Source organism: Pagrus major, chromosome 2 (assembly GCF_040436345.1).
Source record: "Pagrus major chromosome 2, Pma_NU_1.0".
NCBI lineage: Eukaryota > Metazoa > Chordata > Actinopteri > Spariformes > Sparidae > Pagrus > Pagrus major.
In genome coordinates this window covers 10,718,856-10,862,653 of record NC_133216.1, presented here as the reverse complement: position 1 = coordinate 10,862,653, position 143,798 = coordinate 10,718,856, and the positions used below count along the sequence as shown (strand labels likewise).

Genomic DNA, 143,798 nt, shown 5'->3' with positions numbered 1-143,798 from the left:
CTTTTCTTTATGTATGGTAAAAGTATAATAACCTTAATGCAACCTAATTTTACAGTATAATAATTGTACAGTAATTTTAATGAAATGACTGGAGGGTTTTCCTTAACTGTTTCTCTCCACAATTTTCATTAAATTATTTATACTGCTGGAAAATATGTCACATCCAACAGACTTAAAAAGTGATGCTATGTGTGCGGATTCAAAGTTTGGTTGAGACATTTCCTCTTCTGTTAGAAGTCGCTTCATAAATAATAGGAAAAATAAAATATGCCATAATGCAAGAGTGAACTGCAACTGTGAAATAGATGGCATTTTATTGGGGCGTTTTGCTGTAAGTAACTCTAGAAATTACAGCAAGTCTAACAGTGTTCGGGTTGGATAGCTCCTCCAACTGTGTGTAATGAAGATTGCTGTCTCCATGTCAACAACTTTCTCAGATTATAACAACAAAAGCACATATGCTTCAGTGGAGAAGGCAAACCTGTGTGCAGTAAGTAGTCCCCTAAGTGTTTTCTTCAGTCCTCTACCCACACAAAGTAAAATACTGAGAAATGTGCAGTGTTTTTTCGGCAGAAAATAGGTTAGAGTTGCAAATACTGAGCAGAACTTACAGTTCTCGACAGAAATGTGATGTAACTGTTTGAAAATTGTAGTAGCCAGAAATAATGTTATGTGAAATCAGTGCATTGCACAAAGCATGTTTGTGTTTACCACTTTGGCCTGTCTGAGAATTACGATAAGAAAGGCAAGCAGCTTTTAAACAGAAGAGTGCATTGCTTACTTTTTCTGGAGCTGTTGTGTAAGAGACACGTTAGTCTGTTGACTGACAAACAAATCAAAACAACGTCAACAGGTGTCTGAGGCAGCTCACGGTGGCCTGTAATTTACAGAAACAAGGTTACTTTTTCGTTGCATGTCTGAAAACGGAAAGTACCTATAATGATGCTAAATACTATAATAATGCTGTTTCTTTTTGCTTGTTTGCTTTTTTGGCTTGACAGCCCAATATCACACACAGCCCGTGGCTCGCTGATAGCACTGCTCTAGATCACATAGCAGCTGAAAATCAGTGTTTTTGTACGTGTAGTTAAGAGAGAGTATTTGCTGTTAGTATTTATTCCAGTGCCATGGAAAAAAGGCGTTCTCAAAGAAAGACATACATTATTGTTATAACTTTGAATTAAGCAACTAACTAACTTCTGCACTTTAAACTAGGGGTGTCATCATCGCTGCAGTTTATGGTTGTTTTTCGCTGACAGTGGAAGCACAGATGTTTGGGTTAATCACAGTCGGCAACCGCCCCCTCCAACAGAGGGAATTAGCCTTTGTGAATGTGAAAGTTATTCCGTCTCAATTCACTAGTGTGACACTTGTTATTATGTAGGCTTTGGGAAAAATTACATTAACACTTTTGTCTGACCTCCGCAATCTGGATGTGAAGGTAGTGTGTGTTAAACTTCATCCAGTATTAATGCTAGCTGATGATTATAAATGAACAGACTTCTTGCATTGTGATTAATATATTTCTACATAAAGATTATATAAACTCACATAGGTATAATATGATTTACAAAGAGGATTTCAACAATGCAGGTGATGCCCAGCTACAGCAGAAAGGCATCTATAGCACAGTCATCTATTTAGAAAGGACTAAATTGTTGAGAAAAAGTTGTCTTAGCTTCTAAACTTTATTTCTATAGCATCTATACGTAACAGGTTGAGAGCAAGTCGAGGACACATTTCTTAGAAAAAGCTTGTCAAAAGCATTTAAAATGGTAAATCCTTTACATACATTGAAGTGTAATTGCACAGACTAACAAGCAAAATACCACCAGCTTGTAACCTACAACATAAAAAGGGATGAAACGGTTACCGGTTATTTTAATTATTATTAAAACTGTGTTTGATCAACAGGCTTCGTTTTAAGCATTAACCAAAGTTAGCAACAGTCTCCCAAAGCATGCAACATGGGTTTGTTTGACATCAATAAAAACATTGAGGAAGAAGCACTTTAAGGCTGATTATTCAGCCTTTTAAGAGGACTAACTCTGAATTGTGGTCTTATTTTGCTTTTTATAAGAGTGCTGAGGGAAACTTCACTGAAGATGTTCACACTGTCTGCATAATATGCAGAAAGTAAATTGCTGCGAACGGGGGGAACACTTTAAATCTTACGAATCATCCATGCGGCCACCGCCCACTCTTTATAACAAATACAAGGCAAAATACATTTTTGCCAAATGCATGATGTGGGGGCTTCCCAATGGAGGAAATTGTCATGGTTGTCAGAGTTGAATACTCTTGTAAAAACACCGTACGTTGTTCTGCTGCTGTGTGCATCGTGTGTCTGCAGACTCTATTGCCCCATTGATGACACGTTATGTAGTTTAGTCCAACACATCCTCGTACCAAAACGATTACCAGGGATTCCCAAAACAACACGTATCACTGTTCCCAAAACATGACCCTTAAAGTATACCAGTGAAACACGTACCAGACCTTCGTGGTATGCTTGCAGTTTGGCTAGGTTAAGGCAAGAAAAACTACTTGGTTAGATTTAGATTTGGCTTAAAATTACTCCATTGCTTCTGTAACTTCAGTTATCAACATACCTTTATTACATAAGTACCGTAATGTACATGACATAACTTAACTAAGGTAATAAGGTGACCCAACCATTCATCCCCAGCCTCCTCCCTATGTGGACCTGTCGCTCTTAATACTACTTTGCCTGACTTTCTCCTTTGCTTCCGTAATAATAACTTTAGCCACTAGAGGTCGCCGCCCAAGAAGACGTGAGAATATGAGTGTAATGAGCTGCTTTCACAGTCAACCTTTAAGGTTGTTTTTCCAATGAGGACAGGCAGCGATGCATCTAATTGTGTTTGTTATTTTTAGAAAATAACTTTCAGTGTGTGTGTGTGTCAGTACTTTGAGACAGCACAGTTAATGATACTGCAACAATAATGACAGCGCTCACTATAAGATTGGTGATATAAAATTTTCATGCCGTTTCATCTCTGCTGCATAACAACACAACACACGTTCAATAATTGTACTCATATGAGCGTGTGTCAATATGATGTCACTTGCTGTGGTTGGGGAGTTGGTAGGATAGATGTCAACAGCCTCTCTCAATGTATAAAATTACAAATAATGGAAACTTGCACCCTGACTCAATCTTTGTCTGAGTATCAGCCAGTGATTTTAAGCTCCACACAAAATCAATATTGCAGGCCCAAAATGCAATTGGACACAAGAACATAATACCGTAAAATAATCTTGGCCGTGTGATCACTGGCAGCACCATTAGCGCCAATAAAGCACTGCTTATGCAAGAAGAACAAAAACACATTCCTCAGAGAAGGATTTCACAGTGGTGCTTCATGTGTTCAATCGGACAGTCCATGGATATCTACTCAATCATAATTTAATTTAATAGCAAAGTAGCCTTTTCTGCCCCATCGTGCTCCATGAAACAAGTCTCCTCTCTTTTGTCTGTCTTAAGCTGGATGGTTGATATCGTGGTCAGCGAGGGGAAACAATGAAGGCTTTGTTGCTGAGCTAAATGATTTCTTTCCTCAGCAGTGATGGGACGGATGTCTGTATCAACAGATGTGGGTTCACAGTGTCAAATCCCCTGAAAGAAGATTCGCCTGCCCCCGGCAAAGTGCTCCACCAGCCTTGCTCCTTTCATCATCCACTCCCTTCACTCTTCCTGTTTTAAATTTTTTTATCCCCAGCTGTCGACACCCAGAACCGTCACAACTTCTCACCCCACTGGAGGCAACACAGCACTGTCAGGACCCACAGGGTATCATGGTGAATCTGTGAGGCACGTTTTCCACTTAAAGCTGAAGGACCCAGCTCTCCCATCACACAGGAGCGACATGCAACCAGCTCCCACTCACTCGTGCACACTCATCAAATGTCTCCCTGCAAATGTTAATGCTGTGTAATTGTGTTGATAGAAGAGACCAATTTGAATGAGCTTAGTAATATTCAGCTATTATGATGAGCCATGACAAGCCTGTAGATTTTTCTGCTGTACCACCCAGGGTCACTCCACCTGTTTTTTTTATTGAATATCACTGCTGTACTCGGAGAAAAAAAAAGAATTTCATTTTGCAAAGAGGAACAATCTATGGCATCTCTATTAATGGGCATTGCAGTATGAATGTAATAGTTCATCCATGGCTACATTTTCTTTCCAATTTCTCTTTTTGCTCCACAGAGAGGCCAGGCCAGAGGGTCATAGTTTAATTTTCTCGCTCAAGGACACTCCACCGAGGCAGATGCTCACCAGCACCACCAGGGTTTTTAAACAGCCTTCTAAAAACTGAAGGACAGTCTTCTCACTGTATTACCCTGCTGCCCACGAGGCGCATGTGTCACACACTGGCTGCACTGGCTATAATTACTGTACATGATTTCACATGCAAGTTTTGCCTGATTCACAGTGAGCTGTCATGGCCGATTACCATAGTGCCGCGTATCAGTTAAAAGTTGGCTGCCTGGGCCTCACATTTCCTGGCAAGGTCCGGATGTCAATTTGTGAAAAAAACTCTGGCAGGTCTGGAGGAGCTCCTTGACTCACACCGATCCTAATCCTGAGCTTGGAGCGAGGAAGGGAGGGCAGGGTTGAAGTGGGAAGTGGGGACACACTGAATGGATGCAAGAGTGGACTTCAGCGTGAGGTCACAAAAACTGTTAACAGTCCGGGCACTTGGTTCACTGCAGTATGTCATAGCGCTGTACCCACCACTGCAATTTTATTTCCCAGTGGCCTCAATTTGTCAAAAGGGATTGTGTGCATGTCAGGACTTCCCCTCATAACTAAGGACAGTCTAGTCGTGAGAGAGAGAGAGAGAGAGGTCTAAACAGTTGCAGTGAAACTGTTCTAATGCTAACACCCCTCTACTTAAGACAGAATAATCACTGTCGAACAACTGCATTTCCTCTGCCCCCTCCCTCTCCCACACTCCAAGTTGCTTCAGGGGGTTGGTGTGTCATGCCCGGCATAAATAGAAAACAGCATTTCCATCTGCCTGGTAAACAAGCGGGCTAAGCTGTCACCTCAGTTCACCCATTTTGGATATTTCCCATAGATGAAGAAATGCGGGTGCTTTATGCCGCACACCAGCATTTATCAAATCAAGCTGTAGTGTTAATTTTGGCTAAGAGCAGCTGCTGTATTTATCTCTGTGTTCTGATGGAACGCAGCACCGTGGAGTGGCAGTATTTACAAAGAGACAGACAGTATTCATTTTGTTGAATGGAAAAAGGAATCTTTCATCTTTGATAGAAATAAAAAATCAGACACAATGCAAACACCCACAATCAGCTCAGTTCACTTTCATGCCGTACTTGTTTACTTAACTGGAAAGGCTTTGAACGGCTTCTCTTTGATGGATTAAACTGCTCATCTGTGAATGAAGAGGTGACAACAGAGTTCAACCTGATCGGGATCAATCAGTGGAGCTTTGTAATAAATATCATGATAGAAGTTGTAACACTTGATGTGATGTGACAGTTTTTGAGAGTTGCTAGATGGGGTTGGCGATGTCTACAGAATTGGCTGCATTTAAACGGAGCCTAAGATTCAGATTGTAATCGGTTTAAAAGTCCAAACAGGAGAAAAATGCTCCATATCAACACCTCCATGAGAGTAAACAAGCACAAACTGAACAAAATTTCAATCGATTGCAGAGGGGAAGTTCAAACTTTTTCATCAACTGAACGAATGAAACCTGATTATTTTCTGGCTGCGTTCTTTCAGCGCATACCCACCATCTTGATAAACGTGTATGTTTCTCCAAAGACGGTATGATTCTAAGGTGAACTGGTCTACTGCAGAGAGTATGTTTTTAACTCAAATCCTCAGAAAACTTAACGGTTGACCCCGAAATCTTCAATCGGAATGAAGAAATATTGTCCATGTAAACATAGCTAGCGAGAATCCCGGGGGACTTTGATTTCATTTAGGGTTTCGCCAATATCAATACAAGGATCAGAAATCCCTCTGATGCTACCTGAAATGCTGGAGTCCACACCACACGTCTGTTACTTAGTTGTTTTCAGGCTCTGAAGCTTGAAACAAAGTTAGCCAGCTAACTATACTGAGAAAGCTAAGCTAAGGAACGGCACGATTGAAAGAAACACTTCCTAACTGGGCAGCTTTAAGAAGAGGATAGTAAACCAGTATAGAGACGTGGTGCACTGACCAGCAACCAGAGCTTCTTTTTATCATCTCTCCCACAACGTCAACAACTCCTTCCTCTGAGGGGACACATTACTTTTTTACTTACTTTTTATCGCTCTCTGGTGAGGGAAGAACTATCTGGGGGCCTTTTAGATCACAATGTCAGGTTGGTAGAGAGCTGAGTTGTTGATGACTGTCAGCTATCAGCGATGGCCCAACGCTAATTGCTGGCATCATTCCAGTTCACTTTTTCAAACGCCAGAACACAACTCTCGACTTGGGCAATGGGTTATTTCATGCCTGAAAGAACTTAATTGGCCCAAAATTTGGTCCATAAATCTCAGAAGACCATCACTGAACTTTTTTTACTTATAAGCCAATAACTTCATATATTGTCAGCAATATAAGACATTTAAGTATGTTTTAGGTGTTTTTTTTTGTTTGTTTACAACAAGCTCTCCAGGTAAAAAAAATTTTAAAAAACACATCTTCTCATAAAAACAATTTTCCACGACAAGGACACATCTTTCAAATGCTGCACACGCACACACGCAAAACAAATACAGCAAGTCAAAGGTTCATTAGAACTAGATTTAGTCTAATTTATGTGGCCACATTTTCTCTGCATCGTCGTACCTTTTGTTCCCGTTCTAATAGATGGTTATGAAATTGAAAGTTATTCAACACCTGAATAGCTTTCCAGCTGAGATGGGAGTCGGCTGTGATTGGACTATTTATGCAACTTCAACCAGCAATTTGTCTCTATAATTGTGTGAATAATTTTTTACAGAAAAAAACCTTTGAATAACAAATGCTCGTTAGCCATTACTGAAAAGAAAGTGTCCTGTTAAGGCTCACTGATGGAACAAAACTGACTAAATGTGCATTAAGAACAATCATTAACTCCTGGCCGTCATTGTATGAATTTTTACTATCATTGAAGAACAAAGTTAATCACCTATTCTTTGTCTGTTGTTGCCTGCATGCATTGCAAATTTTTAAAAAAGTCAAAAGATACTGAAGACATTCAAAAACCGAATACCTAATCGGACTAAAAGCTGGTGTCAAATCTGTCATTACCAATGAGTATTTAATCCTGCGATCCCAAGACCAGTCACTGTAACACTCATACATAATTCTACACACACACATACAAAACGAAAGAGACAGCTACACACCTCTGTCCTTCTGTATAATCAGTTTACAGCTTCATAAACAAGGCGCATGTAAGCACTGATACCAGCAACAAGAGCTGTAAAAAGCGACAGCTGTGTTGATGTCTCCATCGGGGGGGATAGAGATGACTCTGCTGCAGATATGACACTCTTCTCTTTACACAACTTATTAGCCAAAGTAATCACTTTACAATGCTGCAGGTAATCAGTGCAGACAGGATCATATGGTCGCCCATTTCAGATGCTGTCTGCTGGGACGGGACCTGAATTTTAAAACCGTCTGCAAAACAAAACCGCACAAAAACAACTGTTTGCTTTCGGTATACCAATTGTGTAAAGCAAAGAGGAACTGATTTAATTCTGTTTGTTGGACGGAAAAAGCGGCATGTTGCGCGAGCATTTCCTCTCGACACCCGAGTAATTTTTGCCGTGTGAAATCAAATCTATTTCTCATTACAGAGGCAGCGTTTGAAAGGCCCAATCTTGCATATCCATGGGACAATGCTGGACTGTTTTGAATACAAGTCGTTGTCTGATATTCGCTTTCTGAGATAAAACAACTAACTTCAATAAAGACTAACTTTTTGGCAAGCACGCTGCACAGGCTCAGTGTTTGAAACCTATTTTCTTGGGTTAAATGATGTGACCAAACAAATATGAGTTAAAGGCCTTGGATTCTTTTGTTTAAACAGCAGCACAACAGAGTTAAGTCCTCAACTGCCTCCCCTGCAAAACAGCACCACTTTACTGTGATAGCTTCAGAGTTATCAGCCTGAAGATCTCTGAAATTCTCCCCGCTGGACTCGATTCATGCTGAGATTAATTCAGGATTTAATGGGTCAGACGAATATCGGTATCTTGTGTTTTTTCCTCTTTTGGATCAAAGATGTTCTATCCAGTCTAGACAGGAAAAGCACTCTCAAATGTCTCACAGCACAACAGCGAGGAAGGAAACCTGTGCAAAGAGAGCCCTTCTTGCCTCCCAAAATAGAAGATTTGTGGCTGCTGCAGATTAAGGTGTCACCCACTGAAAACAATGCGCTCAATTCTGTTCCCGCGGTGGCCCTGTATCTTCTGATAGAAACGATTTGCAGCCACTTCTGTTAACATCGCATTTATTTATCCGCTGACCTTTCTCAAGGCGAGGATGACTCCTTGAGAGCAACTTTTGCTCTCGCGAGCTCCAAATGTTTCCAGATGCTTCACTGCAGGCTATTATCCATTAACTGCGTCTAGTGGTAAATGCTTAGCAAAGACATCCCATCAGCCCAAACCTAAAATTAATCCTCAGTGTCAACACTGACACCAGTATCAAACGGCAAAACAAATCTTTGTTTGTATTTTTTAACACTTCCAAACAGCAAATAGCTTCATTTTGCTCTGAATGCAGAATGAGATGACAGAATTTATGAGGCTTTGATCTTCTTGTGCTGTCCTCCTCTTTTTATTTTTTTTACAGGAAACACCTGCCTCAAACACATTTAGGGAGATTAGGAGTGAGCTTGTTATCTTTCCACTCCACGCTTGTGTCTTTTACAGGACTAGAATTTCAATGCAGGACCAGACACTGTGAAACTGTCTCCACGACCAGCAGAACACAGACGTCGTTCATTTGTTGCTGAAATGTTGTTCAGCCGCATCAAGGACCCGCCTGCACTGATAAACAGTGTAGCCGTCCTGCTGTGATGACGTGAAGTGATGCTGAATCTTTGAAAACCGACAGCTCAGCGGCGGTTAGAGTGCAATTAAAAAGCTCCATTATGTGCAACCCCCGAGAGGGAAAAATAAAAACAACCCGGATGTTTTAAAAGGTATTTTCAAGGTAAGGACACTGATTTCTAAGTCATTCAATCAAATGCATGTTTTTTTTAATTCAGCTTCACTTTGGGACTCTAGTGTTCAGGCATCTCGTATAGGAACTTAAAGAACAACAAACATGACTTTAATCTTTAAGAGAATCCTTGAATGCTCGGCATACCTTAAAAAAAGAGCATTGCTCCCTCACAATCATAAAGTTTGAAACTGAATAAACACTTGCAACATTGTCTTATTGATGTGCACAATATACACGGGAAGGCGGAAAATCCCAAAGCAAATTTCAGCGAGAGGGATTGTGTTTTCATCACGAGGGAAAGGGGATGGCTGAGATTGATTGTTCTGCGTCTTTTACAAAAAAAATAAGTGTTTTCTTGGCAGCCCACATTGTGGATTTCTCATAGGAAAATCACTGCTTGCTCAATATATCTGTGGCTGTGTACATTCGCTCCAGGCAAGCGTTTGTCAGGCAAAAAAAAAAAATCTCCAAAGCGTATGGTGATGTTTTATATTGATAGTTTGACAGTGATGAAGTTTAACTCGCTGCCAAACTTCGCTGGCCTACAAAACACACTGTCTGTTTTTCTTAATGCTATTTGTTATCTGCCACTATCTTCCTGTGAAACACACGCACACCTCCCCATTGTCAAAGTGTGAGTGAGCTGAAAACGACAAAATAAAAAGGACAAAGTATCAGAGGGACATAAACAATCAGCTATCTCATTTCTGCAGCCTATCTGTCAGTCTTATCCGTCTCTTCCCACTACAACGACGTTAATGATATCTCACTGGACCCTGCCAATAGTTAGAGCACATCAGCCAAACTAGGCCTGTGCTTTGTAGATCTCATTTGATTTTCACTGCTGATAGTGGATGCGGCAATTTATGCCAGTGCTCATTCAAGTAGATGGAGATCAAAGAGCCTCGTCCCACCCCTCCCCACACTCCCATCTCTGGTTTCATCAGATCTGCAACAGGACTTCTTACACAGGCTCCCTCATTCACCCACTGACGCACCAGGGTCAAAATCCATTCCTGCAGAGCAAATGTGTCCTGAAAATCTCGAGTTTAACAGCCGCGCTTGAGAAATTTGCATGTATTTACATGTTTATCAAGCAGGGCAAAATGAGTTCTTCTAATCTTTCCTGATCAGACTCGATTGTATTAACAGAAAAAATGCTGTGTGACGTGTTACTTTTCCTCTCCAGAACTTAAAAAACAAGAAGGGCCGAGCAGTGGTTATTATTCTAAGGTGTTGCTGAGCTGTATTAATGTTTGCATCACTTTGCACAGACATCCACATGGACAGGGTTATTTAGCCTTAAATACCGTTTAGGTCAACACCTCATGCATTACAAATCACCAGAAGGAGAAGAAAAGACTTTCAAATTATTTTTGTCTTCATGCTTCATTTATGAGTCACATTTATCTATAATGGATTTTGCACAACTTGGTATAAAATATCAGTCAATTTGTTTTGCATTATCCTTGACTGTCTATTCATTATTGCTGTTTTTGTTTTATGAACCCAGCTGCATTATAAGTGAATTAAAATATGACTACAGACGGCTTTTAGTTAGCAGTTAAGAGCGTGTCCTCTCCAAACAATTGATGTGACGCATGTTTAACAGTCAGTACGACTCTTATTTACTTTTTACTGCAAACCAATACTCCTTTTTTAAACATGACTCATCAACAAAGTCCTTGCTGTTTTCACATTCATTGGCTGAAAGTGTACTCTTCCTGTGTGCTCACTGAAATTCAGATTTTAAGAAGCGGATCTACCGGTGTGATTTGTGACATCACAAATAGTTTGGAAGCCAATCCCGGTCCAATATGCAGCATGGAAACCTAAAGCCTACAATGCAAATACAGAAATATTTGCATATTCATATGATCTGATTTTTTTGATGAGGAAGAAGGAATGCTTGATTTGCTTCTGAAATCAGACGTCATAAAAAGACGCAAGTGATCAGATCAGATTTTGTCTCGTCACCAGCCTATCACATGGTTGCTGTAGTAACAATGTAGGCGTCAGTAACTACGTACTGTACACTGGTGATGCAGTCTCCCAACACAGAAGCATGAGAAAATAGAGATGTAGATGCCTGTCCGAACAATCATGCTGTCTAGTCGTGGAGCAGATGATTTATTTCAGCGAGGTTGTCCACAGACTGTTGTGCTCTGATGCACTTCAGTGACTCTGGACTCGACGTTGTTGTTGTGTGTCGTGTTGCTGACACAAAAGACACCTGTATAATCTGATATGAGCGGTGAGAGCATCCAGACTTTGAATCGCACTTCAATCCACCTTTCAAATGTGGTTTAAATCACATTTAATGTTTGTTTTTAGGGTTTTTTTTGGTTTTTTTGCTACTTGTAAAGTCAATCTGGATATGCAATACAGGTACAGATTTGGGCTGTCAGTCTGAACATAGCCTTTGAGCTTTGAGCAGTTAAGCGTTTGAAGAATGTGTTTGACTTCTACACTCATGTTAAATCATCTTTTTTAGTCCAGAGGAGGAAGGAAAAAACAAAAACTAGCCAAAACATCTTGTGTCGCATGTGATTTTTCCCCTCTCTCCTATCATGTTAATCAGCTGATGGCCCCTTGTGTCCTGTTGGTCTCTCCCACCATGTTGGGAGCTGTTGTTCTATATCTCATGTCATATGTCAGATGATTAATACAAGGCAGAAGTTAATTTTGGACTTGTTTGTGACAGCTGAGTCTAGCAGCCTTGCTGTGTCATTTTAACAAGAGCTCATTATATCTTCTCCATGACAAACCTGATTCTCTGAAGGAAGGAAATAAGGTGCAACAAAGAGCAGCAAGAACCTGGTTTCCGTGATACCAGGTAACACAAACCTGACAATTCACAACGGCTGCAGAGGATGCACCAGATCAAAGTCCACATCTACATGAAATAGATTTTTTTATTGTTAAGCTTGAAAGTTATTAATTATTTGGATTTTGTTGTGTGAAGGTAACCCTGAAGGAACAGCAGTAATGCTTTTGCGCTTTTAAGATGATTATTTTATGCAAACGTCGAGCAAAACAAATGGTCATCTATGACAAGATTCATAGAGGGATCATTAAATCCACAACCACGTTAACGAAACAAGGCCAAAGGCGCAGAAAAAAGATGTTCAACATTAGCCTAATTACTGAAAGTAATGCTTATGGTGACTGCTGCGGTAATTTATTAATAATTGTAAAAATATGCAGATGAATATTCATTCATGCCTTTGTGATGAAACACTAATAACATCTGTTAAATCTTTCACACTCAGGCTCTGTTCCTCCATGGAGCAGATGCTCACAGTAGTTTTGTCAACAAAGAAAAAAGAAAACAAACGAAAACAAAATGTGCCAAATGTTGATCTGACATTCAATAGGAGAGCTTATAGGAAGCAGAGATCGCAGCAGACAATGTGCAGTCTCATTGGACGGTGGATAAGCTGCTCTGTGCGCTGAGGTAATTCACAGGGCTGTGATGAAGACAAGGCACCATGATTTAGCTTCCCATTAGCCCACACATGCACACGCCCACGCCTCTGCGCACGAACACGCTCACACACTGCCTGCGTTCAGCCTTACTCAGTTGGAGAAATTGCAGTCGGAGCACAAAATACAGAGCGTGCACTTTTTGATCTCTGTAAATGTGGCCGTTTATGGCAGGTAATAGCATTGTTATTCAACTCTTTGCCAACACTAAATGGAGCACCTCTATGAAAAAGTCCTTGATTTCTAAAAAAAAACAACAGGCCTATATAAAAGGAAATCAAATTCGTATCAGCAATATGAACAGTAAACTGATAACCTCACCTATGTGGTTATGCTTGATATAGTTGCAATATGGAGCAGAGCGACTCTGTTGTTTTCCAATTTCCTCTGATGCCTCAAACTTATTTTACTCTAGATACAAACTTTTCTATTCTGCACACACAAACAACATCTCAATGAAAATAGAAGATAAAACTCACTTTAAGCTGTGTGGCGCGATGGAAACAACACAAAAGAATGGAAGATGATTCATCCGTTTTTTCACAGTTAAAGTGAAAAAAAGCCTGTATTTGACTTTCAGGTCTGTCTCTTAACTTGTTCTGGGGTGTCATCTGCAGCTCAACCTTTTCAAATGTCAGCTGTATCCTGCAGGCCACAGTAAAAATCAGGATTCAGTGGCAGCGCTGTTTTTCTCATACACAATTTGTAGTTTTCAACCCTGGTTCATTTTGAATAAATGATGGCTTCTGGTAATTAAAGTTGCATACAAAGTTGAAATTTTTAGTTTTTACTATGATTATTTTTTACGAGGACGCTGCATGCTGATCAACAACATTACTCATGACGGAGTTAGCTTCCTGCTCACTATTAACTGCAGTTCCTGAGCAAGAAACTGCAAAAGGTGTAAACTTGAACATGCACAGGTTTCCTTTAACTGCTGGATGTCACTCTACTCCACAAAAGTATATATTGCACAAGCTCAACTGAAACACAGAATTTGTTCACCGTTTCTATATTTAACCAAAACAAAAACTTTACTTTACCTATAACCTTTAAGAAGTCATGATCTCTCCCTAACCTGCCCTTCTCCCCTTACCTTAATCAAAGTGTTTCAGTAGCCTTAACCTAACCACACGAGGGAGGAAGGATGCAAACCCCAGTGTCCTTTGTTAAATTTATCCGCTTTGAACACCCACTGTTGACCCCGACCACCCTCCTACGACTGTGTGGTAAAGGAATGAAGCACTATACTGGAGTATAGTAAGTACTGCCACTGAACAAAACGACAATCAAATTAGTATAGACTCCCCAGATCTGCGATCTGCATCCCTTTGTTCTCACTCATAGATACCAGTCACCTAAATATGATTTTTTTCATCAAGATCCATGCATTATTCCCTGAGAAATTAATGAAAATGTCTATCTCACAATGTAAAAGAGAGTGAGAAAAAAATCCTGGATCCATCCCTTTCAGATCAAGACCAAAAGTTGATAAGGTCTATTTTGGGCCGGGACCCATCCTCCATCCAAGTTTCACAGAAATCCATTCATGTGTACTCTTGCTGACAAAGCAGCAACTCAACGAATTACCATTGCTTTCTTGCTGGTGAGTCTAACCACATGCATATTTTACCAGCATTTAAGGCTGTTGCCCATTCTGTGCACTGCAATTAAGTTTTTTAATCTAGTATGAATGTTACTTCTAAGAGGGTTTGTAATTGAGGGAGAAAGCCTCAATAAGAAAAAACAAACACGAATTCAACAAAACCAGGATTTTAATTTGATACATCAAGGCACAAAGATGCTACTTATAACAAAGTTAAAGGTCAATTTTTTTTATGCGCCGGACTTAGCATGAAAGAACAAAGAAAAGAATAAATGTTGGCAAAGGTCGTTTTCTGCAAAACCACATTTAAGCTAAAACTTTGTTTCTTTAGGTCCAATTTTCAATTTTTCTCTTGCACCGCTGTGCTTATTCTCTGGTTAGATCTAGGCACAAAATCCACTTTATTAGAGTCAGAAAAACATAATTTTAGGGCTTAAAATACCTGTTTTGGTCGCCACAAACATGGCTAGAGATGGCCCGAGGTCTCCTCAAAAACACCTGTTTGTCGCCTAAAACACAGCTGCAGATGATCTGACATCCTGTTCAAAATATCAGGCTTTTGTCACCACAAACGTGGCTGGAGATGTCTAGAGGTTTAAAAATATCGAGTAGTTTCCTGCTGACAAATATTGAAATGCCGACTCGAACTGCGAGTCAGAAGCTTGCCAACCTTGTTGTTTGCAATTCCACCTCCACCTCCCTTCATGAAAGTCAGATAACACAGATGTAATGTGAAAGTTGTATGACATGTTTTGTAGAAATGTATGTCTATATGGTAGGTAGTCTATGATACATACACATATAAATGTATCTTTGGTTTGCAGAATCGTTAACTGTCAAAATTTTATCCTGCTGACTGGGCTGCTAAGTCACAAACAGCAGCTGGTTATTCATTTTTGAGCCCACGGCTGTCCTCGCTGAAGTCCCCATGTTGTCAACAAGGTAGCATTTAAGGTCTCTGAAAATCCTGTCTTACAGTGTACTATCCTCACACCTGCCAGAAGGGCTTGTTGCAGCTGCAGGAGCGAGAGACTCAGACTGCGTGCCACATTCTAAAGCAGGACACAAAGCAGCTGAATAAAGTGGGAGGTCTGTGCTCTCCCTGTCAAGGTGTGCTGACCCGTAAAACATGTATCATAACTGATTTTCTCTCTTTATCCTTTTGGTTATCCTTTCTCGAAAAGCTGTAAATGATGTCGGGGCCACAGCTTATCCAGACCCACATCTAGGAGCCGGCCACTGCAACAGGGCTTATGGAGATAGTCAAGGGTCTTGATTCACTAACACCACCCAGACTAAGCTTATCGGGCTCTGCAGATGCTGCTACCAAAAGCTATCATTCTTCCTTTGGTTCTGTATCCAAGGCAGGTTTTTAAAGGGCGATGTAGTAATGAGTAAACTCGACAAGAAATGTTTATTTCACACTGGTTTTTACCACATGGGTGGAAATTAGCAGAGCTGCAAGGATTTCATGGTATGTGTAGAGCTGGATTTTAAATAATGTATTGTGTGCAGTTTGGTCTAGGGACAAACATTGTTATAGATCACAGACATCACACTTTAAAAAACAGCAACATCCACAATTGTGTTTTATAGCCTACCTGTATTTTAACATGCAGTATATAATAGAGGTAATTATTCAATTAACCACATCCAACACGTTGCATCTTTTTATACTGCACTGCACAATTAAAAGCAGAATTCCTAATGCATGTATACATTTATCTAAATCACCCTGTCAGCTGGCTTTACACACGGGATTTTCGACTGTGTGAATAGTTAATGGCTATTCATAATTTCTTTTGCTAATGTCGACACTGCTAATAATTCAACAGCAATTACGGTGAAATGGATTCATGCGTCTGAAAGAAAAATAAAATGCGATGCTGACATCCCCGGTAATGAGCCTCCTGCATTTATGTAGAAGAACTGATAATAGTTGTTTTCGCAAACATTCAGAAGCAAAAGGTACGGAGACATTTTAAGTGATTATGGTGCAGCATAATTCAAATAATAAAACCTGCTACTCAGGAGCCAAAGGCCTTTTTTTTTTCTTCATGGATTCACTTGCAGCCCGTTAAGCATCCAGTCAAACACTGCTGTGTTGTTCTGTGGCCATTATGTTGTAAATATTCGGTTGTGACTCACCACAAAAGGGGCCAAACATTGAGTTATGGCAGCAAAGTGCTACCTGTAGGTCAGATTATCTGGTAGCTGTATGCCTCCTGTTTTGAAGTGATTGGCATCAAAGCAAAGGAGCGCAGCATGTGGACTGTTATTTTAACAAGCTGCTTATGTTAGGAGATACGTGACATGGGTGATTTCTGGCTTTTTAACTATAAAAAGCCTTAAGTGTTTGAAGAAAAGTGGCTCCCACAGGTTACTTTACTTCCCTCTAGGACTCCTTTGATTTTTTTTTATTCTGCATGGTTGTTGCTCATTAATGGCCAGTTTTAACTATTGGAAAATAAATCAGGTTGCACCGGTGTGATGCCAGTCCGTACAAAGCTCAAATCTCTTTAATTAGTTCTCTTATTAATTAAAAACCCACTTTGCATAAAGAACCCTATTGCTAAACGAAAAAAAAAATCTGAATAATGTTGGCTGAATTTTATTTTCAGGATAGAAGCACACAAACCTCCTTTGCCAAGTTAAATCACACCCTCGTGACATCTCACAAGGCAAGGAGGAGATCAAGGCCAAGACTACTGTAATTATAGCACTGAGAAAAGTGATTATAAAGATCATATTACAGAGTTTTACAGTGTCTCAGAAGTTCCCTGCTAAATGGACTGGTCCCTAAACAGAACACAGCATTTGATCTTCCAGCCGCGGACTTGCCGTGGGCATTCACAGTAGTAGAGAGAACAGAGAAAGAGGTAGTGGCACAAAACAGCCACAGCTGCAATATTGTTTTACTATTTAAGCCCAACTGAAGCGTGATTAATCGGTTTATTCTATTTCAGGATGGTGGTGTTCTCATGACAAGAAGTATCTCCCGAGTTGGGGATTTGTCTTTATCACACCAAAGGTTAGCATCACCCAGTTAATATCCTGGGGGCTGAGAGTTAAATTTGCCACATCACTGACACAAATTTTTGTAAAGGGTTCTGTGTGTAATCACTTTAATGAAAATATTAAATGGGAATGACGTGAGGTCTAAGACTGCAGGCTCTGATGCCTGTGACTCACCGATGTGGACCAAGGCTCTGACTCCCTGCAGCTGTTTTGGTTCTCCCAAAGTAGAAAGTTTGGGAATCACACACTGTTTTACTCTTTACATTTGGCATTTGCATCTTGGACTATTTGAGTATTTACATCATATAATATTTCCACAAGCATTCCAATGATTAGACAATTCATCGATTAGTCATTCTTTGTTGCCAACTATTTTGATAATTCGTTAATCATTTCAGTCATTGTTCAAGCAAACATGTCAAACATTTGCTGGTTCCAGCTTCCTAAATGTGACAATTTCCTGCTTTGCTTTCTCATTTATGATAGTAAATGAAGAGTTTTGGGGTTTTGGACTGCTGGTTGGACAAAAGAAGCGACTTGAAGATGTCACTTAAAAGATTAATCGTTTACTTGTTAAAATAATTGGCATATTAATCGATAATGAAAGAAATCATTAGAAGGGAGAGTTTTTACAATATGTAAGATTTATTGTTCAAAACATTAAAAAATCTAAAGAAAGTATCTACAGAATGTGAAGAAACAACAGTGTTGACGTTATGTCAAAGACGTCTATGTATTGTGTTGAATAGATATCCACTGAAGTTAACCAGCTAGCTCCTGTACTAGCAGTGTAAACACCAAGACTACCCTGGCTATATAGCTACAGTCAGGGATGTATAAGAAGAATACAGTTAGAAGCAGTTCTCGAAATATACTGCACCATTATTTGTTGGCCATAAGAATTCAAGGTGGTCAAATCTTACGTATTGCACCTTTAATTGACTTTAACACTTACATTATGTACAATATAGTTGCTGTATTAGGTTCCTTTTCATGCAGTTATTTACCTGGTTACCAAATTCTGAACTACAACTTAATAAGCAATAATTTGAAACATAATGAAAATTTAGTCTTGCAACAATTTCATAAACAAATCAAGAAGCTGAGACCTCCATATCAATAATGGAGGATTTATTGATTAAATGTCAACTTTTCAAGGGAAAAAAGTCTGAATTCTTTAATTCCAGCTTCTTCTCCAGCTTTGAGAAACAATGATCCCCATTTGTCAACATTTTCTCACATTTTAAAGACCAAACAACTAATATAATTGTAAGTTGCAGCCCTAATCAATAATGAGCAATATGATATTAATAAGCCACAAGTGCACTGATGTGAAAAATCATTGCAACATTACAATGAAAGGGTTCAGATGCGTCTGTGTAACATGTTGACATTATTGTTCAGGTAATGTTTAAGGTCTGAATCAGAATTAGCTCATTGTGACTCCAGAGTGACTGGGGGACATTTAGTAAAGTGACAATTACTCCAAAATGTCATGTGCAGATATTAAATGCAAGCCAGGACTAAAAAAAAATGAAAATATCATAAATTGGTAGTCTAGTTCTGTACTGGCGTCAGGTGCTTTATTTGAGCTCAGTGTAGTTATGAATTTAAATACTATAAATATTCACCTCTGGAGAATACTAATCACTGCAAACACTGATTCTGAGGGATTAGCAGCACCCCATTATGAGTCATTTCCCACTGACAGCAAGCCGATCAAAGTAAAGCAACATGAATAGCAAGTCAAAAAGAGAACAAAATGGTTCTGTGGGTCTGCACCAAGATGGTTATATGTAGATTTTTAATCCTTATGGAGAATAAATTATCACTTCAAGAAATCATACACATACTTGTGAGCAAACTCAACTATATTCACACGCCCCCGTAGATAACAAGGTAATAATGTTAATTATATGCATAAAACATACTGTATATAACTCTAATCTGGCAGGAGACTTAAATGAAACATCCTAAATGCCTTCTAGGTATTATTCTCCATACAATGACTTCAAAAGAATCAATATGCTAACTGAGATAAGGATTGACCTTCCTCTGCAGGAGATGGCTGGACCATTTTCATGCCAGGAAAGAGCATCATGCTGTGGGAAATTGTTATGCAAGTCTCAGTTCTGTGTGTTCTATATGTTGTGGACCGGCAGCAGGAAAACCTAATTTTAGAGTTTAGGTTTTGTGTGCCAGACCCTCAGATTGCTGTGATTTCATCTCTTTTCTGCACAAAACAGTACAATGGAAGTGCTGAGACAAGGATGAATGACCTAATCTCATTTCATTTTAAAAGGTTAGCCTTTTCTCCATCTCTTGGGCCCCTGGCCAGCTCCGGACCACCAGGTGTCCCATCTCCTCTTTCAAAGACGGCCAATGTGCCCTATTTTACAAGACATTTAGAAATGTCACAGTCATTAACAGTCGAATATCTAACTTAACCGATCTTCTGCAGGGGAAAAAAAGATAAGAGGCTAGCGCACAAGTGATATTGTAGATTTTACAGTGCATTGCTCTTAATCCAGAATCTTCTTATTCATCTATACCAGCCATTATTATCCATCTTTACACAGCATAAGCCATATCAAATCCAGCTTGGATAACATTGTAATTTGGCACAAGCAAAATTTACTCAGTGTTTTGGCAGCGGGCCAGCCTAAACCTATTTTTTGCTGAAGAATTCAATTTGGCATCATGCCACATGTGAACACTGCCTGTGATTTACGGTGGCCTTCCCTTGGGCGCATGTATGAACACAATTATTCACACCTGCAAATGGCTTGCTGGTGACACATTTCTGATCATAAATTTGTTGCTAAGATGCTGTTGTTTAATTCTGGTAATTCTGATTTTGTAAGGAGAGCAAAACATTTAAAAAGACGACCATAATTATTTTTCTGTGGGTAGAAAAGTTGCAATTCAGCTACATTTCTTATCACTTCTGCAACTATTCCACACTAATACTATCAAATATAAATGGTTATAGTGTTTGCTTTAAGCAGTGGGAATTTAATTTCATGCTAGAGGATTCAGGACTAAAAGGTGGTGTGATACTTGTATAAATTCTGTCCTCGCCACAAAAACATAGACAGAAGTGACATATCCATTATGTCTGTCTGAGGCAGGGACGTGACCTTTGAAACTCATTCTGTTGCTGCACACAGATTAGAACGGGGACCACAAATCCCACCTTTTATCAATCAAATGTCCTCAGTGTTTGTGAGGTCTCACTCACCTAAATAATTGGACAACGGGATTAATGTTGTAATGAAATGCTAAAAAAAAAGGGCAAATGTTTTGAGCAAACACAGCAACCCACACTTAAAATAACACTCACTTTTGGCAGTAAATGTTAATTCGGAGACATGCAGTGGTCCAAATCATATTCTATCCAGAGGAATGTGGGGGACAGATACAGACCTAATGTGCATGCCAGAAAGAATAAAACCGATCAAAGTGAAACAGTCAAATCTCTGCATGAGGCTGCAGTGAGGATGTGCTAACTCAAATGAATGTAAGTGAGCTGCTGCCCTAAAAACAGTTTACCTTCGATAGTTGAACATTTCCATTGAAGAGTTTCTATATACATCCGACCCCTGGTGAGGTTGAATATAGCGCATATTGAATGAGAATCCAAAAAGTGATATTTTGAGTCTGAGGTTTCAACACCATTTAATAAACCCACAGCATGTAATTTCTGCTCTTAGAGGTCAAAAGAATAAAAAAAATGTAAGTAGTGACGAATCATGGGAGTTCACGGTCGAGGTTATGTATGGAAGATTTATTCATGTTGTTGAGTCACTCCTCACTCTCTGAAAAAGTCAATTCACGTAAGAATCTGGATTTGTGTCTCCTGCAATTCAGAATAAATTCACAAATGTCAAAAATGTATTTCCTAAATGTGAAACGCACACGTTAGAGCTGTCTTGTAATTCATCATCAAGAAATAAGCTGACCAACACAAACTACAGCATTTTACAACTTCAGCTCTGTGGTGAGGAAAATGACTCTCCTCAGTCTGTTTTACCTTAGAAAACCCTGCGCCTGCTCAGCGTCTGGTACAACGATGGCCCGACGGGTTCACATACAGGCATGACTGTAAGATGCTTTCAGATTCATTCTTTCATTAACTGACTGAAGTGATTTTTAAGATGAAAAGGCTGCGGATCATTCATCTGAATTTCCAGTTGAGTTTTATATTATATTTGAGTGGATTGAGGACACCAGTCAATGGTTTAGCACGCAGAATACCAGAGCAACATATTATATTTTTAAGAGAAAATCAGTCAAAGCAGATATTTGGTGCATTTAATCAGCTGACTTGAAGGGCTGGTTGTTTTGAATCACAGTGGCGAGGCCAAAAGGTAATTTGACTAGACAAGCATAGACACTTGCATGCTAATGACTGTCTGCGCCTTATTACGCCAGCCTGGGACTGCACTGTTGAAAAGTGAATTACTGAACAGATTTTCTATCATCCCACCTTCTGTGTAACTTAAGCATCAACTTCCTCATGAGTCTGCTGCATAATACTGTTTGCATATCTGAATGAGAATGCCATTGCAATGTCATTACTACTGCCTTCCCACTTCATTTAGCAAGCCCTGACTCGACAGTGATACGTTGGAATGAGAGTCCCTGCTGCTGAGGAGATGGAGATAACAGGATGATTCATAGTCTTTCAAAAGAGGTCACAGCTTCCTGTGCTTTTACGACTGGAATTTGGGATTCCCTCGGTGCACGCAGTGAAGGGCAGCAAGCCAAGCGTCCCATTTGGCATACAGAATTAGCTGTGGTGTGGATAAGGAGCAAACACCTCGAGTCGCAACTCATTATCCTGAATTTGCAAAGTCTTTCCGATAAGCACAAGTGGAATAAGTCTTATTTTAGAGGGAGCACAAATCCAAAACTGTAGATATCAAATTACTGCCAGGACACCCAAAATCACAAATAAACTATGACAGACAGGACATGTGTATGTTTATAAGGAGGGCATTGACCACATCAGGGACATTGCATAAAGCAAGACATAAGTTGTGCAGGAAGATTACCAAAATAGGATGTGGAAATTCACTTCTAATAAAACAAGGGGATGTGAAGGTTAAATGCAGGCGCTCCCCTCCATCCTCTCTGTTTCTAATTACTGGGTAAGAGCGTGAGAGAGCGGTGCTCCTGATTGCAGCTGCCTGGTGACTGCAGCAGAAACCAAATCTTCTCTGCTGTCTATTATAATGAAAGTGACCAGACCCTCGGGCGCTCTGTCAGTGTTTCTGTTGGGAGAATTGGACTCGGCAACAGCTTCTAAGTTTAACCTAGCCTTCGTGATGAATTAAATACTGCCTTGATTCCTGAGATCATAACCAAAGATAGCCATTAGGGTTGTATTGTTATGTTGACAACGTGTGAATGTGCAGGGGTTGCACTCATGCACATCATGACACTTGTAATAAACAGACAAGATCATTAATTAAAACTCGATTTTAATGAGACTGTCACTGCCTCCTGGCTAACAGCCTATGCAGTGATGTACTGCATAATAGTTACATACCATTATCACTGGAAACTGTTGACTAATAAAGCATAATGGTTCTGGGTTTGTGTGCGGTATCTAATTTGTGTCCAATTCAGAAATTGCTGGTTACTTTAATTGACACGCTGTCCAGTTATAATAAAGTTTAAAGCCAGATATGAACGAAACATACATTTTTGGAAATTTTCTTTAATCATTGCACCCAAAACAAAATGCATTTTCACAGCATCACAGCAAAGCAGCTTAACGTTCAAGCAGCCTCATATAATGTCTTCTATTGAATGATGCACACTTGCTATTAAAGGACGGATTTCAAAGGCAGCTGCAAATCAAAAGCTCGCAGATACAGAAACGAAACCGCTGTGTTAAAAATTAATCTTATCAGATGAACTGAGGGTTGGCGGCATGCGTTGCAAAGTTTTTCAGTAGATGTAATCAATTTGTAACTCTTCAAATTGTCGTCACGAGAAGCCAAGTTGGGGTACTGCGACACCACACACACACACACACGCATATTTAAAAAAGATACTCACTTCTTACATAAGCAGTGTCTATCTGTATACTGTGGGGAATTTCCTCTTGTGCTTTGAATTTTTTCTTGAAAACACATTATCTCACTTTTCAGCTTCACTCCTTTTTCTTTTCTTTTTTGTTTTTGTACATTTTTAATCATTCAACGTTGATTAAAACAATTTTAAAATGTGTGCAGCACTATTAAAGAGATTTTCAAATGAGTGTAACTTTACATCTTGGGCTTTCTTCTTCCAATTATGTTGTTAGGACCTACCTCCTGTCAATAATAAACCATTCAAGCCCACAGACAATTAAAAACAAGCTGCTTCCACCAGCAGCCACAGACTGGAAATTTTGAAAAAGTGGTACACACAACATGTAAGGTTGAAAATATATCTAAGCAAGTTTGAAACAGTGTAGGTATGAAGGAAATGAGCACAAACTCCAGCCAGGCGTTAAGTGTCATTTAACATTCATTTTACCTTCCCGCTTAATTACCTCCTCCCCTGCTAACCTGGAATATGTGGGATAAAAGGTAGACGCCCTGCAAGAAACAGTAAGTCCATCCTATATCTAAAACATAACAGATAATCATTCAAACATTTCTATCTATGGAGCCCTTCTAATCCAATCCACCAGATAACAGTGTTGTTGGGACACTAGAACATGCAAATTCCACACAAAAGAGGTCAGAGATAAGCACCAAACCTGCCCTGAGGCAGCTAAATATTGAGTCACTCTGCCACTATCCCATTAACTGTTACCGTTTATCTGAAAACACCCTGCCCCCGTAATTATCTGTAGTTTGGCACTTAAACAGGAAAAGCACAGCAACCAGTTCTCACTTGGACGGCCAATTAGGATGTAGGTATAAGCTAAAGATACACTAAGCAATATTTCCGATAAAAATGCTGAATCTAGTAACTGTGAGTTATGTGAAAGGTTGCTCGTCTCGAGCGCACTCCTGAGTTTCTGAGCCACCTATATAATCTAATGCAATCCAATTATCTGCCAAAATTATCTGCTTTTTACAATGCCCTTCATGTTCAGCTTTTTGACGCTCTCAACAATGTGTTAATTCCATTATATGTTTTTGCATTGATGTCTCAGTTAACGGTGGTGTTTTTTGCTCTGGTCTGCATTATATTCAGAGGTGTTGCTATAATTCTGCTGCCTTAATGTGTGCTAATGAGATGGACAAACAATTATTTTTAAATAAATGTCTGCACACCTGAATATGTGACAGGTGTGTTGGAGGAGGGTGCATCTTGATAAGTGTCTTGCTTACCACTGAAATCATTTATGAACACAATGTTTCTGTCTGTCCTACTTTCATCAGGGGTCATCCGTCAGAAAATATCATCTGTGATATTTTGAGTGTAAATAAGGAAGCTACCCAGTTACAAATTACAAATAGCTCTCAGTATAATGTCGTCCGGTACACCTTTAACTGCAACACCATCACCATTACCAAAGCAACATGACCGTTGCAGCGTATCAGCAACAGGACATTTCTCATACACTCAGAGTTTGGGTGGGTTTAGGCATGAAAATACATACTTGATTGGGTTTAGGAAAACATTGACACTCACTTACTTCTGTAGCTTCAGTTCAAGTTAAAGGTGCCATATGCCTATATACGAATCAGACACCTGTCAAATTTATACTGCAAACAAATAGTGGGGAGACCTGACTTCCTCCTTTGCTGCCTTTAATAATTACGACGGACACTATAGGTCGTCGCCTAACAAGAAACGTAAATATGGATCGTTATAAGGTGCTTTCACAGTCGACCTGTATATTCATTTTTCTGATTAGGACGGTCTGTTAACTATGACCTCAACAATAAACATATAATTGAATTTACACACTAAAAATTAACTTTGTGAAGATAATTCTAAGTGCTGTATCGTAGGCAACTGGATGTCTCATCCAAGAGGCTTCTTCAGTTCTGAAATTACCATGACCTGAATGATGGTCACGGTGGAGTTGTTGTATTGCATTGCATTACAATATACAGGTTGACTTAATAATGTAGCAGCCCGCTGTGTGTCCTGCAGCTCAATGCAGCTTCGAGCCTCTGTTAGTACACTGTTTTGTTTCTGGACAGACAAAAACAAAAATAATGCCATCTGGAATAAATCTATGCAGCTCAACAGGAGCTGATAGCACACAAGCTAATTGTCTGCTATCATTAAAAACAGGTGCACGCACATTTAGTCAGCCCGGTGTTGCTCAAAATATTTATAACATTTTGTAGGTGCAAAAAAAAACTTAAAACACAAAGATTGTAACCAATTCTGCACTTCAGCAGTGGATTACAACTATAGAATATACAACAATGATACTTTTAACAAAGTCATCACCTTCTATCCAAGTTAGACGAATCATGCAGGATGGTCGGCCGCTCCTTTTGCAATGGACAACCACATAATCTGTCACTCTTATCCCATGAATCGAGATCAAAGAATAAACAAATGCTCAGATATCCGACATAATTCCGCATGACTTGTTTAATTCAGCCAACAACCGGCGTTCAGCTTTGATATACCAAAGTGAACAAAACCTCGCTCTTTGTCTCTCTCACACACACACAAAAGTCCAATACACTGATTGGCTGTTTGTTTCCGTCGGTGCTGTCAAATAAATTGAGTAGGACTGGGAAATGCCACTAAAATCAATATCAACATATTAATAAAAATATATTTCTGATGTCAGAATGCAGTGTGATGTATGAAAATATCACAAAATACATCATCTTCAAACACATTTTCCGTTGATGTCCTATGCAATGAACCACATTGCACTGTGATGTATTACTTTACAGGGAAACTCTTCTCTTTCCTACTTTCTATCAGACATCTCGTTGATATACAACGTTCACCCCAGACTCCATCAACTCTCACACCAACACACTGCACAGCTGCATCTTCCTGACTTACACACAAGCCTTGTTATCTGTTGCCATTCTCACTTGTCTTAGCAATATCTCACATTTTCAGATGCATGGCCCTTTGCTTGTCCCACATCATTTGAACACAACACGACTGCAAAGCCGACTCTAATAAGGAGTGGTACTTTCATGTTTCAGTGAATCCGTTGTTTTGCCCTCAAAATCAAAGCTAACTAGTGAGAATGCACCCTGTCGCCTAATTTTGAGCTCACAAATGAATACGTCCGTCCTGACTCGTAGCACTGATTTGATATTTGACAACACAAATGGAGGTCTTCTGGCTTCCTTGTCAAACATAAGAAAAACAGCTTCAGCACATCATTTCTTGGCAGTTGTTTGGAGATACTAGCGAGACACACAATGCGCTGACTTTGCTTTAATTCCTGGCTCGAGGGCAGGATGCCCAGCATACTGCGTGCAGCAGTGTGTCTCACTGTGGTTTGAAAGATCATGCAAATTAATTTCCAGTTCTCTAAGCAGGTAAGGGATTTCTCAGACTGGCTTATGTTTGAAATCAAATATTTCAATGTGGATTTTAATAATAAATGTATGGGCACATTTTCTCTCAGGTTGCCACTGAGCACACAAGACCTCCTCCTTTCTTTCCCCCGTGTTCCTCCACTTTATTTCCATCAGGACTGTGTTTTTGAATAATCTCACTTTCATCACTCAAGTTTGTAATTACTCATTATATTTTAGTTCATTTGTATGTTTCCCACCTCTCTGACCCCAAAATAAATACAGCTAAGCACGCTATCCTACAATTGGGTACAGCTGACTGCCGTATAAGGAGAAATCCTTGGACACAGTTGTGTGCCTTTATCAGAGAGGCAATTCAACATGCAAAAATAATGGAAATGATGAAGTCTTGCACTCCATACTTAAACATCAGAGAGCACAGACCTCTGCCAAGGCTGATAGTCCACTCTTCTATGATATGCAAAACTGCAAGCGCAACCTTCACGGTCAATATTATTGCTTGTTCTCATGAAGCGTAAAGTTCTGGCATTTCTCCTCAAAGGAGTCCTATTATGCTTTTTCTTTTTCTTTCTTTTCCTTCAGTGTTTTACATTGGTTCTGCATGTAAAATATCTTGAAAGTTTAAAAGCCCCAAGTCCACAACAAAAGAAGCTCCTCCCTCCCACGGAAAACGCCGCTCCTGAAACGCCCCGTCAGTATTCCCGACTTTAATTCCCTTGAACTTCTTGACATCACACTACATCACCATGTCACATATTTACATAATTTCTGCCTAGTGGCATGTAAGAATTAATTTAGCACAGCTGCTCTGTTGTTGTTAGTTGTGCTGGCTCAGGCGTGTGTGAGCTGACCAATCAGAGCAGACCGGGTATTCAGGAGGGGGGGGGCTTAAAGAGACAGGAGCTAAAACAGAGCATTTCAGACAGAGGGGGAATAAAGTGCTGCAACACTGGACAGTATCACAGTACTTTTGTAGCACTAAAGCACGTAAAACTATTCTAGTATTAACCCGACTCGACTCTGTAGTAGCCTAGCTTATGCTCCCTTTTTGCCGTGATGCATTATTTTTCCCACTATAATTATAATATGTGCTTTGACCTCACACAATACCCTTATTGCAGTGCCTAAAATCTGTTGAAACAATGTTTTTTTAATCTGAGCCCTTATCCCCACCACTTTTCAGCACGAAGTGATGCCCCTTGCAGCTGGGTGTCATGTTTCCATCACTGCTGATCCGTGCTGAAGCCAATAAATACCTGTGACTATACTGCAAAGTCAAAAGCCAGACGTCAGTGGGTGTCAGTGGGTTTTTGTCCAGTGTGGAAGGATTATTACTGTGTGAAGTTTCGAGAGACAATTTTTCAGTTTTCTTTGAAAAGTGAAACCTCTTAGTCTGGCATACCAGACAGTAGAGGATGAGTTATTAATACAAAAATGTTTTGGGTTTTTTTGTTCAGCAGACACAGAATAGCAAGCACTACAAGCTACAGCATAGTTGCACTGTGGGACTCAACTTTATCATTGTTCAATAAAAGATCAAATCAAAATGTATATTAGTATTCAAGTGTTATTCTTTACGAGATCTTGCAGGGTCTAGATTAAGTTTTTAAACACTGTGTGGTAGCCCTTTAATTTGCTCATGAGCCAGATGATAGTCAGACTAATGTTGAGGCCAGTGGGATAAAATAGATTTGATCATTTGTTTGAAAAAATAGCCCCTACCCACTGGGTAGGGGCACACACAGAAACATACAGCACTTTGTGGTGTCTCTGAGCTAAAGAAGATATTCACATTTGGTGACAGTGATCACTGTGACAAATAGGCTGTTTTTCACTTGGCCCTTAAAAAACGCCCATAACTCTGCTCCTGCAGGATTAATTCTCTGAACAGGTGAAGATGAAAAGCAGAGATGTGACAGCCATGCTACACCTCACCTAGTAAAATCCATAATAGCTTACATAATTGAACAATTCTCTTCTTTGTTCACCTAATAGGTAAAACACAATAGCACATCATTTGTGCCAGGAACATTTGTTGCCACTGGTCCTGCCTGACCACAGGAGCAAGAAATTGGCAGCTGGCTTGGACTCACCGTGTGCCAGAGACATGTCACCATGCCAGGCCATAATGCGATCAAATCTGCCTTTCTGTGCTTTGCCACACCTACTCTGCAGAACCACTGTACAATTGATCTGTCTCCACCTCTCTTGGCATTGCCTAATGTGCGGTTCCCAAAATTATGTTATGCCAAGGAATCACAAATTGCTGCATTGCAGCTGCGGCCTCCCACAAATAAGTTATTAGTTCTAGTTTCCAATTCTGTACAAAGTAAGCAGAATCTAATAATAGAAAACCGATTATAAATAAGAATACATAAAGGACCATTTACTTACTATAGCGTACATGTTATTCTGTTCTAACTATTACTTTTGGGAGTATTTTATTCTTGCTAAAAATTCAGGTTCCTCAACAAAAAACAACACAATTCCAGTTCAGTTCAGTTGCTTTTTGTCCTAACAGCCTGTCCTCACTGTACATTTCGGTGACAATCACAACATTTATGCTCTTCTCCAGTATTCAAAGCAGTTACTTAATTCACTTAAACGTCACCTTATGACTTACCTCGTGACCAAAAATGGCCTCTAAAATAGAAAAAGAATAAACAAGCCATTATGTCGCATCAGCCAAGTCTGTGCTGAGCCGTGATACTTTGAATCTGAAGCACAGAATACCAATAAAACCAAAGAGGAAGAGGCTGTAAAACACCTGTAAAACATTTGCTCTATCTGCAGGCAAACAGCCTATTTAGTTTTTCTAAAATTGACTTAAAACCCTGCTCTGAAACTTAACAGCAAAGGAAACAGTAAAAGAAGAGAGGCGTACAGGCCGTACCAGCAATAAGGTTAGAATGTTATCCTGGATGCTGCCCTGACCCTTCACTACACATGTTAGATATAATTGGAAAAAACGACTTTTACAGCAACCTCTTTGGAAATTCAACAACTCTAAACTTCATTTAGATTCATTGCTAGATTGTCCGGCTGTCTGTGAATCATCAAGAGTGTGCAATTCAGTTAAAACATGGCTGACAGACTCTGACTAGAAATGATCAAATTGATTAAATTAACCGAATCCTGTGGACTCCAGGACTATACCAGCTTCCAATTAAATATTACACGGAATGAGAGTACTCCTGAAATATAAATCATAGCATGGCTTGTCCAAGGCATACGTGCAGTAAATGATATGCTGCACCGCTATAAGCCTGCATGTACTGTGAGACCCATATTATTGCTCCATCTGTAATTCCGAGATTAACAAGAACCGATGTTAAAGCTCTCTCCCACAGAGCTCCATTTTGTGAAATATTCTGTCTTCACAGCTCAGTTTTTTTTTTTTTTTTTTTTTTTTTTTAACGGCCTTCAAACTTCTATTGCATTCTTCAGTTTCTGCCCTGAATATTATACTGCAGTCCTGATGCAGCCACAGTTTCCCCCACACAGACAACCATTATGTCATTTTGTTCTGTCTGGGCTCTATGTTGTTTTCCATTTACTCTATTCAGCTAGTTCCGTCTATCACTCAAGTCTTTTGTTAATAACTGTTTAACAGCTGGTTGGTATTTTGATGGTCGATCAATGACCATTTTTGCCCAATTTATGTTTACAGCTTTTACTTTGCACCGATGTAAGAGTGATGCAATAAAGACATGTAGCAGAGCTATAAAATTCAGAGGTAATATGTCTGCTGACAATCTCAGTAACCCTACATGCCAATAAATTTGAGCACTTTGCAATGTAACCAAAGATAAAAAAGAATTATTTTTACAGCATTCAGCATCTTTCTGCCATTGCCCCCTACACACCCACTAGCCTTCTCCTCAGGACTGTGTGGGCGTGTACAGACTGGGATTGATTGACATCTCCCTCACTCTTCTATTGAGATTGTCAAACCTGTTAGGGACAAGATAACTTCCACCATTATAGCTGTTATTTGTCCACAGAGAGTGGTGACATGGCACAATTCCAGTCCTAATTCCACAAAGGTTTCACCTAATCAGCCGGGATAATTGAAAACACCTGTGTGGGTATGAATGATCAGGTGCTATAACTTAAGTTGACAGTAATGGCTAGGATTACCTTTCAATAGGCTTTTTTCACAGCGGACATTTTGATTTGTCATTGCGGGAGAAGCACAGGTGTTATTAATAACATAACGATGATGGCTCTGATATATATTCATGGACTCCAGTAAGCTGGCAGTTTGACAGCATGCACAATAGCAGGACCCCAAAACCAAAACAGCCAAATGGAATCCACACATTATTAATGTTGTTATTTATGCCTGTGTTTTTGTCAAAATGTCTTCAGCAGAAAGGTCTATATAGACGTAAAACCCCAGAATCATCCTAGCTTTTCAGGAAGATGGATTAATAGAACTTGGGATGCATAATATTGGATTTTTGCCAATATCTGACATGCTGATATTTTCCATCTCATTTTGGCTGATTGCTGATGCAGATATATGTTTTCACCTAATGGCAGAGAAACATCAAGTCTTTCCTGTTGAGGAATTAACATATTATTATGCCTACTGTTATCATGATGGCCCACTGGCAGACGCAGACATTTAAAGCTTTTCAAAATGTACACATGCACTGAGCAAAATGAGGAAACTGCTTAATCAATGGTAAAGGTCACGTGCACAATTTAGGGGCTGTTTACACATCAATGGTTTTTGCATAAAGCGGCAGACTTTTGTTGCGTTGAATGTACTCTTTCGAATGAAATCTTTTGACACGGCCCCGCTTCGCACGTCTATCATGTTTTCAGCCTAACAGCCTTGTGCGAATTGAAGGGCAACAAGAACAATTGCGGACTATCAGGCTTTGTTCCTGCTGCTGACTCTACTGAGTGTAATAACGCTCCTCCAGCAAATCTCCAAGTGTAGATTTGCTGCACCATTACTGTGATGTGATGGTTCACAACTCTGTAGCAGGAGTGAATATTTGTTGAACAGCTGGTTGGTATTTTGGTGGTCGATCAATGACAAACCAGGTTTGGAGCATTAATAATGTGTGTAATCTTCTCAGAAAGAGTTTGTGCGCAGGCATGTGGTGTTAAATTAAGTCATACCACCTCCCACTGTCCTGGCGTACGTACTACAGCGTTTTCCTTTCGTGGATGTGTGCACGATAATCATTTTCACAACGTTGTCATATGAACGCAGAAGTTTTTTTTAAATATATTAAATATCTCAAATTGTCAAGGTAATGTATTTGTCATTACACAACACAGGATTGCACATCAACATAGAACATATACACAGATATGTATATGCACATATAAATACGCTGCATCTACATTACTGTCCACTGGAAACTACCGAGGTTTGGTATGTAGGGGACGATGAATGAGTGATTTCAGACACAATGCCAGGTTCCTGCTGGTTTTCATTATAGACATACACTATTTCACACCTGCTATGCCAATTGAATGTAATTAACTTGAAAAGTTTGGAAAACATAGGGTGAGTGTATAGTAAGAAAGACTAAACTCAAAATCACATGTTTACTGAGCCATTCTCCATTAAGTAACACTGAAAAGTAGTTGTGTCTGCCACTGTGTCTCCTAAATCAGTTTGCTGTGCATGCTGGGATGTTGTACTGTTTTCTCCAGGTTTGATTGGGTAAGCTCCAGACATAGTACATCAACTGGCACACAGATGTGTAAGAAACTCCAGGCCACTACGTGACATGTGTGGTGCACAAATACATCAATCACTGACAGAAAAACAAAGTGACATGCCAGACATGTCAGCTATTAGGCTACAATATTGTTAAATCCAGTGTGCAACACTTTGCTTTGAGGCAGAGTGCATTATTAGACCCTCCCTTCTCGCCTGCAGTTGGTCAAGCTGTATTCCCTGAGATGTGTCGCTCTCATGCGTCACTCATGATGAGGTGCCTAGCAGAATGGTGCCTACTTTGAGGTAATAACTATCCCTAAGGCTACCACAGGCACTGAAGAGGCAGACAGTTAAATTAAGCATTTAAAAGCACTGCTGCCTTGTCATGAGTGTTTTTACCTTATGTAGACAGTGCGTTTTGTGCATATTTGGATGGCGGTGCAGCTCTGAATACGATCAGAGAGCTTAATTTTACACATTTTCTGATCATATTTTATACCAGTCTGGTAAACAAAAGCATAACACACTGTAAAAACTGTAAGCCAAACGACTTACTGGCAGGCACACACAGCAAAAGTATAAAGCAGATATCCTGTCAACAACTAAAACTAATTCGAAACAAAAATCCATAACCCAGACAAACCAAACACCATCCAAATGTGACTACACTCAGAAATCAATAACCACAAGTATAATACTGATCAACAAACCGAACCAAGCAGCTGCAAATGCCACACGCACACACACAGACAGTGTCCTTAATAAAGAACAAGAGAATAAAAACAGCAAGCTGCCGAGCAAATGTTCAGTGCATCACAACCAGATATAATTTTTTTTTTTTAAATTACTTTGTCCTTTAAAATCTTCACAGATATTGCCAAAGGAGGTCAGGGGGATCTGAGCGGGCTTCTGTTCATCTCACCATACAACTAGCACACCATCTTCAGTGTCTCATTATATAAATTGTCCATTATGTGTGCTGTGCAGCTTTGGGAAGCATTAGTGTTGTCTCCTTGTATTCTCCATGGCGCAAGGCTATAAAAGTGTGGCATTTATGTGACAACCCAGTCCATTATACCTCAGGGATGAGCAAACTTAGCAACTGCTACTCAAACCCAGGGGAGAATCTCTTTTGTCCTCTGTCACATCTAGCTGGTACAGATTTCTGTGCCGGAAGTGTCCATCTTTTCTCATCTTGAAAACTCAAATGTTTTATTTTTACATTTTATTTATTTTTTAATTATTTTTATAACTGAATTATTTAGTTTTTATGGTATCTTGTATCTATTTTTGAATTATGCATATATAAAAATGTCCTCATATTTTCCTTGCAGCGTACAAAATGAGCAACACAACAGACAGGACAGTAGGTTGGCTGCACCGGAAACAACACGTGAAACAAACTGGATAATTTATTATTTATTCTGTTGTAATCATTAATGCCAGATCTCCATTGTAAAACAGTGATAACATGAAAGTATAAGGCTATAATGGACTGATGCAGTACATGCTACAGCAAATTGGTGAAGACAGGTGTTTTTGCAAGTATATATACGTATATATTGTCATATGATAAACCGAACCAGTACAACATTGCAGTAACAGGTACAGGTCATACAGTGTCATAAATTACATATTGTTTAAGAAAACAGTCAGAAAATGCCAAATGACACAATAATTATTGTGGATATATGAAAAGAAGAGTAACACATTTGTACCAAGACAACTTCTTGAAGGTCTCAGTCGCGTCTCGCAATCAGCCACATTTTTCTTGTCTCGGTCTCAGACAAAGAGGACTTATTACATTTACATCAAGACCAGTCAGGAACACAAGTGCAAGGTTATCAGCCGATGAATAAGTGTTCAAGGATGGTTTCTATGGGAAGAGTCAGCTGCAAAACCTGACGCTTGCTCAAAAAATTGTGTTAGGTGGATGGTAAAACAGTGTGTTGAATAAAGGTGGTTCAATCGATTTCAGCTCCTTCGCGTTTGTTTGTACTTCTCTGCTCAGCTCTGCAATGCTTTTTGATTATTTTAGCAATATATTTCTCACAGTACACCTATACATACACACATATACATGCCAATTATAGTCATGAATGAAGAAGAATTTTCATTTGTCTTCTGTTGGTGTTTTAATACCAATGTGGATATTTTATGCAGATTTCTGGAGTGCTTGTAATTTGCATGTTCCAGATTTTGTTGTGCATCATGCATTGTGGGAATCGCACTGATCTGGTCTTGGTCTTGTCTCGGCCTTGATAAACTCTGGTCTTAGTCATGACTTGGTCTCGGTTTACGTGGTCTTGACTACAACACTGCTTGACAACAATGAAGCCACCATCAGTGCCAGAAACACCTGTGCTTTTCCTACTATGACAGGTCAAAATTTCTCCTGTGAAAAAAGGCTTTTAGTGAGCTAAAATACCTTCAATAACAAAACTGCATGAGTATTAATACATTTATATAAATTATAAAGTTCCATCAAACCTGTCACTATCCATTATTGTGCTATATTTGGAGAATCTGACAGCTACACCGTCTTTTGTTTCTACCGGTGTGTTGTAACCATTCGATAAAATAAAGACCCACTAAAAAATGTATCATGTATGTTTAATTACAATAATGAGACTCAAGAAAAAATACACAACTCAACAAGGTCACCAAAGGAGAAGGGCGTGTTAGTAGACTCATTCTTTTTTAAGCATAACATAGCAGACACCGGGCAGTGCTTTTGCAAGACAAGTGTGTGCACAATGGTAACAGAGCTGATAAGTAATGCATTGTATTATTTGCTGAGAGCACGTATAATTTAGGTGTTGTGCTCCGCCAACATGTTTCCCAGCAAATTAAATGTGTCCACACTGTAACAGAATGTTAAAAGGATTGAAAATGAATGCCTGGAAATATCACTGGGTCCAAAAGGTGCCCATTGTGAGGAATGACTCTTACACTAACTAGCTGGCAAGGTCTACACATAGTCCTTTCTCATTTGTACTTTTTCATTGTAACACCCTGGTCAATGCAACTGTTGTGCAACAGCATAATTAGTCACAGAGAGCCGGAGTTATGCAATTGAATTTATCATGTATGCAATTATAAATTTTTCCGTACCTTTTATCAATGATGCATGGGCCTATTTAGCAGTCATCAGAAAGGCTTATTATAATTAATAATTCTTCTCAAAACAAACAATGGTTATCTATAATTAAATCTGTGTTATCTGCAGCTCCATTACAGTCCGTTTGTACAAGCACATTATAATGCACATTACAACATTTTGATGTCAAATTACAGGATATGTGATATGTTAATGCGCAAGGCTTCGTATACAGCCAAACATCATCATCTGTCCGTGGTATATCCCTGCATTATTTCCAGGCTGTTGGTTAATGACTTTATGGGCTAAAGCCGAGGATATGGGCTGTTGTGTGTCATTTACTCTGCAATCCCATCAATCTGTGTTGTATCCAATGGCTTAGTTGTAACATGCCCAACACCCCCATTATTCCATCAACAACCTGTCAGCGTAGAGGAGAGTGAATAACCACGGCAGCAAGAGATTGCGCAGGAAGAACACAGGCAGCTCCAAATTAAAATACTGATGTTTTTCTGTGGCAAAGGCCTCGTATGAGTTCCTACATGCCGGAGAGAACAGGAGTGCATTTGGATTTTAAATTGGAGGGAAAGGAAATATTGCACTGTCAAAGGCTTGCTTCCAGGGAAACAAACATCAAACGTAAGCGTGTCACTGTGTGACAATGTACCTCCTAAGGGGGGAATTGTGAGACTTTTAAGAACTGAAACTTTAATAACTCGGGAATTACTTACTTGGTTTTGACAAGAAGTGCCCTGTTTGAAAAGGTGTGACTCGAAATAGGCAGGAATGCTCCTATTGATGTTCAAGGTTGAAATGCAGCTGGATTCACTTGCTGACCAAAAATAACTCTCTCTTTCTCTCTCTCGGCTGCAGTGTCTCTGCTGTCACAGGAATATATTCCTACTCTCTGAGTGGATAAGAAGAATCATGTCTGGCTGTATGCATCTTGCAAGAATTTGAAATCAGTTTGCTACGCCCTCCCCTGAATTAATGGCCTAGATACATACTGCATCTCTTCTCATGCACAATCTATATGGGTCTGCATGCAGCAGCTCAAAGCATAGACCTGCAAAGGGGCTCAGTCGCTGCATGTGCACTTAAGCCTGTGCCATGTCGAGCCCTTTTAGGGCATGTGTTAGATTATGACTGGCAGATTATTTGGGAAAGTAATTGTCCCCAGGTGTTATAAACATTCCAAGCTTATTCTCCACCCCCATGGTGCTCAACTGTAGAGATTAGGCTCAGAGGAAAATCTCCTCCCTCAATGGAAAGAAGGGAAAAAGAGGTCCAAACAGGCACAAACACACTAAGTATGTGTAGCCAATCAGCTTTCTCCTTTGCTTGAGCATGCTGTCCCTCCGGGCCCGATGATCCAGGCAAAGAAAAGTCCTTTTTTTTCCCCCCCAGGACCTGTAATACCTGCATGATGAGCGCCACGGTGCTGCCAACTGCAGCAGCCACACTCAATCCCACATTCTCAACACACCACACACAGCGAACACACAGGCCTGAGAGCAGCCAGTGTGAAACACTCTGAAGCTCTTTACAGCCACCTGCTGTGCTCGATGAAACACAGCATTTTTGCACCGATGGAAACACTGTTTTACATGAAATTAATCTGTAAGGTGCAGCCTTTATAAAAATTAAAAACACGGCTAACATGTGCATTAATTAGCTATATAATTGGATATTGAATTGGAAGCACTTTATTTTGCAAGTCTGCAATTTCCATATAATGTCTGGCAATTCCCTGCCCAGAGCTATGTAATGTAAGACGAGGGAAAGGGCAAAAGGTATGGGGACAAAAATCTGGCCCTGAACTTGGCTCTGAATTATCACTAGCTTAAGTGTGCCAAGTAGTGATTAATCCATGATGCCGTCTGTGGTGCTGAGGTAGCAGACAGATTTGTGTATGGACCTTTTTTCTCTCAGTCTCGCCCTACTGTCAGCTCTGTCTTGGATTTATAATATTCTTTAAATTAAATACTATAAATGCTCAATTCTTACCATATTGTAGCCTGTAGAGTAGTCTCACCTTCATGATTAAAGTGAGTAGCACGGTGTACTCGCAGATGAGCGAAAGTCTCCCACGTGAATATTACTTAAGTAAAAGTCTTAAAGTATCTAATAGTTCATGTACTTAAGTATTAGAAGTAATTTCTTATATTTTACGTGTATGTACAGTATACTGTATACTATGGGTCAACTGATTATCAAATCCAATATTCAGCATTTTGTTGCATCCAGTTGAACAAATAATTAGTATCAAAATACACCTTCCTGAAAATTACAGATGCATACCAAATTATGGGAAACGAAGGGATCCGTAAACTCTTAAACTGTGACACAAAAACACAGTACTGCTAGATTTTATCCTCGAGGAATACCAGAGTGCAGAGCGTTGTGTTGTGTTAGAAAATACAAGACAAAAGCCTTGAGCTGCCAAAGGGCTGAAATTGCTGGAGCGGAGGGTTCAGAGTGTACCCCACACTTTTAGTATGCATGACAGGAGAAATGTCTTCCAACACAGTAAGTCTTATTTTATAGCTTAGTTTTTATAGTGACTTAATGAAGTATACAAAGGTCAAAGGTTCTGACTTTGCATTTTGAAGGCAGACTTTGATGCTGCCTTGGCACAGCTATTTAAATTACAGCAGCTTCATTAGCGGATGAGTGCTTGTCATGGATGATTTGCATCCTGCATATCAAATCGCCCATCTCAAGGAGAAAACACCCTCGCAGTGGTTCAGGGGTTGATCTGGGATCCATTCTCCATGCTTTCCCATTAACACTGGACGGTTGTCTTTTGTGATTATTTCTAAGTGCATACAACAATTAGCAGCGGGAGTCTCTCTCGTGTGTTTTCATTAACACAAAATGCTGTTCACACACAGCGGCAAATGACTCCCCCACATAGGTAAATATGGCAATTAATCTTTCAGCAAGTCCTAGATAATCTGGTAAATGGAAGTCTGTCTAGCATGTAATGCTTTTTACTCTTTTTGTGGCATATTTATTCACATTTGTACATTCAAACGTTGTTTCGTGTCCACCATTTTAAAGATTTGCAGTACTTTAACCCCCTGTTAAGAAATATCATTATTCTGTAAGTGCTTTGGATATCTTATCCCTATGCTTGTTCTAGGGAACAGATGTAACCAAATCATTTGCTACAGTCTATTGGTGGGACTGGAGTCTTCACATATATTTTAAGTTAATTTTTATATTTTGTTGATTTACCACTTTAAAGAGGCACTATGTAGTTTTGGAAAAGAAATTCAAGTTAATAATACAAACTCAGAACACTGTTTGAAACTAGACAGGTGGCAGGGTCCGCCAAATATAAACAAAATAAAACAGTATGAAATTGTGTTATGATTTTGTTTATTCAATCATGAAAGCAAAGAGCTAGTTTAGTTTGTTTAAGCATTAAAAAAAAAAAATCAATGAAGATTTTTCTCTTCCGATTAAAATGTCTTCCACCAAATCTACATAGAGCACCTTTAAGCATTTCCCCTGCATCTACTGTATCTGAGCTTGTATCTGAAGTGTTTTCAATCTTTTGCTAGGACTGATCCCTCTTGGCAGAGCTTGCAGATTTTAGTCTCTCTAACTGAATTAATATCAGGCTCAAGAAAAACTCTCATAACACTTTCCTCCCCGCATCATTCTTTTTGTTAATTAAGATTCATCAGTGCTAATTCACCATGCTAATTTTGTCATTGAACTACTGGATTGGAAGATTAGTGTGTAGACACCCCGCCACTTAAAATATGCACAGCAGGAAGTGCAGCAACAAGATGTTGTTTTTTTTCCTGTAGGGATCTGGGTCCTCACAACAAAATTAGATACCAAGTGCAAAAAAAAGAGCAAGACTATACCTCTGGACTAAGGATGACTAAATTTAGAGCTACAGCACAACAGTTTTTCTTAGAAAAATATGGCGCATGAACGGCTGGGCTTCATCATTTGCATTCTGATAATACAGCTGCTTCACCTGCTGCTGACAAGGTCACGAAGGCTACATTTGATCCTTTACTTCTAAACTAATGAAGGCTGTTGGCACTGGCTGCATGCATGTTAATCTCATAGGAGAAAGCCCAGATGGTTACATGATGTAGGCTGAAAACAAAGCAGCTGAATGATACAGAATCTCAGAATGAGACATTCATTTACTGCTAGTTTTGCAACATCTTTCCTTGTAATTAAACCAAACTAATGGGCGCAAGTAATTGTGATTTCAACGCGTGAAACAAATCTATTCTAGGTCAAGCTGTCTCCTTTTTAAATAAGAACAGGTAGCATATGCACCCAACCCTTTCAGTCAATCCAGGGCTCAATGTGGGAGACAATAATTAATGCTGCAGACGTGCAACACTTCCACACCTCAGTAACGAGAAGGAACCTTGTCGGTATGTGTTCCACCTTCTCAGCACGTGACTGATGAACAACTCGATTATAATCATCTCGATTCACACTAGGACACCTACCCCTATCATCTGATAATTAAGCTGATTTAGTCACACTTGAAAACACATGATGTGTGAGGGGAGTGATCTGAACAACACATCTAAATAAGTTTGTTTAATTTGAGCATAGAGAACTTTGAGTGTACAAGATCAGTGAGATTACATAGTGTCTCAGTGTAGTTTAGTACAATTGCTAAAACATGTACAGCAGGAGTAAAATAAATAAGTACAGTGTAGTGGAGGTTAATACAGCCAGATAGAGTGTGTTAAAATCTATTTAATAGTGACTTTTAGATAATTTTTCTGTTGTCCTTCATTCCCACCAGGTGTCCATTCGCCGTACACGTACTCTCTGCTTATAGTGGTATTCTTTCAGGTGCTTTTTCAAAGCATTTGGAATGGGAAGCATGTTAATGCCATCGTAGGTGGTGCAGCTGCTGATGGCCGCTCTGCAAATGTGTTGCAGAGAAAACGGTTGTGTGCGGTGAATGGGGTTGGACAGCAGGGGCTCGAAGAACATGCAAGAGTTGGGGTCCTTGTAGTGCTCTAGTAATCCCGTAACAGTGGGAGCGTGGAAGACACTGGGGTCGTGCACGTCAAAGCTAAAGTTGTGGTTCCACTGTTCAATGCGTGCGTGTAGCGAGCGGCCGTAGCGGCGGAAGCTAACGGAGAAGAGGTAGTCTTCCTGGGCAGAGTCACGCAGGAGGAAGGTGCCTTCGGGCTTCCCCTCCAGCAGCGTCTCTGCCTCGTAGCGGTCCATGACCCCCCAGTAGCACGGGAGGTTGGTGATCTGCAGCAGGTCTGGAACTAGACAGTGAATGTAATCAATCTGAGTGTGAATGCGGTAGCCGTCGTGAGATTTTTGATGCTCAGTCTGAGGAAGTACAGCCCCAGAGGGCATGCTGGTCGCTGTCACCTCTGGGTCAACCAGAGGATCTGGAATAGTATCACAGGCGAGGACAGAGACAGAGGCAGAGGCAGAGGCTGAGGCTGAGGCTAGAGCTGAGGCTGAGGCTGAGGCTGAGGCTGAGGCTGCGGCTGAGGCTGAGGCTGAGGCTGCAGCTGAGGCTGAGGCCGCAGCTGAGGCTGAGGCCACCACCTCATCCAGGGTGTCTAAACAGCTCTGTAGTAGGAGCTGGTGCTGCTGCTGTCTTTGGAGAAGAATCTGTTGTTGCTGTTGAACTGAGGCTCTGTCAGCCCCGGATAGCTCATTCATACCGTGAGCCAGTTTAGGGCCATGCTTGTAGAGGGGGTTAATTTGGGCCGTCACCTCAAACGTGTGGATCTCTGCGTTGGGTGGTGGCTCAACACCTTGTTCGATGCTGATGCGCCTGCGCTCTCGCAACCTGTCATCTACGTCCTCCACCACAGTAGCCATGGCTGAAGTAGGGGGACTGCACACTACTGCAGAATCGAGCATGGGTGGCTGGGTAATGGGCGCCGTGTGCTGTTTAATGAGATACCACTTCTGGGCCAGCTCGGACCCTACGGGGAAAGGGCAGTCATCCAACATCAACTCACTGAGATGGATCTTGCGCCTTGAGGAGGCACAAGCAGATGACGATGATGAAAGAGCCTGGGGAGTTGGTGCTGGTGCGGCTGTGGTGTGGGTCTTTATTGGGAAACACTGGCCCATTGCATCTTGGATTTTCTGCCGGAGGGTGCGACTGCTGCTTGAGCCTCTACCCTCACCTTCATTGGGTGCAGATAACTCTGTAGCAGAGCTAACTGTTCCCAGTCCTGGTCTGGCTGTTACCCGTTCTTGTCCAAGTAATGAGGCAGCGGCTTCCAAACCCTGCCATCTCCAACTCTCCTTCAGAGGAGAGGAGGAAGATTGGTCCCTGTTCTCCAGGTCACTCAACAGCTCACCATACTCAAAGCCGTCACTGACAGGCCTCTCGACTGCTGGTTCATGGGAGGCGAGGCATTTTTTCTTCCCCTTTCCACCTTTCCGCCCACTGCCTGCATCTCGTCTCTCCTCCGATCGGCTCTGTCTCACCTTGGGACGGGCCCCCCTCTCTCGATCTTTCCCTCGGTTCCCTGACTCCTTTGGTAATGACATGATGGATTGCGTGTGAAACAGCAACAGTAGCACCACTCCAGGGAGTTGCTGAGGGATGACGTGTAACTGCAGTTAGCTTTTGGTAAAGAGTCTTCCATCCACATCGCTTGTTCACAACGTCACCGTCATTGTTCAGTCATCGTGGCCGCCAAGAGTGAAAACAACCTGCAAAACAAAATGAGAGTGCTGCTTAAATCCTGTAATAACTCTGCAAAAACTTCACCCAGGTGCTAGAGTAATGGATACACTTTTGGTGCAGCCGTCACTGGTGTCACAGTCTGCTAAGATATTGATTTCTCTAATCCTAACCTTTGTCTATCTCTGTGAATGAATCACAATACATTTACTAATTAACCTGACCTTTATTACGAGGGAGGCTTCTCCTCCCAAAACACACGTAGGGCTGTACCTCATTCCTATTTGAAATGTGTTTTTTTATCTAAGGATATACTCCTTTACATTGCCGACAGAGTGAAAAGTGTTGGTGCAGATTAGCTCTGCTCTAAATTCTACCTTCATCAAGATCATAACATTCAATTTATGTTTACACTGTTTTGGAGAGGTGTCGATTTAAGAGCTCCGACTGATGATTGCTCTCATCAACATATAATCGGTCGTCTATTTTCTTGATTAATACGTTAATCTTTCTAAGTCCATAATGTAATCAAAAATGCCCTAAATATATCCAGATTACAATGAACAGACAATAGGAGGGAAAAAACAAGTAAAGATTCACATTTGAACAGCTGGACTCAGTTCATTTTCTGTCGTTTCTGCTTATAAACAGCTGCAAATTAATGATCTGTTTCCTTTATTGTTTCAGCTATAGTTGAATAAACTTGAAAGTCATTTTGTAAGCAGTTTTTTGTGCTTTTGAATTGTGTGACATTAAACTTTGGAGGCATTTCTAATGTTTTGAAGATACTTTGACTCATCTACATGAGGGAAACTTCTGAATTTAAGGCCTATTAGGGAACTAAAGGAAGCAAACAGCCCAGCCAGTACAGGCCCAACTTCCAGTCTGATTAATCACATTACTGGGTCGCTGCTGTGGCCTCTGGCTCCAGGAGAAAGCTGCCCTGTGCTGAGAAAAGTTCTCCCGGCCTTGCATGTTAGCTTATCCAAGCTTTTAGCAAAGTTGTTACTCGGGTCCATTCTTACTCCTTGTGACCCAATAATGTTGTATGCTGCTTTTGATCAGAAAACACACCTGATAAACTGTCTGTAAAAGCTCAACACAAATAATGTTTACCAGAGAAGGTGTGCTTGACGACTGGTTAGCTTAAACCATCCACTTCTTCTGAAAGTAACATTAGCTGGCTATAATGCTCTTCACGCAGATTCCCTATGATCTGGAGCAGCTTTTAAGTTTATACAAGTTATGTTACAGCCATAATTTTATAACTCAAGTGACCGTGAGACAGTGACAAACTCGTAAAAGACCTACTACACAACAGTTAGCGTTACCTAGCTAGTTAGCTAGCAGTTTTGACTGCGGTTAAAAAAGTAAGTTGACAGAGAGCTACAGCTCTGATCGGCTGAAGTTTTCTCCGTTTTAACCAAGTTTTTAATGTCAACCCCAAATCCTCTTTTTGTCTTGAACAAAGATCAAGCTTTGCTCACTCTCAGGGATTAGGCTCTATCTTTTCTCAAATCACGTCAACTATTACCGGAAAAAAAGTGGGTGGTGTATCAGAAGAACTAACTTTCTCCCACTACAGTTTAAGCTAACGTTAGCTTGCGTTTAATTTGAGCAAGATGTCAATTTCTCGAGATAAATCGACCTTCTGCGGTGAAAACCATCAAGCGATAAGTACATTAACGTTAGCTAGCAAGCTAAAATCGTTAGCAAGCAGCTGTTTATGGTCGGTAGGCTGCGTTAGCAGCGCGGCTAGCTAGCTATATGCTAACTTGGATACTCTTTACTGTTGGAGGAGCGGCTAAGTTGTATTTATGACAACTTATGTCTCTCTTTCTCAGTCGTAACACATACCTAAGCAGTTGTTATGAAGTTTCTCGACGAAAGAGCTCCTGTTTCTTCTTAGATAAACTAATGACGCTAACAAAAAGGCGGCTAGCTCATATTAGCTTGAGTAATGAAGCTGAGACCGTGCAACCCGGAAGTAAAAAGTAATTGGGAGTAATTTCTTCGGTAGCAGCGCAACATAAGAGGATGTGAGCAGCCTGACAGATGAGGGCAATAAAACAACTGTTTTGTCAGCTGCTAAAATGCGTCTGCAGTGTGTGACAGAGTGGACAGAGACAAACACAAACCACGAGTAAAGTTGCAAAAGAACTGAACCTCTTTATTTGGACTGTCAATGATCCGACGGATGCTGCACTTCAGACCATTCACACACATGAGTGACAGTAAAAAAGTAGAGAGTAAGCATGGGATGCAAAAAGGTTCATAAAATATTAGAAAATGTCTGGGGAGTCATCAGAATTAAATATAAATTGTACAAGACAAAATGAATGCAATGTAGCCTACAGCCGGCTGCACTGATTCAATAATTAAGCCTGGCAGGGACATTTTTCATGACCTAGGGGGCCACTTGGTAAGAAGTCTCCATATGACACAGGCTCTGTACCTCCTAGTGGATGCTTGGTATGTGAAAAACACACAAGGCTGAACTCAATGAAGTGCATTTCCCAACCCATTTCATGCATCACTGGAATGTAAACATGGAGTAAACATATTCCTTGGCCTTTTATTAGTGTTCAGTTTACTCATAATCACATAATTTGTGGCTCAGATAAGCGTCGTCATCCCCTGCTGCATCCTCACTATGCACAGACACTTGCAGAAATCTGCTGCACTGTACCTCTGTGTCTATTTGCAGCTATACATAGGCCGTTCAAAGCTACAGAGGCTATGAAAAGGACAATCTGAGCCATTTGTAACATAACACAATTGATATACAGTATAGTGAGTAGTTAAAAATAAGATAGCCGAGTCTTAAAGTTGTCAGCATTGTTAACTCACAGGAGTCCTTTTGCGGGCATGAGTGTGATGCTTTTAGTAAGTCAGATCTATCCAAGAGCCTGCTCTGAAGAAATCCATGACTAGAATACTACTCAAGACCATTAAATCAACGTATTGAGGATGCTGGAGCTGTGCATTTCAGGCACCACATGAAGAGTTTATCAGGACATGACAGCTAACAGTTCAATCACAAAGGCCAGGAAAGCTATTTCTCGCTCGTCACCGCATGACCAGAAAAAGCAGGCGTTACATGCCTCATAAAGTTATCACTTGAAAAAAATCTACTGAGACTCGTATGGAGTCCATGGATTAGAGGGGTAGAAGGCTTTTGTTTTTCAGGCTCTACCCAGCCCAGCTCATGTGCGAGAAGGCGTCAGTTCTTTAATGTGTTACATAGTGAGACAATGGAGTATTCATGACATCACATAACATGAATTGGGCATTATCCCAGAGAGATGTAAACAGTGACATTTAGGCGATATAAACATACAACATTAGTTGCAAGATTTCTGCTCTGTAGCTGTAGGTGACTCTGGGCACCATCAACCATCATGTCCTCTATCTACAACAGTGCTGTATTAGTGTGGCAAAACATGCGATTATAGAAAATAAGCATAAGTTATCAATATCAAGGGAGAGTAAAAAATACAATTGGAAAAGATAATCTGTAAATAACCATCTTTACTAGACAGACCTCCTATGGCTGTGCTGAAATAAAATGTGAATGGTTATCCCTGCCTTATGATGCAACCAAAAGTGATCTGAAGGTTAAGACCATATTACACATACATGCACCTCCGCTCTGCCACATTCAAAGACAGAGGCTGTATAAGACAGTTTTTTTTTTTGATTCAACACTGATACCACATGATAATGTTAGGGTTCTGAGACTGAAACACATTGAGACACGAACAGAAAATATGGACATCGTCAAGCACCTTGAAAAGAATGATTCATCAAATCATCACGTTGGCCGTTTGAGGAAGAGGGCACTGCGAGGGTGAGGCGGCTGCGCTGCGGAGCATTTATTACAAGATCAAGCTTCATTTTCCAGAGCCAATCATAAGGGTGGGGGGGCAGAGGGTTGAGATGGGTTTCATTTAGTTTTCTCACCCAGAATTAGAGTGTAAATTGAAAACACTCTACCCGCCTCATTTCTATCAATTCAATATCAAATCAGCTCTCGCAGAGTACAAACCTCACCAGCCCTTATTCACCCCCTTTGGGGATTCCTCGGCACAAAATGAGATTCATCATCATTTATGAAGTAGGGCATAAAATAACAGACAAATTGCAGCTGGCATAAATTCTTCAAACTGCTGTTGTTTGTTAAAAAATTATACCATTCTGTTGCATTTCACTACAAATATCCTTCTCAAATTAACAATCGCACAACCCTTCTCTTTGGCTTTGTAGACGTTTAGAGGAGGACAGTCACTTCTACTTGGATTATGTGATCTGGGGGGGGGGGGGGGGGGGGACAACCGAGACAAACGGTGTGCCAAACGGTTGAATTACAAGCTTTTCCTCGATCCTTTTTGCTCCTCCCTTTGCCACAAAAACACGTTCTTTAGAAAGGATAAAAGCAATCGAGGAAAGCTGCTAAAGTTTCGGCTAACACAAGCCCTTACAAGCACTGCTTACAGAACAATTAGAGTGGCTAGGAAGTGTATTGTATCTGTATTTCAACACCTGTCTACAAGTGAAACCTCAGTGAATGTGAATCCTAGGGCCAATTACACTTTAGAGATAATTTAGTAAAAAGTGCCTTACTTCTGGCTGGGACTTTTCTGAATCTACACATTATGTGGTGCAGGGGCTGTGGCTGTCAGTGTGTTCTGGAAGGAAGCCTTGCTCCAAGGCAGGAGGAAAAAGAAGAGTAACTCAGGGCAGAGCCCCTTTAAGACAGCACCAATCCACCGTTTTTCTCTCAGACCACGGCAAACTGAGCCTCTGCACATCATGTCACAGTCCTGCAGGTGACATGGAACAGTTTGCTTTGTTTTCCTCTGTCCTGCAATATAATAATCATCTGTATTCCATTTTTAATAAACTTAGTTGTATATAATAAAGTACAAAAATATTAGAGAACATATACACAGTTTTTTTTTTTTGTCATTTTGTAGTGACTGCTTTGCCTGGTTTTCTTAAGCATACGTATATCTTTGTGCTGGGTGATGAGGAACTTAACAGGCCTCGACTGAAGTGTATTTTTCCTTTCTTCTTTTCATATTGTTGATGTCCGGTCTGTTCCATCTGAGGAGGAGATTGAAGATAAATATGTTTCAAGACATTTACAACCATAATATATAGTGCACCACTCACATTTCATCCTTAAGTCACCTTAGAGAAGAGTTTTACTCCTTTTCCTTCTTTTCCCCAAGGGCAGATAAAGTTATTGATGCCTTTTTAAAATGTGTCCATGAATTTTGACATTCATTGCAGTGCCTTTCATGTATTTTTATGGTATGCCATCCATTGAACTTATTGAGCGTATTTTATCTTTATTAGATATATTTAGCAGCTCCTTCCACAAGTTGGGAGAACAAACCCCACTGCAGAATGGAAAGTAGATACCATATTCTCACAATTACTTTGGATCTTCTTTTTCCAAAATATAGATTTGTTCATCGGCCATGACTGCACATGTAAGTAAAAGTGAACAGGACACTTTCAGATTGTACACACAGGCACAAAAAGACATCAGTAACCTTATCTGTCTCTTAGAAAGGAAGGAAAATAGAGCTAATGCCTTGAATTCCATGTAACACAAAGAACAATTCATGTAGCAGCGATACCTTTCTACTTCAGATACAGAATACGCAAGACACAGTAAACTAATACAGAGCAACAAAGCCTTAAAGGGACAGTTCATCCCCAAATCAAAAATGCGTATTTTGTACCATATGACCCCCCAGAATAAGGCGTGCATCTACCCATGCTTTACCTTAATGGCGTCCTGCTGAGCTGTAATGTAAGCTTGCTTTGTTAGCTTAGTTAGCTAGCCTCTCGTCCATGAGTAGATGCACGCTTCCCTGTGTGTGGGGATACGGTTGGCAGGTGTAGTTCGGTAGAAAGAACATAGCTCCTACATGAAACTGCTCACACATAGGTCTGTGGATTATCTTGAGTAACTGGGTCAAGATTTCTGGAAAGAGACGTTGCTGTAGCGAAACATTGGTGGCTACTCACACCAAAACAATCTAAATGGATAAATAGTCCTACATGTAGGAGGAAAAATAAGTACTTTTGATTTCGGTGTGTACTATCTCATCAAACTTATTTGATATGATGATGCTGGTGCACCATACCACCACACAGAGGTATGTTTGCATCTTACTCTGTCCGCTAGAGAAACCTGACTGTGACTTGACTAACGGTAGTAGTTGTTTTTAACAAAACTAATTTTAATACACAAATAGTACGAATGAAAAATGACGATAAAAGTCAACAGACTTTTTCCAACAAGTTGTGTGTGAACAAATAAGTATGTACTGCTCTCCCTGATGGACACAAAGCATTCGTAAATCCTCTCTCACTCTGCACTCTTATAATAAGGTGTTGTTTTCTGGTTGGTGGTTGTGTGAGGTTTGCCAGGCAGTGGCTTGTTTAGTCCCAGGCTGCTAAGGACACTTACCCCCTAAGGCATGCTCTGTCATACTGAGGCACAGTGACTCCAGCGTGGGGTTGATCTCCAGGTCAGCACCTGGAACTTGGCATTCTGAGGAAATGAGTAAAAGCAGTGTCAGTCCACAGGAAGATTAAGGTTTATATCACTGTCAGGATTTCCATTTTTAGTAACACTCACAAAAACACAAGCAACTCTGTATTTTTCTCTCCATAGATAATGTCAAAAGAGGTTTACTTTGCCAATTTTGCTAGCATTAACATTCTCAAGACACAAGTACACTTTAAATAAAGGGAAATGCCTAATTTATGTGGGCTTGAGAATAACAGTTATGTTAATGTAATGCAATAAAACATATTTCTTTATGTAAAATGACAATGGCTTTTGGTAACGTGCAGAACCAAACCATGTGCAGCTCATCTATAAAGAGCAAGCACGATCTCACTGTTTTCATGATATCAAAAGTGTGCTGCGCTGTTCACACATTTCCTTAAAATAAATGTGCCATATATGATCAGGCTGAAGCTACAGTGCAAAATAATTTGCAGTGTGACAGGATGCTGTCTGATGTAAATGTAGTTTGACTGAACATACAACTGGGTGAGAGAATTTTCACTGAGGTGAGGTGTGACATCACCTCTGAAATCCTCTATGGAATAAAATGTGCATTTTGTGTTCAGTCTGAGTCTCAGCTTAGATTTCACTTGCTTATAAACCAGAATGTGATCACAAGTGGCCATTCCAGACACATTAAGGATGTGTATTCTGATTTTTATAGGTGTAAACTGCAAAATGTCTCAAGCGAAAGCAGGCGCAATAATAAATAATACGAAAAAAGAAAAAAATCAATACAATATGGAATAAGTTCCACCCAAGCATGGTAAGACTTAAATGTTGTACTGGTTGCCAACATACAAAACACAGTGTTTGATGTTTTTACATTATTAAAGGTTTTTACACATACATACATGATTAGTATTGTGGAATTTATACGGTCTATTATAATAACATTGAATAATTCAAGTGATGTGTGAACACATACCTATCATCGGTCAAACATTGCTAAATCTGTCTGTATTGTAAAAGCCAGAAGTGGCACTAAATGGAGAGCTGCTTTGGACCCGAAAGAGACGGATCTTTATGTTAGTGGAGCCAAATTCCCATCACTTATATGGAAGCCAGCGATGACCACTTGGGTGTTTAATTTGACCCTTGACTGATTTTCATACTTAAACTATAATACTGTGCAGTGATGAGCTAGTCAGCTTTAAATTGGATCATTTGGAGTACCCAGAAGAATACACGACCAGACTATGCTGTAATACTTGTATTCCTCAATAAAGAGACAAAACAAATCTTTTAACAGAACAGAAAAGTAGAAAATGACTGGAGATCATCCGAGTGAACTCCTTTGAGTATTGAGCTTATTTTTTGGTCTACTTTTATGTGCTCTCTGCATTCCTTGGTTTACTATACTCTATTACAGTTAACATGGATTCCTAAAATCTATAAGAAGACTTTATAAGATCATTTGTAGTGAAGGTCTATGATATATTTACTAAAATTCATATTACTATAAAATCTTCTAAAAAATCAGCAAGGGGTGTCTTGATTACCAAGCGGTTGGGAGGTGCCACATGTTTGCAACATCCTAAGTTGAATTCCAGCTGAGGACCTGTGTTGCGTGTCACACCCTCCTCTCTGTCTGCTTCTATACTGCCCAATCCAATAGTCAAAAAATTCAAAATAAACAAACTCCTAGACGATATCGTGTCTGTGGCGCGTCGTGTGGGCGCGAGACACGTCAGTTCAACTGACCGCGGTACTGTTTACAGAAAAAGGTGCTATAAACAACACATCAGTCCTGTGGTCAGAACATGACCTTGTTTTTCCCCACTGTTATTTGTCACTGCATTAAAAAGTAATATTTGAACAGTCCAGCATGAACTGAACAAGCTAAACAGTTCAGTGATCACACGCTGTAATCACAGGAAACATTGCTTTGGTCTTCTAAAGGTCTCCTGGTTGAAATGAATCATGTCTATTATTTTTTACATTTGGGTCTTTTCTAATACATGCTGTTTTTCCACTCATCTGGTATGGATGATGGTTAATATTGTATTATTCATGTTTTGGGTTGTTTATATAATTCAGCAGTACAAAGTAGATAGAGCCCCTAGCTGTAAACATAGAAACTGTACCGTCACTGGGTTCATACATCTGTTTACGTTATGAAGTTTTGGCTTTCACACAGAATAGTCTGTTAAGGCAATGTCTTATGATGACTCTGTTGAATAATGACAGGACCATTACAGATGAATTTGCAATGCTCGTGTGTGGCATCTGGCACAAGCAACAAGGCAACCAAAAGGTTATGTATGCCGTACGAGGTGACAGATTGTTTACTGCAACATACTGCGTAGCTGTCTTGTTATTTTGTCCTTGGCACAGAGGGAGAGCAGCTCTCTGTTTTGGCATCTGGCCAAATAGCCAAAATTGTGTAGCTTGTCTTGCTCACAAAACCCATTAACAGACTCAAATCTGTCAGTTCCAAATCATCTCTATTCCATTAACCATTTCATTTTGAAAATCACTTTACTTTAAAAATGAAACGACTTCTAGATAAGCAACGTGTAGGTGACACTAGTGTGGTAAAACGTACACAGGAGATTAAGTAAGGAAAGACAGGCAGGTGTAATTACAATGTGGCCAAGAATACAGAGAATCAAAAGTTAAACAAGGACAGGGACAGACTGTGGGTGAGGGCATACATGCATGTTAATCAACAATAAAAGAGGTTTGACCTCATACAGTACCTTGCTGCTGGAACATGAGCATGGTTTGTGGGGAAGTGTGGACAGGGAGTGAGTGGGTCCGCTGCACAGAGCTGCGACTCTGACTTGGCATGCTGTTACTGCCCCCGGGGTTGGCAAACCACAGGTTCTATAGAGGGAAACACAAATTCACATTACGTAAATGCCACTCATCCCGGGAGGCTGGACAGTTTGCTTATTTTTAAGCTAGTCATTAAACAGAAACTCTTCAAGCTATGATGATGATGATCAATTCATATCAAAATGCGATGCCCCTAACGCCTTTCTTGTCTACTGTCTTGTATGTACTGATTAAAACTGCCAAAGTCTCCAGATTTTTTCACTTATTTTCATTTCAGAACAAATGTTTACTAAAGTGTATTGTGACTCCTGTGGCAAGTCATCACGTGGGATTACCTGCAGACATAGTTAATGGAGATACTGAAGAAAAATGCAGAACAAAAACTAAAAGATCCTGTGTGTATGATTTAGGGACAGTCATGTTTTCATTAGTGTCTAATCACCATGTTTATACAGTAGAACAGACAAAGAAAACACTAGCTCTTTGGAGGGCCTTTCGCAGGTTGAGATGAGGGGTGTTAAGTTGGTAGTAATCTGCAACCTCCCCACTAGATGCCACAAAATCCTACACTCTAGACCTTTAAGCTGTGTACTCGGCATTTAGCAAAATTTTCCTTTAACTCAAATCATCAAAATGAAAAAAAACATGCCCTGACTGTCAAATATGGTCTATCCACAATTTAAGTCAAGCTACGCCTGTCAAAAACTGGCTCATCCAATCACAGGAATACTGACTTGTCTACCCTGGCCTGCCAGCGCAGGACTAGCGAGTGTGTGGCGTGGAGATGCTCCCCCAATCCCACTGGGACTCAGAAGACCCATGCGCCCGGCTGGGAGTCCACGGGGGGTCATCTGGAACTGCCTCTGGCCCCGCCGCGCTACACCTCCACTCACAGAGCCTGCTGTGGGGAGGGAGTTGGACCCATAGGTCCAGCTGGAGTAAAAAACAATAAACAAAAAGCAACATTAGAAATCATCGTGAGTTAAGAGAAGTGCATGCACAACTGCTGAAGCTACTTCATACAAGTGTTAATTTCGTTAACTAAAACTGTAACGAAAAATGTTCGCAACAACCTTTTTTCCATGACTAAGATGAGACGATGACGAGCTAAAAATAGATCTTTCATAATAAAAACTTTGACGAAATGTATGTTTTGTTTTCAATGATGAGACCAAAATGTGAGTGATGGGCTGTCTGACTTTTAAAATGCATAATATTTTCCCCAAATGGTGCAATTGTTGCATATAATGTATCACTATTCCTAATCCTGAACAGAGATCTGTGTCGGATCCTGTCCTGTGCAGGGGGCGGGGCAGGGCCTCACTGTCTGTCCTTCACTTCACACACATGCCGACAAAGACCAAGACACAGACACCCTGCTCTGAGTGGCAATGATGAAGAGAGCCAAACATTTATAAGTGTGGTTATACTTCACGAGAATCCATGCAGACAATGCTCGTTGCCTCAGTGCAACAAGTCTTTTGCATGTAAGGGCGGGAACACAAGCAATCTTTCAAAACATCTAGCGAAAGTACATCACATACAGAGGGAGACAGCCCAGCTCATAGTTCCTCTAGTTTGCCTGTCTCCTCAGGTATGTTATGCTTGCAGGAGCCAAAACAGAGTTAATTAAATTATACAAACATGGGTTGATAGCCGTTAGTAACCATTAGTCAGCTGAATGTTTAGCTATGCGGTCATGAATTCTGTCTGACATGGTGAAAGCTCCATCCAAACTGTCCTTCAAATACATTCAGACTCAAGTATATTTACATCCACCAATTAGGCTACTAATTTAGCTATTTTCTGAACGACAGCATGGATGATGCTTTCACCATTTCAGACAGGATTCATGAACGCATACCTGATTATTCAGCTGACTAATAGTAACCGTTATAAACCCATGTATGTATATATATATATAAATACTGTAGTCATGCTGCAGGCTGCAGCATGCTCATATATGTTACCCGTGTTACCACTGTATTTTTTTATGTTGTTGTTGTAATAATTTAATCGACATTTCTCAGATCACAACATTATCGTCACTAATAGTGAAATGTTGAACATGGCTGTTAAGACATGTTAAAAAATGTTCGTAAATAACGTATTGCAGCTGTACCATTTATAACTAGCCTAACACATTTAATAATAACATGACACATTTTGACTGAAAGCGATGACTAAAAGTTGACCAGAATGTCAACTTGACTCAAAGTGGACTAAAACTATGAATGATAAAAATGACTAAAATGTGACTTAAACTAATAAGCGTTTTCATTTAAAGACTATGACTAAATCTAAAACAGCTGCCAAAATTAACACTGCTTCATACGAAATGATAATTATTATTTAAATGAGGAAAAGAGAGAAAAAAGAGAGAAGGGAAGGGTAAGAGAATCAAAGTTAAAAATTAAGCTGCAGGGATGAGTGCAGCGACAAAGTAACATTCAGCTAGTGTGACATCTCCCCCGCTGAAGAGGGAGATCAAAGGTAAGAGAGGGCTCGCAGAGTCTCACCCTTTCTGTCGGTACACAGGCATGTCCAGCATAGCTTTCCGAGGGAACAAGCGGAGCAGTTTGAGGACCTGCTGCTTCCAGGAGACCAGCCTTTTCTTGTGTGTTTCTGAGAAAGCCTGACACATAGAAAGAGACAGCCAGAGAAGAAAGGCTTCAGATTTTCAAAGAGCGTTAACCTGGGTTTCAGCAGATGCTTCTGGAATATGTGATTTTTTTAAAAGGAAAAGGCAAGTTTTACTCTTTACTTCAAGACAAAAACCTCTAGACGGTTAGATGATGTAAATTTGTCTATGTGGTAGTTTCATTATTCAACATTTATGGAGGTATTTGTTTTGTGCTGTAAGACTACCATTAGGTGAGTTTACAACAATGCATACAAATCATTTATTCTGTTCACCAAATGAAGAAAACTCTCTCTTTAGGGTCTCACCTCGTGTGTTAGACACTTCTCAATGAGCTGAAGGTAACAGCTGATATTCTCCTCATCCGGCCTTGACACCAGCAGCTGGGTGCACACTGACAAAAAGAAAAAAAAAGCAACAGTTTATATATTGATGTCCAAGGACATCTGGAATTCTGAGGAAGCAGTAGTAGTAAAAGTATATATATGTTTTTTCAATTGACATGATCAACAGGAATCTGGGAAAAACATCTCATTCTTACCTTTACCCATGACACGGGTGAACTGTCCAGCAATGTCGCCGTCTGAGATGGGTGTAGCTGGGGAGTCTCCATCACAAGGAGGTGGGTTGTGGGACTGGAAGCCCTCTGAGGCCGGCTCTTTGTCTGCTCCTGTTTTTGTGGCGTCTGAAGTGGGGGTGGCTGTGTCCGGGGCGGCGGCTGTGTCCGGGGCGATCTGCACTGCACTGGGTGGGCTGTAGGCCTTGATGGGTGTTATGATGATCTGTTGCAGCTCTTGGAGGGCGTTACGCAGGTTTCCGCCCTCCAAGATATCCTGCCATTAGATGACAACATCAGTGTCACATGCTGTATAAACTATTCAAATGTTACATTGCATTTTTGATCATTAAGAGTGAAATCTGAGTAAGACAAAACAGCATTTTTTGCATGAGAAGAAAAACATCATCCCACTTGAATTACCTTTTCTAGAGACTTGAGCACACTCTGTCTCTCTCGCAGTTTCTGGATACTCAAGGCGATCTTGTGCCGTGCTCCTTTGGTGACATTCTAAAAAGGAGAGATAGGAATTAAAACGAAGTCTTGAGAAGCAGGAAAGTCACTACTTGTGGGAACACAGGGCAATTTTACACAGTTACTAAATAACAAACCTAATCACCATTTGTTTCATTAAAGCCAAGGGGCAGAGGCTAAATCGCACATTTGTATGTGTGACTGCCTCGATATAACTGTGGGGTGCGTTGCTTAATTTCATGCCTCATTGAGAGTTGATGTATCATCAGGTTCTGAGGACAGTAATGTTCACAATTGATAAGGAGGGTGGAATAATCAAAGCAAGGCCCTAGTGTATGTATAAGGGAGGCTTAAAAACCTGCGACTCCAGGTGCTGCTCTGTGAGAATCATCATCTCCTCATAGGTCATCTGGGAGAAAAGCGATGCATATTTATGAAGGCGGAGACTCTTCAACCATGCGGGAACATCTGAAACAAACACACACAGAGGGACAAAAAAAAATTATGTTAGATTTCGGCTGTTGGCTGTGCACGGCTTTTACCAGCGCCCTTGGCTCAGTTCGGTAATGAACTCTGACCTTTCATGCCACTGCCATCCTCCTGGAACGTGTTGCGACTGGAGCCCTGTTCTTCTGTCTGCTCACTGCCTGAGGAGGCCACGCTGCTCTGGGGGGAGAGGGGTGCGTGATCTGTTGAAATGTAGTTTTGCCGGCCCCCTGCATCATCCTGGCTAATCCACTCAGAACCACAAGCCTGGGGACTGGAAGGAATAACTGACATGGACTTCTTCAGAGGGCTGGGCTGCATCTGCCCACCTAGACCTGGCAAAGGAAACAATTAATATATGAGGGACACCAGAATATGGACAATATGGCAAATATGTCTATAATGGTCCCATATGATCCCACCAAACTATTTCCTCTCAGTGACAAACATGTACCTGTGTTATTGCTGTTGATGGGAGATGACATCCCACCTGGGAAAGGCATGTGTCCGTTCTGGCCTGCCGGAGATGTGCTGGATGAAGGAGACTTGTCGTGCCAGGCAAGGCCGGGGTCAAGAGCCTCAGCAGAGCTGGGCCATTCATCTGAGCCCTGGCGCGGGTGGTAGGGGCTAGATGGGGCCCTGGGTGCATAGCCACTAGATAGGTGCTCCTCCAGGTGGTTTAGCCACATGGCCAGAGAGGTGCGGTCATCCAGCGTGGTGGCAGGGTGGATGAGAGCATAGGATAGCAGCTGTCTGCTTTCTTCCACAAAGAGGCTGCTCTCAATAGTGTGGCTCAACACCTTCTGAAGCAGCTTCATGTACTCACATTTAGCCTCGCTGTTGCGTGGCTGCAGCAGAGGCAGATGGGACAGCAGCAAGGACACAACCTTCTCCTTTGGCTCCTGATGCCACTGGCTGACAATTGCTAATGACAAAGGGCAAACAGAATTTCGCCAGTGATTAATCTTTTATTACTGCTTTAATACATGACTTCAATTTTAAGAAGAGATTGAAATAATAGTGAATGATAATTGGAGAGAATTAATAAAACAGCCAAAAAAAACTCTCTACCTGCATTGTTGGCCTCAGCTTCTAGGATGTGGATCTCTGTGCAGTCTGCCAGCCAGTGTTCAAGGCAGATGTGTAAGAAGCGAGCCTGGGTGCGGGACACCCTCTTCAGGAGGGACAACAGTGCCACCGTCTGTTCACACTCATTCCAGCCCTTGAACCAATCTGTGAGGATACCTACCTGGTCTCGGAACATCATGGCGTGTCTCCTCGGTAAGGAGAACAGGAATGTGTGGATGGGGAGGGGGGTACTGTAAAGACTGCTCTCTCAGACACAGACAGGATCAGTCTCACCCCGCACAGCGGGGTCGTATTTGCAACAGTCCTGGGATCCCCTCAGACTAGACCGAGGGGCCCTCACATGGTTCACGTGCTGACAGAACTGCCAACAGGGATGCTGTGTGGATTACTGGGAAGATGTCTATTGAAGCGAGGTTGAAAGTGTGTGTCAATTGTAGTTGTAATGACACAAAAAGGAAAAGCTCTTTTTCACTCTGGCATGTTCAGGATCACATCATCTGTGGCCTATCAAATCGAAAGAGAAAAATCTTAGATGACATGGATTCAAAATGACACAGACACAAACATGAAGGCTGACAGACTTTGACAATCTACATTTTACTGCCCCAAAGTAGCAAAACAAGCAGAGCCCGACCAATACTGGATTGTTGGAGCAGACGCTGATAATGAAAATTCTTACATTGATATATCGGCCGATATTTATATATATATGTATATATGTATTTATGTATACACACACATATATATATATATATATATATATATATATATATATATATATATATATATATATATATATATATATATGTGTGTATATATATATATATATGGTTAATCAAACATTTGTGACAAAGATATGTAAAGGAGACAGGATATATCACAGTTTAACAATAACGTCAGTGCATTGAAGCAATAAACTTGACTAGGAATTTAATAACTATGAATTACCCCAAGCATATTTTTCTGCATTATGTTGTGTAAAAAAAAGTTTTCATATCGGCATGTCAGACATCAAAAGACAAGAATCGTGATATTCATGATGCAGATGGATCATCGGCATCAGCCAGGGGAAAACTGAATTTACAGTGAAGTTACTTCAGATAACGTAAGAGAATACGGCACATGCAAGACAAACACACGACTTCCACTTTTTATGATATGCTAATAATGGCAGTGCTAACGAATATGACATTAAATTGGAGTTTTAGAACGTCTCCATAGTTACAAAAGGGCGTTTATGGGTTTCCAAATAAAATGACATATAAGAAACATCCATCAATTCTTGAAAAACTCAGTAAGGACTGTGACTGTATGGTGTCATTTGAGGTAAGCTTCTACTAATAAACATCATCTCTTCCCAGGAACTTTTGTCAATAGTGCTTATGCTGCTTGAGTCATATCACAATGATAAAAGCGCAACTCATTCACAAAAGGTGTGCCAAACATGTTATCCAAAAGATAAGAGTTCAGGTCAGTAACACTGGAAGTAATGTTTAACACATAACACTAAAATAGGCTTCTGTCCAAAGACTAATGGCTGTCATCAATACCCTGTAATAACAACAGCTAATTAAAATTCAGTAGTTATCCGTTTCTGAAGAAAAGTAGAACACAAACATAATCAGTAACCAGCAAGGACAATGTTACATGCCAAAACTGCTAACTGCCAACACTGGTACCACTTGTAATAAATGAATAGGGGTCAAACGATATGTTTTTTTCAGAGCCCATACCGTTGCGGATTATAACCAATCCAGGAGATCGATCAAACGATAACTGGAACCAATATACATTTACAGGACAAATACAAATACAAAACCCAATGATTGAATGTAACCAACTACAATTAACTCAAGCACTGTACTTTGCTTCAGTATTTCCATTTTCTACTAGTTAATACTTTCACTCCACTTCATTTATTTGATAACTTTAGCTACTAGTTACTTTAAAAATACAGTGCTGATCGGCTATTACTTGTGACATTAGTGTTGTGGACAGAGAAAGGTTGCTGCATCAGAGCCGAAGTGCTGCATTTTAAAATGTATTCATTTTATCAGCAATCAGACACACAAAACAGCAATACATATAACCGGAAAAATGCTGATTATCTGCCCCAAATAAATCAGCCAGACCCCTACAAAATAATTTTGATTTAAGCACACCTGAGTGTCTGGCTTTGAGCTCTGGTCAGCAGACAGTTGTTGTGAAACAGCTGAAACAAGCTAACATTACACCTGGCAGTGGGAGAGTTAGCCTGGTTCAGTGTTGTGACACTCCAAGAAGACTGCCAGGCACAGTGTCGACATTTCAAATCAGAAGTATCACATCAAGATGTCTTAAACCTGCCTTAAACAGCCAAAAAATTACACATAAATAACCACACTAAAGCAGGCCCAATCACAGGATGCTCTTGTCAACTGCCTCAGTATTAAGCCGCACAATCTGTTTAAAATGGTCCGTTTGTACAGTAAACGCTTTGTTGAACAAAATAACAACAGAGACAGCAGTAAAAAACACTTGTATTATGACTGTCTCGTCATGGTCTCAGAATTAGCCCATCCATACAAATGCAATACTGAGGCTTTGGCCAGTAGATGTCACCATTTTTGATCGAATCAAATGCCTCGAAACAGTGTAGCATTTTCAACACAATTGCTTCATAGTGATTCAGTGTTTCAGAAAGCTTCGTTTCCCCATCACTGGCTTTCTCGGCCTAGTCACTGAAGAAAGATTCAGAATTCGTGTTGTTTTTCCTTTAACGCTGTTGCTGCCCCCTTTCTCCGTTTGGTGCTACAATCTTAGCGGTGCAAACAAGGAGGTTAAAACGCAGTTTTACTCGACAGCAGGTTGTAGCTAACGCTAGTTGACTAGACAAAGTTATGCGAGTTGAGATTTACAATAAAACAGACTCAAGAGGTGTATTGTTTACCTTTGTCAGTTGTCACTGGTTAGCGAGCTAGGCTAAAGTGCTAATGCATAGCTAGCTCGACGGGAGGGTAGGGATTGCTAGCAAAAATTGCTAGCGCTAGCTTCTTAGCTAGCAAGTTTTGCTAATAGATGCAATAACGTTAGCTTAGCTGAAAGAAGCGTAGATTTCGGTCCCGTACGAGGTATTCCTTAAGGATATTCCTTCACAGCGGCAAGCTCCCGTGGTTTCAAACAAACCATGTTAAAGAATGTATGTACAAAATGTTTATTGCAATGCAGAAAATAAAGAGAGTACGCCTGGAGAAATCTACTTCGATTTTGAGTTGACGTAAGACGTGCGTGCAACGTCATACGTCTGGACGGTACGTAGTGTTTTGTTCCGCCCACAGTCTGGTGGATGAAAAGGCTCCCACCCTGAGAGGTAAACAAGTCGCCCATGTAGACAGACACACAGACACATGACATTTTTATGAAATGTGTCTTGATAATAATCATTTGTTGTTTGCTGATAGTGATAATTAACTAGTCTATAACATGTCAGACATCCTATATGTTCCCACAGCCAAAGGGCATTGTCCTCAAATCAAAGATATTTAATGTATAATGATGTAAAGCAGCTAATCCTCACCTTTAAACAGCTAGAAGAAGTGAACACCTGGCTTCTCTGTCGTATAAAGGCCAGGGGCATTGGACCGCCAACTCTACAATTAATTGCCGACTACTTGAGCTACAGCCACCCCTAATAAATATGAATTATTAACATTTATGTCAATTCATTTCCGACGATAGAGTTATTCATTAAATGGCTGTTTCTGCACCAGAGTGAACAACCAAGTCTTTATTATTCATGGTATAATGGACGAGTGAACAGGGGAGTCATCTCCAACATAGCCTTATTTTGAAGATCGTCCGTACAGAGGATGTTGTTGAGTGTTAATCAATACTAAACAACAGAATACAAAACTGCTGCATTAGTCTAAGTGGACTGAAAGCATACTGTCTTCTGGCCGTAATCAGCTGTCAGATCAGGTGTTCGCTTTCAGCTTTCAATAGCAAAACACACCACAGCACTCACTCAGGTAAATGACAAATGACCTGCCTGACATCTCACTGATTGAGTTGTTAGAACTTGCCTCAAGTGTCCACCAGTAGAAACCAGTATACCAACTGCTCCTTATGTAATGGTATGTAAGGTATTTACCAGGAGGACAAAACTGTCCCCCCAGTTGACTTTTTCAGGCTCATTACCCCCACCTGGAGGAGCACTTATCTGTCATTCAGGTTGAAGCATGCAGGGGAGTGAGCCAAAAATCCAACACATAGCTCATACCTGCAACGATCAAACATATTAATCCTCTTAATCTTTATAACCTGATCCACTTTAATAATATGAATCCACATGCCTACATTTCATTGCATATGTTTCTATACTCTACTACTTTAAGTTTAGCGTTATTCTATTGTGGTATTGTTAGTTTTTAAAAGCTCAGAGGACCTTTTCAAGCTCCTCAAGTTTCGATTTGAAGTCCCTGTATAGTAATGGGAAATGAAAGTAGCCCTAATCACACCAGACAACAATTGTAAAACTGATCTTCCTTTTAAACAGTATGGATATATTAAAGTTGAACACAATCTATTCTGCTCTGGTGAGATTCATTGGTTTGTATGCATATATTTCCCCTAATACATTACATTTGCATTCAGTGACGACTGGACGGGAGAATCTTTATTATGTGTTAGAAACAGGAAGCAGAACTTAAACATGCTCTAGCTGTGTTCCTGCCCTCCCCTTGCCATCTTAAGGATCCTGACAGTGTGAGACTAGCTGTCAGGCAAGTTTCAACACGGGCGTTTCACCCTGAAGACAGAAAGACCGAAAAAGATCCTTTGAGAATGGTAGGTGAAACTGATGCAATTGCTTGAAAGATTTTGCTTTTCTGTTGAAATATATTGGATATGATGACCTGTCATTCACAGCGTATTTGTGTAAATATATTTTTTACTTTGCCATTGCGACATAAATCGACCATCCCCCACACTCTTTCACACAGGAAACTGCTTTCTTGCATGTTGCAGCGAAAAACATTTCCTGCCCTCAATATGTCAGAATAGTGTCATGAATGTTTAATGCATCCATGCAAGGTGGATAGAGACCTCCACATCTGAACAGATCGAGCAGATGTCTCTTACTCCTGCCTTTTCTTTGTGTCTATTTCTGGCCCCGTAGACCAATCCGCTTAACTTTATCAGAAGCACAGGATCACCAGGAGACATTTGACTATTTCTCTGTTGACATAATTTAAGTGTTTTGTTTGTTTGTTTGTCTTTAAATGCCATCTTGCAGTCGAGCTCTCTGGTTGTGTGTGAAGTGGAAGAAAGCCTGATAGCTAAGCTGAAAAAGTTTAGATTTCGAAAAGAGACCACCAATGCTGCCATAGTGAGTAAGTACTCCACACTAACAAATATCAGTGCATCGACAAACATAAAAACAGAACCAAAAGCCTAAATAATCATGATATTTCTTAGTGAAAATAGACCAGAAGAAACAACTTGTTATCCTGGAAGAGGAATATGAGGCAAGTACATTTATGTGATTGTTTTTTATTAGTTAGTTTTTGGTTCATTCGTCATTAAAAGTCACTCAGACTCAACTTTTTCTTGCAGGACATTTCAATGGATTCGCTGCGAGAGGAACTTCCAGAGCGGCAACCCAGATATCCTGACTGAAAATCCTTACATTCACTCAAAATATATTATTTTAATTCTCTGTCGATCTGTGAAATCTGTGTTTTAACACTGAAAAAGGTTGAACTTCCTTGACAGTAGAGCACATTCGTCGTCTACAGCTACAAATATGTCCATGATGATGGGAGGGTTTCTTACCCTCTGTGTTTCATATACTCCAGTCCAAATGGTAAGTTTATAGTATCTTAAATCAAAAGTATCATTTCTCATTAAACATTAAAAGTCCAGTGTGTAGGATTTAGGGGGCTCTATTGGCATATATGTAATATAATATTGGTAATGTTTTCATTAGTGTATGAAACTAACAATCACGATACGATGCAATACCAGACGATACGATACGAGACGATACAATACAATACGATACGATACGATACGATACGATACGATACGATACGATACAGGTTTTCAGCTGATTGCAATCTGTAACCTCACCCCTAGCTGCCACTAAATCCTACACACTGGACCTTTAAAATCTATTGCAGGAATGAGGTTGTCGATGTTTGTTTGACTGTTCAAAAATTACAGAATTTCTTGCAAGAAAAATGTCAATTTCATTTTAACAGGATGCAAAACAGAACAGCAGATGATGTACGCAGGCAGCAAAAATGAACTGGTCAAGTGTGCAGAGCTCACAAAGGTAAATATCTAAAAATTCTGATATATAGATTATCAATACTCCAGTGGTATGTTGAAAAATTATCAAAAATATTTAATTAATACAAGCAATCCAGGCCCTCCAAAACAGAAAATAACAACATTTGAGGAAGGAAATGTTAGAAAGCCTTTACTGTAGTGACAACAACACCATGTGTGACGCAATGAAATAACAAGAGATGAGATGACACAAAAGGTTTACAGTCTTTTGGGGTATTATATTATGTATATGGGTGTCTGTGTTGTAAACATCTAAACCTTTTGTGTTACTTCATCTCTTGTTGTTTCATTGCTTCATTAACTTGTATTTGGTTCATCAGTATGTCAGTAACTGGGTCATGTGAATGCCTCTTATTGGCTGTGGCTACTGTAGGTGGGGCCACATAGTTGTGTTTCTTTGGAGCCGTGATGTAGACCTGCTGGGTGAAACATGTTACCAGGTATCATTCTGATGTTTACTGGAGACTTTTAGACTCAAGATGTCATTTGATGTTGTTTTGATGTATTGATGAATTAATATTTCTGACCATCTTTAAAGGTGCCCTACGTAGTTTTGTAGAATACATATAAACTTTAATATTTACAATATTAATGAGGTTATAACACAAACTCAGAAATATTTATCTTTTCCATAACTGAATAAACAAGCTTCTCTCAGAGGAAAAAAAAGGTCCCCAGAACAGATTGAGGCTAGAAAGGTGGCAGGGTCCGCCAAATATAAACTAAGTATAACAGTCTGAAATTGTGTTGTGTTGTCAAAAAAAAAAAAGTTAATGAAGATCTTTCTCTTCTGATTAAAATTTCTTCCCCAAAACTACATAGCGCACCTTTAGGATTTTATGTCATGTTAATCAGTTTTTAAGTGTGTCTTTCTCTGTTTTACCCTGTGAGGTCTTTGAAACAAGAAACACTGAGGAATTGACAGAGGAATGGCTGAAGAAAAAGCTGGGATTCTTTCGCTAAATATACATCTCCCACATCTCCAATACCATCAGTCTTCCACAGAGTCGGATTTTCATTGTCAATGGTTGTACATGTTACTGCTGTTTAAAGATTTACTGTTTGAAATCCATTGCAATCCATTAGATATGAACGATCTCACATTAGTGAGCTTCAACTGTATAAATCAAACAATAAATCATTTTCAAAGGAAGCACAGACTGTCCTGTACTTCTTGGGATAATTGTAAAATGAGTTGTTACGTTCATGAGATTGCCTGGAGGCTCCTTAAATCAGTTACAGAGGGAAAAAAAACAACTTTGACCACTGAGTTTCTTACAAAATGTTACCTGAATTTATTATCCATTTCAAAGCCGTAACACGTGACATCGTCACCAACAAGCTGAAAGAGTAAAGACATTTTTACATGAATCTGTACTGAATATCTGAGACAAAAAACAGAGGAATGGTATACAAATAGCTACTGGTTTGCAACTTAAATCTACAGATAAAAACTGGACTGAAGAGAGATGTCCACGATCCAAAACCAATGAGCATCTCGTACACAAAAATTTAATTTGATATTTGTTATCGTCAAGACACTACAGCCCCACACTGAGCTTAGATCAGGGTCAGCGACAGGGTAACACTGCCGTGTTTGGAGCTGAACATACAGATAAGACAGGCCACCATCGCCTGGCTGTCCAGACCACAGTTCTTATTCACTATCACTGGCATCACTGGAATCTGAGCCTCTCTCGCTTCCACTCCCACTCTGAGCCCTCTCCGAGTGCTCGCTGCTGCGGTCGCTGCGTGCTGGAGAGGCGCTGCGACTCCTGCTGCCCCCTCTGTTCCCTCCCTCATCCTCGCTTCCACTGCCATCATCCCCGCTGCTCCTGCCCGAGTTCTTGGGCTCGTTGTCGTCGTCGTTGTCGCTGTCGTCGTCGCTGCCGAAAATCTCTTCCTCGTCTCGCATTTCTCTGGTCCTCTCCTCGCCGCTCTCACTTCCACTGCCACTCATCTTCCTCCTCCTCTTCTCTCTGTCCTCCTCCTCTTCATCTTCTTCTGCCCTTTGTTCCCGCTCTTCTTCTTCTTCCCTCTCGGATTCACTACCGGAGTTCTCTGCCTCGCTGCCGCTGCCCTTCTCCTTGTCATCACCTGGAGGAAACAATTCAAACATTACAGACAGAAATACAAACTGATAATTAAAAAAAAAACTGGCATCAATGTGCAGCAGGTTCCAAATCAGTACACATTAAGAGACAATTGCAGTGGTAGACAATAAAAGAAAACTGACCAGAGTCCTGCAAGTCCTTATCCAGGTCCATGTCTTCCTCTTCATCTTCTGGCTCATGGTTCTCCAGCTGTGCTTTACGCGCTTCCTGAAAACCATAATGAAAGAGAATCAGTCACAAGAACAGTACAAGTGTTGAAAGCATACCTGTACATCTGGTGGAAGAGCCAACTGAATTTAATCAATATTTCATCTTAAATCTACGATAGTAGATAGAACTTCTGTGCTTTTAAAAAAATAAGTACGGTGGTATTGAAATAAACATTTTCCTTTAGTTAGACAAGAAAATAATTATATTTCAGTCAAGAATACCGATTTAAAAAATTCTCTTTCCAACCGTCCAATAAGTGGTTCAAACACCTAAAAGATACATGTTCATGTACACTCACCTGGGCTTCAAGTTCCTTCTCATTCATATCTCTGTGCTTACACACCAGCACAGCATTTGTGGTCGACTGTGCTCCAGCCTTGGCTCTCCTCTTGCTGAGACGCACCCTGCAGAACAGAAGAAAGGCTGTCAGAGGACAAGCTCTTACAGTTTCAAATAAAAGCACCATATATATCATGGTGGTGGTGCTGCTTGTTCTGTGCATTGCCAGTTGACACCAAACTTTCTAAAGCTTAATCTACACGTGATGTAAAACACAGCAGCTGATCTCCCTTTTTCGTGTTGAAGTCCGACAATAAATAAGCCTCCTCTCTGTCTGATGTCTTACCTTGTCTCAAGCTCATTGTAGTAAACACCATCTCCATCTCTAAAGATAAAGAAGTAGTTCTCCTCGTAACCCTTGCTGGCTTTGTTCTTGACGTTCCAGTTGTACTCCCTTGCGATCTTGTAATCATACCTGAAACACAGAACATAAAATACAACTTAAAATGAGCAAAGCAAAGTAACGAGGTGATTCCTAAATGCAGCAAAAACATCCATGATTTTTCCGATTTAATAGTTTGACTTACAGATCTTCAGGCATATAATCCATCCCCTCATCGCAGTCTCTCTTGCGCTTGCGAAGTGTTTCTTCATGGGGCAAGAAGTAGGCCACAAACTGATTTCCTTCCTCATCCATCATACCTCTGCAATGAAGAAATACACATCAGTATCTATGCAAACATGTTACTGTTGAAACAGACGTCCACACAACAGCTGTTTTGTAGGTACCTGATCATGGCCTGAGACATCATCTCAACTCCGGCTGGTCCTGAGAAGTCTTTAGGTGCAGGATCAGAGTCGAAGATGACCTGAGCACACGGGTTGATCCACATCTGGGGAAAGAGAAAGGGTACGAAATATGATTATCCGAATCCATAAAGGAAATGCAACTGTCGAATATAAACTAGCTGTTTGTCACATCTTTTCCCTTACCCACACTTCTACCACAGTGCCCATGGCAGGTAATTTCGGATCAACCACCGTGACTCTAAAAGTCAATAATCATAATGAAATTATAGCTCACCTTGAAGTCAGGGAACACAGGCAATACCTCCACAGGAGTAACTCTGGGTTTACTGTAGTGCTGCGTAATCTGGAAAAGAAACAACAAGGGTAAAAGGGTTTGATTTATTCATTCCCATATTTGCAGGAATTTTCCCCGCAATACCCAAATTTGAGTTGCAAACCCATGGAGTCCTGTGAAGAGCAATGTTCAAACTACTGTCCATTTTTCTCTTCAGGTTGCTTGAAATATAAAAAGGAACAACAACTATTTAGGTTGCTGAGTGATATAAACACTCACCGATTTCTGTGCATCCTCAAACGTCTTCTCAATAGCAGAGATCTGGCTGTCTCTGTCCTTGTAGATTTCTTCTTCTGTAAACTGCTGTTTGACAGACACACCGATCCTAAACACAAGACACGTCTCGGTTATACACACAAAACACACTCACAAAATCAGGTAAGTCCAAAGTGAACACTTTCACGGTAGCCAACTTACTTGACCTCCACTTTCTCATTGGATACACCATATCTGTTAAACTCTGTGGAAATATATTCTGTCTTTCTCATCCACGGGACCACTTTGGCGTGCTGCTGTGACCTGAAAGGCGAAGAAGAAAATGTTAAAAGAAAAGATCTCTACGTGAATCTACAACAACATAATGCTGCCCATTAGCAGCCGTACCTCTTTGAGCTGGATGGAGCCTGGATGTCCTCTTCCAACAGTTTTTCATCAGCGGGATCCAACAGTACTGAAAATGTAAAAGTTTGATTCAGTCAGGACAGATATGTGATAAAGCAGGGTTGCTTCTGAAAAAATCAAACAAAACAGATGAATAACATGTAACAACTGGAGACTCACTATTGGGGTCTATGCGGTAGGTGTCTGGGTTGATGAGGTCAATGGTGACCCCGAGGTCCGGCTCAGTTAGGAGCTCATGCTTGTGTTGCTTCTCTAGAGAAGTGGCTTTATACTGTACGAACCTGCCGCAACAGAAAAAACAAACGTCAAGCTTTGCACAAGCTCATCAGCGTGTACTCCACGGATGGAGACGTTGAATGTTTACCTGTGCTGATCGAATGGATATGTGATGAATTTGGGGTCAAATGGGATGTCAGGCAGGCTGTTGCAGTACTTCACTCGACAGACCACCCCTGACCTGTCACGGACACAAAACAACAGGACATGCACAGTTTGAGTTGCCAGACACTTTTGCATAACTCACTACTTCTTTTTAATGAGGCACACTCCAGATTACAGATGAACAGTAAATACTTGACAGCAGTAAATCTCTTACCTCTCCGGAACGGTTCGATGTGAGGACGGCCGACTGGAGGAGAAGACAGACATTCGTTTGATTTGTTATCATTGCTCATAAACTCATGCAAGAGTGTGACGTAAATGTTTAAGTGACATCTCTTTAATTTTCTCTGACATTATGCTCGGCTAGATAGATTGACATTTTCATTTTTTGTACTGAGAATCCACTTATTTCTCCAGTTTTTAGACCACTGAGCGCTGCACTTGCTCTACATATACTGGGTGAATTCATCCCTCAAAACTAGGGCAAAACAACATGACTAAAACAAATCATATTCTCATTATTTTGATAGATATTATGATTGCGACATGAGTCACAATTAGTGGGAATTACCATTTTTACATCACAATCTTCATTTTCCCAGGAAATACTATTAAAACTAGAGCCTGAGCAATATATCTGTTGCCTGATATTATCAGCCAGTATTGGCCTATCACAGATATATCGATAACAGCCTACATGTTGTCCAACATGCACCATTTTTTTTTTTTTTATTGGAGATTGGAGAAGTCCCCAGTAAGTTTCAAGATCAAGTATCAGTAGAGCTCTAGTTAAATCATGATGATTGGCTTTAAAGTGTTGTAAAAGCGGCAACACAATGCCAGGAACGAGTTTAAAAATGTTGTTACATTCATTACCAACATTTAAATACAGAAAGCTTTGCCAGTGTTAATTAGTGCAAAGCCAAATAACTCTTCTGCAATCATACTACTACGTTAGCTAGCTTCCCGACTAATTAGCCTTGGCTAGCGTACACAATGTTGAGCATGTAAGCGATTTGATTTGCCTTTAAGTTACAACGATTCACTGGGTAGACCTAATATACTTATCTAAGTAAGTTCATTGCCGCCAAATAATGAGGTCAACACGTTAAGTTAGCTTAGCACGCAGGTTAGCATGTCTTAACTTGACGTTTGAGCTTGTTTGTGTATCTCGCTAGCTAAGTAGCATTGTTAGCTAACGTTGTACACATCTGACAAGTTAGCTGCCCGGCTAAACTGATGTTGTCGTATATAACTTCGATAACATTATTGTTAACGTGAATTGTTTCATGTACACAACCACATGGGTTAATAAACTTAAAGCATTGTTTTTTGTTTGTTTTTTTTACCTGTGGCCGTCTTCTCGCTGAGCTTGTGTCTGAATCGTTGGAGCCATGTTTGCGACAAAACTGCTCACAACTGACAGCAAAGTTCGTTGTTTGCGCAAATAATCAACAAAAACACGCCCGATGACAATAAACCTCTAATCCCAGGTAAAACTACACACAACTATAAAGTCTAACTGCATTTTATGTTTACCTCCCGGCAGGATAAGACGGTGACCTGGTAGCATATGGACGCTCACAGGAGGGTGTTGTTTTGCGAGCGCCCCCTGCTGCCCTGGCATGTGAAGTGTTTGCCATCCGTGTAGTCAACAAAAACTTTAAAATACTTCACATTTTTGTGTCTCGCTTACAAAAAAAAAGACCAAAACTATCTGCTGGTTTTGTTCAAAAGTAAAACTTTTAATTGACAGGGACAGAGAGGGAATACAAAACGTCTGGCAGACCAGAAATCTCACAGGCTTGTAAAGACATCGATATCTTTAAAAGTATAATTTCACTTTTATTACATTTAGTGGATGTAACACTGACATATTGCTTTGACAGGATAACTATCCTACGCTCCACACTCACACACAATATTGCTCCTTTCTCACACGAAATTCTTAACACAAGGTCCATTTACTGTCCTATCTTGTGATCCTCATCAGCAGATGGAGCTTTTCCAGTTCAGTCGTGTAATAACGTGTCTCGTTAATGACAGAGAAACATGACAGCTGGGCAAAATCCATTTGCAGATAAAGTTCACAAGATGTGGAAAATTTCCAGTCAGTGGATGAAGTAAAAGTATTTAAAAGTAACATTATGTGACTATTTCGCCTTAAAATACAGACCTGTAACTTGGGTGAGCAGGTACGGTCTTCGGCGAGAAGTGCGTTATGCAACTATGTCCATGAAACTGGATCATATCTTATGAAATGTTAAGGTAGTCATGGAGCTACTTCTGCCCAGACCAAACTAGCACTGTTTACACCACTAGCACAGGAGCTGGATCTCTGGGAAGGGGAGGTTTTTAGGTCTGGAAGCAGGGAACGCTGGCAAGAGTGGTGGTGGAATGGGCACCAGAACCAGAGGAACCGGGCTGAGCGGCCTCTATACCAGGGGTCTCCAACTCTAATAAGCTCGGGGCCACTGCTGAAATTGTCATCTCATATGAGGGCTTTTTCAGCTTTCAAGTACCACAAGAAAGCGCAAAATTTCAGAAAATGTAGTTTTTTATTTCCTTTGTTAAAGGTGCACTACGTAGTTTTGGGGAAGACATTTTAATCAGAAGAGAAAGATCTTCATTTAGTGTTTTTTATGTCTTAATAAACAAACTCTTTGTTAAACAAACTGACCTTAAAGGACAACACAATTTCATACTGTTTTACTTTGTTTATATGTGGCGGACCCTGCCACCTTTCTAGCTTCAAACAGTGATCTGGGGACCTTATTTTCCTTTGAAAACAGCTTGTTTATGCAGTTATGGAAAAAATAAATATTTCTGAGTTTGTATTATTACCTCATTAATATTGTAAATAATACAAAATGCAGTTTGTATATTTTTATATGATTAGTTTTTAACAGTTAGTACAAATCTTTCTTCCCTACTCTTAAATTAGTTATTGAAACCTTGCACTGAACTAACAAATGAAATACATTTGTACTTTATTTCCTGCCAGACACCTGGCAACACTTCTGCTCATATTTCTTTGTTAAATATAAACAGAAGTATAGATCTGTAGTTTTTAAAAGTGCAAATCTTTTCTTCCTAACAAATAATTTTTTTAAACCTTGCATGGGCCTTGCTGCAGGCTTACACCGACTACATTTCTTGCTTATCAACGGATGCTACTGTTGCCGGTTTACCTACTGTAGGTGATGGTTTTTAAATATGAAAAATAATTACTCTGTGGTCAAATTATAAATTCCCACATTTATTATTTTAATAACTAAAATGTATATATTTAAATGATGTATCTATTCTGTTCAGACTTAGATCTAAACCCAAGTACACGGCTCCACCGCCTCTAATATTCAAAATTAGCTCCTTGTTAATGGTTGTGGCCTCAGACACACATTTGATAATTGTTAATAACATTCGTATGCCTAACTTAAAACAGATTTACTGCAATCTGACATTTAAAACACAAATATAGCTGGAGACAGAAACAACTTCAGTTGCATAGAACGGCAGTATGATCCGAACACCATCTCAATAAAAGTCTCAAAATTGAGTTTAAACAAATAAAAGATGCGCTGAACTCATGTTTTGTGAACCAAGCGCTTTCATGCAGCTCCCCCAAAAATCTTAAAGTGAAAATAGAAATGTTAGTTTGGTAGATGTGATACACATCAATTCTTGAGGACTTCCCTCTACGTCTTAGTTACACCTTCACACATGCGGTAACTCTCCACCACCTACTATTAAGAGTGGGCCTACATTTGCCTAATGTTAACAAGGACTACAGTGTGCAAAGCAGTCAGTGCAAAGGAAAAACAGCTACTGCTCTTCATTTTGCATTATTCAGTCACATAACTGCAACAGCGCTCTGCTCAGCGTCCTTCCAGCATAGTTCTTGGTCTTTTCCCATCTCAGGTCTGCATCTCCGTCTGCATTTGGGTATCGACTCTGGAGAGAGACAAGAGATTAAACCTTGAACTGAAATTCACGGCTCATATTTCAAATTGTTACAAACTTAATTAATCGGGGTAAAAACAACTTTCTTACCTGCTCAACATGTATATCATCTGTCCAGGATCATCTGCAAATACCCTGCAACATCAAAAGAATGCTTCCATTAAAAAAAAATTATGCTCACTAACCCGTGAACTGAGTACACACAACACTGACTCCATTATGGACATCCCCCATTAGGTCCTAAGTGTTTTTCCATCCATTGGTTCCAGAGAGGCTCGAGGACTCTTAAAGGTCTATGTTTGGGTCCTATCAAGAGGATGGAGACTTGCATTAACTGTGAACACATGTCATTCTAGCTTCTCTTCTGTCCCTCTACTTCCAAGTTAGTTGACGAAGAAGTGAAAACAAAGCTATAGATCTTGGGCCTGATGAACGACCTAGCATGAATATATGATACACATAAAGAAGTTGACCACACAAACACATCTCTTACCCATCTCCCCAGTGGTAAAATGCCCTGTCCTGGTAGAACATGGACAGAAACAGCCAAATACTTATTGTCTCGACCCAGAAGATAACAAACAGGAACCATAGCGATGACAGCAGGACTTCACACAACATCCTGGAGCTCTGCGAGGACACCAGACACAGCAGAAATAAGTGATGCCTTATGGAAACAGTAATAATATTAAGTTAAATCAGGGTTGGACGATGATAGAAATGTTTCTAGCATCAAAAGTACATCATTTATCAGTTTCTTATGCTGTGATTTGTTTAGATCAGCCCCAAATCTGACTGGTAAATGAAATCTACAGATCAAATATGAAGTACTGCTATGTGAAATATTTGGATAACTAGAATTACACATGACATAGCATTGTATGTTTGTAGCAAATCAATTGTAACAGACACTTCCAGCACATATTTGATAAGAGGGCTGTCTTGTTAGTTTTACCTGGTGTTTGAGCAACATTACCAAGATCACAGACTACATTAAAAACACTGATGTAGCCTACGCAGTGGCTAAACTCACACTTTTTCCTCTTCATCCACAGGTAAAGTTAGCATATGTGTCCAAACATTTCAGCTAACGCCAATACAGCTTATATGTCGACGATTAAGAAAACTACAATACCAAGATAGGTTAGCTTACGTAGTACTGGTACATAGTTGTTTGTAAATATCCTCGATGGAGGGAAGATAGTCATGTTAGCGTTGCTACATTAGCTTGACAGCTAAAGTCAAGCTAGCCGTGCCAGCCAGCTAGCTAACAGCTACTTGTTTATCTCGTGTGTAGCTAGCTTCTCATTAGTTTTTTAGCCTTCACATTCAATTTTAACGTAATAAAAGCATCGATAATTGAAATACTTCAAATGCGAAATGCACAAGAGTGACGTTAGCTAACAAACTAAGAGTGGTTAACTTTGTGCTGCGGCTAACGTGACGTTACATTTGGTCACGGGCCGACACGAAGGTTAAAGTGGATGAATATCGATTCAGACTATTTACTTACTCAATTCACAGACTTTTGAGACTTCATTCCTTGTCCAGTCTAGCTCAACATTGTTTTGTTTACAATGCTCGTCACATTTCACGTTGCGTGTACTTCCGCCTTCTGGAACCAGTGTCGCTATTGGTTGATTGAGTCACAAGCTGTGGCTCTCGGGCTGCCTCGAGGTCCTGTCAGGTCCTTTCTGCAGTCTCATGGGAGCAGCGTCCACATTGTTTGGTGCATGGCGCAGTGCTTTAAAGGTGCACTATGTAGTTTTGGGGAAGACATTTTAATAGGCAGAGAAAGACCTTCATTGACTTCTTTTGTGCCTAAACAAACTAAGTAAACTCCCATGACTGAATAAACAAGCTGACCTTAAAGGACAACACAATTTCATACTGTTTCACTTTGTTTATGTGTGGCGGACCCTGCCACCTTTTTAGCTTCTAGCATTTCTGAGTTTGCATTATTTCCTTATTAATAATGTAAATGTTAAAAGTTTGAATTTCTTCTTACGTAGTGCCCCTTTAAAGTGCCTTACTATAAAAGGTACAAAAATAAATGAATAAAGAAAAAAAACACAAGACGAGACGTTATACTAAAATTACTTTATTACAGCTGATTTCTGTTCAATATCCCTCTGCCAACACAATGGTAAATATAATACAAACAAAATAGTACATTTGATCCTATTTTTATTCTGTTTTATGAATCTTTTTACACAATTTAAATCCACTTTTAGTACTTTACCATCTCTTACGTAGCATCTTCATAATCTCTCTGACATTCATTACAAGTTCCACCATCTATACAGTTTAATACAGGTTATGAGTTGTAGTGGTAATGTGCCAAAGAAGAATACTGACATCTTCAAAGAAATGCAATCTCTTTTCATAATTTGCCTGTCACCGCGTCTTCTTTTCAAGCCTTTTTTTTTTTTTTTACTTTGGCCACTAGACCAGAACCAACTTGTTTTTATGTTTCATACATTTCATGCCGTCAGCCCAATGATAGGTAAAAGTATGGAGATGAGACAATGCAGTGGTATCTGGGCTTGGCAACTCAGGTATGGCACAGTGTTTGACCATATAAAGGATCACCATTTTCTGTTGCCGATCTCATTCAGTATCCCACATGCTTTCAGTCAGTAGGACAAAAATTTGACATCAAAGTTAAAAAGTAAAAAATAAAATAAAAAATAAAATCAAGGTTGGTGGAAAGGTCTTATGACTGACAATGATTGACAAAAATATCAAGACTCCCTCACACACAACACTGACATAAAAGTGAACACAAATTGTGCATACAAACTTAAGGTTGGCATGTATGTGAGGTTTGATTGGCCTAACATTCAAACTCTTGGCCTTGGCTTTTGAATTAAGGTAAGATTCCGATCATGATAAATACATTCCCCCTTTCTTAACCAAATATGAATAAATCAGAAAAGAAATGATGAATATAACCTGCTGTGTTACAGTAGCTGGAACTAGTCACTTGGCATTAAAAAAAAAATTAAGAGTGTTTTGGGACCAAACCATATGTAACTTGATAAAATGCATAACGTTCTAGGTAGGATTATATACACATGTAGAAAATTAAAATCCCACCTATTTAAGAAAAAGACCCCAGCATTTTTTTGTGTCCTCAAATGTGATATGAATATATCACAGCATGACATTCAGAAAGAGCCGGCACCTGAAAAAGGGTGGCTATGAATCAGAGTGGAACGGGGTTGTGCAGTTGGGGAGAACGAACTCTGCAGAGGCCGACTAATAAGTGGCATTTAAAAGGAGATGACAGCAAATACATGCATATGAGGCAATCTGTCTGTGTACACAAAACCAAGAATATTTTCCAATGAGCTACGTCCAGACAACTAACATCAGTGTGGTCTGTCAGTTAAATAAAGTTAGTTTTAGAAATGATTTTTCTTAAAATGAGGAGTTTAGTCTTTAAATGTCTTCTTTAATAAAATATACACATATGAACATTTAACTCCAGCTTTGTGATTCAAGGGGAGTATATAATCATATTATCTCTGGATCATTATCCTTAAAGGCCCTTTTTCAGTAAAGTGTTTTTCAACTCTGTGACTGGAAATGAAACGCCTAACTTGAACAGAGAGGCTGTTAAAACTTCTCCAAGAATATTTCAACCACAAACCAGAGGGAAGGGAGCGAACAGAAACAGATATTATTAGAGGAGCTGCTTGAGCTATCAAAAGGAATACCTAAGTGCTTTTTGCCACATTTATTTTGTATTTGGCTATTATTTCAGAGTGTGCGTACAATGCCATCTTGCGAGCATGTGCTTGATTCAGTCACCCTTGCTCTTGGGTTCTGATGAGATGGTGTAACATGTCTAACTTAGCACCTTTTTACATTTTTAGTGTTTCTTAAGTGGGCCCCAACATTTAAACAGTGTTTTAGTTGTCTTAGTAGTGCCAAGCCTGCTGTCATGGTCATGACAATCACCTTAAGCTATCTGCCTGCACATAATGAACTCTTTTCAGCTAACTTAGTTCAGTTTGTTTTATGGAAACTGTAGCCAAAACATGTAACAAGACTGCAGCACCCTCTATTCAAACAAACACACACAGAGCAGATAACAACGGCTACAGTTTTAAAACAGTAAAAGCTGCAGGAAGGGGGGGACGCTTTCACACACACTTGGCCTTGTCTGTACTTGGGGAATTGCTCCTAAAAAAAAGAAAAATCGCAGCACAGGTTAGCGCAACTCCTCAACTTAACTACATGCGTACCGACAAAACACTCCCCCACCAGGTGCTTTGCGAAAAGAAACCAAATATCAGTCTTACACATATTTAGCTGTATAAAGTGCTTTGAAAAAGGCAGCAGTTTAAAAAAGGCACTAATAAAACTCAACAGATCAATACTAGGATTGTTTTTGAAGGCAAATGAGTCTCCTTTTTCTCCTCACAATTCCTGTGAATGTGTACAATGACATTCTCTGTAACACGTGCAAGTACCACCACTCTAAAGCCCTAAAAATGTAGTAACTGATATACACAAGTAGTTTTCTTTTTCCTCACCATTTATAAGACTTAAACCAACTTAACTGCAAACACAGTGAATATAATAATCTGAGAAGAGTATCTGGGACCCTCAGTAAAATCACTAAACATACACTGGCACAGATTATAAATTGGTGATGAAATTTAAAATATTAAAACTATAAACATCTGAGACTGATTTCTATAATCAAAGGTTAAAAGGCACTGTAGTAGTGTTGTAGCATAAGCCTGTTAAGATTAGTTTATTTGGCTCTGAATTTGTAAAGTCTCCTTTTGGCTGACCGAGAAATCAGGTAAAATAAAATTACTGAATAAAAGGAAGCAACTAATTTATCACAATGACCATTACAGCAGGCTGGTATCACAACAGCAAAGCATCATTAGTAAGGTCCGCTGCACTTTTAACCACCATCAGAGAATCGACCAGTGTATAACTGAATATGAATCGGCAGAGTGAGGGAGGGAGGGGTGGGGGGGGGTGGGTCGCTAAATAAAAATCAGTTTACTGTGATTGTTTGATACCACATTTCTAAGGACATATTTAACACGTGTCAAAGGCTTTTGAACAGTGTTTCATGTGCAAAATGAGAGCAATGGCTGTGAATACCACGAAACATATGTTTTTAAAATTCCATAGGAGAGAGCTGTAAATAAAAACAAATGGGAGTATTATGTGTTGACACTCAAATTGCTTATGTAACATAAATTTAAGGATCTGTATGTGTGCCGATAAACTGCCGTGAGGACGGGCTGCGTCTCTTCCAGCCCTTTTGACCTGAGCAACATTTATTTCATCACACATCCACATCTGTACACGGGAAGAGCGGAGGCGAAGTGTCGCAGAGTCTGTCCTGCTGTATCTGTTGGATTCATCTCCGCCACGCTCAACCTCTGACTCCGGAGCTGACGGGGGGATCTATGTGTAGGAGAGGTGTGACCCGTTAGATATCTGAGAGGTGACACTGGTGCTCCTGCTCATGCCCTGCTCATTGCGCCCTCCTGAGGGTGTCCTCCCCATTGCTTGGGGGCTGTTCTGTACACCTCCACTGCTGCGGGAGACTCCTGATGGGTGGCCCCATGGTGATGGAGCCCCACCTCCCTGCATGCCTTGCCCCCAGCCTTGCTGCATAGATGCCCCTCCTGGACTGGAGTGATAGTGGTGATGGCTGCCTTGGTGGCTCGATCCTGCGCCCAGATTGCCGCTGCCCCAGTGTGGCCCTTGAGCGCTCCCAGATGGGTGCTGTTGTTGATGGTGACTCCAACTTCCTGGAGCCCCGGGAAAGCTATTGCTGAGGGCCTCTGGGGAGATGTTTGATAGCACCATGTTGCTGAAGCCCAGGCGCATACTCTCCGAGTCAAAAGCCTCAACCTCTCGGGCTTGGCGTTCCAGCAGGCTCCTGATTCGCTCCAAGCGTTCGTTCTGCAAGGACATCATTTCCTCCTCAATCTACAGAAAAAACACAGTTAGTAAATAACAATATTCAGACCAATGTACATCTCCACAAGAACAATAAATAGAGGAAAACCTTTTGTTCCAGCAGGGCCCTTCGGAGTGACACCCTCTGCTCCAGGTCCTTCCTCTCACGGTCGTGCTGGGCATCCGTCTGCATCTTGATCTTGCTCTGGTAGGCGTTGAGAAGCTCCAGCTCCTGCTGTAGCTGCATTCGTAGGGCTTGGCACTGAGCCTCCTGAGTCTCATCCAGACGAAGCTACAGACAGAAAGAACATAACCTTAAAAATAAATACACAACCATAACTGATTTTGGCATTTCATCTAAAAAAGGTGGCAAAATGTAACACTGGGTGGCAGCATCATGGTCTTACTTCACAACTACATTCCTCGCATTGCCAGACTTACCGCCTGAGTGGAAAGCATCTCATTGATGGAGTGGTCATACTGCTCTGCCAAGATGGCGAGTTTGCGGTGCTGCTCCTGCTTCAGCCGTTTAAGGACAGCCTTGTGCTCTGACTTTGGTGTAGTCTCCAACAGATGGTTCCTCAGTGCTTTGTACTGCCTGGTCTGGATCTTACATGTGTCCTGGAACTGCTTCTTGATCTGTAGCTCTTTGGACTTGAAGAATTGATTCAATTATGTATATTTTGTATTGAAAAACAAGCATTGAACAACATGCAAAAACAGAACCTTATTATCTGCACGAGGTCTGCACTAAATCAGTATTTTTATGCTAAGAAACATAGGGCAGCTTTGATTCTCAATTTTAAGAGTTTTCCTAACCAAAGGAGGGGTTAAAAATCACACACCCAGACCACAGATTCAGTCTTTTTTTATCTAAATTTTCTTTTATCAATGTTTCAGCACATCTACATGTATTCAAGATGAAGAATAAGTCCCCCTGACGAATAGTGATTATTATATTCAACAGATCCTACAAGTATCAAGGGCAACATTATATTATCATTGAAATGAGAGCATCTACTGAATATTGAATGTACATCCACGCTCACATGCTGAGTTCTCACCTTGAGGCTCTTGGGTTGCTGGCGAACCTCCATAACGTGCTTGCGCCGAAGCTCCCTCTCCCTCCTCTTGTTGTATTCCTGCTGATTGGTGAGCTCCGTCTGGTGTTGCAGGCGGATCAGCTCAGCCCTCGTCCTTTGGATGGTGTTGAGTTGGCGGAACTCCAGCTCTTGCATGGACTCATGGTGCCGGAGAAGCATGGCATGTTCCAAGTCCTTCTGGGTCTGTCGCTTGTTTAGCTCCTAATTATGTGCAAATGGAGAGACAAACAAGAGAGAGATGAGACGGTCAGGTACTGAAGATTAATTTAATATTTGCAACATTTGAGACGCAGCAGTACGATGTAGGAGACAGAGTGCTGACCTCTCGCACTAAGTCCTGTTCGATGTTGTGGCGAGCGATCAAGATCCTCCGTTTGAATCTGCGGCACTCCAGATCCAGATACTGCCTCTGTCTGCGCTGTAAGTTGGCCTCTTCCTCTGCTTGGTAGTGTTGGAAGTTCTCCTTCTGCTTGGACAACCACTCCTGCTTTTCTTTCTTGGGTGTTGACTGGTTTTCATTTAACTCCTAAATGGGAAAAAAAGATAGCAGGTCACTGATAGAACAGACTGATGTCCATTTGCTGACAAACAAAACAGGATAGTTTAGGAGACTCATGTATAAAGCAGAAAGTTCCTGAATCCCCCTACCTCTTTGAGTTGCTCCTTGCGAAGTTTGTACTCCCGCTTCTGGGACTCTAGGAAGCTGTTGAGCTCTTTCTTCTGCTGACTCTGAATATGCTGTTGGAACTTCTTTTCGTCATTGGTAAATGTTTTTGCCTAATTGGGGAACACACATAATAATCAGTTTGATCTTAATAGCATGTATTTTGTAAATCTTATGTGAACACATAAATGAGTTGAGAGCATACATCTTTCTCCATGGACGCCTGGTGCTTCTTAACCAGTTTCTCCATCTCCTGGGCAAAGCTATTCCTCTGGTTCTCCAGCTCCTTGTCCAGACGGAGTCTGTGCTCATCCATCTCAGCCTTCAGCTTGTTTTCGAGAGCCATCAGCTGTTTCTGGTGCTGCCGCCTCATGCGCTTGTAGCCCAATATCTGCTCCCTTAACTCAGAATCCTGCTCGTGCTCCTTAATCTGGCGGGTGAGCTGACAAACACAAAACACAGATTGTGTTAAATTCTTGTTGGTGAAAAGAACAAGTTAAAAACATGTGTGGCTACCATATGTATCATATAAATGTGAGGTATCTAAGACAATATGGGGAAAATGGATGATTTTTTTCTAGTGTATAAATGTTTCAAGCTGGATCATGGCTCTGCTTTTAATTACAAACAAAATTAGTTCTTTCTAGCCCAAAAGAAAATGCTAAATGTCAAAAGATTTTGCCGTTGAACAACCCATTGCCAGCCGGTATACAAGCACTTATTTTAGTTAGTAAGTGGTTATCTTAGCTGTCGTTTTATTTGATTTGCAAACACAACTATGTTATTACCACTGAGGCTGTGCGTATAGTAGCAAAGTGCTCGCGGTTCCGTTTCGGCCGTGGAGTGTGGGTAGGCTGGGACTGTGGCTCAGTTGGCCGTGTGTTAGGTTCTGACGCTTCATTATACGTCTCTTCCTCCTGAAAGGTAGGCAAAAAGTACATGTAAACAGCAGAACAAAATACAGCAAAGCAACCACAATTACTTCTCTCAGATTTAAACAGTAAACACCATAAAATAAGCTATGACATCAGGGCAGACTGGAACCTGAACATCTTACTGGTTTGAGGTGTATCACAGAGCTGTTGGACATGACTGTGTGGTCCCCCTCCATGTCCACCTCACTCTTATCATCGCCTGCATCTGTTAGACTGTTGACAGAGCTGCTCTGGGAACTGGCACTGATTGACATGCTGGGTATGGATTGGTTGCTCCCAACACTGTTCACTGTACCCGTCCTACCCACACTGTGTTCTGGCTCCTAAAAATAACATACGTGGAAGACAGTACCAAGGTCACAAGCATGCTCTCTAATAACATTGGATGACACAACACTATAAAATACAACCATACTAATTTGGAGATGACAGAATGAAGAAAGAGAGAGCTATAAACTAAGAGCAGTTAAAACAGTCATATGACAGACCTCCTCTTCGTCTTGTGCCTCAGTTGTGGGGCCATTGTGGGCTTCCTGAAACAAGATCTTCTTCATTTTACGATACTGAAGATTGTCCAGCTCCCGCACTGCATCCTTAGTCCGACTGATCAGGTCTATTAGAACTGATTCTGGTCGCTCGCGCTGGACAAATGCATGCTGGAGAAAGAAGAAAAAAAAAATTTAAATCCTTGATTCTGTTGTGGTTACAATGATCAGCCATAAAACATAACATGTCTGTTATAATCACTTTTTTGATACTTACCTTTAAGAGCTCCTCAGAGTTCGGCCTATCCTGAGGAAATTTCTGAAGGCAAGAATCGACAAAGTTTCGGAAATAATCCGTCCTAAAGTTGAGAGATAAAATGTGAGAAAAGGATAGAATTGTAGTCATGTTATGGACTCAGTTTGTTCCATAAACAATACAACAGCTCTTATAAATGTAATTCTAAACTCACCATTCGCTAGACTGCAGCATGGGGCTCTCATTCTGTGCTATGTGGTATAAGGCACTCATTGCATTCATGTTGAACAGTGGAGGCTTCCTCTCAGCTGCAGGCCAAGCAGCGTGTGGCATCAAGGAGTCAGGATGTTGTGAAGAAAAATGAAATTATGAGAGGAAGAAGGGCAACATTATTCAGTTACTGACTGACTAAGTGAGCAAAATGAATGCTGGCTATGAGATGTTTGTAAAAGTGTAAAAAGAGATGGATGTGGATGTAACAACAGGGAACCTACCTAACTCAATGCAGGTTATTCCCAAAGACCAAATGTCCACCTTTCCATCATACTGACCCTCATCCATGGCTAAAATAACTTCTGGGGCCATCCTGAGAAAACAAACATTCAGCACAATAAAAATATGTAAAGGGAAATTTAATGAAAAATCTGCAAAGTTCTCTAAGAGGAATCGTTAACATGCAGGTTTTGTAGCGTACCAATATGGAGTCCCAACAAAGGAGTTGGCAGGACAGGCGATGGAGGCAGAACCAAAATCTGCTAGTTTTACCTGCCCTGGCTCTGTCAGCAAGACGTTTCCTGCCTTGATATCCCTGTCAAACACAGAAGAGGAAATGATTACAGCTCCACACAGAAGACAGAACGCATGACAGCACAAGCACTTGATGCCCAGCATGCTCCCCAACACTTGAAACACTCACCGGTGAATCATGTTGTGGGAGTGAAGATAAGCCAACCCTTGAAGAGCACCATGGGTGATTGCAGCTATTTCAACTTCTTGCAGAGGTTTCTTGTGAACTGGAAGGGATACATTCACCAACAGCGATGTCAATCAAGAAACAAGCTTAAAGGATAAACTTGAAAAGGGAGACTTCCCATCTCTGCTTGTAGACATGTAGTCTCATGCAGTGATGAGGAATTTAAAGGTTTCCAACTCACCTTCCAACAAATCTGAAGCAGAGCCTAGACAATACTCCATTACCAGCTGCAATGAAAAAGAGTGTTTACTGTCAATTTGTTTTCTTGATCAATCAGTGGGTAATATGTTTTAATAAGTCTTATCATCATCCTCTTACCCAGGCAGTGTGCTCTCGCAGGTAACATCCTTTGTACTCTATGCTGTTTGGGTGTTGTATTCTCTGCAGGAATTTCACCTCCTTGATTATGTCTTGCCATTTCTGTGAAGGAAGTAAAACAAATCTGAGGACTATAACAACTTACCCAATGAGTCAACATGTTGCTAAGAGTTAACATGATATAGGTTAGTGAAAGCCATCGTACCTCAGTGGACTGCTTTCCACTATATGACATCTTCTTGATGGCCACCACCTCATTTGTCCGCACATCCCGTGCCTGAATGATAAGTACATTACACATTGGTGTTACTTTCACATTCATCTACAGCTTTATCAGTTAATTGGTTCAGTGTTTACTTTATTGACTTAGGCTGATGCCCATTATGATACATTTATTCTGTGTTATTTGCCTGTAAAGGGTAAATTATGTCTTTCTGCATTATTAAATCAACATACACAATATGTGATTAAATCTGTATGCAAGACAAGAAGAGCAATTTATAAAAAACAAAAACTGGGACTACATTTCTCTGTGATACAAGTATCTGTAGCCAGACTGATGTGCCTCTGACTGCTTGAGCATTATACAGACATTAACAGACATTAAAAAAACCATTCTGGTCTACAAATTGACTGATACTGGATTTCTGGGGCTGATGCCAATACCAATATAAAGGAGTTAAAAAAAATATCTGATTTCAATATATCAGCGGGTATTCATATTAATGCATATGTATGTGGTTATCAAACACTTGTGACAAAGATTTGTATAGGAGAAAAGAAAAAAGATTTTCATATTGCTGTATATTGGACACCAATATCAATATCTCTGTGGTAGGCCAATATTATCCGAAAAAAAATCAGCCAACCAATATATCCGTCGGGCTCTAAAAAGCACCAAGTCAGACCAAAAAGGTCAAATTTTCAAAGATATTGAGACAAAAATGCACCATCATAATCGCAAAATATCACAATAATTGATTTTTACTCTACATTTGGCTTGCTCAATAACATCCTGAAAGTCAAGCCTGACACACTGTGACAGTGTCGCTAAAACAGTCCTGCTTTTTTAGAATCAATCTGAAATATTTAAAAGGATCTAAGGCCTTGAAGTTCAGGGGACAATCCTTTCCAATTGCTGAACACTGAAACGAAACAGAATGATTTATGAATATCATCCGAATGACCTTCAAGGCTACAAAGCCCCCATCTTCAAGCCCATTCTGTACAGACGTGACAGGCTGAAACACATCCACACTACACTTTTTGTCAAAGGTTTATGGAACTATTGGTCAGGATTTTCCTAATTATTGGAACAGTTTATCATAGCAGTATAATTTGTATCCTTCGTTACAATGATCGGCATTCATAGCGCCAAAATAGAAATGTGCACTTGAAAGTGTTTGATTAACTGAATCCCTTATTTTTTTTGCCAGACCCCTATTTGTCCTTATGTGCCAACACAGTGACCTCACTGAAGTGAAAGATGACTGATGTTCTCATGTCACGCTGAACATGGCCTGAGGCTTTGGTGACAGCCTTATTTTGTATAATACTCACAAAATATACAGCACCAAAGCTGCCATGGCCGATCTCACGCAGATCGGCAAAGAGCTTTTCTGGGTCCTCCTTGAAGAAGAGATCTGCAACTTCGGGGTCCTTCAGGCTCCCCGCCCGACTGCTGTTGGGCATAATGGGGAGTCGGGGGCAATGCCGCTGCCGCCAGGAACTATCTGGGTCTGCGACAGCGACTTGGAAGCCCCCGCCGATGGCTCATCTGCAGGACTGCGGTCTCATATGTGTTCAGAACTAAAAACACAAGGAAAAGCAAGAATGAGTATGCTAAAAACCACAACAGCAGCAGAGGGGTATTACAATGTTTGTGCCCCCAGTATAAATGACAAGGGGTTATCATTAATATTAAATGGACAGCAGATGATCCAAGAGTGGTGTAACAAGTTTATTAAGATAGATATTTTCTTCCTTACTAATAAGTAATAATCCCCAATAGGTAAGTCTAAAATGCTGTCCATATAAACTATACCAGAGTCTATTAACCTGAGCGAGAGAGGGATACACAAAACATGAACTCAACCATGATGTCAAGTGCAAATTTGGAGAATGGCCGGTCAGAAATCCCGAGGCAGCAAGAGATAGGTCTCCTGTTTCCATAGTAACAGCACCTACAGCGAGGAAATCAGTGGGCTGTGTCCTGACAACCTCCCCTCACACCTTCAGTGACTGGTATGTAGACAGATGTGAGGAGGATACAAAGAACCGTCTCGCTGTCGACAATCTTCAGCTCGAACAAAGAGGTAACAACACGCTTGCCTCACTGTGAGAGAGATGTCTGAACTGAAACAAAGCATTCCAGTGATGGGACTACTTGTTAAACCTGTACGTACTTGATAAACACATGTTCTCAAACATACCAAACATTGTCAATAAAATCTTCCTACAAGTGATGAAAGGCTCTATTCAACAAAACCACACGCACAAAAAACACCTTTTTTTAGTCATCTATCGTGGTTTCTTGCTGTGCTGCTATATCTAGTTTTATTTGCCCTAGTTTTTAGATATCCACAGGAATACAATCCGGCTAAATAATTCATTTTCGGTGCGCACCATGTTGAAAAATCAGATTTAAAAATGTAAAAAGCAGTGTGCCTTTCCAAAAATAGTATCTGGGGTACTCAGGATAATCCATCAAACTTACTGGAAACAGCTGTCATTGTGAGCTTTTTTTCTTACGAATGTAAAAGAATACTAAAAATATCAGCAGTAGGGTGTGTTGAATAACCTTATCTCAAAAGCTCACCATGTAAAACCAAAACTGCGCGGCCAGATACCACAAGGCATATGAGGGAAAATGTGGGCTTTCTCATTTGTTTGTTTTTTGAATTTTAGGTGGACTCCCCCTTTAAGGTTAGAGGAATTGACAGAATATAGCATAAGCCCACAACTCCACTGTCAGGCTTTATCTTTTAACTATCTGCTACCTAATAAATGGTTTATTATACTGCGCTACTGCTGTAATACAGATGTAAACTGTAAAAGATCACTGAGGAAAGTTTACTGAGTCCATGCGGCTCAGATGATCAGCTGCAAACAGATGCAGAGCTGACGCTAGAGTCACAAGACTTCTTTCCCAGCCCGGGAGAAACAGCCCCCAGTTGAAGCAGACATCTTTTGTCTCACAACAACACTGAACAACTCACTATTCCACACAGATGCAGCCACGGCCCTGAAATAAAGCCTCATTACCATGTGGGACTGTGTGCCTCTTTATTGCCATTGTCCTTTACTACATTGTTGCTCATGAATGAGCCTTGTTGTCATATCTCATGATGGCATTTTCAAACTGTGGACACGTGAGCACAAAAGTGAGTGATGATAACTGATACCTTCATAAAACACCCTTGCGTTCCAACTAGCACACACACACATGCAGAAGAATGCAGCAGGACAGGACAACAAAGCTGGAGGGCTGGAATTCCCAATGTATGTCCTCACTGCGCTGCATTTCTCAGCATTTCCTGTTCGCACAGCTATAGGGAGGTAGGAAGGGGCCCTGGTTAGCATTTGGACTAGTGATTATCTGTCTTGACTTCACAGCAATCAGACATGCACTGCAATTTCAGACACAGTTAATAAGAGTGTTCAAATACAATGCAGAGTTTATCCTAACAAAATGCAACTGCCATCACATTTTTAAAAACTCACTACATAATTAAAACGTGTGAGTCGTGTCAGTCAGTTGAGTCTTTTCCTTTTGGCAATCCAATCCCTGGAACAACAATCAGATAACCACTAGTCTTTCCTTTATCTTTACCACCCATGTTTACCAAAGAACACAAACTATGACTACAATCTTTCAGCCAATGTATGTTGATGTGCAGGCCCACATCACAGTACATTAATTGAGTAAGGTGGTAATTGGGCCTGATCAGAGCAAACACTTGTAAAAAGAAGAAAAAAACAACAGTAGGATTATTACTCTGGTGTTAAATGACCAAGTTTTTCCTTACAACAAACCCAAAACTATCATTTCAGGGGTAAACTAATTAGGCCAGCCATACCTGCTGCTGCGTTATACCTAAGTTACCTGTGGCTAGGTAATACCTCAATGGAGTTGCAACACAAGTGGAATTTAGAGAGAGCACTTCGTGGGGATTTTGTGAAAGTTGTCACTTTCCAATAGCTGCTTCAGCTGTCACACACGGGTCAGACTTACAGGGACTAAAAATATAAAGAGCTTACACCACTCTCAAGCGTGCGCACACAAATTCAGAGGTTTTAGGAGCTCCCAACTAGCACAACGTTGACTGTAATGTTAGCTACACATCAAACTTAACGTTAGCTAAGGTAAGTTACGTGTCATACGATCAAACCATCCGAGCGACATTCACGACGTGTTTACAGCATTAACACACGTGTTACGACACGAACAATGTGGAATCAAAACAACTTTAAGAGCCTTTTTTACCAGATATTGCTAAATTAGCAAGCTAACCTATGTGATGTTTGCTAAGTTAGCTTTAGCCAGTTAGCTGAAACTCACCCTCTCCTGACAGGCCAGGTTTCAGCACTGTAGAGAATGTCGCGTATTTCAAAACAGTTTGGGATTATAAAAGTCTTCTTCCCGTTTCATCCCCGGCGCGGTGATTTCGTACGCCAAATCCTCGTGGCTCCTAACGCTGTCAGTCGATTATAACATACAGATTTGTGAATTATTACAGGTTAAAAAATCCCCACCCTCGAAGTAACTGGGGTGCCAGAGTAGTCGAATCCCACTCCCAGGCAGGTCCAAAGATGGCCGCCGAGCGCTCCACCGCCGCCTCCCTTCGTGAAAATACGTCGGGGGGAATGTGAGGGAAGTTCAAACACCTCCACAAAAACAGCCAGAAACACGCCGCGATAGTGTCCGCGACGTCGGTGGAAAAACTGTGTGTGTACCCTAGCACGTTAACATGTTAACAACTTAGCTGTTTAGTTAAGCAGTGACTCTCCGTCTGGCTGCCCGTCTTCCCTCGACATACTGCACACAGCAGTTCCGCCCTGCCTGCCTGCCTGCTGGAGTTGCAGTAAACTCTCTCTGACCCAAAAACATCCAGAGGCGGAGACATAATTAAAAAACACTCAGTCTATAACATATAACAGAGTAAATAACCCTAAAGAAACATGTGTTATTCATGTTACAGCATCTCATTATATTCTTTTTATGTTTCTGACCTAAATGACACACCATGAAATATACAATGTAACAAACATATATCAGGACAATGCCTTTCTGAATTCATTCACAATTGTTCAATTGACATATTGTTAAGTATCATAGTTAGCAATGATGGAATGTAACTAAGTAGATTTACTCAAGTACTGCACATAAGTGCACTTTTGAGGTATTGTACTTTACTAGAGTATTTCCATTTTCTGGTATAGCTACTTCCACTCCACTACATTTTGGAGACAAATACTGCACTTTTTATTCACTACATTGATTTAATAACTGTAGTTACTATACTTTTCAGCATGCTGCATCACAGCCAAATGAGTGCATGTTTAAATAAACGCATTTTATCTACAGAAATTCAAATAATCAGAAAAATACCAGATATCAGATATGATAGTTGGCTCGATCGACACATAGTATAGAGTATATGCATACATGTAAATACACACTACTCAAAATTAGTAAGGGATACTGGTATATGGTTGCATTATGCGTGTGCATGGATATGCAACAAAAGTAAAAATGAAATGTGTCGCATTATTTTTAGGGACCAAAAATATTCACAAAACGCAAAACAAAAATTCAGATATGTCCCAGAACAAACAATCAAGTGAAACACTAAAAGATCCAAAGACCCTTAACTCATTTTGAGTAAGTGTATGTATAGTTGACTTTTACTTGTACTTTTGATGCTGAAGTTCATTTTATACTAGATAATTTCTTTGGATACTTAAGTATATTTAATATTGTAGAATTGATATCTTTACTTTTACTCAAGTATGACCTTTGGGTACTTAATACAACACTGATAGTAGGAGACCTGGTGTACCAGTAAGACGCAAGCTGTCCAAAATCCAAAATGCTCTCCTCTGGTCTTTGGAGGGCATGAACTGATAACTGTCATGATAGTCTGCCAATTAAATCACTTTAATTGATTGTAGTTTTTTTTTTTTTTTTTTGGCTATTCATTTCATATTTACAAGTGGAAAGTGATCGATGGGGGCACCAAAGAAAACATAAAAATAAGCAATAAGCAAGCATCCAAAAAGTGTTTTTCCTTTTTTTTTTTTTTTTTTACCTAATGTTGGCTAAATTTTAAGTTTATGGGAGTACCAAAATCTTCAGGAATAAGGACCAAACAGATTGCCAGATTTTATATCAGACTGGCCAGGAATGGTGTTTATGAATGATGAACCAACATCGACATCCAAGTCCAAAAGTCAGTGAAAAAGCATGGACGGACACCCCGTGAGAATTTGGATGATACACTTTGGATGATAATGATGCAAATAAATGTACTATCATGTATGTTGTATGCTCTAATTGTGCTTCTTTAAGTAATCTGTGTGAAATGTACCTATTTTAGGCCTTTATGATGCTGAAACACATATTCACTGGCAGTAAATAAGCTTTGCATTTTGCAGTTTTGCTGTGCTCCTGCCCTGTCACATAAATACAAACAAAATAGTTCAAATCACATACACAAATTCAGCCGATTAAATTTTAATGTTCCACATCAGGGATCAAACCAGTTCAAATACAAATATTCTATTGTTGCCTATTGAGCGGCTTCACTTGGACTGTGTTGTGAACCTTCCCCCGGGGATCCTCTGCAGTTGGCAGAAAGTTCATCTCAAGGCCTTCCTCAGTATTTACCCTGAAGATTTAAACCAGATACATTGCAAACATATGACACTACATAACTGATCTTAAGATAGGGGGATAGTGAAATTAATAGCTGTCTCTGAAATGTTAGCAGCGCAAATTTAAGGTATTGTCAATCAGCTAAATAAAGATTTCCATGCGGTGACTTGGTGTCTAAATGGTGCTTACATCACAGTTAAAGAAGCCTCCATCAGCAGACCGACAGCATGCAATTTTTGCCTTCTGGCATTTCATGATAGTCGGCTCTTGTTTACTAATGCATTCTCTGCATTTGTGCATGATGTAACAGTACTGAGAAAACCCCCTGCCTCTCCTCCAACTTCAGTACCGTTCTCTCTAACCACTGCATGATAGCTGTACAATAACCTCCTGTTGTTAAGCCAACAAATGGAAAAACTCCTCTTAAGTTGGCTCTTGGATCTGCTTGAATGCGAGTGGAGGGTGCTCCATTACTTAGCAAACTTCCTCTTCAGTGGGTGCCACATGTGACTGGTGCTACATGTGTCTTGCACAACTTGGAGATTTTCCACGAAGAGAGGAGATCCTAAGGGTGACAGCAAATTTGGCTATTTTGAGCCCATGATAGCCTCGATCAAAACTGCATAACAGAAAGCAGAAAAGGTTGGCCATATAAGGCTTTAAATGCAAAACAGAGTGGAATCCTATGAATCTGATAATGTATACTGTTATGCACTTTCTTGAAAAGGTATTAAAGAGACCGAAATGAAATGATTTTTTACATATTCATCCAGTCTTTAACATTTACCATGCAGAAAGAAAACAAAACATTTTAATTGAATCTTTACTGTGAATGTATCTTTCTTAAACCTCAGCAACCTAATACTTTATGAAGGATATTGTAATCTAATGCTGCTCATATATAGATGACGTTGTTTTTTCGCTTTATTCTAAAAAAAAGGGCATTATGGAGTACTATAAGGCAGTATTAAATAATGTAAAGTGGAGTGGAAAGTCCATCTCACAAACATATAATTCAAACAACCACAAACTATGCTTTTATTTTGAAGACGAAGACTCTCCAGAAAGTGTGACGACACGCCTCCGTCATGACGCCGGCGCGAGTGCGGAAGTAAGTGACTTGAGTTTCCCCACATGGCGAAAATGGCTGCGAACGGGGAAAAACAACAGGGCCACAGACCCGGCATATACAAACAGAAAAATAAGGCCCACAAAAATGGCAGGCACCGGACGAAAGGTGAAATCGAGAGAGAAAACAAAGGTGAGCTGTGTTCAACGATGAAGTGTTACTCGACGACAGCTGTTAGCTGTGTTGTGTTGTGTTAGCGTGTGGCTCTGCAAACACACGTGTTGAGTTTTCTAGTGAATTTAGGGATGGCGTCGGTTCAGTGGAAGACGTTTGTCACACATTTGTCTAGTATTTTATCACCTTTCTTTGGAATAAATTGCGTAGCTCTTGCTAAACGTAACTAAACTGTTGGTGTACACCTTTGTTCAGTTGACGTGTGACCATTTAAAGCACCGGGGAACCAATCAGGGATCAAAGACACCTCATGAGACAAGAGACAGTTGTCATTATATGTTAGCCTTGGGTCAGTTTGTTGTCAGAACATGTTGTCAAAGTATTTATTGGAGTTTTCACACCTCACAACTTTATATGTAGTTTAATACTGATATACAATACTATACTGTACCATAAATTCAATGCCACTAATGCTAAAACACCAAGTTTATGGCTTAGTTGCAAAGCTGTCTTACAACACAATTGTAAACTACACTGTGCATGCAGATGGTATTATATTAAATGGCTTAATTCAGAAAGCTTAGCTCAAATGCAAAATGATTAGTTGTTGTTTTGCACAATTTAACAAATCCATCATACTGCACTGTGAAGATTTGTGACATTCTTTGGCACTTTGTGTGTTATACACTGCAAATACTATGTGGTTTGTCCAATAATGTGTCCAAATTGGCCTTTGTGCATTTGCCACCTCACTTTGGATCTTGAACAACATACTAATAAATCCCTGTGTTGAACTTTCTCCCAGGGAGAGTGTCAGTGACCGCCCTTACCAAAAAACAGAGGAAGGAGCAAAAGAAGATGGACAGAAGGCACAAAGCCAACCAGCTACGCCGGAATAAAAAAGACATGGTATGTTTTTAATGAATAGTCTTCTTTGAATATGTTGTTGGTGCTGCAGAAGTTCCATGTCTCTTGTCTTTTAAGGTCCTCACAGAAAAGCGACGGCTTGGCAGCAGGGACGGTCCGCCTCATTTAGTCGTTGTGGTGTCCCTCCATGCGTCGGTCGACGCCGGTGCTATCACCAAACTGCTTCGTGGGGAGGATGCTGGAGGCATCGTGCATCAGGAGCGATGCGTCAGTGGCATCAGTGACAGTTTTGGGATGATTCTTCCTCGTTTTAAACAAAGGTTCACCTTTGTAAGCCAAAGCACAGGTAAGCATTAAGTGATAAGGAACAGTCATTGCTTTAAATAACTGAACTGAACTGAAAACAGTGAGTGTATTCATCCATTAGTTTTTCAAATATAAATGCAAAACTATATATACAAAAAAAAACCACTCTCACCAAAGCTCAGACTGGCACTCCTCCCACAGCTTCTGCCAGGTTGTTCAATACATGTATAAAATAACTACTGACATACGCTTTGGAATTACACAAGAACATAAAGGCAACCGCTCCCAAGACGAGGCCCAAATCTTATCAATGGCAGCTTGTTTCCTTCTGCATTATTTTTTTTTTCTCCCCAAGATCAAGGTAAGGTGTTCATTACCGTAACCAACATAATATTAAAATTTTCTTGGTTAAGAGACTTATGTTAGTCTGTTGAGTTCAAAGATATGTACTCCAGGCAATGCAGGCGATTATACACTGGTCATATCAGGTGGAATATCCATAAACTTGCCGTGTAAACTAAACTTTAAAACAGTGAAATAAAATGCTTTAACACTCAACACAAAGGTAAACTCTGTCATGTAAAATTTGGTTCTAAATTGCACCATGTTTAAGCCTGTAGTGGTCATTTGCTCCAAAAAGAAAGATTCTGAATCAGACTTACTTAGAAAGTAAAGACCACTGACCCAACATGGGCGCGTGATGTATGGATGCAAAAGGAGCCCACTATCTATAAACTATAGACCCATCCAGGTGCATGCTGGTCCTTTACCTGCCCACAGTATTCCCCAATTCACATACAAAACAAATACGATTATATAAAAACTAAACATGCTGAACAAGGAAATAATTCAACTAAAGAAATACCTAGCTAAAGAAAATACTCAGGATCTTATCGACATGAAGCAATCATCTAAAATATTATTAGTAAAACAACAACTAAATACTAACGACAAATAATAGCTCCTACAATGCCTTTTTGTTGTACTATTTTGTCTTCCTGTTGTCCTGTTCTGAAGCTTTTCTGATGGTTTCTTTGGACAGCTGACATGCACTCCCTGCTGGATGTCGCCAAGATTGCAGACAGCCTTGTATTTGTGCTGGACTCGACTGAAGCTTGGGACAGCTATGGAGACTACTGTCTCTCCTGCCTCTTTGCCCAGGGCCTCCCCAGCCATGGTGGGTATAAACTTAAGCACACTGCTGTAGCTTTTAGACTCCTCTATTGATAAAAAATCAATAGAGGAGTCTAAAAGCTACAGCAGTAGCTTATAGGTAGTGTTTTTTATAGATTTCTTTTCTGGTGTGCATTTTCTAAGCTCTTTTGTCTCTGTCTCTAATTTCACCCCATGTAGCACTGGTGTGTCAGGGTGTGTCTGATCTTCCTGTGAAGAAGAGGGTCGAGTCCAGGAGAGCTCTGTCAAAAATCACTGAGATCCGTTTTCCTGATGCCCGTCTCTTCCCTCTGGATTCGGAGCAGGATGGCACTCTTCTTCTAAGACACCTGGGCACTCAGAGACAGAGAAAGCTTGGTTTCCGTTCCAGACGTTCCCATCTTTTGGCTCAGCATGTCACTTTCACGCCCAACAGCCCTGCTGAGGGAACAGGTGGTGGACCCACTGGGCTGGGAACCCTCTGTGTCTCCGGGTACGTCCGAGGCCGTCCTCTACGGGTTGACAGACTGGTGCACATCAGTGGACACGGAGACTTTCAGCTCAGTCAGATTGATGCTCCATCAGACCCTCTGCCCCTCAACTTAACAGCAGCCAGACCAGTAAAGTCTGGCAAGGCAGGAGACATTGACATGATGGTAGGTTTTTATGGATTTTATCAATCAAATTTCTTAAAATTCAAAATGCAAAAGGCTTCTCACTAACCCTTACCCTAGAAAGGGTTAGGGGTTTCCTCCCATGTATTTTATTGCTTATAAACTTACATGATAAATTTGTTTTAATGCCAGATATAACGACAGATATCTCTGCTGTTCACCTTCAACAGATATTCCTTTAAAGCCCATTAACATTACTTAGTAATAGTTATTTTTCTCACCTTTAAAGGCAGCCAGTTCTTTTTCACTCGGTAAAAACAAGCGACTTAAATAGACTTTAATTCAATAATTTGTTCTTAAATGTGCACTTTGAACTGCTTTACTATGCAGAAATAATCTACAACAATAAAGGAGTCATGACATTGATTATAATAAAAGATTCGAGCAAGATACTTGAGCAAATTTAAGTAAACACAAGAATGTAAAACTCTCTTCTGTTCTCAAAACAAATGTAAATGTTGTGGTGACTCATGCGTGTTTCTCACAGGATGGAGGTGAAGGTGAGGCTCCAGTGCGGGTGCTCATGAAAGCGGACCCAAAATCCAGAGAGAGTCTGCAGGCCGAGGCCGAGGTGGACCCCATGGACGGAGAGCAGACGTGGCCGACAGAATCAGAGCTGCTGGAAGCCGAAGGTGCCGAAACAGAATTTAAACACAACAGCATTTTGAGATGATATTAATTGAGTAAAGTCCTTGGCAAGTGACAGGCAACAATTGCATTGAAGAAATTGCGTATAAATGAAGCTGATTTCCCAGGATGCTGGAGGGGAGTGTGCAGGCTTTTATAAAATGATGTGATGTCATAAAAAATAAAGAGAATCAAACATAAAGAAAAACATCACATAGCAATATTTTGTTTCCCTACAAGTATCTGACACAACCTAAAGTCTTGGTTATATACAATAAATATATATATATATACGATAATAAGACAGAAGTCTAAATGTTTCTTTGATGTTTCTCTCTGCTGTTTAGAGGCCAGGAAGAACAAACGTGTGATGAAGGTCCCAAAAGGAACATCAGACTACCAGGCTTCATGGATTGTTGATGAAGACGAGGAGGAGAATGGAGACACGGATGATGAAAGCAGTGATAATGACGATGACGATGACATGTTGGACGAGGCCATGGAAGGAGAAGATGAAGAGATCAACTCTCAGGTACACAGTTCAGTATTTTTTTAATATTTAAAGTCTGTCTTTAAAGAAGAAGTCTTTTGTAGAAGCTGGAATCTACAAATGTTTGGCATTATATACTCAAATGCACACTATGTAATTCTGCCACTAGGGGTCTCTCAGTCAAAACAATATAAAGAAAAGACGTCTGATGATGTTGTGGGTTCGTGTGAGTTGTTTTCTCCATAGTGAAATAACCATGACTCAGACAGACATGTTTACGGACGAGGTATTGTGTTAAAGTTTATTTCACTTTCAGTTTAGTCATACTTGCCAACTTCCTGGCTCATTCCCCGACATATCATTTGGTGCTTCCTTAGAGGTTATAATGACCGGTAACCAAATGAAACTCACATTTAACTTGATTACATTATAGATTTCTCTGGGTTTGAATATTGCTGCTAACGCTTAGAAGAATGTGAGTACACAAAGGTCTAACAAAGGTCTAGTTGTTTTTTATGGAGTAATTTTACATATTATACCTTGTAATTATTACTCAATTATTAAAATTCCTGTTAATTCATTTAAATCTTTCTTAATTGATTTATCAATTAATAGTTTCAGACCTGCCCTACTTCAGCCTGAGCACACCTTTAGGATTAGTTTAGTCAGACAGTGTAATCTTACGGAGGATGACGAGGACAATAATCTGGAGAAGGAGAAGCTCTGAGTGTCAGTGGTTTCCGGGGCTGGAGCAGTGCATACGTGACCCGCCGTCAGTGCACCTCGTAACTGAGAGGCACTGTTTGTTTTCTCAGTGTCTGTCTCTGGCCTGTAGTGCCAGGCTGCTCACCACAACAATAGTGTTTGGAGCAGGAGTCCCGAGAGAAGCCTCCTGTCTTCCTGTCCTGTGAACAGAACTTCCTGTCTGGACGAAAGGGAGGGGTCGACCATTTATTTTATTTCCAGCTCTGCTTGAAAAGACGTAGGGGAAACTCTCCTTATGCAATGAGTTCATTACGATCTGTAATTGTTATTAGCATGTGTTTGATGTCAAGGTCTGCGTACAGGAATACATATTTAGGAGAGGGTAACAATGGGGAAAAGGGTACTTCAAATGATAATGATTATTATTACTGCAACGAGGATGTTGGAGAGGTTGTGAATCAACCCCATGCTGAGAGTTTCCCTTCATGTGTGTCTCTGCCAGTTGACCGAGCACTGTAAAGCATGTCGTCTTTGATGATTCATTTCCTCTTACAAATATATTACCCATGGAGGTTACATTTCTAGAAGTTGTCAGAGTGGATGTCTGGAAACACCGGAGACAGTCTTTTTTATAGACACACTGATAAAGTCACACAATTGAAATCTATGCAAACCAGGGAATCCCATAGTTTGAATCCTGGCAACTTCCTTATCACATTCAAACATACCGATGCAAATACTACTATGCAGAGTACAAGTCTTCTCAAAACACTGCTCTTATTGTGGCTGGGTAAGTCTTGTTTATGCTTGGCTATTATACAATAACAATTTCTAAACTTAGAATCTCTTTGACCGCACTCGTTCCCAACATGTGCGTCTAGTCATTGTTTGTTTGTGAACGGGGAGGCAGAAAGCTGCCTGAGGGAACTAGGAAAAGAGGTGTGTGTACATGTCTGGATTTGGTGTTGTATGTGCAAAAGCATTTAATACTAAAATTAGGGGTAATAGCTCATAGTTTGAATCGGGGAAGTTAAACACCATTTACAGGAAAATGTATTTCCAATCTGGTGGTAAAACATTTTACTTTTTTTTTTTAATACTGAATGTGTGATCTTGCATACATTTACTTTAAACACATACATATTATGTTGTTCATATTTATAGCATTTCTTTTAGCTTTAAAGTTAGGAAAAAGAAAGGAACAAAACAAACGAATGATAATGAAGTAAATTAGAATTAAGTTAATTTTTAAATTAAGGTAACTGATCCTCTGGCTAATTTAATAAATGTCCTTTTGTTTGGTTAACCCAAAGTTTTCTTCCTCTTGTGGCTTGATGTTTGGACCATGAGGTCTTATTTATAAACCTTTTCCTTAAGTAATTTGGAGTATTTTTACTTTTACTTGATAACATTTAGCCAATTGGCAGACAGGAAATGTGAAGAGAAAATAGGGTAAAGTGTGGATGTGGCACAGGCCCATTTTGATGCCCCATCTTCAAACCCGACAAACAGAATGATATACAATATGGTACTGATGGATACTTTTAACTTTTTAATGCACATGTCATGTCAGTCTAGTGTGATCCGTTTCAAACCAGAAACTTCAATCATATACCTCACAATGTCAAAAATGTATAGGTAATAATAACTTTATAGCGGACAGGAAAGATGAAACTACTTTAATATCTTTATTTATCGACTTCTACAAGGGTCTACATGTGTTTACTTACTCAGAATCAGTGGAATTCTCTGTTCTGGCCTCTAATATCAACATGGCTCAGTTCTGCTTTACTTCGGTACAAATTGTTCTGTATCCTTCCTGCTCAGGAGCCAGGTTCAGGCTGTGCCTCAGAGGAAGAAGAGGAGGAGGATGAGGAGGAGGAGGAAGAGGTGTGCACCACAGAGCGAACTGGAGCAGATCAGCGCTATGATGAGCACATGGACGAAGCTGCGGAAGAAGAAGGTCTCAAACGCTACCGTGAGGCCCGATCCAATGAAATGTTTCCTGATGAGGTGGACACACCCCTCGACATGGCAGCCAGAATCAGGTCAGTTGTTCTTATATGCAGGATGAGGAGTAAATATGCAAGTGTTGTCAATTGAGTTTGGAAGGAAAACAAATTCTGAGATAACTTTCTTTATAGAGTTTGATCATTGCCACGTTTAATCTCATTGCTGTCTTCTGTGTGTGTAGGTTCCAGCGCTATAGAGGCCTAAAAAGTTTCCGCGCCTCGCCCTGGGACCCCATGGAGAACCTGCCTCTCAACTACTCGCGTATCTTCCAGTTCCAGAGCTTTGATCGCACTCGCCACCGCATCCTTGCTGAGGCTGCAGCTGAGGAAGAGGGAGCTATGGTAATAACTGACCAACAAAAAGCAGTGACCATCATCATTGGTAAATAAACTCTTGATGCACTCGAGATTTGTGGCTTCACTGACTTCGTTGCCCTTTCTGTTCCAGGTCGGCTGGTATGTTACGCTTCACATCATCGATGTGCCTTTTTCTGTGATGGAGAGTGTGCAGTCAGGCAGACCTCTGACTTTGGTGTCTCTGTTGCCTCATGAACAGAAGGTATGACATCCAAAAGTGGTTATAACTGTCCATTTGAAACAAAGTGCCGCTGACAGCACAGTATTATTGTTATTGATTTTTCTGGCCTTATCATTTGTTTCATCTTTACACAGATGTCAGTGATGCACTTGTTGGTGAGGAGACACCCCAGTAACACGGAGCCGATCAAATCTAAAGAGGAGCTGGTGTTTCACTGTGGATTCCGGAGGTTCAGGGCTTCTCCGATCTTCTCTCAGCACACATCAGGTAGTAATAGACAAAACTCAACATACCTCTAATTTAAATCACACCATACATGCATTAGAAGAATAGAGACTGCATTCATAAGTTACATTTTGAACCAAAATCAGTTGGATTTGTTTTTATTTTCTTCACAAAGTATATTTGCGCAGTTTGGTGAACTTGGCCAAAGGAATTCGCACTATTGACCGGAAAAAGGATGCTGCATCACAGCCAAAGTACTGCATTTTTAAATTTATTTATTTGATCGGCAATTATACACAAAAAGCAGCGATACCAATAATCAGAAAAATGCCAAATATCAGCCCTGATAATCAGTAATTAACATATTGTTAAAGACGAAAATAGCTTAGAAAGATTGACAAAACTAAAAAAACACAAGCATAAATAAACAAATACAAATCAAAGCAGAAACAAACAACAAAAAACACCAGACAGCTATTATTAACCCATGGCTGTAATAGACGGTCATAGTAAAGACAGCAGCCGCAACAAATGGAATATAGAGACCCCAATCAGACAATGAGTGGTACATTTATTCTCTTAATAATTTGGAAGAATGGACCCCATATTTTCACAAATTTATTGGAGTGAAGTTTTTGCCACTCTGAGATGACACCAAAAGAAAAAGAGGATGATGATGATTCTTTGAATTTATTGATGTTCTCATCCAAACCAGTGTTCAGTCACTTAAAGGCCAGTGAGTTCAGTGTCTCGCTTGGTTTCTAGTTATATGACCAATTATTTGTCGCTCAATAGCATTATGGATTTGCTGTTAGTTCCTTTCAAAAACTACAGCAGCAGAATGATTGTGGAAGCAATTGGTCCGCAGCAGATTTAGCTGCGGGACATACAGCTATAAATGAATTATTGAGCATTGAACTCAGCTCTGCTCTTCTGTAGCTGACAAACATAAGATGGAGCGCTTCCTCAGGCCAGATGCCCCCACCGTGGTGTCCGTGTACGCTCCAATCACCTTCAACCCAGCGGGAGTCCTGCTCTTCAAACAAAGGAATGATGGTGAGATGAAAAGTCCGGCCTGTGTTTGAAAATAAGTAGATTTCATTAGTGGCTTGGCTGCCTTCATTTTAAACTTTTGACTGTTCGCTCTGTTGTCTCTTAAATTGTTTTATTTGATTTTATTCATTTAAGTTAATTCATGGTATTTGAGCTTGTGTTCTTGTTACTGTGTCTTTCTAGGCATGCAGGACCTTGTGGCTACAGGCAGTCTGCTCAGCTGTGACCCTCAGCGCGTTGTGCTGAAGAGGATTGTAGTGAGCGGACACCCGTTCAAAATTAACCGGCGTTCTGCAGTCGTTCGTTACATGTTCTTTAACAGAGGTGAGAGGATGTTGTCGTCCTTTGACAAAAGAATATAAGATGATGGTTCACTTCTCTGTGGCTTTAAGCTTCATGGTTAACAGCTCTCTTGTCTTTCTGTGTCAGATGACATCATGTGGTTCAAGCCAGTGGAGCTGCGAACAAAGTGGGGTCGGAGAGGCCACATCAAGGAGGCTTTAGGTGAGAAAATTAAAAATAAAACGCTGCGTCTGCAGCTTCCTTTGAGCAATGTCTGTTATCTTCTGCCAATTCTGACTGCTATATTTATTTATTTTCAGGAACACACGGTCACATGAAGTGTGTGTTTGATAATCAGCTGCGTTCTCAAGACACAGTCCTGATGAATTTGTACAAGAGAGTGTATCCTCGCTGGACGTACGACCCCTACGTGTCGTTGCCTTTACCCTGGGTCAAGAGAGAGATAACTGTGGAGATGGATGACTTGGACATGGAGTAGTGGAGGGACAAAAGACAGACTTTACATCATTGTGATCACATGACATTTTCAAAAAGTGTAATGTGTATTAATTAAAACTATTTAGATCAAAAGTATCCCATGTTTAATTGTTTATCTTGAGCAGGGCTGCTAGTGTGTTTGGCCCACCACATTTCTACTGAAAAATTAATTTTAAAAAACAAACTATAATATATGTATTGCTGTTATTTATTTTTCAGACTCTTAAGCACAGCGTCCAGAGTAAAATTTTGCATCAAAAGTCAGTCAATTAAGGAAACTTGGGATATTATACTATTATGCATCATAGCAACACAATGCAGCAGGTGTTTGTTTTGGCTCCTGGCCCACAATAAAGTTTCAATTTTGTCCCTCCAAGGATGAAAGTTTGGGCTCCCCTGATCCTGAGGTTACTTGTTCCATTTTGCTATTGAGCTCGTTGCTGGGTCTGTTCTGGCCACTAGATGGCAGTGATGAATAAGAATTAATCGAGCTTCCTCACGACTTTGTTTGAAATGGCTCAAAAGTATTTGAGTGACTACCACTGAACAAATAGCTGTGTATGATTAGACGGATGATGAGGGCTGTTAGAACAGCAGCTGGTGGGTCACTAATAGTTTTTACATTAGTCATGTATCAAGCCCATTAAACTGGCAACTCTTGAAAGTCACACAGATGTGGCTTAAAGCCTGCAGCCACATTAAAATGTAATAACTGGGACAAAATCATTATATTGATAATGTTTTGGATATTTGAGGAGCTCTAATCAGGGATAAAGAACTCCCAAGTTAAACAGAAATTCTCAGTGAATGACTTCTGGCCTTTAAGATTTTGACAAATAGCAGTTGTCAGCTTCATTTATTTATGTTCATTATTTATCACAAACACGCCTCAGTGGACTTTACAAAAAAGAGGCAGCCAGGACCTAATTAATCACCAGTCTTGGAATGAATTTAATGCCGTATGAAATGACATCCAACACAAAATACAAGACTTCTTCACTCGTCTAAGCTATTTTAAGTGTGAGGGCAAGAGGGCAAATAACTGCTTTACAAACTATTCCCCGAACACGCTCTTGATAACCTTTCTGTTTCGTGTTATTCATTGAAAGTGGTGTACCTAAAATTGTATGAACATGGAAGAATAGATGTATTAATAGCACTTTGCTCACTATCACCAGACAGTGTACACCCCTCCACACCCCCTGCTCTCTCTCTCCATGGTGGTCCTGACCTGAAGCCTCCTTCTCAGCTTTAGTCAACACACACACACTCACTCAGATCACGACCTCTCTGTCGCTTTCAAACTGAAGCTGAGATGCTCTACAGCTTTCCGTCCTTCCCTGACCCGATGCTCTGTTTCTTAGGAAAACACTTGATTTATGAATTGCAATATTTATCATAAAACTGAGCTCCCGCATGCTTGCAGCAACATGATTCATCCTTGGGCTGTGTTGGGACTGCACCACATATGCATGCCAATATGTCTGGGAAACCAGAAGGTGAAGACTTTGGGATGGAGAGGAGAACATGATCCAAGAAACAAAGGGGAGCAAAAGTTCACTGCGTGCTGTTTTATTTGGAAAAAGTTGAAGAAAAAAGATAATACAATCGAGAAAGACTAATGTCTCTATTGCCCATGGGGGGCAAGCTGGGAGCTCTGGACAGTTTTGTGGTAACACTCAATTTATTTCCTGCTTTGCTTTTTTTTTTTCTTACATGTATCAAGGCAAGGGCACAGTAACTGATGTGTTGAACACATCTTGTTAAGGCTGAGGGGAGGGGTGTTGTGTGTTCTGCTGGCCAGCAGTTCATGACGAGGGGAGGGGGAATTCAATACCCCCTTGATGGAGAATGCTCTTAAAGTAACACATGTACAAAAATGGTTCTGAGTTTAGATGCGTGCAGTGCATTTTTCCCTGACACTATCAATTTGAAACAGATAAACATTTAGCTGCTCGGGGACCAACTGCGACGTGGTGAGGCTGACTCCAGCCCATAAGTGAAGTGTGTGTTTGGCACAGGCCACTGTCAGAAGACGTGCACGCTGGTGACTTAGTGCTGTTTGGATCAGGAATGTCTTGCGGTTCCCAGTTCACTGCCACCACACTCAGTTGGCTCCCACTGAAGATATAATGGGTGAGAGATTTTTCCGTTGGATGTGGATAAAGAAACGGAAGGAGAGAGAAGGGGCAGTGAGGGAGTGAGAGATAAGGGAAGAGCCAATTGATGTTCAGCGTGAATAAAACCAGAAGTGGTGGGAGGAAGCAGTTGAAGGAATGCAAAATGGGGGATGCATAGAATTTGGAAATTAAAATAAAAAGTTAGTGGGTGAGAGAGAGAAAGAGTGAAATGGAGGAGTGTGAGAGTCTGAGGCGGTGTGGGCGAGGGAGTAGGAGAGCGAGAGTGGCTGGCGTTTATGGATTGCAGATGTGGCGCTATGGGGTTTTGGCAGGGGCCATGCGCGCCTGAATCCTGCACCGGCTGGGTGGCACCGGGGTGAGAGGGAGGTCACTGCACCGCAGCACACAGCCCATAAAACACTGAGAGTAGAGGGGGAGAGGAGAGAGAGAATAGGCCTCAAATACACACTAACCCAGGACGGCAGGGCAGCGGGGCCGAGCAGATCACACTTTGGGTTCAAGCACGCACAGGCGTACCCAAACATCCTGCATGTGTTAAAGCAGGCTACCCCTAAAGCCATAGGTTAACTCATAAGAGTTAGGATGAAGTGGAAAGCTGATAAGCTTATCTCAGATTTAATAAGGATGAGCCCTCTGCAGACACCTCCTCAGCCATGAAAAATCACACCATCTTCACTGAAATTTTCCACCTCTGAACGTATTAATGCTGAATTTATTACAAGCACTTTTGATAAGATTACAAAAGAGGAGCCAGCCAGCCACGTGTAGATCAGAAGTGTTCATCTAGTGTCTGTTCTCATAGCTTCATCCACCCACTTGCTACTATAAATTCTGCCTTTTCTCTTTTCATCCTCATCATTCTTCATCTTCCTCAGGAAGAGGAGGAACAGTGGAGATCGTGGAATAAAGTTGCCAGAGCTGGTCTTGGCAAACTTTTAGATGAAAAGTGAAGTTCCTTTTCATTTCTCTTCTGAGGAAATCACTTTCTTTACCATGTGGTACCCAGTACAAGGGTTAGGGTTAGGGTTAAGCAATATTGTCTAAGTGCTGAGAGGCTTTGAGACATCAAAAAGCACATGGCTTTTGGAAAGAAACGTGTCATAAAATTGAAATTTTTTTTACGAATCTGTCAACAGACAACCAGAATATCTTTTAAAGCCACCATGATTTCATCGTGTCTATATTGTATACATTATACATTAGCCCCCTGTTGGTGAGAGCTGCAGTTCCAACATTTCAGACCTGCAGATGTAGACGTGCTCCAAGTAAAGTTATAGTTTCTAAAATTTTGAAACTTCTGCCACCTGTAGTCAATGAGAGGTACAATTGTTGAATTCTGGAAAAAGTACATCCACAAAGTTCACAGGCTGCATCGTGAGCGTAGCTGCTGCTGCTGACGTGCTTACTGACTCCTGACCCTCTGCCCTTTCTGTTCATGTGTGTATTGCATCTTGTGGACGACTAGAATTAGCATCAACCGACGGATGCAGGATACGCCAGGTAGCCATTGTGCGTACACAAACGCGTTGTTAAATGCAGGTATATCTCCAGCCTTAGTTTTGTCCTCTGTCCCAGGAAGATCAACTTTTGCTGGAATTTATTCGTGTAACGAAAAATGAGTTTATAATGAAATAAATAGTTTGTCTGGACAAGTTAGGACAAGTAACTTTTTCTACAAACTGTTAACTCTTGGCCTCGAATATTTAACATCGACTGGAGGATAGTGTGAAAAAAATAATGGTATTTTAGCCAGAATATGGTGAATGTGTTAAAAGTAAAATGGCAAAGACGCTCAAAAGAAAACGGCAACAACTAAAAAAAACCCTGCAGCTGTAAAACTCACATCCTACTTTCCTTGCCTGTAGGGGGCATCCACGTTTCCCTCACTTGCGTCTTTTCCTTCCGTCCCCCCCACCGAGGACGCACGAAGAGACGCCACTTCTACTTCTATGATTTTCTTGTCTCATAGGTTGCACATAGTGGTAGTGGAGGTAGTATACTTCAGTATTCGTCAGTGGCTAGATAGAGTAGCTCCCCATGTGAAGAATTTGCGGCCTGCTGAATGTGAATGCATTTGTTATTTTATATTGAAAAACTAAAATACAACACTGATTATATTGAGATGACTAAAAATATGAATTCATGTGAAACAGAAACACTATTATCTCAAAAGTGCAGCTAAGGTACTTGAGTAAAAGACGTTTTTTTCAACTTGAAGGAAAACTGAGCACTGATTTTGTTGCAACATAAAACCAAATGACAGCACCGGTATCAAATGGTAAAACAAACTTGAACAGGCTCAAGTGTTTTTGGAAATATAACTCTGTCCTGCCCGTAAAAAACCTTTGAGGAACATCTCATGCACTTACTGTTTGTGTAGGTGCTGCCTGACAATACTTTCGCATTAGGTCAGCTCTGTTTTTCTCTTTCTTTTGTGATATCCTTCCTTCCCTCTCTTGTTCCCCTTTTTCTCCCCCTTAGCCTGGTCCTGACTCCCTGGTTCCTGGGGCCTGGCCAAGGCGTGTGTCCCCGGAGGAGCCAGAGAGGAGATGGAGAGAGGGGGCAGCAAGGGGCTGCGGAGTCGACTCCAAAACCACAGCTGCAGCAGCCTCTCCTCTCCTCTCCTCTCCTCTCCTCTCCTCTCCTCTCCTCTCCTCTCCTCTCCTCTCCTCTCCTCTCCTCTCCTCTCCTCTCCTCTCATGCCTCCCCTCCTTGCCTGGCACCCTCCCCAGCTCTGCCATTAATCAGAGGGGAAGGGTATTTCAGTGCATGTGTGTTTGTGTGTGAAGGAGAGAGATGCTGACTGTGTGAGTGGCTAACTGAGTGTTTATGCGTATCTCCGCGTGTGCTGATAGAGAGTTGGATGGGTCGGCAGTGATGGTATGGAGACCAGGATCTCACAACAAAGCTGGAGAGTTCACCCAGAGAACAAAAGGGGGAGGGAGGCCTGGTGAGCAGATTGGGACTGCCAGCAACTGGAAGGAAGAAGCAGTTAGATGATCTGCAGAAGCTTTTAGCATCACAATCTCAAATCCCTCTGATTGAGATTCCTCCGACGCTTTTTGGAGAAAGGTGTTGGGCAGCACCTGCGCACAAATGTGAGCTACACGAACAGTTCATGACCCGACGTGTTAACAAATCACATCAAGGTTCCCTTCAAGGTATTCACCGCCTCTCCTCCGGCCGTGATTATCCAGGTGGGACTGAAATCGGAAAGAAAAAAAAGATACAATTTCCAACCTGCTCTGCTCTCACCCCCCAAAGGGCCTCCCAGAGTGCTTTTCTGCTGACATCACTGAGCAGAGACCTGGCAAGCCAATCTCTCCCCTGCTCTACCATTCCCCTCTCCCTGCTTCCTGCCCTGATGATGTCACACACCATATGGTTTTCAGCAGTATCAAGCCGGAAAAGAGATTTAGTCAGCGGAGAGGAGAAGGAGAGAGAAGGAGGAGGAGGAGGAGGGCTGGAAACGGGGCGCAGGTCGGACACAGAAAACAAAAGGTTCGCTCTTCCCCTTGTGTGTGGAAGGTAGAGGAGGAGGGGGGGGGAGAGGGAGGGAGGGGGCAAGGGAGAGGGGAATGGCTGCACTGTGTGAGGCTAATGAGGAGAGACCAGGGAGCAAAGACCATGCATCGGACAGCCATGTGCTGCACAGACGCCCATTGGACGGGCCAGCGCACAAATATTTGCAGGGATACACACATTTAAACAGTCGTATAATCACACTGTAGTGCAAGAGTAGGCAAGATTAAGCTAACAAGGACAAGGTTTATGTGTGCGTTGTTTGACCCTCTCTGATACAACGCTAATAAAATGCTTTATGAGGTTTGTTGTCTCATTTCACATTATTATTGCAGGTGATCAGGCTGCGATCAGTTGCCAAACACTCACACAGCTACTTGTGTGTGAAAGGTCTCAATAGCAATAAACTTACTGAGAATTATCACCCGTCTCTGCAGCTCCACAGCTTTACGGGGCGTTTTAGCATCCTTCAGCTCGTTGTTTTGGTTTTCCTGCCTGGAACTTCACTGATTCGGTTCAGTCTTACTGCTCTCATCAGCATTGTTTTTGGACACAGCAAGCAAATCTAGCGCAAATTCTTTATGGCATGACCAGTAGACGGACAGGCTTCCACATGTTCACGCATTCAAGTGCACACAACTTCACAAACATGGCAAAATTGTTTTTTTTCCTGCAAAAGTTTGGTCATGTTACATTAATTCATTTACACACACAGACTTGACCTCCATGCTAAAAGTCAGCATCCTAGGACAAAAACTGTGTCTCTACAAACGGACTGTCTGCCACCTGCTCAGCATCAAACACTAGGCAGACACAGTTGCTAACTAGTTTGTGAACATTGTAGGACATTTAGCTGAGAAGCTGAGAGGATTGGATTCATCAGGTGGACAAAAACAAGACTCCAGCTCATCATATCAATTTGAAAGGTGATCATATATCAGTGTTACGTTCACAGCTTCTTAAAGTGAGGGTTCAAAGTTCAGTCTTGACCTATGAAACAACTATCTCAACACAAGGACCTTTAAGTTGCCGTTCTAGAGCTTTTAGTATGTGACGATCTTCCTTAACTCTGAATTTTTTTATTTCCCTTAAAGTGCTAAAAAAAATGGCTTCCATAACAATTGAGCAAACTTTTTACGTTTTTACCAGTCGTCATGTTTTCATCTTGTGAGTCTGTGTGTGTTTGTTTGTGTGTGTGAGTGTGTGCCATCATGGCAAAAATGGAGACACCTTTTGTAGTGAGAACTACCACAGAAGCGGGTTTGAGTACAAGACAACCATGCAGGATGCAGTCATGAAACTTTACAGCTGTGTAGTTGAGATTAAACTGAAGGGCGACTGAAGATGGTTGGTGTCTGACCAATGGCTACTCATGACTACTACTAAGGCGTATGATCTCATGACCCTTGTGTAGTCATGGGTCGGCATCGCGGCTGGTGTGTGCTCTACTTTTGATTGTGTGTAGCAATCCTTGTACCTCTGTTATGAAAGATCAATTTTTTTTCACTTCAGTCTAAAAAGACACTTTTTTGCATTTAATATAATCATAATGAAACATGTTGCACTACTTGAACACACAATCCTGTATCCTCCAACTGCTTTCAGCTATTGACTTCATCAGACTGTTATATGATCATATACTTTATTTCTCAGAGTTGTCACGCGTGAAAGTTTAATATGAAGCTAGAGCCAAAATGCGATTAGCTTAGCTTAGCATAAGGACATAAAGTAGGGAGAAATAGCTCGTGTGGCTCTTGACCTCCTCTTATATACACACTTATTAGTGAGCTGTAGAGGTGCTGGTGAATACTTTAAAGTCAGCCTAGCTGTTTCCAGTGTTTATGCTTATCTAAGTGAACTGTTTTCCAGCTGTAGCTTTACATACAAACATGATGGAGGACAACTGGTCTTCTCATCAAACTCTAGGAAAGCAAATTTTTCATAAATGTAAAAACTATTTATAAAAATGGTTGTAATGTTTTTCTAAATTGTATTCCTCTTGTTAACTCACATAGCTGGTTACACTTAAACTGGAAACAACCGACAAATACTTGGGGAATAAGACATGGTGTGAGTCTTCTCGAAACCAGAAACTATTTTGCATTCATACAGGCTTTCCCCTATGTGGAGAAAAATCAAGTATTTCTGGCTCTAATCGTGGCACGATAATCGTCCATCACCAGCAGATGGGCAAACTAGAATAGCGACCGAACGCACACAACAGCTCTGCTCGTTCAAATGACATGCCTTGCACGCCTATGCTCTAAAGCTGTCGCAAAACTGCTCATTAGGATGAATTAAGAGAGGCCTGTGTGTAAATGTTGAGCCTACCGTTCAATTTTTGGTGGCGGAGGGAATCTGGAGCTGAAGGGGGGTGTGTCTGGAATGGTGGGGCGGTCACAGCAAGCATCTGGAGATATGTGTGGCCATGTCCACTGGAAGGGAAAGAGAGAGAGAGAAAGAAAGGAGAGAGGGATGATTGATGAGAATGAAAGAGAGGAGAGAGAGGACAAGGCCTTGTGTGTGTAGTTAAGAAAAGTGTGGGAGATAACACTCAGATGGTCTGCTTCAAGGTGTTAGGATTACTTTCAGACTGTCCTGCGTATTGTCTGGTGTTGCTCCATCCCTGTGCTGGCAGACAGAAATGGAGCAATAATAAGGTGATTGCAATATTCCTCTCTGAAAATTGAAACGAGGTGGTTCGGGCCTTAGAGACATGTTGACCCTGCAACATATCCGCTCACAGATGTCTGAAAAAGTTGGCCGCAGTCACTCGGAGTGCTCACCCCTTCATTGTGTTTCCATATCCAGCCCACAAAGCTTCTGCAAGATATATGTCACATGTAAAACCTGCCGCGCTCACACTCGGAGAAATGGTGGGAAAGGTGTGTGATTTAGAGGGTGACAGTGGACTGTTAAGGGATTTAGCTGTCCAGCCTGCCTTATCTCCAGCTCTGGTTCCTCACTGAGTGTTGGTCTGTGGGGAAGCAGACGTGCACAGTCTTTGTTGGGAAGTTACTCCCTGGACTGTGTTTGGGGCTCACAGCTTTAATTGAATCATTGCTTACAACCAGCAATTTGGAGGCTTTTTCAGTTCATTAAAAGTTCAGCGTTTCAGGTTTGCTGCGCTCCAGATTACGGTATGTTAAATTGTATTTTGACAGGCTGAAGTTGAATGTCCAGCGCAGGCCTCTGGAGGCTGATTGATTAGTGAGATAAAGTCTGTCTGGGAAGACAACAGCTGTACCCAAGGACGCACGAAGAAACGGAAATTAGGCAACATTAGTTTCGATGGTATTATACTTTTTTTAATTTTCGAATTCCTTTTAACCCCATCTGTTCTAGCTGTGTGCTGGTTTTGTTATCATACAACATATCAATATCCGATCAGCTGAGTTTGAAAAACGTATAAAAACACACCTGCACAGACAAGCACTTGGCTATTATTTAATGATGCCTATTAAAATGTATTTTCTTTAATATTCTGTTTTGCCGCTCGATGCCTTTTCTTTCTTGTTTGCTGCATTTGAATTCCCTGCTTTTATTGCATTTCGTATATCTATGATTTCACTATCTTTGCACCTATATTGTGGTGCTGTTTTGTGAAACACCTTTTAATGTTGGTTTTGAAACGTGCTAAGTTTATGACTATTACGTCTAGATTCCCACTATAAAATAAGCCATCGCTCTTGGCCTGTAACACCTCCTTTCATGGAGGTCCAAGCAACATGTGGCATCAAAGTTTACGCTGCTTTTGTAAACTCTTCACAGTCCAGGCTTTGACCCTTTGACCCCTAAGTCCTGCGTTACCTAAAGGTATATTATTTGCACTTAATCAACTATTGCCTGTGTTGCTGATTGGTTATGCCGATAACACCAAGGGACTAAAGGGTTTAAGTGACGTTGCCAGGAATGATTAGTGTTCCTAAAGGTGTATAGATAAAAACAGAAAGAATCGAGCCATGCAGAGGACATAACTTACCTGGCAAGCAGCACATGACATCACTAAGTGTTTCCTTGAGTGGAAAAAAAAGAAAAGATTTTGAACCATGAATCAAAACGCTGTCACATCCCTGAAAAAAGACATCCATTCTCCTGCACTTAATCAATTTTTGCCTGTGTTATTTATTGGTTATGAGGCTGATGACGCCAGAAATGTTGCAGATTTCAGATTTTTTGGATCATTGTTCTTTAATAATCCAAACCTTAAGTCTGCATACTTAATCCATTACATATCTTGAAGGCAATTATTCACATGATGTTTTTCTACATTTTCAAAGAGCCCTGGTTGTCTTTAAAAATATATTGTGCATTACATCAATATTTAAAGCCAATGAGACGGATAGATGGAGCTAAAAACACCACCAGCCATAATTATAATGTTTTTAAAGGTGTGTGAATTTAAAACAGAAAGAAATGGAGCCATGCAGGGGACATAATCTACCTGGCAAGCAGCATATGACATCACAACGTGTTTCCTTGGGTGGAAAATAACTATTTTGGACCATGAATCGAAACACGCTGTCACATCCTTGATACAACATATCCATTCTCCAGCACAGCTCTACCTGCCTCTGTCAGTGAGGTTATCACCAGTTCATCAAGGGAACATGGAAGTGAGAGACAATACCTACCTCCACTCCACCAGGCTCTAGGGGTGCCTCGGATCACTTCAATGCAACACCAGCACCTTGGACGTCGGGTGATTTAAAGAGGAAGAGACCCTGCATGCTTTATGAGATTGTCAGCTGCTGTTGTGATCAAAACAAACGCAAAAAGGCCTCAGGTCTGGTGTGTGTGTGTGTGTGTGTGTGTGTGTGTGTGTGTGTCTCACTGGATCACATGGGCTGTCTGTAACAACCTCGGTGATTGTAAAATAATTACTTTCATCAATTTCAATCTGCGGTCTTTCAAACACCTCACGATGGCTGTGGAAAGACTTGAAGGAATCATAACAGATAGTCCTCTCTGACACAATCCACCTAAATACAGCAGATTAAATAAGCATTTGAATTAATGTTTATAGAAAGTTAACGACTCCTGCTAACCACGAAGAATAAAAATGTGCTTTTTCATGGAAGCCAATCAGCAGCAGTATACGGACTCAGCATTTCCAGAGGTGTTTTCTCAACTACTTGTATCATATTAATTGAAAGTGCTACACCTGCAGTGATGTTAAGACCGAAACTAACCAAACAAAATGGCATACGTGGTGTCAATCAGGTGACTTTTTTTAAAGACTGTTTCTGTGGTTGAAACTACTGTAACTGCTGCAGAGTTGATAGTGTCAGTAAGGTAATCCAAGTATCACGATATTAAAGTAATGTAACTTGACTTTTTTGTATCCTAATTACTTAAGTTACTTAAGACTGTGTAACTGAGTACATTTCCTCAAATATTCTACTCGAGAAACATTTTGAAGTACTTGCAGTTTACTTGAACATTACTCTTACTTCACGACATTTCTGAGGGTAATATTGTACTTTGTACTCCACTACATTTATCTGAAAGGTGTAGTTACTTTCAAAAAATGTTGTAAAAAATGTTACTTTGGTGAAAGTGGAAGTCACCCCTATTAATAGTACTTGAGTAAAAGTATTAAAGTGTCTCAATAATGTACCAGAGTAATCAAAAAAGTAATCAAAAAGATTATCCAAGGTAATTTTCTGGCACTATATGTACTTAAGTAATAAAAATACAAGTAAAAGTAAATTATACATGTATTAACATTTATGTATACTGTATACAATGGGTCAGGACATTTCTAATAAACCAAAAAAGTGTTTTTTAATCCAATTGCAAATAAAATAAATTCATATATAAATGCATTACTTTTCCTCAGATGCAGTCTGCCAAGTAACTAGTAACTAAAGTTATCAAATAAATGTAGCAGAGTAAAAAGTACAATACTGGCCTCCAAAATGTAGTGAAATGGAAGTATATAGTAACAGAAAATGGAAATACTCAAGTAAAGTAGAGGTACCTCAAAATTGTACTTAAGTACAGTACTTGAGTATATATTATTAGTTACATTCCATCACTGCTTTCAGGTGATGAATTTAAGCACAAAACACACAATCAGCCTATAAAATATGATATATTGTTACAGACCAAACTATGATGCAGCATATAAAGTAGTTACAACAAGCCCACAGTACAGTTTACATGTAAATGATGAATAATAATATACTATTACATTTGTAACTAAAGTACTTTTAGTACTTTAGATACATATTGTTGCTTTTTAAATGTTAGACTTGTAATTGAATATTTTCATGACGTGCTTTTTCTTTTACTTCAGTAAAATACTTGAATACTTCTGTTCAAACGTGACATGTTTTTGTGTAAAAAAATGATATTCATCACTAAATACCTGAACTTACCTTTCATTTGCACAAAGCTGACCAGACTTTTTATCCCGATTTAACCACAAACACCTCATCAGCATGACTGACCGTGTGTTTCCATGTGCTGCTCACACATGAGAAGTCAGAGCTCCCCTACCTTTTAATTCCCCCCCCCCTTTAAATCACTGCTCAGCGTGTCCTCCTTGATGAATCCGATGGGACACGCTGCCGCCGAGTGCACCATTGGGTGTCGCTGTGCGCGTAAAGTCTCCGGCGCCGGCAGGTTTGGTCCGACCGGACCTCAACACAGTCTGAAGTGTCAGATAGTCTTGTTAACACGTGAGAAATTTCAGTGTATGGAAGAGGGTGAAAGAAGGAGAAAACCGGGAGAGAGAGGGCTGAAAAAATCCGCGGAGGAGACGCTTTGAAGGAGAGAGAGAAAGAGAGTGAGGCAGAGAGAGAGCTGGACCTGGGGAAAACTGCGGAGGTCCTAATGAGGGAATGCCGAAAAGGAGAGCACACATACGGCCAGAGCACCAGACATGAGTCCGAGGTAAGATTTGTGACACGGCGGAGACATCCATGTAAGACGCGTGGTCACACACTGTGTCTTAAAGAGCAGCTTCGGATGAGTTCATCCAGGTTTTAATGCGTCGTTTCGTCTTGAGCCGATGGTCCTGATGTAGCCTTCAGTGCTGACAGAGCTTGAACATCTGGATCGGATGGGCACGTCCGGCCTGAAACTCATCTGATAATAACTTCTGCTAAAATAGACATTTTTATTTTTTTAATTTATGATCTTCATGCGTGCGTAATTAAATCATCCAGGTCACGGAGGTCTCCTCGGAGGATTCTCAGCACAACTTGTGTGCGTAAAGTAAGAAGTAAACGCACACTTTATATAAAATATACGTCAAATTAAATGTTCTGATAATTCGTTTTGATGTTAAATAGGATGACTGCATTGGTCTGAGGAAAGAGAAGGGGAAATATGAAAAGAAATTTGGGAAGGAATTCTACAAGAGCTGCATTTCTTACTACCAATAGTAGGAATATTGTGACATAATCCTTAATTCATCTTGTGGAAAAAAAACTTGACAGGTTTCTAAGTAGATATGCACATTATTTAAACATCAAACTAGGCCTTAATGTGCTTGTGTTGTCAGTTTTCAGAGAACTTTTCAATCTGCCCATTTGTAATGCTGTCCACTTTAATCTCCATGCCCAGGTGAGGGCTGGAGGTAGTTTGTTTGTTTTTTTATAAAAGTCACAGCAGGTGTTTTAATTTTAGGGAGGGAGAGAGATGTGTGTTTTTAACGTGGTTTGTCAAACCTCCTTTTAGTTTCCACTTAGCTAATTGAGCTCTTTAAGCGAAGCCAGGGGGCCCATTAAGGCTTCTCAGAGGAGGTCTGCAGGGGAAGGTGGAAGTCAACTTAATTTAACAGTTTTATTGGATCTACTTCATTAAAAAATGCGCAGTTACAGAACACCAGCAGTTGTTGATTTATTGTTATTCTATTTTTTTTTTTTTTTAGAAAAGAAGCAAAAGAAAGTGTGATTGCATTTGATTTAATTCTGGCCTCTAATTAAAATCCATTGAGATGAAAAGCTGGAACAACTCCTCTCAAGAGTTTGAAGTGCCTGATCATAAATAGGCGACATATACGCGGTATGTATACAATAGCTGCCTGTCTCTTTAAGACGATGTGTTGAGGAGTTCAAGTCGGGGTCACTTGAAGTTCCTGCCCTCGATTTTACCTTTTAGTTTTATTATAGACTGACATCACACGGGGCGCTAAAACACTTAAGGCGCATAGAGGCTCCATTATCATCCCGGTGCGCGTTATTGCTCCGACTCAAAAATAGCTAAGGAAATTACTAGAAGAAAAAAAATAGGAGGAAACTGATGCTGGTCTAAGCACGTATTTTTTTATAGGAGGGGATGAGAAAGAGGGGAGAGGAGGGGCAGAGAGACACAGAGACAGAGAGAGAGGGAGAGAGAGAGAGGGAGAGGGAAAAGAGGGAGAGAGAGGGAGGAAAGTGGGTGGGAGGACGGACCTAAGGAGCGACAAGAAATTCATATCAATTAATAATCATAAAAAAAGAGCTGGCAGACGCGCTCGGAAAACTGGCATGGTTTTTTGGAGGCTGGCAGTTCAAAGCTGAAACGTCAGATATGACTCCTGGAGGCTGCTGAGATGATCATTAAGGGAGACTTAGATCGGATGGCAGAAGACATCGGGCATGCAGGTAAGAGCTGTATGCTGCTGCGCGCATGCAAGGCACCCAAACAAGAGCGAGAACAGGGGCAGGATCGCTGTTAGGTTTTTTTATTCATTAGACTGTAGAGTGTCACAGAGGAAAATGTGTTTTTTATTCCATCGTTGAGATGTTTGTAGAATAAGCTCTGATTCCAGGATCATTTTGATGTCCTCAAGAAAGACAGCGCTCGGTCCTTTTTACGCATTTAATTCGTGCCGGTTGAAAACACATTTTTCCCCCCTTTTTTTAATTATTATTATTTTATATAATTAATTACACACAGATCAGGATAATTTGTGAAATTCTCCAGACTCAGGCTGGTGTAAATGCGAATTTAAATGGCGTATCATGCTTGAAAAATATGCAAACGTTTAGAGTTAAAAAAAAGAAGATTTTAGTTAAAATATTTTATTTACTTTTTTAAAACTCACAATTGATGCGAAAGTTAAAGGGAACGTCGGCCTCGGTCGAAAGGGAACTTCAGATTGTTTAGTTACCCTGTAATAAATATAAAAAGGAAGCTACAGGGGAATTATATCATTATAAAACAGGCCTGTAACCGTGCGTAATAATGTCAGGACTGAGCTCACAATGTTAGAGGAATATTTTGGTGGGGGCATGTTTAGCGCATGGATTCCTGCTTTCCGAGTTTTACATCCATGTAAGAAAGAGCTGCTGTTGACAGGTCCGAAGAAGAAACAGCTGTCTGATTCACCTTTAAGTAGTAGAAAACTGCTCCTGGAGGTGATTTAGAGCTCTCTCTCTCTCTCTGTATCTCTCTCTCCCTCCCTCTCTCTCTCTCTCTCTCTCTCTCTCTCTTTTTTTTGGCGTTGATAAGGCGCTGCAGCTCAGAGAGATGGATCCACTCGTGATTCGGTTTACTGTACTATAAGTGAAGAAGAGTAAAGCAGATTAGAGACGCAGAGAGGACGGGTCGAAGTCAGCAGACCACTTCGTACGTTCCTTGCGTTGCACGGACGCGACGTGAAGCGCTCAGATGTTAGAAACGAGCCCCTGAACTTCTGATCCACAGGCGGATAAAACTTGCGCACAGTGGCCTTAAATTCGTTTTAATATTCAAATAAATTTACAGTCTATCGATCGTTAAAGTTCAACAGAATAAATTAGAAATAAGTACTGCAGATGTATTTTTATATTTGCTGTGAAAAAAACCTGCACGATGTTTAATGATTGTAATCCAAAAATAGAAAAGACAAAATAAATACCCTAAATAAACTTGGTGCCCATTAAGTTTAACAAGCTTTCTTACTCTCATATCTAAGTGTGTGTTGACTTTTTTAGATGCGAGAGAACAGCATTCACACAGGAAACTGACTCTCTGATGTTTGCTGACCTGACTAAAACTCAACATACCCACCTATCATGTGTTCTTCTACTCCATCTAACTACAAATGTAAAACCTGCTCTCCGATTTGATGCATGTAAAGCTTCTCCAGCCTTCTGTGAGCCACAAAAATGACAAAAAAGTAAATTATGAGTTGGATTAAATGAATATAAAATACCTTCCTGCAAAAAGTTGCCTCGTAAATTGAGCAGGAGCTGCATGTGAACACGGTCAAATGGGCTCTAAGATAAACAAGGTGGACGTCGAGCATGGGCAGCAAATTGAAATGAAAGAAAATAAAATGTCAACACAACGTTTTAAGCAGATGTGTGGAGTGTTTATGTGACTGAGGCTGCATGTAGAGGTAGGAAGTTTAGTCTCCCGCTTCACCCCAAACCACAGAAGTGTCAAAACAGACCAAACACGGGGACAATGAATATTAATCTAATGCAAATGACTGAATGCCATCACCACTAAGAACGTCAGCATCTAAGTTTCCTCAGCATGTTCACGGCTCGTGAAACAGAAGGCTATCAGATGAAAACAGCCGTGCATCCCTGGGGGACTCTAGCAGCCTTCTCTCAGGCGGCAGTGCTGTTTGTGCACCCTATAAAAATGATTTAATTTAGCCTGTTTAACATAAACAAAACAAAACAAACTGTGGTGCAGGCATTTGAATGTGTTTACAGGAACGTCACATGTTGCAGGCTCTGGCTAAATATCTTTGCAATCATAGATGGCTTCCTAACAGGATGCAGTGAGCTTACACATGTCCTCCAGATCAAGAGTTTTATAAAACATGTTTCACTGCTCACTTTTTGTCGGTGGGCTGCTTCAAACGGTGAGCTCAGATGTTTTAAAAGGCAAGTTGTAGCCTCGGAGAAGACTCACGCTGATTACAGCGAGAGAAAGGAGATCCTTGTTGTCTCTGTTGGGAAACCAACTCTGGCTGTTGTTACCACAGGACAAAACAGCAAAAATAATTTGCATGCAAAGCAGGTTGCAGGTGCACAGAAACTCTGCATGAGATTTTTTTTTTTACTGTGTCTTAAAAGATTTTTTAAAAAGTTTGCATGGACAGATTCAATTCTGAAAGGTTTGTCTTCATAAATCAGGACAAAAAGAAGGCTGACATTTCTGCAGCTGAACTGTGCTGCTGTAGATCACATACAGACGAGAACGTACTCTGATTGTGTGTGTGTGGGTACACAACGTGTCACGGTGCTCCGCTCAGCATCCAGTAAGCTGAACAGCCCCTTCATGCAGTGGAGGCTCTGCAAAAGTTCAGCGAGTTGTGGAAAGTCTCTGACCTATTCCTCATATCACCCTCGTTTCTAAACACGTTTGATCCGACCGACGCTGAAATTTATAGTAAAATCTGAACGTTGAGTAATCAAAGCCAGACAGAAACCAGAAGTGGAAACACTTTAGATGACAACTGGGGACGTGATGGAGCGTAAACCCACCAAAACCTGCCATACCCGCCTTTTTATTCATAGGTTTTCTTCTTCTTCCTTCTTTTTTTTTTATAGATATTATGAACAAGATAATACGTTATAAATAGCGTGCAAATCATGTATATGTGAGGACAGCACCTTTTAAAATGAAAATAGAAAATGCTGATTTTCTATGAAAATATTGATGACTGTTAACCGCATGATCTCAAGTTAATCTGACTTCTCGTTTTTCCGTTTAATCAGTACTGACATTAATTTCTGATGTTGGAGGCCTGAAACTGAATGTGCATTCACTAAAGTACTGCTAAAATTCTACTAAGCGGTGACCTTGAGTTTTCAGAATAGACAGTTGTAGCTTGCGGTGCACTGTAAGAGGAGAAGAAAAGAGGCACATTTTTGTTCAGGATTCCCCAGAATCCCTCAGCAACTCTCTCGTCAAGGTGTTTTCGAATTTAGATTCACACTTCCCCATTCTTTGTGCTGAGCCTGTACGCTGAATGAAATAAACAAGAAGTGAATGAGCTGGTGTCAGGAAGAGCATGATCAGACAGATGACATGATATTTATTTAGTTGCTTGTTTCCCATCAGTGCGACTAAGCCCTTAGGGACAGTTTGAGACGTTTAATCTCATAAGTAAACTATCCTCAGATGCCACTGGTTGAACAATACATGCATGCAGCTGATGTAGTTTATTTTAGGCTTGATGGAACAATTAGTGTTGATATTTGAGTGTGTATGAGTGTGTGTGCGTCCGTGTGTGTGCATTAGAGCCCTGCAGCTCATCTTAACGAAAACTGTTGAAGCATGTAATGCTGATTTACATCTCGTGCACACACTGTTCCTTATATGACTGGGCAGAAAGGGGAGCTGAAAGACCTATCTTTTTTTGGATGTGTCCTTTCCCCCTCAGGTTTATACCTGCTGTTCATCATACTTGTGAAACATTCATCCTCTCGCTCTGTTTTTAAACTCTGCGCACCACTTCTGGATTACTTTATCAGGAAGCCAGCAGTTACAAAATATATATCTGCGGTTTTCTGAATTTTGCTCTTTCTCTCTTTTTTTTGCTCGCTGCAGAGGAAGTGAACCCGTAGACTTGTATTTCTGATAATGAGAAAACCACTGCACCCGGTCACATTCAGCAAAAGTTCACTTTTACTGAGTGGCCTTAATGTGCACTTCCCACAGATTAGTTCTGCACTCAGTACTTGTTCCATCAAGTGGAACCGATGAATTAAACATGATTATGCAAATATTTAAGGCATGAATTACAGATTAATTAGTAAATTAGGCGACAAAATCAAATTATAAAACTGTGATTATGCGTTTACATAAGAACGCAATTAAATTAAGTTGTGCTGTGTTAAAAAAAAATATCCGTGATTAATTAATTAATCTATATTAATTTTCTTTAAAGGCTTTTATTTTGGCAATCAATCCTACTGTACTCGAATCTCTCAAATACATTGTAACAAAGTCTGATGTGTAATTCTAACTTTTCAGAGATTACTTTTACAAATGCATCATTAATCATTCTCATGGTGCATAAAATTACACATGTATATTGCTGGTGTATATTAAAATGCTGACTGCTGCATGACGTTTTACAGATATCTGTTGTTTCAGGTGGCGGACTGAAGACGATGCTGGGTGCCATGGAAGTTCCAAGTCATGCTAGGGATCTCCTCCTGCAGCTCAACAGCCAGCGAACCAAGGGCTTCCTGTGTGATGTTATCATTGTGGTGCAGAACGCCCTCTTCAGAGCTCACAAGAACATTCTGGCTGCCAGCAGCCTCTACTTGAAATCTTTGGTGGTCCATGACAATCTCATCAACCTCGACCACGAGATGGTGAGTCCAGGGGTCTTCAGGGTCATTCTGGACTACATATACACAGGCCGCCTTAGTGACGGAGACCCCACTTGTCCCACTGAACCCAATCTGGGGGCTGTCCTGGCAGCAGCCAGCTACCTTCAGCTGCTCGACTTAGTGGCCCTGTGCAAAAAGAAGCTGAAAAGAAATGGCAAGTACCCTCCCCGCCCAGGTCCTGCATTTCTCCCGTACCCAAAGATGGGGCCCAATAGTATGGGTTTAGGGAGTGGTGGCAGGTATAGGGTTTCTACTCCTGTCATTCAGTCCTGCCCTCCCGGAGGAATTCTGAACAGCCATGCAATCCGAGGACCCGAGGAGCTACTTCCCCATCGACTAGCCCTTCATGCAGGAGAGCTGTATGCCCCCACCTCCACCCAGGGCTCTCAGGTGTTCCCGTCCCTGCAGTCAGCTCTGCCTGCCCAGCTCGGGCGCTCAGCCCACCCTGACAGGAACTGCTCCCCCAACTACGGCCTTGATCTCTCAAAGAAAAGCCCCAACTCCCAGTCACAGCACACGCCCTCTCACTCACATCTGGCAAACACTCATGATGAAGAGCGAGACGGGACTCTGAGTGGCCGCACCAGTCCTATCCAGGGCACGAATGGACGGGCCTTCCCCTCAGAGAAAATGGAGTCGACCGACCAGGGAAGCTCCCTCACTCCTCCACCTTTCCCCCATCTCAACCAGCCTCTTGCCCCGCACCTCCCTCACCTGCATCGCTCAGGCTCCCAGGGCACAGATCGCTACCCGTGCCCCCCGAGCCCTGACACCCCCACGGAAGGCGGAGAGGCAGGCAGAGAAATGGGGAACATCTACCGCTGGGTGAAACACGAGCCACTCTCATACACACCTGAAGATGAAGATGAGGATGAGGATGAGGAGGAAGGGGGCGAAAATGGAGACCAACATCATAACCACCACAAGACAGGAGAGGAGAGCGAAGGAGCAGACGACAAGAGCGGGTCAGGCACAGAGGAGACGGGCAGCAGTGAAGGCCGGCCGTCCCCTCCTGGATCCATGGGGAGGTTCCACATGCCGTATGAGCCAGAGAGCTTCGGGGACAATCTGTATGTCTGCATCCCCTGCGACAAAGGCTTCCCGAGCTCAGAGCAGCTCAACGCACATGTGGAGACTCACACAGAAGAAGAGCTGTACGGCAACTCTGGTGGGGAGATGGGAAACAGCAATAACAGCAGCACCAAAAACATGAGCAGTAACACAAATGGTTATGGGAGCCTGAACAGCAGCAACAGTTTGAACAGTCTAGCCCATCTGGAGTCCAAGTCCAGCCAGGGGTTGAGTTCAGGGGGCATCGGGGAGATGATCCGACCCTACCGCTGCTCCGCCTGCGAAAAGTCCTACAAAGATCCGGCCACGTTGCGCCAGCATGAGAAGACCCACTGGCTGACCCGGCCGTACCCCTGCAGCATCTGTGGCAAGAAGTTCACGCAGCGCGGCACCATGACGCGCCACATGCGTAGCCACCTGGGCCTCAAACCTTTTGCCTGTGACTCCTGTGGCATGCGCTTCACCCGGCAGTATCGCCTCACCGAGCACATGCGCATCCACTCAGGGGAGAAGCCCTATGAATGTCAGGTGTGTGGAGGGAAGTTCGCTCAGCAGCGCAACCTGATCAGCCACATGAAGATGCACAGCGGTGGAGGGACCCCGGGGGGCCTGACCACAGATGGGAAACTGAAGCTGGACTTTAACGAGGGCATCTATCCTCTGAGTAAATACGCAGCGGAGCATCTGGGGCTGAAGCCGGAGAAGGCCAATGAGCTTCTCCTCCAAGCCCAGCAGCAACTGGTAGCTGATGCAAAGGCCATCGAAAGCCTCTACCCGCTGTCCAAACTGGCCTCGGAGCACCTGGGCCTCTCCCACGACAAGATGGATGTCCTGGGCCAGCCCCTCCCCCCTCCCCCACAGGCCCTCTCTGAAGCCCGCACCATTGACCGCTACTCACCCAGCTAAGACCACATGACCTGTATAAACGGCCATCACCAATAGGTCTGTGTGCACACACAACTTGCAGTATTCAAAAGCCATTCACCTCAACTCAGTATCTTCTCTGCACCTCAGACTCAGGCCAAAAGGAATTGGTCTGTTGATGCACACCAAAAACGTGTAGACTGTAAGTGCCTTTCTATGCATCTAATGTATCTTAAAGTCCTCCTTCATAAAGGGGCTCTGTGCTATTCTGTGACCAAGGGACACTCGATCAAAGAAGTACAGTATTTATGTACAAGTGTAGGCAAACAAACATTAAAAAAAACAAAAACACAGCAATTGAGCCAAAGTTGCAAATTGAAAACCAAAAATGAAATTGTTTTATTTATTTTTGTATTGTGGTGAAATCCAAAGAGAAACTGTTGCAAGGAAACGTTGCAATCTGACCCTAAACCTGTGTACAAAAGCTTGTGTACAAAAAAATGAGAAAAGCACATAAAGGACAAGATTCAGGGTTTCGGTCCAGACCTGAGCGGAACTTTTTTTTTACCAAATGAATAAGCCAACTCTTCTGGACTTTAAAGTAATGGGAGGATTTTTTTTTTTTTTTCATTTTTTTTTCTCTGTTTTTGGGGTACTGGACAATTTATGTATCTCATTCTCCAGCTTCTTCTCCAAATCACGCTCCTGCCGAGGAAATGACTGAACGAGCAGCATTTTGGTAAAGTCTCCTCTGCTTTTTTTTCTCCACACTTGTTTGAAAGTAACCCACTCCCCTGCATATTTGTGCGGATAAAGGCTCATGCTATGTGACAGTAATGGTAGCTTAATCAGCCTTACACTCAGCATGCAACCCTTCTTGAGCTATAACTTCCTTTGCATTTTGACTAACATCCCTCAGCTTTCAGTTGTTATTGAGACGCTGTAAGCTCAGCCCTGTGATCTCATAACTGGGACATGATTGCACATACCCGACTGATGACACACTAATCCCTGTTCATGATGAGTGTAGCTTCATCTCATGGCGTAGACGAAGCATGGGTGTTGCCTCTGACATTGTGTAATATTTACAATTGTTAGAGTCAGAGGGGGCACGGACCAGGTCAGAGGTAATGACACAGAAATCTGTCATTTTCTGTCAAGAGCAGTTACTTCATTCGCAGCAGCCTGATGATTAATTGTGTTGCGGCGGTAGTCAGATGTCGCTCCGCTGTCCGACCTCTCATCTGACCTCCCTCACCCTGTAGTCTGTTGCCTGGGAGCCGTGCTACTGTTGACAGGCCAAAGAGAGTGCTGCACTCAGCCCCTCTGCCTTAAAAGCGCTCCACACACACCACACGCATTTACACCCCTCTCCACACACACATAGCGAGCTGCTAATCTGTCCGCGATATGAACATAAGAAGGGGTTTGTGGGTCTTCCCAGGAAGCCAGCGGGTGAGCAGCGCACCCCAGCTGCTGCGCCTCAGTAATCCCTGTGAAATCTCACTTTCTCCTGGACAATTCGCACTGCTCGCCGGCATGATGTCCCATTTCATGCCTGCCATCTTACCCCTCTGATCCACTTATTAACATCACATCCGAGCCCGAGCAAATGTCTCCCGGCCCTCGCCTCCCTTCTCCCCGCTGCTGGTATCGAATGTGGAAAACAAAGAATGACATATTTCTGTGTCGGCTGACCAGCGGCTCCTCCAGCTTGAAAACAAAAGAGCACTTAAAGGTTGTGGGTAGACGGCACATTTTTCTCTTTCAGTGTTTATTCCAAAAACCATGCTGGCCTTTTCTTTTATTTTTTTTTCCTTTTCCACTTTTCTGGTCCTTGATTCAGATTAGAAATGTCTGACCACTATAGTGCCAATGCCAACCTCAGTGGGTGAATGTGAAGACTAAAGCCATAAATACACTGTGATAGACGTAGTGAATCTTAAAGGCTTCTTAAAAAAAACAGAGACAATGTGCCTGACTTTTTGGGATTGTTTTTCTTTCTTTTTTTTTTTTTTTTTAATGTAACAATAATTTAAGGGCTTCTTAATTCTCTGTAGCATATGATCATATCAAACATGTTGTTTTCTGTCACTTACTTTTCTTTATTTTTGATTTTAACTGAAAGCAGCGCACGTGAAACTGGTGCTTACCTCAGGACTGAACCCAGCATGGGGACGCTAAGCTTTACTAAACCTTTGAATAACAAACACACACACACACACACACACACACACACACACACACACACACACACACACACACACACACACACACACACACACACACACACACACACACACGCGCACACACTCACACACACTTTTTTATTTTCTTATTAACAGGGCAGTCGTCCTGTGTTAAACCTGTGGTTATTTCTGTGTTTATACATTTCTTGTTACAGTTTTACAGCAGAGAGATAACATGTGATATTAACATTTTTTTTGTTTTTATTTTTTACTATGCGGTATACATTTTTTTTTTATTGTGTCGTCCTCTAAGAGGCTTGTGTCGGTCTGACCAATTCCATTGTTTTTGTAACATAAGGCAAAGTCATTTTGGTAGTATCTTAACTGGCTGTTGGTGAATTTCTGAACCACACTTTAGCGAGGCATAGTGGCATTGATCTTTAGTTTCAACCACACATACAGTAAAGTCTAGGTGACAAATGTAATGTTTTGAAATGTCTGCACAAGTTATGATGTGTTATGAGTACTTCCCTAAACAGACAAACGTTGGCTTTACTGGGCGCGTATGAAAACCAGCCTCATATTGTTTGACCCCTTTTCTGCAGAGGTTAGTGAACTTTACATGAGAGTCAGACACACAGGAAGCCGGCCTGTTTTGGATAATGCTCAGCTGAAATGAAACATTATTGACAGTAAGAGCTTGCTGCACAAACATGTGCATACGTGTTAAAAAACATAGGAGCAGGCGGATGTCAGTCGTGGGAATTTCAGTCCCCTCACTCCCTCTCATTCAGGAGTTTAAATGAAAATCTGTCTCCTCTTTTCCCTGCCTTACACCATTAAAATAACACAAAGTGTTTCCACTGTCACTCCAAATCTGTGCAGGAGGGAAGAGCAAAGATAATGTCCGAACATTTGCGCTGTTCGAAATGTGCTTAATTGCATTAATGTGTATGACAGACAGAGGGGGGGAGGTTTGTGTATCTATAGAAAGGGGAAGCGTTCGCTTGTCTGTTTGCATGTCCCCTGTGCTGTTTGAGCGCATGAGGAGCCGTTAATGCATGTCCTGGGAATAGGGCTGGTGTGAAGGAGAAGAGCTGAGGAGCAGGAAGTGAACTTTTGGCTGGTGTGTTGTGCTGAGCAGGATGTGCCGTGTGTTTCTGCTCAGAGGCAGATAGAGAGACGGAGAATGGGGAGGGAGAGGAGCAGGGAGAACGCAGCAGGGTGGACGCGAGCCATTGTCTCAGTATGAAAGCTTGTTCGTACTTCTAAAACTCTCCATTCAGAAAACAAGTAGACTGTATCTTCTCTTTTCCTTCCCCTTTTTTTGCTCTTTGGGAGTAAACCTCTGCTCAGTATCACGGTGATACGACATCGTAGGCTTTCAAGGGCTGCGCGGTGAGGAAGCCATTCAGACATTTTGTTACAGTTTGAGGTTGTAGTGGGTTCAACTTTTTGTGTTGCTCAGAGTAATCATTAAAACATTTTCTCCAGATATTCATATTCTCTACATTTACAAAATTGGGGCAGGGCTGATCAATATGAAGGAAAGTGTAATGTAAATCATAATTTGAAAAACTGGCTGTATTTCTTTTGCTCTGTGGTTGATTCAATTAGTAAAATTATAAGAGTCTTGATTCAATTAACTGGTGTAACCACTCACCCCATGGGGATTTATGCCATGTGCCTTTGTTAATGTTATTTATACGACACACCAAACCAGAAAACCTCTCGCTGTCACCAAAGTGGTTCTGCTGAAGATGTTTTGAAAGTCATAAAATTAAAAAAATTTATTAGTTACATTAATTGATGAAAATGAGCATAAACGAGCGCAGGAAGACAAACCGCCGGCAATGAGATGTGGGTTGATCTTTTTTCTTTAACTTCACTTCATTCCTTTCTAATGTTTTTATGGCAACCATCCCAGGCCCGTAACTTTTATAACACTAACAATATAGAAATAAAAAAGTGATCTAGATGAGTTCCAGTGGCCTTGTGTAGACCAAAAATGGGTTTAACATAAAAAAATGCAAAGCATGCCTCTAAGCTCTCTACCAGCGGTAGCAGGCCGGGGTCACCTATGTGACACTGACAGGCTGAATAGTCCTGATCTGCACTCGTACCGCTGTTTGACATTTATTGTATATTGCGCTGCGTGCCAAAAGGACTGAAGCACTTAGCAGACGCTCAAAACAAAACTCAGCGACAATCTTTGTAGTTTCCACGGCCTGCGTTGTCGAGCTAAGCTCCTGACCAAACCTTGACTTTGCCTTGTTTGAAAGCCTTCATCTGTGTGGTTAATCATGAGAGCACAGCGCAGACATGCCACTATTGTCCAGTGTACATATTTCTTTTTATGAGGACTCCTTTAAATGTAAGCTACAGCCAAATAATATCAATAATTGAGACTTTTTTATGGCCTTGAAACCAAAAATCGATTAAAAGAAATGTGCCTTCATCGATGATTCTGCAATAATTTGTATGCTTGTGAGTGTGTAGGTGTCCACACAGTGCACCTGTCCATCTACATGTCTGAGCGCCTTTCCCACAGTGTAGCAGGGTGAAGTACAAGGGAGAGATTTGACACTTTCAAGAGTCTTTATTACAAGCAGCTGCTTTAGATTTACTTCCCCGAACTGCACTTTTCTGGAAAAATCATTGTATTGTGATTTTTTATGACTCTTATGATCCCCTAGAAGTCCCACAATTGCCTCTCCTCTGGCACTTTGCTTCCTTCGCTCTCCTCCTCTTCCTCCCTCCAGTGCGGAGCTTGGCTACGCTCGTTCACCGCCCCTTGTTACCTCAAAGCACAGCTTCCCTCCTCACCTCTCTGTGTCCCTTCTCTCCTCTTACACTCCACACAAACCGCTGACCCACAGCGCACCGCTGCCTCCCTCCTCTCCCCCGTGATCCACTTACTTCCAGCTGCTTTTCATGCTGAAGAAGACAGTTGTCTAAATGTTTACGTGAAAAGCTACTTTCTTTTTCTTTAAACTCCTGATCAATTTCCAAAACGAACTTTGTGGCATGTGTTAAAATACAGCAGATGACGGGCCAAATAAGAAAAGTCTGACATGGTTATTGTGTTCTGATCCTCGGGCCAAGAAAGAGCTTACAAAGGGAGATTAAAGACAGCATATCATGTAGAGGAAATGCAGAATAATGTGAGGGGAAATGTTCGGGGGAAAATATGCTCAGAAAGATGCCAGTAAAGTAAACATGTATGAAATTGCACAATTGAGCCGGGCCTCGGCTGCACCAGCCAAGTCATGCACTGAGATGGAGAGAACAAGTAAGAGGGAGGAAGAGAAGAAGAAGCAGAAACAGGGAGAAAAATGGCCTGTGCTCCATCGAGTAAATAACAAAGAAAAGCTGGTCGTTGGTGAGTTTCATTCGCCTCTCGTAGGAAATTTGCTTGTGAGGAAATGAAGTTTTGTCCAATGCTGCAGGTCATTGTCAAGGATTAGTTTAGTGTTAATCATCATGTCAGCGTGCCCTCAGAGATGTCATCCATTTTTTCCAGACCTAACAATTATCACCCAATCAGCAGATGACCCACAGTAGGCTCTTTGTAGTTGAACGGGGGGGAAGGGGGTGTTCTGGCTGCTCATGTCGTCCTCCATCTGTTTGGCTTCGATCTCTACCTTGAACACATACAAGACAGACAGAATCTTTTCGTTTACAGTGTCCAACTTCTGCTCCAGAGGTTTAAATTAAAAGACAAAGAGCGAGGGCAAAACAAGCAGGAATTTGGAAGAGTGAAAGTTGGAGAATGATTGTATATCACACACACACACACACTCACACACACTCATGGGCAAACACACACACACACACACACACAGCTGGATGGCAGACCACTGCTCCAGATTAGGTCAGATTTAATTAGGCTGCCCTGCTCTGTTTGGAGTGTCGCTTCTTGTAGAAAAAGCCATTATTAAAGAAAAGGTGATTCCTCCCAACACACACTAACCTGTGCCAAAATGTAACAGAGCCTCAGGGTCCTCTCTCTCTCTCTCTCACACACACACACGCACAAAACATTCTGGTTTTGGACAAAGGTTATGATGGATTATGATTTGATGACGATCACTGTGACGTTTGGAGTTGCTTGTACCCGGCTGGTTGTGGTTCAGCAGTAACACACACTGCCACGCAGACAGTAGTCGCTGCGGATAGATGGAAAAAAAACACATGACAGAATACATACATCACAAATGTACAATGGAAATGAGATTTTTTCAGTAGAAGATCTTGTTTCAACAGGCATAAAGCAGACGTCCATGAAACATCAATAATGTCCAGTCAGTGTTTCATTTTCAAAATAAGCAATACATTAAAACCAAACAGTATTTTTCTGCATTTCAATTGTCAATATTGATTTTACTTTGCTTTAGTGAAATGAATGTATTTATTGCATGTCCAAATGTTTTATAGTTAATTTTTGTGTAAATTTCAATTGTGGGTTTTTTTTTTTTTTTTTATAATAATTTCATTTAATTATGGTGTCTTGATAAAATCATGTTGATAAGGCTTTTATTTTTTTAAAAGCCAATGTGAATTATGTCGTGTTTTTTTTGTTTGTTACTATACTCAAAATCAACTTGGCAATAAAGTGAATTGCATAACGGATTTATGAGCAAATGTGTCAAATTATTTAATTTACTCACTGTTCTCATGAACACATATTTCAATTATAAATAATTATAAATACCAGGGCTGGGCAATTTTATATCTTTATTGTGAAATAAGACTATATATCATTTTAAACTTTGGATATCGTTATATTGTGATATCAGGGTTTTAAAGGAAAAGTAGTTTTCTAAAATTACTAGACTGTTTGCTTAATCATTATATCCACATTACTGCTGATTATTAAACTCTCATCATGTTAATATTTTGTGAAAGTACCAAGTCACCCCTACAATATTATCGTAATACCGATATTGATTAAGTCATCCTATCGTACTATTTTTTAAGTGCTTTTGAGGAGATTTCAAAATATCGAGATATATAGTGTGTGCCTAAATACAGTGGCAGACTCAGGGGCAGGGGGGAAAAAATAAAGGGCGCCACATGTATGCAGGATGCCGTGATATATTTATAGTGAAGAGAGGGCACTCCACTACGTTTTGTCCACTAGAAGGGCAACCCAAAGTGCACATTGTTACGTTTTCTCCTCAAGAAGGGCACCCTAGAGGGCACTTGATCAAATTTTTTCCGTTGGAAGGGTCCACCAGTGCCTAAAAATATTGCAAAAAAACACCTTTTAAGGCCATGTTGTCCAGTGCTAAATACAAACAATCCTTCCAACTATTTTTTTTGGAAATAATTAAATTAATATTTTTCTTCATTTTTTTCACATTAGATCTCCCCCATTTCAAAATCTTTCATACGAGAACTCTAAGTACCCGACCAGCACAGCAACAATTTGTATTTTTGACACATTTATTGTGCATGATATGGGTTTCACATTAAAAGGAAAAAAATATGAGACAAAAGACCGCGATCGAGACCATTTCACAGCAATGGAGACCGCAAAAATGAGCAACTTCTGTTCATTTTCCTATAATACATTCGCCTTCGAGTCCATATCCTCCCATATGGAGACATGTGAGTGCCTCATTTAAGACAGAGAATTTCAAATGAATCTCATACATCACACACAGTCCACATGCAACAATGAACAGATCCATTACTCTGTCAGCAGGAGCAAAACCAGCCAGGCAGGCACACACACTCACACACACACACGTATCCTTTTCCACTGTGTGAAAATCACCTTATTATCACCAGCACATAAGAAATCATAGTGCCTTCCAGATGTTTGATATGAATCAAGCGACTTACCACGAATTACCTCCTGACATTAAACAAATTAGCATTTCTGCTCTCAGGTGCTGTAAATCATCAGCATTCATGAAGTCGAGGTGCTTCCTGAGAGATCACATTCACCAGGTGTAATGAAAGACACTGTCCACTGTATGCTGTTTGAACAGTAGGTGAAAACAAAAGAAACAGCAGGACATTCATCACATGTCTCAGCTCTTTCTCTTTCCTCAACCTGGAATGCAGGCGCAGTTTTCTCCGAGTTAAAGGAAAATTCCAGCTTATTACATGTGGCTTTCAGACTATATCTGTTATTATCGAAGTCCACTAACTAACTTTTTCCAGAGCTTTCAAGCTAGGATGTGTTTCCAATGTCCGGGGAACAAGCTTGTCACGATCATTTAGTCTCTAAATTGATTACTGAGATGTAGGAACATGGCGATATTAAGAAATACAAGATGCTCAGACAGGTTGTTAACGAGCCAAAAGTTTAGCCAGATTGTCACAGTCACTTTATTTGGAGGGTGAGTAGGCATTCAGACCAAAAATTGATAATCCAGTTTGAATAACAAATTCAACTCTAACAGATTTTACAACTCTGGAAAATTATCGGGGTAATTATTTCAGATTGCGAGTTATAACATTCAAAACAGATTTAATCTTACAAAGTTGACCACGTATCTGCACGTATGCATGTATTTGATTGGCTGATGAAAATGAGGTTGAGCCTGGTTCGACCTTTTGGCCAGACCTTTTTTTTTTTCCTTTTTTCTTTTTTACCAGAGCCCTCTGCATCAACAGACTGGTCTCATTCAAAGAGCTGAGAGGGCTGTGGTTTTTCATACAGGGCCAAAGTTGGTCTAAACACAGCCTAAAACTGAACAGACCAGTTGCCAGGACATAATGTTAGCAGTAAATGTCTCTGCAAAACCACATGTCATAGGTAATGTACTATATATTTGTACAAAACATTATTGTTACACGTTTATCATCTGACTTTTGCATCAGGAGGTGGAGGGGATGGTGGTGGTGTGTTGATGAGTGTGTAAGTGTGTAAAACTACTGGTTATTTTTGACGAGGGACAACGACGTTTCAAAATTTGTAAGTGTGACACCACTGGATATTTTTAAGGAGAACTCTGAACAATTTCCAGCTGTGTTTGTGGCGGCCAAAATAAGTATTTGAAGCCAAATCATGATGTTTTCCTGACCATGATAACCAAGTGTTTTTTGTGCCTAAACCTAACCAGAGTGTAAGCACGGCATTATGACAAGAGAGAAATAGAAAATTTAACTTAAACAAAAGTAAAGTTGCACCACAGAGAAACGGAAAGTTTAAATGTATCTGTGGGTTTGCAGAAACGTACGTAGCCAACATTTTTTCTGGTGATTGGGTTGAACTGAAAGGTGGCAATAATACCTCTCTACACAAGAAAACCTTATGTGTTCACTAGATAGTAAATACAGTCGGTCAAAGTTGAACCAGAATACCCATCTGTAAACTGTAATGGAAGTTTACGACGATAGTTTTACCACTATTTTTGCCTCCCTACAAAATAAGTTTGGCTACCCTGAGAGAAATAAATAAAGTGGGAGCGCTTTCTGGACTCAAACTGAGTTTGTAGATGTGCATGTAGAAATCACAAGACAACTCCAAGGCACTCTCTTTTCAAACAAATAAAATGCCTTTATTGGTCACTGCATGGTCATGTAGAATTTTAAGGACCAAGACAGCCATTCCTGTGACCATAAAGGCATCTTCATTGTGATATTTATGCCTTTTAAGGAGTTAGTTTAAAACCTGATAGAAGCTGATAGAAATGATGGCCAAAAAAAACGAAAGAAAAAGAAAAAAAGAAAATAAGATCCAAGAAATGTTAATTTTCCTATTTTCCTTATCAGAAACCTCACTGCCCACAAAGTCCAATTTTATCATATCTAATAGAATTGAAGTCTGAAATAAGATCCAATATGTAATAGATGTGAATTTTACTTTAATGTCTTTATTCAGGGGCAGTTGTCAGAATCATTAGTGCCCACTGCTCATACCGAGAGACCAGGGAACAGCCTGGCAGCAGGCCTGCTCTCTTGCCTTTCTGCCACTTGGAGGCATCACATATTAAATGGCAAAGGTCTGAGGTGTCTGGTGTCGGGCAGTGGGTGCCCTGATTCAGCCTGGTAATGTCAAGGGGAGGGTACAGGGTGGGTGCCAGGTCTCCCCACCATCCCAGAGGGCCTTCACTCCCCTACCGTCTAGATATGTTGACTTTTCTGTGTGGAGTTTATGTTCTGCTTGTGTTTGTGTCGATTTCCCCCTCACAAGTGAAATGAAAATGTCCACAGGCATGAATGCAAGCACTAGTGATGTCCAGGAGTGGTGAACCTCTCAGGATGTGAGCAATGTATGGTGGGAGAGGCTCCAGACCTTTTCCACCCTGAATAGGAATAATCGGGTAAAACATGAATAGATATCAGTGGGTTTCCAGTGGACTGGATGTTTGTGTAACCTGGTGCTTCTGATGTTGAGTACATGGGACATGAGAAGGGCAAAGGTGTTGAGTGCAGAGTCATTTAAACTCTACACACACAGACACGCTGCAGTGCCTCTGCTGTCAGCACTGAGGAAAGAGATTAGGAAGCGTGTGTTCATGTCTGTGCTAGTGTGTGAAATGACGAGTGTATCAATGTTGTTTAAGGGCCTGCGTAATTCAGTTTCGTTTGTGTTGTTCCTGTCTTTGGACTTCTGCGACTTCTCTGCAACGCCAGGATGTGTAGAGAAGACCTCTGGAAACTCCCGATGCTGCTTTCAATATGAAGTCGTCACCGTGAGAAAGAGGCCATAATTCATGTTTCACTAAGTTGCTCAAGAACCGTCTGAAGTTTATATTTTATTTTCACAGTTATCTTTAACAATGTAACTGTACATACAGAACACAAAATGCCAAAAAAGAACCCCCCACCCACTCAAAAAAAAAAAAAAAAAAGTCAGTACATAGAGTGAAACAACAAATACACTACACTCACACAGTGTGACAGTAGGCATTGTGGCAAACCAGATATGATCACTTCCCTCAGTCACCGTTTCATATTAATACACAGTCTGGTTTATTCAGCAACGACCACAAAAACCGAGATAATATGACGGGGCATCTTAAATTCTTCCTCCTCCGATATCTGCTTTTCCTCTCTCAAGTAAAATTTCAGCTTGGGTCGAAACCTTTAAATCTATACATTCATTCAACCAATAGCTCATGTTCTCATAAGGTATCTCATGCTCAATCAAACCAATGCAAGATCGTTCAGCTGCCTATTCTCAATACACTAAAGTAAGCAAGTATGACTGGATTTTAGAGGATGAAGAACCTTAAATTATCACGTACAGTGTACGACATAGCAAAACGTATTCCCTGTATTTAACCTATCCCGGAGGAGCAGGGACCAGTGGCGGACTCAGGACGTTTGAGGGGCAGGGGTGAAAAAATAACAAGGGCACCAGTTGTATGCGGTGGGGCACCAATGCGCAGAAATTCATGATACATTTATACCCTAGAGAGCATCTTCTAATGTTTTATCTACCATAGGGGCATCAGGAGGAGTGTTTTTTTGAACATCGAGTGACTGGGGGTGTGGATGATGGCAGTGGGGTGAACAAGTGACTCCAGGATCAACTCCAGGTCTCGGCTAGCGACTTGGTCAGGGCCACTGAACTGGAGAATTAACCCAATACACATGTTATGAATCCAGAATACCTGCAGGAAACCCATGTGCGCCACATTGCCAACCACCATGCAATCATAGTGTGAAATTGGCGTCGTCTGAATTTTTCCCCTAACGTGAATGCATTGCTACAGCAACAAACCCTGCCTTTGAGTAAGAAAAGTAATATTAGAGCTTGAAAAATTCCCAAAAGTAAGAAAAACAGATGGGGAAGAAACACTGTCATTGTTTGAACTTTAGCCATGACACAACAGGGAAAATCAATATCACTGCGAAAAAGTGAACACAAAATGCACATTCATATATTTGGACAATTAGAACTCTGTGTGTCGCAAATGTCTGAATTGAACTAGTTTTAAAGGCTTTCTGCTTGGTTCGCAGCTGGTTGACCTGGCATGTTCTTTAAAGTTGAGCCGAAATGAAAAAATGCCTTTTGAACAATTTTAGATCACATCCACGTTCACATTGTGCACCTATTTAACAAATGATGTCGAAAAAATCCACAAAAAATTTCAGTTTCTTCGTATTTTTCTGTCAAAATTGTCCATGAATTCTTCCTGTGAAACTCAATGTTACGTACGCTTACGAAAGCTTGTAGTAACCAATTTCCACCAATAACCTCACGCCATCCACCAATCAATTAATCTGCAACTTTAAGCGGTGAGCGAGTGGCGCGGAGCTCCTATTTAATGTCAGAAAGACGTAGTATTTCACCGATTATAGTACAAAAAACATATTTTAAATTTGCTGACATATTTGAGTGAAACTGGATTATGTATTATGGAGAAAATCTTTTCTGGTTTTCCCTCTAATGTCCTCCGGCTGCTCTGCCTGAACCCTTGGTGAATTGCATTTCCTAATGAACAGGCTTTACTTGTTGCTAAAGTAGCCACTAACAGCAGATAACTGTACTGAACACAGCTGGTGTCGGGTTCAAACACAAACCCTGCAATCAAACTGCGGCCAGTTTGATCGCAGGGTATCCAGGACCAAGGTGGTGCATGGAGTTTTGCTGCTGTTAGACAGCTACCGCTTGCTCGTTAAGCCATGCAGCTTACGTTAGCGGCCCGTTTTGCTGACAAGGCCCTGGGTTGCCATAAAGCTAACCCCGCCAAAGAAAACCGCCTCGGTACTGTATCCTCTATTGTCAAATTGGCAGCTGTTGGATGTTGGCGAGGGGGGGCGTAACTCACATTCAGTGCCAACGTGATTAGCCACTGATTGTTTTTACAGGAAACACGTAAATATGAGGAAGCAAATATCACTCCGCCTTCGGTTTCAGCTCGACTTTACGGTTAAATGCTTCTACCATTAACACAATAGTCACAACTAACCGTTACTTGACCTATTGAATGTATCGAAAGATTGTAGTTTGAGTCTTGGATGAACGTAGCCATCTAACAACTTCAAACGACTGTATATTTTGATAGACAATGTTCTTTTGTAATTGTAATTGTCTTTAAAGGGAGTGTGTTTTGGTGTTATAAATGTGTGATGAATGAGTCCATAGTTATTTAATGTGTGAGACAAAGAGGAAAATAGGGAGACAGACACACCAGTGCTCTTAAATGACCATCATGATGACCTCTGCATGTTGTGTCTCACGCCATGTTTTACAGCCTCCCTCCTCCTCCTCCTCTTCTCCACTTCTTCGCTGTGCTTGTCTATCCCACCCCTGCTACATTTCACTGCTCGGACTCCCACTGAATGGAAAACAGCTGGGTCGGGGACTGCCCAGAGCACATTATGCCCAATTCTTCAATGAATTCCCATCTACCTCTCCCCTCTCCTCCTCTGTCCAGTGCGCTCCCTCGCTCCCTGTCCTCATTTAAGGTGGGGCCGCAGCTGAAACAAAAGAAAAACAGCCTGTATGAGAACATGTTTCTCACCCACATATGGTACTCTCTCCCTCTTCTCCTTTCTGTGAATTTGTTTCCCAACCTTAGTCCCTGGTGATACTCTGGTGTTATGGCTAGTTCTGCTTTTGACAAGTTGAAAAACGCGGCGATGTAATGCAGCTGAGCTGTACGGCCAAGTATGCATGTAGTTACGTGATGTGTCAGAGTTATTACTTTGCCCTGATACCCAATGTAGTTCACCTGCTGTGGTGGATGGGGGCCGGTGTGAAGACAAAAACAGCCATAAAACTGCTCTTGGATTTCTCAAGAACAATAAGATCTTATGAGGTCCATTAAAACAGCACTGTAGAATAAAGTGTTTTACAGCAGCATGTCATTCCAAAAGCACAATAGAAAAACAGAAGACTATCATTCTTTTTTATGTTCGTGCACATGAACACACTTTTTGGACTGTTTTTTGCCAGCCCTGGCCCCCAGAAATGACATTTATCAATGCATTGCCTGTTCAATACATGCTGTGCAGCACAGATCATCTGGTTTAAGCTTCCTGAACCGTTCACAGATTCATCAGGGCCCAATAATATCACAAGTTTGATATTTACGATTTAAAATCTGGGTGATAACATCAATACATTGCGAGCCAGACCACAGCAATCAATGAGAGAGGCATCCCAGAGCAGATGATGGTACTGCTGAACAACGGTTAACATTCAAGCCCTTGAGGCGAACATTAGCATAGCATAGCATGCTACTGTTGACGGAAACTCAAAATCTCACCTCCAGTTCTCGCTGAAGAATAGAAAACCTGTGCTGACCCAATCTCCCCACTCATCCAGACTTGTTTAACCTTCTACTTATTGCAATGTGTCACTACTAGTAATCTCCATTTTGTTTATGTCTACTTCCCCATGAGATCACGGGAGAGTGATCGCGTGTGAGCCCAGCTTTAGTCTGCAGAGCCATGAAGCCAGAGCGCTGAAGCCAAGCCCCCGCTGCTTCACAGAGCGGTGTTTGCTGTTTATTCAGGATTTATTCATGTTGGGTGTGTCGTATGTCCAAATTGCACCAAATTTGACACTGCACTTCCTTGGATGCGAAGTGATGGCAAACATTTTTTTGGGGAAATGTAATGCTGACTCAACATAATGAGGAAATCTTGTTAATCAACATCCCCAGCAAGTCGTTAAAATGTTATTGAACGCGAAAGTAAAATTCTCAACGACAACATATTTCCCAAGTTTTCCACCAAAATAGGTTATCTTGCAATACAATAACAACTTTCAGTGGCTGCATTGTTATTGAACTTTTTTATGCTCATATGATTTTTTATTACATTTAATTGAAATCACAATCTTTTGTTTCCTAAACGTAACCACAGACTGGTCTGGAAGCAAACCCCGGCCTCATTGGTGTGACAGTCCTACACTTTGTTGTTCAACCCAATGTAATTATGAAAACAATATTACTATACAAGCAATTTATCTAGGAGACAGGGTTTTTCTGCAAAATGGCTGTCATTATTGTTTTTCTATATCCATTAAAACAAGTAACCGCGAAACAAAATCTTCCTTTTGAATTTTAAACGAGAGTTTAAAGCTGGTTAAGTAATTGTTTTGTATGGGCTGTGTAACAAGCTGACTGCTCAGCTCCTCAACTCCTCCTTGATCCACACTCTTCACATATAGCTTCTATAATTTTCTTGTATCAGACATTTTATAAATAAAGAAATGTGTAAACTGTGATTTTGTTGTTTTGTTCTGTATATGCGACATCTATTGCAAGTCTGTCCATCCTGGGAGAGGCATCCCTCCTGAGGTTTCTTCCATCTTTTTTTCCCCTGTTAAAAGTTTTTTTTTTTTTTTTTTTCTCCAACATAGCAAGTTTTTCCTCACTTGAGTGGAGGGTGTAATGACAGAGGATGTCATTCACTGTACGATTGTAAAGCCTACCGAAGCAATGCGATTGTGATTTTGGGCTATATAAATAGAATTAATTTGGTTTGATTTGATTCTGAAAACACAATATAGACATATTATGACACTATAAGCTTATATTGGCTTTAATATAGTTGCCTATTTTTTATAGGCTTAGAGGCAACTGCAAGCTGGAAAACCAATACCATGAGCTGAAAGATGCTAAAATAACCTATATCCCTTGTGGGAAGCTGCAGGGTTGAAGGTCCAGTGTGTAAGATTTAGTGACATCTAGTGGTAATTTTGCAGAATGCAACCAAATGAATACCGCTATGCTCTTCCAAACGTGTAGAACCATGGTGGTTGCTAAAAGTGCAAAAAGTGCAACAGGCTGTCTCTTGAGTCATTGTGTGTTTTGTCTGTTCCGAGCTACATTCAGAAACATGGCGGTGCAATATGGCGGACTCCACGAAAGACGTCCGCTCCCTCTGTAGATATAAAATGCTCATTCTTTGGTAGCAAAAACACTAAGATTTTGGTTTCAGGTAATTATACACTAATAAAAACATATTATGAACCTTTTATTTGTGCTCTGTTAATGAGGAGTTTTGCCACTACAGCTTCACTTGGATTAGTGTGACAAGTAGCTTAAGGTTGCTAATGTTAGCTAACATTCACAAACTTTAGAATGATACTGCTGTGTAACTGACATCACCCCGTCATCGTCTCTATTTCTGTTACTACAGCACAGTGTTTGCGCATCAACACAGACAATGATGTCTTTAAAGCAAGTGATTCAAGAGAATCTTGGGAAACGAAGGGAAATTACAGTTAGTGTTTCATCATCTGGGCATTGGCACACATTACAAAACTATTAAAGTCTCACTTTAAACTGAAGTGGAAACTTCAACTTTATAATGTCTGATAAAGAGGTCACATGGATAAAATACGCAAGGGCCTTTGACTGGAAGGAGTGTTGGTCTACCTTTACTGGCAGCCTGAACTTTATGACTGTATAACAATAAACAGTTTCACGGAAGTGGAGCCTAAATATGGTGGCTTAATGTGTTGTTGTGAGCGGATTGGGTGGATTAGGATGGTGCTGGGTGACATGACTGTGTCACAAAGATGAAGTCAGATTTCTAGAGAACTGCAGACAGTGCGAGAAGCAGATCGGGGTCAAGAGAAGTACGAGGAGGAAGTGTTGCTTCAGCTGCTTAGGGGGCCCGGGTGACAAATTGGGTGTATATTGTGGGCAATGTGTGTTTGTGTGTCTATGCCAGTGCAATATCCTGCCTGCAGATTGACTAACATGTGGGCACCTGCCCTGACAAATCCACCCATCCTGTTTCTCTCAGCACACACAATGCATACTCTCTCTGCCGCTGCACATGCTTTATCAGGCAAATAAAGTATTGGAGAAACATGCATAAAAGTGTAAAAACACCACAGCCTTTTGTGCATCAAGATCCCCCAAACACCTATAAGTAGACCGCAAGTATGAGCTAAACTTTCCAGAAGCCTTCATACCAGCCCACGTGGTGATAAGTGGTATAAGAGGCTCATGAATTTACCATTCATAGATGCTGGAAGCAACAGGGAGAAGCACACACAGTAAACCAAACAGGGACTTTACATTGTAAATTTTGCACATCCAGCACAGACGAGTGCAGCGGCCAGACAAGCCTGGACAAAGATGCCTGGCCTTGGGGGAGAGGGGCTGACGGCCAGCCTGGCTGGGTGACACACACACACACACACACACACATGAATACAGGCAAACATAAGAAGTAATAATGAGATCTTTATCTATTAGGGAAAAGGTAGAGAGAGCCTTTATGCTGTAGGCCTGGAGGGGAAAAACTAATGAGCTGGCATGCAAACAACTGCAGTTCAGAAGGTGATGTGTGTGTAACTGTAAGAGACACATAGGTGCTGTGTGTTAGGCCTATCAAAGTTGTGTGACCTTTAATTTAATGAGAGTGACTTCATGTGAAAGTGTTGGCAGCGAGCTGTGTTCTGTGTATGACACAAAGTGTGAAGGTGAGACTGAGCCGGATCTGCTGCTGTACCTCTGACGCTTTTGTGTTTGGTGGCGCGCTCTGAGCCTGGGCACAAATGTGTGTGTGTGTGTGTGTGTGTGTATTTCCTTATGTCACAGAACAGAGAAAGTCAGTGAGCTGTTAAGAACAGGGTGTCCATTACCTTCTCAGTGTGGAGTTACACACTTAAAAGCACTCCATTAGTATTCAGTAGAGTTTGACAAGGCTAATAAATTACCAAGGGCTTCATCACTTTCGCTGTGTGTGTGTGAGTGTGTGTGCGCGCGTGCGCACAGTGGATGGGTGGAGATACTTGAACTACAAAAAGGTGAGAAGAAAGCAAGGGTGTGGTTTCTGTATGTTGGTGCATTCTCTCCCTCGTAGTGTCTGCCTGTCTGTAAACATGAAACCTCCCAAATGTCTCATTTTTTGCTCACTACTCAAAACAAACAAAACAAATATGTGGTTTAATCTCTGACTCCTCCTGTCCACATGTTGGTCATATCCTCGAGCAAGACACTGCGCCCAATATTGCTTCCTTTGTTGGTTAAAAAGTAAGATGCTTTGGAAAAACATCCTCAGAGTAAATGTTACGTAAATAAAATATAACAGCAGAAAACCTACAAAACACACATTGGTGGAAGAGCGAGAGTGTGTTGTAAATGCACATGTGGCACAGAGGGGTTACTGGTCTGTTTGGGAAGCTCAGAAGACGACATGTGTGTGTCATCCAGCTGTAGATTAGAACCCCATTAGCCTCAGTGGCTGGTCTGCTGTTTAGACTGAGTGTAAACACACAGAGAGGGATGGTCCGACGTCTTCTGTCTCCATCTTCAACCCCCTGATAACACTTACACACACACACACACACGCACACATTTACACACGTGCAGGCGCACAACAACATGTCTGGACAGCCAGGCTTCACTATGCCACGTGTATGTGTGTGTGGACTGTGAGAACGCTCTGCTGATTGCTCTCATGCCCTCCGCTGGCATCATTCTCACTTCCTGTACCAGCTGTAGCTTGTCTCCCCTCCACTTGATTTTTTTCTCTTTTTCTCTTCAGGCAAACTGAGTTCTTCTTTCATTCCCACGATAATATTGAAAAAAAAAGAAGTCTCTCAGCTGAGTCATGAGCACAATGCCCCCTCAAGTAAATTGTTGGTAATCTCCAAAGTTGAGAAACTTGTTGTCCAGTGACGCTTGGTGATATAATGGATATAAAAGCAAATTCGTCTCATACGTAATAAGTTAAAGTGAAATAATGAAATCCCAGTTTGCAACCACCCATTATCATTCTGCTTCAGGGGAAAAAAGCTGTGGCTTGGTTGTATTACTTTTAACAAATCAATACGGGGGAAATTCTTTTTGCATGTGACGAGATCCCTAGCATTTAAATGACTAAATCCTTACAAAGAAAAGGTATGGGTTAGCGACCAGGTTTGAAATTGTTCTCAATGAGGAGAGAGTCTGAAGCAGCATGAGGCTCCCTGGAGAAAAAGTGATTTTAAGTGCTATATTGTAGGGAGCTGGACTTGTTTCAGTTTCTTGAAGACGTTTCGCCTGACATCTAAGAGGCTTCTTCAGTTCTCACCTAGCCCTAACATCACACATGAAGGCATCACAATGACTCACACGTGACCTTAATGACTCTAATAACATTTACTGTATTTCTGTTTTTTTTAAGATGTCATGCACCCACATCCGCCTCTGCAGCTGATAGTTAGAGCTGTGAACGTGGGGACATCACCGTTGTTGCCCTCATCATCCAAACATCTCTTCATGCCAAGCGCCAGCACTTTTCTGCCCCCAAAAAACACTGTGTGGACACGGGCCCTTATAGCAGACTACCAGTCAGACTACACATCCCAACACATAATAAAGGAACAACATAGAGTGTCAAAGTAAGGTGTTCAGTCACCACTAGCCTGCAAAACAGCTTCTTTCCTCGCATAGATTTATATATCTATGCATCCTACGAGTCTCTGTGGGTCTTCAGGAGGGATTAAACACCATTTTCCCAAAGAGTATTCTTTTATTTGTTGTTTAATGATAGTGGTAGAGAGTGCTGACTAACACATTGCTCACAAAGCTGTGTTTAATTTGGTGGAGATTTGATGGTCGTGAAGGCCCCAGCACATGATTCACATCATTTTTGTTATTTGCACAAAACCATTCGATGACTCCGGAAGCAACTGCATTTATTATGCTTCTCTACTCATTTATTCAGGTTTCTCCTTTAAAGGAAAAGTTTGACATTTTGGGAAATATGCTTATCTGCTTATTCCCAGGGTGAGATGAGACGATCGATGCCGCTCTCATGGTTGTACAGTAAATACGACAGCAGCAGCAGTGGGTTAGCTTAGCTTAGCATAAAGATTGTATACAAGTGGAAACAACTAGCCTGGCTCTATTCAAAGGCAAAAATATCCATCCACCTTCCAGCAACGCTTTAATAATTCATAATTTCCTTTGTTTAATCCCTACAAAAAGTGTAAAAAATAAACAATGTTCGGTGTACAGGGTTGAGGGCTGGACTACTTCTTGGCCAGATTTTTTTATTTTTACTCTTCAGCAAAACAAAAGGGATATACAATGTTAATTGGTGAGTTTTAGATGAGCTGGTAGGAGGATTTTGTTACCTTCAGACTGATTTAGGTGTGGCTCTAGCTGTGTCTCCATTTTTCTGTCGATATATTTCCCACAATGCTAACTTCTTTCTTTAATGTGTTGCTTGTCTGTACACGGTATGGCAGAAGCAAAGACACCAAACCTAAATCGGTGAAAATCTCTGTCTGCGTCGAGGAGTCTGTTTGCGTATGTCACAGTAGGACTTGTACATGGACACCACACAGCGAGCGAGTGCACATCTTCAGCCAGTTCTGCCCCGGTTTTACTGGCAGCGGCCCCACTGTCTGTGCTAAAAGTCACGTCGCGAGGAGAGAGAGAAGCCCAGAGAAGCGGGGTAGGAAGGAGGAGGGGGTGTAGGGGGCACAAGGAGCAGGACACAGGAAGTGGAGAAAGATGAAGAGCCGGGAGACAATGTGATGCACAGGGGTGCTGAACCGGGAGGGGAGGAGGGGGGGGAGGAAAAGCAAGCAGAGGAGAGAGAGGAGGGAGGCAGAGGAGGAATGCTGGAAGAGGAGGAGGAGAGAGCAAAAGAGGGAGAGCGCAGGGTGTGTGCATCTGGCACTAGGAGGCAGGGAAAGATAGCGTGGGCCAGGCTGGCCGGACGTGTGTGTTTGTGTTTGATTGAAGAGGGATGTGAGACAGAGACCCCTCACTGGCTCAGTTTTACTGGAATGCTGCCACGGCGAGATGGACACTGACACACACGCTTTAGACAACACACACACATTTGTACAGTGAGTGCAGAACATGGAGAAAGAGGAAGCGACTGGAGAGTATTAAATGAGAGGGAATGAGAGATGGTTACAGAGGAGAGCATCTTTTTAAAATCTTTTCACAATCTCGCTGTGAGGACATTTATTACAAGCTCATGCTGCGCAAACCTCTTTTTAATATTAAAGGGGAGATCCCAAAGTTTCCAGAGATACCGAATACATCAGGCCGAATTTTTGAATAATGCATGTACTGTAAAATGATGCACAAGAGAAAATACTTACATTCGATGGGATGGCACATCCACAAAACACATTCGGTATTGGGTTTGAGTATTTCACTCTGTTTAAAGATGCACTATGTAACTTTTTAGCAGCAATTTGTAACTTAGATAGGCAATGCACTGTTTTTAATCTCACCCCACCATTACTCCAAGCGCAAGTCTGTTTTGATCGAATGTTTACAATTACAAATGTAAAAATACGCCTCATGTTACGTCTTGCAAACTGCTATTCCAGCTCCGTCTCTTTGTTTGTTTATAGGCCTGTAAAAAAGTTGCCTAGTGCGCCTTTAAACATAATATAAAGAGCTGGAAAAGGCAAATACTGTCAATAACAGGATTTTAACAACCCTAGAGAAATAGTTTGACATTTCTAGAAATGGCAGATTTGCTTTATTGCTGAGAGTTAGATGAGGAGATTTGGGGGTTTTCCTTACAAATGTGCTGGCTCGGCATGACACGGTTTGACTCAGCACGTCAGCCCAACGGGGCAAAGATTTGCATTTTCATTACATCCGTACTACCTGCTATAAGGTGTGTCTTTACCGGAGGATGCGTTTGTCTTGTCTAGTGGTCAAAGGAGCAGCTGTAAATAGGGGAGGCAGTGCTCTTGAAAAATATCTGCTGACAAAGCTCCAGTTTAATTCCCTAGAAATTCTTCACAATAAAAGTCTTCTGTTATTTAGTCATTTTAAATCAGGAAATTTTAACCAGCAGTAACTTAACAGGACTCCTGAAACAGCTGAAAGTGAACAGGGTGAAACAGTAAAAAGCAGCAGGTATCTGAAAGTTTGAACAAGGACACTGGAGAGAAACTAAAGTTCAAAACGATTCAGTAAGAAGTTTCAAAATTACTGTGAGCCGAATACAGAGACTTTTGAAAACGCCCTTCTCTTATATTCCCTGCACACGACACGAGTTGAGTCTCACAACACTTGCTCGAGGGAGAGATGGGGGACTTCATTGGTTGGCCACAGTGAGACCTCATCGAAGGCTGCTTGCAGGTGGGGTGGGTGCACTCTGACCTCCCCTGGAGAGGGTCTATTGATGCCACCCTCAAATTTGTAATATGAAGCTGGAAACCAGCAGCTGGTTAGCTTATCATAGCATAAAGACTTTGAACAGGGGGAAACAGCTAACCTGGCTCAGTGCAAAAGGTACCAGAATCTGTCTACTAACACCTGTAAAGGTCACCAATGATCAAATTACATCTTGTTCTTGATCCGTGCAACCGCTGTAATGTAAAAAACGTCTATGTGAGGGGTTATGTGACATATTGTTTCTGGCCAGAAGCAGTTGCCAGGCTAGCAGGAGACTCCAGGACTAAACAAACATGCTATATCTTGTTAATTCAGTCAGTTCCAGGCTATTTGTTCCCCCTGTTTACATCCTAAATGGCTGCTGGTAGTATATTTATTATAGAGACATCAGGGTGGTCTTCTCATCTAACTCTCTGCAAGACAGCAAATTAGCACAATCTCAAACTATTCCTTTTAAGGGGAAACAAAAGCGGGCAACTGTGTGTTAAGTGGTTGCAATGTCAGTTGAGAGACGAGGGAAGAGGAGAGGAAAAGGCAGGAAAGTGAGGATGAACTAATGAG

General features: G+C 41.0%; 7 protein-coding genes and 1 long non-coding RNA gene across 11 annotated transcripts; 3 read left to right on the top strand and 5 right to left on the bottom strand.

Annotated features, from left to right (window-relative positions):
* Nucleotides 1–40,161: 40,161 nt before the first annotated feature.
* socs9 (suppressor of cytokine signaling 9) lies at nucleotides 40,162–44,265 on the bottom strand. The gene is made up of 2 exons (XM_073492414.1): nucleotides 44,117–44,265; nucleotides 40,162–42,288 (listed from the first exon to the last, which is right to left on the bottom strand). Exon 2 carries the CDS (start codon nucleotides 42,121–42,123, stop codon nucleotides 40,375–40,377), a length of 1,749 nt encoding a protein of 582 aa, XP_073348515.1. The 5' UTR covers nucleotides 42,124–42,288; nucleotides 44,117–44,265; the 3' UTR covers nucleotides 40,162–40,374.
* A 2,961-nt stretch (nucleotides 44,266–47,226) lies between these two features.
* samd4b (sterile alpha motif domain containing 4B) lies at nucleotides 47,227–60,126 on the bottom strand. The gene is made up of 13 exons (XM_073484252.1): nucleotides 59,808–60,126; nucleotides 56,861–57,382; nucleotides 56,244–56,714; nucleotides 55,882–56,124; nucleotides 55,662–55,771; nucleotides 55,253–55,339; nucleotides 54,815–55,106; nucleotides 54,582–54,667; nucleotides 54,152–54,267; nucleotides 52,367–52,565; nucleotides 51,554–51,680; nucleotides 48,747–48,830; nucleotides 47,227–47,365 (listed from the first exon to the last, which is right to left on the bottom strand). Exons 2-13 carry the CDS (start codon nucleotides 57,054–57,056, stop codon nucleotides 47,337–47,339), a joined length of 2,040 nt encoding a protein of 679 aa, XP_073340353.1. The 5' UTR covers nucleotides 57,057–57,382; nucleotides 59,808–60,126; the 3' UTR covers nucleotides 47,227–47,336.
* Nucleotides 60,127–61,618: 1,492 nt separating this feature from the next.
* gmfg (glia maturation factor, gamma) lies at nucleotides 61,619–64,361 on the top strand. The gene is made up of 7 exons (XM_073488006.1): nucleotides 61,619–61,702; nucleotides 62,151–62,247; nucleotides 62,333–62,382; nucleotides 62,471–62,522; nucleotides 62,640–62,720; nucleotides 63,118–63,191; nucleotides 64,100–64,361. The coding sequence occupies exons 1-7, from the start codon at nucleotides 61,700–61,702 to the stop codon at nucleotides 64,169–64,171; spliced, it is 429 nt and encodes a 142-aa protein (XP_073344107.1). The 5' UTR covers nucleotides 61,619–61,699; the 3' UTR covers nucleotides 64,172–64,361.
* Nucleotides 64,362–64,479: 118 nt separating this feature from the next.
* Nucleotides 64,480–69,508, bottom strand: paf1 (PAF1 homolog, Paf1/RNA polymerase II complex component). The gene is made up of 14 exons (XM_073492320.1): nucleotides 69,307–69,508; nucleotides 68,172–68,204; nucleotides 67,941–68,033; nucleotides 67,736–67,857; nucleotides 67,559–67,625; nucleotides 67,373–67,474; nucleotides 67,175–67,280; nucleotides 66,896–66,964; nucleotides 66,601–66,704; nucleotides 66,399–66,515; nucleotides 66,158–66,286; nucleotides 65,831–65,936; nucleotides 65,445–65,529; nucleotides 64,480–65,305 (listed from the first exon to the last, which is right to left on the bottom strand). Exons 1-14 carry the CDS (start codon nucleotides 69,351–69,353, stop codon nucleotides 64,866–64,868), a joined length of 1,620 nt encoding a protein of 539 aa, XP_073348421.1. The 5' UTR covers nucleotides 69,354–69,508; the 3' UTR covers nucleotides 64,480–64,865.
* Nucleotides 69,509–69,678: 170 nt separating this feature from the next.
* On the bottom strand, nucleotides 69,679–73,568 carry LOC141017979 (uncharacterized). The gene is made up of 4 exons (XR_012180693.1): nucleotides 73,434–73,568; nucleotides 72,414–72,550; nucleotides 72,011–72,055; nucleotides 69,679–71,911 (listed from the first exon to the last, which is right to left on the bottom strand). It is a non-coding gene; the product is annotated as an uncharacterized lncRNA (long non-coding RNA).
* A 437-nt stretch (nucleotides 73,569–74,005) lies between these two features.
* Nucleotides 74,006–87,642, bottom strand: taok1a (TAO kinase 1a). 2 transcript variants are annotated; one of them, XM_073482394.1, is made up of 20 exons: nucleotides 87,159–87,642; nucleotides 84,158–84,406; nucleotides 82,803–82,874; nucleotides 82,598–82,699; nucleotides 82,461–82,506; nucleotides 82,223–82,319; nucleotides 82,001–82,114; nucleotides 81,801–81,892; nucleotides 81,521–81,614; nucleotides 81,328–81,409; nucleotides 81,054–81,221; nucleotides 80,688–80,888; nucleotides 80,419–80,547; nucleotides 79,836–80,072; nucleotides 79,615–79,743; nucleotides 79,289–79,492; nucleotides 78,928–79,167; nucleotides 78,305–78,517; nucleotides 77,973–78,155; nucleotides 74,006–77,893 (listed from the first exon to the last, which is right to left on the bottom strand). In XM_073482394.1, the coding sequence occupies exons 2-20, from the start codon at nucleotides 84,287–84,289 to the stop codon at nucleotides 77,363–77,365; spliced, it is 3,066 nt and encodes a 1,021-aa protein (XP_073338495.1). In that variant the 5' UTR covers nucleotides 84,290–84,406; nucleotides 87,159–87,642; the 3' UTR covers nucleotides 74,006–77,362. The 2 variants fall into 2 exon arrangements, with proteins under 2 accessions (XP_073338495.1, XP_073338502.1); XM_073482401.1 differs by having other exon boundaries at nucleotides 87,353–87,642.
* Nucleotides 87,643–90,586: 2,944 nt separating this feature from the next.
* Nucleotides 90,587–100,242, top strand: tsr1 (TSR1 ribosome maturation factor). Its single transcript, XM_073492140.1, has 15 exons — nucleotides 90,587–90,735; nucleotides 91,523–91,626; nucleotides 91,702–91,930; nucleotides 92,933–93,067; nucleotides 93,244–93,698; nucleotides 94,204–94,348; nucleotides 94,691–94,875; nucleotides 97,366–97,586; nucleotides 97,733–97,892; nucleotides 97,999–98,109; nucleotides 98,223–98,355; nucleotides 99,253–99,369; nucleotides 99,550–99,690; nucleotides 99,796–99,870; nucleotides 99,969–100,242. Exons 1-15 carry the CDS (start codon nucleotides 90,609–90,611, stop codon nucleotides 100,145–100,147), a joined length of 2,517 nt encoding a protein of 838 aa, XP_073348241.1. The 5' UTR covers nucleotides 90,587–90,608; the 3' UTR covers nucleotides 100,148–100,242.
* Nucleotides 100,243–112,517: 12,275 nt separating this feature from the next.
* Nucleotides 112,518–127,845, top strand: hic1 (hypermethylated in cancer 1). 3 transcript variants are annotated; one of them, XM_073485077.1, is made up of 2 exons: nucleotides 112,518–112,709; nucleotides 118,848–127,845. In XM_073485077.1, exon 2 carries the CDS (start codon nucleotides 118,865–118,867, stop codon nucleotides 121,064–121,066), a length of 2,202 nt encoding a protein of 733 aa, XP_073341178.1. In that variant the 5' UTR covers nucleotides 112,518–112,709; nucleotides 118,848–118,864; the 3' UTR covers nucleotides 121,067–127,845. The 3 variants fall into 3 exon arrangements, with proteins under 3 accessions (XP_073341178.1, XP_073341160.1, XP_073341168.1); XM_073485059.1 differs by lacking the exon at nucleotides 112,518–112,709 and adding an exon at nucleotides 114,321–114,406; XM_073485067.1 differs by lacking the exon at nucleotides 112,518–112,709 and adding an exon at nucleotides 114,361–114,406 and having other exon boundaries at nucleotides 118,832–127,845.
* The last annotated feature ends 15,953 nt before the right edge of the window (nucleotides 127,846–143,798 follow it).

What these genes read in the sequence shown, in the direction of transcription:
- gmfg (XM_073488006.1), top strand. An exon ending in TCCTGGAAGAGGAATATGAG is followed by an intron (nt 62,383 to 62,470) that starts GCAAGTACATTT and finishes TTTTTCTTGCAG; the next exon opens with GACATTTCAATGGATTCGCT. An exon ending in CATATACTCCAGTCCAAATG is followed by an intron (nt 62,721 to 63,117) that starts GTAAGTTTATAG and finishes TCATTTTAACAG; the next exon opens with GATGCAAAACAGAACAGCAG.
- tsr1 (XM_073492140.1), top strand. Translation starts at nt 90,609, where the DNA reads ATGGCGAAAATGGCTGCGAACGGGGAAAAACAACAGGGCCACAGACCC. An exon ending in TGTTGCCTCATGAACAGAAG is followed by an intron (nt 98,110 to 98,222) that starts GTATGACATCCA and finishes ATCTTTACACAG; the next exon opens with ATGTCAGTGATGCACTTGTT. An exon ending in CCACATCAAGGAGGCTTTAG is followed by an intron (nt 99,871 to 99,968) that starts GTGAGAAAATTA and finishes ATTTATTTTCAG; the next exon opens with GAACACACGGTCACATGAAG.
- hic1 (XM_073485059.1), top strand. Translation starts at nt 114,355, where the DNA reads ATGATCATTAAGGGAGACTTAGATCGGATGGCAGAAGACATCGGGCAT. An exon ending in AGAAGACATCGGGCATGCAG is followed by an intron (nt 114,407 to 118,847) that starts GTAAGAGCTGTA and finishes CTGTTGTTTCAG; the next exon opens with GTGGCGGACTGAAGACGATG.
- samd4b (XM_073484252.1), bottom strand. Translation starts at nt 57,056, where the DNA reads ATGATGTTCCGAGACCAGGTAGGTATCCTCACAGATTGGTTCAAGGGC. An exon ending in AGCTGAGGCCAACAATGCAG is followed by an intron (nt 56,715 to 56,860) that starts GTAGAGAGTTTT and finishes CTTTGTCATTAG; the next exon opens with CAATTGTCAGCCAGTGGCAT. An exon ending in CATCAACAGCAATAACACAG is followed by an intron (nt 56,125 to 56,243) that starts GTACATGTTTGT and finishes TTCCTTTGCCAG; the next exon opens with GTCTAGGTGGGCAGATGCAG.
- socs9 (XM_073492414.1), bottom strand. Translation starts at nt 42,123, where the DNA reads ATGTCATTACCAAAGGAGTCAGGGAACCGAGGGAAAGATCGAGAGAGG.
- taok1a (XM_073482394.1), bottom strand. Translation starts at nt 84,289, where the DNA reads ATGCCCAACAGCAGTCGGGCGGGGAGCCTGAAGGACCCCGAAGTTGCA. An exon ending in AGGCACAAGACGAAGAGGAG is followed by an intron (nt 80,889 to 81,053) that starts GTCTGTCATATG and finishes TGTTATTTTTAG; the next exon opens with GAGCCAGAACACAGTGTGGG. An exon ending in AACAGGACTTAGTGCGAGAG is followed by an intron (nt 79,168 to 79,288) that starts GTCAGCACTCTG and finishes GCACATAATTAG; the next exon opens with GAGCTAAACAAGCGACAGAC.
- paf1 (XM_073492320.1), bottom strand. Translation starts at nt 69,353, where the DNA reads ATGGCTCCAACGATTCAGACACAAGCTCAGCGAGAAGACGGCCACAG. An exon ending in ATGTCTCAGGCCATGATCAG is followed by an intron (nt 66,516 to 66,600) that starts GTACCTACAAAA and finishes TCTTCATTGCAG; the next exon opens with AGGTATGATGGATGAGGAAG. An exon ending in GATTATATGCCTGAAGATCT is followed by an intron (nt 66,287 to 66,398) that starts GTAAGTCAAACT and finishes TCTGTGTTTCAG; the next exon opens with GTATGATTACAAGATCGCAA.